General features: G+C 39.8%; 1 protein-coding gene and 1 long non-coding RNA gene across 4 annotated transcripts; one reads left to right on the top strand and one right to left on the bottom strand.

Annotated features, from left to right (window-relative positions):
• The first annotated feature begins 38,422 nt into the window (after positions 1–38,422).
• Positions 38,423–130,940, top strand: LIMA1 (LIM domain and actin binding 1). Of its 3 annotated transcripts, XM_044941733.1 has the most exons (12): positions 38,527–38,571; positions 53,941–54,029; positions 70,770–70,911; positions 83,686–83,731; positions 93,887–94,351; positions 108,469–108,553; positions 109,347–109,495; positions 112,581–112,688; positions 117,580–117,637; positions 119,188–119,300; positions 126,398–126,531; positions 128,598–130,940. In XM_044941733.1, exons 3-12 carry the CDS (start codon positions 70,793–70,795, stop codon positions 129,604–129,606), a joined length of 2,286 nt encoding a protein of 761 aa, XP_044797668.1. In that variant the 5' UTR covers positions 38,527–38,571; positions 53,941–54,029; positions 70,770–70,792; the 3' UTR covers positions 129,607–130,940. The 3 variants fall into 3 exon arrangements, with proteins under 3 accessions (XP_025139921.1, XP_044797666.1, XP_044797668.1); XM_025284136.2 differs by lacking the exon at positions 53,941–54,029 and having other exon boundaries at positions 38,423–38,571; positions 119,191–119,300; XM_044941731.1 differs by lacking the exon at positions 53,941–54,029 and having other exon boundaries at positions 38,423–38,571.
• On the bottom strand, positions 119,317–125,347 carry LOC123333300. Its single transcript, XR_006550595.1, has 2 exons — positions 125,210–125,347; positions 119,317–119,536 (listed from the first exon to the last, which is right to left on the bottom strand). It is a non-coding gene; the product is annotated as an uncharacterized LOC123333300 (long non-coding RNA).
• Positions 130,941–132,428: the final 1,488 nt, after the last annotated feature.

The raw sequence follows: 132,428 nt of genomic DNA, 5'->3' as shown, positions 1-132,428 counted from the left end.
AAACTGCAATCCTTCCATAGTCTCAGTTTCAAATAATTCATTCTCCAAATATCATCTCTTTCCAACTTGCTCCTTCTAGTACCCCAACTCCAACAATCCTTTTGAACTCCACAGGGTCCTTTCCTTTATTGATTTAAGTACCTGCTTACTGTCTCTCATCCCTTCATGTCCTCACTTCCTTTGTAACCCAGCTAGAATTCCACAGTTGATCATTATAACCAGTTTCTGACATACGCTCTAAGCTTGAAGTCACTTGTTTCTTTCTTGCTCTGAAATACTCCCTGGCTGATCACAGCTCAGCTTAAATTCAATTTTCTCTGTCTATCTCATAACTGCACTCTGGAAGCTGAATGTGGCTTCAGGAAAACATTCAAACTTGCTGACTGATCTTACTTCAAATAATCATTAACCTCAAGTGGCCCATAATACTGCCTGGCAAATATACTGTATTTCTCTAATCCATTACTCTCACTGTCCTGGAAAAAATTCTGTATTTTCTCCTGTCCCTTCAGATCTCTGAGGCCTTCTCTTCCATCTTCCTTCTTGGCTAGTCATGTAGCTCCCTACTGCACTGAGAAAATGGAAACAATCATGATTAACTCAGATTATTAGCCACCTGTATGTACTTGCTCGGAGAAGGCAATGGCAACCCACTCCAGTACTCTTGCCTGGAAAATCCCATGGATGGAGGAGCGTGGTAGGCTGCAGTCCATGGGGTCGCTAGGAGTCAGACACGACCGAGCGATTTCACTTTCACTTTTCACTTTCATGCACTGGAGAAGGAAATGGCAACCCACTCCAGTGTTCTTGCCTGAAGAATCCCAGGGAAGGGGAAGCCTGGTGGGCTGCCATCTACGGGGTCGCATAGAGTCGGACACAACTGAAGCGACTTAGCAGCAGCAGCAGCAGCAGCAGCTCCTGCATCTCCTGCCTTGGCAGGCAGATTCTCTACCACTGAGTCGCCTGGGAAGCCCCATTATTAGCCACCATGTCTCCCTAATTATCTAAGTTTGTACTTGTATAGTCTTCTTTCTCTCTTGTTATCTGTGGATGAACTTAACTGTATGCTGCCTATTTACTGCCAGCTTCTCTGCTTGCACACTAGACCTCTTCTATTCAAGGACATCAGTTCAATAATTCTCCCATTTCTCTCAGTACCACTAACTTTTTCCTCTCTAACATGATGTTAATTTTCTTAACATTTAACTTAAAAACAAACAACTCTCTTAGATCCACCTCCTCTGCCAATTATTGCTCCATTTCTCTCACCCTTTTCACAGAAAAATTCCTTTTAAAAACTGTGTAAACTCACTGTCTCAAATTTCTTTCCTCTCTTGAACCCACTCTAATCAGGTCTTTGCCCCAGTTCCATCTTCCAGCTTACTCCTAGCAAGGTCACCAACAACCTCCAGATTGTTAAGTTTAAAGGTCATTTTACTTGGCCTGTCAGCTACATTTGAAAGTGCCAATCACTCTTTTTCTTTGTAATTATCTTTTCCATGTGGCTCCAGGACATCATGCTCTCCTGGTTTACCTCCTATCTTTCTGGCTATTTCTACATCATTTTGCTGGTTCCTCTTCATCTCTCTGATGGCAAAACATTGGGATAGTTCAAAGGTTACTCTTTGGACCTTTTTTCCTGCATACACTTCCTTGATAGTTTCAGTCAGTCTTATGGCTTTAAATACCATGTATATGCTGATGACTCCAAACTTATATCTCAGCTTTTATTTTGCTTCTGAACTTTGCCCCTGCATTCTAGTCCTGTATATCCAACTATCAACTTGATATTTTCACGTGGTTGAGCTCCTGATAGTCTGCCTACTCCTTAGACTTCGTCCCTGATACTTTTCACCTTGAATTTGCACCTTGAATATATCTATTTTGTTTCTGCATTTATATGTTTGATGTTTCTGTTCATATTTGCCTGAATCATCTACTTATATCTCCACTTTCAATTTGTCCATATTTTTTAAAGTGTATTTTATAAATAATATATTGCTAGACCTTAATTTATGTTCAGTCTAAGCTCCAATCTGAGTTTTTGTCTTATTTAACTGGTTAACATTTATTGTAACTTCAGTTATATTAGAACTTATTTTTGCTGTTTTATTTACAAAAATGAGTAAGATGGACAACTCCCTAATGAGTTAATCAGCAAAAAAATATGTGAATATTCAAATCACATAATAAAATCAAGGGAACCAGCTACAAATACAGCAGAGATTGAAAAGAGTATTATGGTGAATTATAGACTAATACACTAAAAAACTTACCTGCAGTATATGATTTTGTAAAATTATAAAATGCCAAATTGGCAAAAGAAATTAAAATATAAACAAACCAAATACCATAAATAAATTGAAAAGTAAGACCTTACTTACATGTTTATAGAGTGCGTTTCCAAGAATTCAAGGAACCAGCAATTCTTTTGCAATTAAATTGCTCCAGAAAATAGGAATAGAGGGAAAAAATTTGTTCCAAAATCAGACAGACAGTACAAGAAAAGAGAATCATACTCTATGTCACTAATGAAAATAGATTTTAAAATATATATACAAATAAATATTATACAACTGAATTCAACAGTCAAGATGTTCTTCCAGGAAGGTAGCAGGTTAGTGGAACCAACTCATGTATATTAACCAGGGGAACAGGTACATAAAATAGGGTGGATGCAGATGAGAAGAAATGTATCAACAAAAGCAACAACCTAGTGTACATACAGTGCACAGATTTTAAACCATGAGAAGTGAAAAAAATGGAAGGATATTTGAAGCACAATATTATTTGTGCATATTATTAATAAAAACAAATACATATTCTGGCATTCTGTGACTCTTCCCATGTGCTGTGCTGTGCTTAGCAGCTCAGTCATGTCTGACCAACTCTTTTTGGACTGTAGCCCGCCAGTCTCCTCTGTCCACGGAGATTCTCCAGGCAAGAATACTGAGTGGGTTGCTATGCCCTCATCCAGGGGATCTTCCTAACCTAGGGATTGAACCCATGTCTCCCTCATTGCAGGTGGATTCTTTACCATCTGAGTGACCAGGGAAACCCAAAAATACTGGTGGGGAGGGGGTTAGCCTATCCCTTCTCCAGAGGGATCTTCCCAACCCAGGAATCAAACCATGGTCACTTGCATTGCAGGTGGGTTTTTTACCAGCTGAGCTACCAAGGAAACCCACAACTCCTCCCATCCCTCTTCCAAAAAACTGTAGGGAGCAAAAAGAAAAACAAATAAAAATTCCTACTACCGGGGCTTGCCTGGTGGCTCAGTGGTAAAGTATCCGCCTGCAGTGCAAGAGACATAGTTTCAACCCCGGATCTGGGAAGATCCCACATGCCTCAGAGCAACTAAGCCTGTGTGCCACAACTATTGAGTCTGGGAACTCTAGAGCCCAGGAACCTCAACTACGGAGCCCACGTGCTGCAACTACTGAAGCCCGTGTGCCCTGGAGTCCATGCTCCTCAATAAGAGAAACCACTGCAATCAGAAGCCCAAGCGCCACAACTAGAGATTATCCCTCACTCTCCACAACTGGAGAAAAGCCCACATAGAAATGAAGACCCAGCACAGCCAAAAATAAATAAAACTTCCTACAACTGATACTAAATACAGGAAAAAAAAATCCTACAATCTCCAATGTATATGCAGGTTGAGGAAAATACAGAAGAGACCATCTGGAACCCCTACAAGTTTATCTGTGGTCACAGAATCTGTTTGAAAGAGTAAGGGAATATGGAGGGTCTTGGTGATGGTATAACCCTGTAACATCAACAAGGATTCATGTCCAAGGAGGAAATAACCCAAACTTTATTGGGAACAGCTGAGATCTGGTCTGAAAAATGGCAGATCAGCACTAGCAAGAGAAGTCAAAACATAGGAATCAGTTCACATGCCACAACTAAATAAAGATCCTGCACTTCACAGCAAAGATCAAAGATCCCACATTTGGGCAACCCAGAGCAGTCAAATAAATAAAAATAAATGTGAAAATATATATGGCTCAGAAAATTCACAGGAACAAAGACGGTAGTCTTGAGAAGGGCCCTTGGAAGAGGCACTTTGGAAAGTGCCCTTTGGAAGAGAAGTACCTACCCTTTTTCCAAAGTGCCCTTTGGAAGAGAAGTACCTACCCTTTTTCCAAAGTGCCCTTTGGAAGAGAAGTGCCCTTTGGAGAAGGCACTTTGGAAAGTAGTCATTGTTCCTTGGAGACAGTAGCCAATAGTAACTGGAAGAAAGAAAAATGGTTACTGTAATAAGTAAAGCACTGAAAAAAAGAACAAGAGAATCAGAAGTCTGACTACAAAAAACAAACAAAAACAACACCACCACATACACATTACAATTAAGAAAACTGCTCTTCACTATAGCAACAGAAGAGGGAGTGGTTGAGCTGAAAAACCAGAAAAGGCCCACAAAAGCCTCTCCATTCTCTCCAAAAGTGAGAGCTGACCCAGAAAAATCCAACATATTTGAACATGAATGAAAATAACCAAAAAATCAGTATCTATACAAAATTACTATAAGGAAAAAAAAAAAAAAACAGAAACAAGAGTCACAAGTTTTGACAAATTAAAAGTATACCAGATACCAGAAAAAAATGCTGTCCCAAAGCAGAATTAAGACTAAACTACAAGATACTTAATTGTAGTGGATTCTGTGATATACTCCCCAGACACTCAATTTGAGACTGAAACCCTCATACCCCAAGTTGCTGGAATGTTGGAGGATGAGTCCTTCTCTGAATATTTCCTTTAGCCAAAGAAAACTCCTTCATCCAAGGTTTAACCCTCTCCCCAGGGTCTACCTGCATTCGGTGACAAGGCCCTTGCCTCAAGGAGGAGCAGTGCTGAAGGGCCATCCCAACTTCAGAACTCTTCATGGTATGAGCTGAAATCTTTGTTGTGACTGGTCATGGTCAGTAATGCACTGGAGCCAATTAACATTTTTAGGAATTTTGCAAGCAGGTTGTTAGCCATAACCCATTAATAAAATTTAAATTATATAAAAGTTAAAATTAAATTATATTCAAAACCAAGGTAATAAATATCCAATATTCATTACTTCCTAATCATTTTATTAACTTACTATTATCTATGCTCTTGAGGTTATATCTATTGCATCTGTATGGGTATTACTATGCAGATCTATGCTCAGTGACATCATGTTGGTAGCTTAGAATTTGCCAAGATGGAAGTATTTATATCCTGGAAAGGGCTTCCCCAGTGGCTCAGCAGTAGAGAATCGGCCTACAATGCAGGAGCTGCAGGAGACGTGAGTTTGATCCCTGGGTTGGGAAGATCCCCTGAAGGAAGGCATGGCAACCCACTCCAGTCTTTTTGCCTGGAAAATCCCATGGACAGAGGAGCCTGGTGCCCTACAGTCCATGAAGTCGCAGAGTTGGACACGACTGAAGTGACTTAGTACACACGCACACACATGCTGGAAAATGCAACAGATCAGGGCTCCCCCTGCTCCAGAGAACTGGTTCTTAAACATTCATCAGCATACCACTAATTACAGCTCAGCTCCTCCTTCTGTCCAATTCTCCTTCCTTAACATCAACACAAGTATTGATCCCAAAGGAACTCTCCAGTATACTTCATGCATTCAATCTCTGTCTCAGAGTCTATGTCCCAGGGAATGCAACCTAAAACAACAGAAAAGAGTAACTAGGACCAAATATAACATTTAGGACACAGGATGGAAATAAGAATGGTGAAGCAAAGAGATTAAAAGGATCAAAGAGAAACTGATATAGAAATCAGACGAACAATACCCAACACATATTTCTGAATGTCTTGATGAAGAAAATAAAAATAATGTAACAGAACTGTAATTCAATACACTTTTTTTGGTGGGGTAGAGTGTGTAGGGGAAGAAGATCCAAATCCACGCATTAAAAGGGCATACCATATACCAAGTTAAATAGACCCAAAATCAACTCTTAGATTTAGCATAGAAAATTATTACACTTTAATACAAAGGGAAGAAAAAAAAAACTTCCTGTGCTTCCTGGCAGGAAAACCAAGTCACTTTCTAAGGACAGAAAACCAGTTAGTCATCAGAGTTCTCAGCAACATTCAAAGCCAGAAAATAATAAAGCAACATCTACAATATAATCAAGGGGAAAAAATGTGTACCAAGGATTTTAAATGCAAACTGTCTATAAATAGCAAGGCTTTAGGGGAAAAAAAATTTCAGCATGCTAAACCTCGGGACTATTATACTTAGGAGTCCTTCCTGAGGACAAAGTGCTCCCAACTAAGAGAGGACTGAGAAAACTTCAGCAAAGAGATTGGTAGTGTTCAATGGATATATTTGGCTATATATCCAAGGCTAAAACAAAGGTGAGAATAAGAATAGTAAATAAACATTACATGCTCTGACAATATAGTCAGAACTAAAAAAAAATGAGAGATGGGGGAATGAGGAAAAAGTAGAATAACCTCACTGATTGTCTAAAAGGTTAAAAGTGGGAATTAAAGAATGTCATTTAGGGGCTTCCCTTGTGGCTCAGTGGTAAAGAATCTGCCTGCCAGTGCAGGAGACACAGGTTGGATCCCTGGTCCAAGAAGATCCCACATGCCTTGGAGCTACTAAGCTCATGTGCCACGACTATCGAGCCTATGCTCTAGAACCCGGGGGCTTCAACTACTGAAGCCTGTCCTCTGTAGCAAGAGAAGCCACTGCAATTAGAAGCTCATGCATCGCAACTAGGGAGTAGCCCGGCTCACTGCAACTAGAGAAAAGTGTGCAGCCAAAAATTAATAAATAAATAAAAATTCTTTTTTAAAAAAAGGAATGTCATTTAAGGCCAAAACTGAATCATATGAACCAAAACATATTTAGGAACACAAGAATAAACATTAAGAAAAATAACGCTAACAACTAAAATTGGATAGTGGAGGGCGCAGAGGAAAGAGAAGGTGCTTTCAAGTTCTTTCATTAGTGCCCCAAGCTGGAAACAAACAGGCAATGTATAAAGAAAAAAGTGCCAAGGTATAATACGAGTACTGGTATAAAGGGAATCGTTGGAACAAAAAATAAATATCAAGAGAAAAACAAAGAGCAAAGAAAATTGAACACAGTTTTTTGGAAGACCATGGACTTTTCGTATTTATAAAGATGACATAACTGAGATCAAACACAGCACTCGTGTGTGTGTGTGTGTGTGTGTGTGTGTGTGTAGGGTTAAAGCACTTAAAAGAAGAAAAAGATTTTCAGACTGACTCACAAAATAGAACCTAATTCTTGGCTCTGTGTAAGAGAGCCTAAAAGAATGAACAAAGAGGTACTGGGTAAATGCAAATTTTAAAATCAATGGTTATAATCATATCAGACAAGGTAATATTCAAGCAAAAAAAAAGAGCATTAAATAACACTTCATAGTGCTAAAAGCTATAATTCACTATGAAGATATAATAGTCATGAATATCTATGCAACAAATAATACAGCAACAATTTTTGTAAAGTAGCAACTACAGGAGAAGTTTGGAGAAATAGAAAAATGCTAACGATGCTATTACAGTAATGACTTTAATGAATATCTCTCAGTCCAAGATAGTCCAAAGAAATAATGACAAAATTAAGATTTTAGGAGAACTAAAAACAATGTTGGTTGGCTTATCTATAAGACATAAAAGGTTTATCAAAATTTTACTACAAAATATTACATGACGGTATGTCAGTGTAACAAATTACCTCCAAAATTTAGTGGCTTAAAACAACACACACATATTACCTCATAATTTCTGTGGGTCAGGAGTTCACTAGCATCTAGCTAGCTGGTCCTGGCTCAAGGTCTCTCAGGAGGTTGTGGTCAAGATGTTGCCTGAGGATCTGCTTTCAAATTAGCTCACTCACATGATTGTTGGCTGAAGTCATGTAGATCTCTCCATAGAGTCTCTTGAGTATCGTTATGACATGGTATATGGCTTCTCCCAGAACCAATGATTCAAGAGAGACAGAAAGGATGAAGCCACAAGGCCATTTTATGACCTAGTCTCAAAAATGCCACACTGTCATTTCTGCCACATTCTATTCATTAGAAGCAAGCCCCTCAGTACTATCCATGTTCAAAGGGAGGGGCCCTACCTTTTGAAGGAAGGAATATCAAAGAATTTGTGAATGTTTTAAAACTGCCGCAGACAGTGCACCAAAAGTAAAAATTTGGATTATCTACTAAAATAAAAAACTGTTCTTTGACCATATAGTCTGCTGTCAATGCCTAGATCACAGAAATGTCTTAAATCATGAAAGTGCTCTATACAAGAGCTTGTTAACTTTTGAGTTTTGCATCCACAGTAGTCATTCAATAGGAAAGAAAGAGATTAAAAGTTTATGGCAAGAAAAACACAGAAACTATGTTTGGCCATCATGACTCACTAATGGAAAGCTCCAACATTATCTGACTTGTTTGGAAGACAAAAGACCTTTTAAGGATAGTGCAATTTAAGATTTTGGACTTGGTCCTGCTTGAGTTTAAAGGGCTTTGCCTGGATGAAGAGCCTCAAGCAAAGGACAAAATGAGAGGATAAGTATAAAGTCTTTCTTGTAAGTAAGTGGTGATTATCTCCACCTAGAATAAAAGCTACTTATGAAGGACTATATCTTTTCTTCCTTTCTTTTCTATCTAGTTTATCTATTCAACAAATGAACAATTTAATAGAAATCAAGATAAGAAATATGGTCAGTCTTCAATTCAAGTATTAAGTTTTAATTATAAGAGTGCTGAAACTAAAGCACTGTCTTCCAGTTCTCTTAGGTAAATGAATTGGAGTTCATAGCTCTAATTCATCTTCTATTTGAAAACTCTGGTTTACCAAAGATCCTGGCATTGCCTAACACTTAAAATCAAGCAAGCAACCCTAAAACACAATTCTATACTTCTCTAATAAATCTAATAAAGAATCTGCATGCAATGTGGGAGACCAGAGTTTGATCCCTGGGTTGGGAAAATCCCCTGGAGAAGGTTATGGCTACCCACTCCAGTATTCTGGCCTGGAGAATTCCATGGACTGTAGAGTCCATGGGATCGCAAAGAGTTGGACACAACTGAGTGACTTTCACTTCACTAATAAAATCTAATGAAAAAAACATTTCCCAATGAAAGGAAGATCTGGGACTTCTTTTAGGGTAAAGATTCTGTAGATCACTATTTAGAACCAACTGCCAGAATTCAATTATCACAAACTTCCATCACTTCTAAATGATTGGAATAAATAGTTTGCTTTCTGGATGAGGTCAGTTTGCATAAGGCTATGGCCTGGATGACATTGCTGACCTTTTCTCACTCCTTGGGAAGGCATCATGACATATTTATTGCAACATGCTTTCAGTTCAGTTCAGTTGCACAGTCGTGTCTGACTCTTTGTGACCCCACAGACTGCAGCACACTAGGCTTCCTTGTCCCTCACAAACTCCTGGAGCTTGCTCAAACTCATGTCCATTGAGTGGGTGATGCCATGTAACCATTTCATCCTCTGTCATCCCCTTCTCCTCCCACCTTCAATCTTTCCCAGCATCAGGGTCTTTTGCAATGAATCAGTTCTTCGCATCAGGTGGCCAAAGTATTGGAGCTTCAGCTTCAGCTTCATCATCAGTCTTTCTATCAATGCAACATGCTTTAATCATACAATATTTGACACAATCTTCTTATCCAATGGACCTAGTTCTGGGCTGTTCCTTCAATGTTAGGATCTAAAAAATGTTAATAATGTTTCTGACCATTAGAATAACTGAAACTCTTAGTTCCTTTTATTCCACTTCTACCAGTTTATTTACAAAGGTAGAATATCTTAGGACTGATTTAAGACACATATGATACATGAGAACAACATGTCTGAGCTCTACTACACAGAAAGTATGATCTGAGGTAAGTCATCTAATCCTTCTTTGCTTCAGTTTTCAGTTTCTGAAGTGGCAATAGTAATATTCAATCTAAATCATCAAGTTACAAAAGCAATGAATGACTTAATTGGCTGAGTTAATTTTAACAAAATCTATAGCACTCAAATTGTGTTTTAGTGCAGAGATTGGCAACCTATAACATGTGAGCCAAATCTGACCCATGACCTATTTTGTATACTAAATAGTTTTTACATGTTTAAAGAATTTTAACAGCAAAAGAAGAAGAGGAAGGAGAAGTAGAAACAGCAGCAATGGATGCTGTGGTCCACAGAGTCTAACATATCTACTAACTGATCCTTTATAGAAATAGTTTGCTGACCCATGTGCTAGTGGATTTAGCTATCATGAAACCATTACTAGAAGTAAAAAAAAAAAAAAATTTTTTTTTGGCTGCCCTGCATGCAGCATGTAGGATATTAATTCCCCAACCAGGGATGGAATCTGTATCCCCTTCAGTGGAAGCATGGAGTCCTAACCACTGGACTTCTAGGGAATTCCCTAGAAACATTTTTTTTAATAAATAAAATAATAAAAATGTATATACTTCAAAGTCATATTATGGATAGGTAGGCAGGAAAGAAAAAGAATAAGGAAATTATATTTGAGATAATTTAATAAGTATTTGAATGCCTATACAACAATGTGCTAAGCCTTTGTGATGTAATAGTGGTCAGTTAGATAAACAACCCCTGCTTTCATGAACTGGAAGAAATCAGTAAGGGAACAAACAAGCATTTATCATACGATTTGATAGACGTGATAATAATAGGTAAACTTAGAGGTTAATACTGGAGATTTTAGAAAGGATGCTTAATCTAGTTTAGAATATCAGAGGAAGTTTACCAGAGAAATGACCCCTAGGATGGGACTGAATGAGGAAGAAGATTTAATCAAGTGAAACACGGGTAAGAAAAAGTATTCCAGTTCAAGAGCCTGTCATGAAAGATCCAGAGGCCAGACAGTATTGTACTTCAAGATCTAAAGTTGAAAAGAGCTGGAATCTACCCTGCAGGGAAGGAAGGAAGAGTGAGGGTAGTGAACTAAGAGATGAGGCCAGAGATGTAAGCATGCAGCAGGCCACAGTGAGGGTTTTAAATTTTATACTGAGGATAATGAGAAGCCATGAATGGATTTTAAGCTGGGGAGTAACAATAAAATTTCCATTTTAGAGCATATATTCTACTGGTATAGAGAATGGACTGGGGAGGACAAGATGAAAGATAAGACATAGTGAAACTGGCTGGTTCAGACAGTAAAGAATCTGCCTGCAATGCGGGAGACCTGGGTTCGATCCTTGGATTAGGAAGATACCCTGAAGGAGGGCATGGTAACCCACTCCAGTATTCTTGCCTGGAGAATCCCCATGGACAGAGGAGTCCATGGGGTTGCAAAGAGTTGGACACGACTGAGTGACTAACCACACACATACATGATCTAGAAGAAAGATAGAATGTACTGGTACCAGTTGGTACCAGGTGGAATGTACTGCCCCAGTTATTGAATTATTGTCGCTCAGCTCCAAATCCTCCTATTCTCTGCTTTGTAGAGATATTTATATTAGGGCTTTATGGAACCTGAAATTTATTTTGATGTGAAAAGGATACTATTTCCTATCTTTCCATATGAATAGCCAATTATCCCAACACTTTTTACTAACTACCTCATCAGCCAGTGACCTGAAATGTAATGTTTAATCATATATCAAATTAATCCTTTTAGGGAGGAATCTGTTATTAAGCCCTATATTCTATTTCATTGATATACCAATACTAGTACCAACAATACCATATTATATATTAATTATTATAACTTTTAGAATCAACTTGTCAAGTTTCTAGAAAAATACTGTTGGGGTTTTTATTAGACTGCATTGAATTTATAGGTACATTTGGAATAATTAGTATCTTTTTGACACTGAGTCCTCCTATATGTAAACATGGTATATTTTTCTATTCATTTATAGCTTCTTTAATGTTTTCAATAAATCTTAAAATTACTCCTTGTATCTACCACATATTTTGTTAGATTTATTCCTATCTCTTATTTCTTTTTCTTGACTTACTCCCCTGTCTAGGACTTTTATCTATAAAATACTGCTTCAGTTCAGTTCAGTTCAGTCACTCAGTCCTGTCCGACTCTTTGCAACCCCATGGACTGCAGCACACCAGGCCTCCCTGTCCATCACCAACTCCTGGAGTTTGCTCAAACTCATGTCCATCGAATCAGTGATACCATCCAACCATCTCATCCTCTGTCATCCCCTTCTCCTCCTGCCTTCAATCTTTCCCAGCATCAGGATTTTTTGCAATGAGTCAGTTCTTTGTATCTGGTGGCCGAAGTAGTGGAGCTTCAGCTTCAGTTCTTCCAATATTCATCCTGATTTCCTTTAGGACTGATTTCCTTTAGGATTGACTGGTTTGATCTCCTTGCTGTCCGAGGGACTCTCAAGAGTCTCTCCACCACCACAGTTCAAAAGTATCAATTCTGTTTAGAAGTGACAAAATAGTAGATATCCTTCCCTTGTTCCTGGTTTTAGAGAGAATTCTTACAATTTTTTAATGTTGAAAATGATTTTCACTTTACATTTTTTGTAGATTTAACAGATTAGGAAAGTTTTCTTTTTAGTTTGCTAAGAGCTTAAATTGAAGAAAGTAGGGAAAACCACTAGGCCATTAAGGTATGACCTAAATCAAATCCCTTATGATTTTACAGTGGAAGTACAAATAGATTCAAGGGATTAGATCTGATAGAGTGCCTAAAGAACTGTGGTTAAAGGTTCATAACACTGTACAGTAGGCGGTGATCAAAACCATACCCAAGAAAAAGAAATGCAAAAGGGCAAAATGGTTGTCTGAGGAGGCCTTACAAATAGCTGAGAAAAGAGAAGGTAAAGGCAAAGGAGAAAAGGAAAGATATACCCATCTGAATGCAGAGTTCCAAAGAATACCAAGGAGAGATAAGAAAGCTTTCCTCAGTGAACAATGCGAAGAAATAGAGGAAAACAATAGAACGGGAAAGACTAGAGATCTCTTCAAGAAAATTAGGGATGCCAAGGGAATATTTCATGCAAAAACGGGCACAATAAACAACAGAAACTGTATGGACGTAACAGAAGCAGAAGATATTAAGAATAGGTTGCAAGAATACACAAAAGAACTATACAAAATCGATCTTTATGACCCAGATAACCCTGATGGTGTGATCACTCACCTAGAGCCATACATCTTGGAGTGCAAAGTCAAGTGGGCCTTAGGAAGTGTCACGATGCACAAAGCTAGCAGAGGTGATGGAATTCCAGGTGAACTATTTCAAATCCTAAAAGATGATGCTGTGAAAGTGCTGCACTCAATATGTTACAGGAAAGGGGAGGCCCCCCTTCAGGGCCCCAAGAGCGGGCTCTTGTCTAACACTCGTAAATGAACTGTCCAAGGAGACACATGTGCTGACAAAGCAAGAGATTTTATTGAGAAAGAGCACCCGGGTGGAGAGCAGTAGGGTAAGGGAACCCAGAGGAACAGCTCTGCCACGTGGCTTGCAGTCTCGGGTTTTATGGTGATGGGATTAGTTTCCGGGTGGTCTCTGGCCAATCGTTCTAATTCAGAGTCTTTCCTGGTGGTGCACGCATCGCTCAGCCAAGATGGATGCTAGAGGGAGGGATTCTGGGAAGTGGATGGACACACGATGTCTCCTTTTGACCTTTCCCAAACTCTTCCGGTTGGTGGTGGCTTATTAGTTCTGTATTCCTTACCAGGATCTCCTGTCATAAAACAACTCATGCGAATGGTTACTAAAGGACCTGGCCAGGGTGGGTGGTTTCAGTCAGTGTGCTTCCCCTAACAAATATGCCAGCAAATCTGAAAAACTCAGCAGTGGCCACAGGACTGGAAAAGGTCAGTTTTCATTCCAATCCCAAAGAAAGGAAATGCCATAGAATGTTCAAACTACCACACAATTGCACTCATCTCACATGCTAGTAAAGTAATGCTCGAAATTCTCCAAGCCAGGCTTCAACAGTATGTGAACTGAGAACTCCCAGATGTTCAAACTGGATTTAGAAAAGGCAGAGGAACCAGAGATCAAATTGCCAACATCCACTGGATCATTGAAAAAGCCGGAGAGTTTCAGAAAAACATCTACTCCTACTTCATTGACTATGCTAAAGCCTTTGACTGTGTGGACCACAACAAACTGTGGAAAATTCTTAAAGAGATGAGAATACCAGACCACCTTACCTGCCTCCTGTGAAACCTGTATGCAGGTCAAGAAGCAACAGTTAGAACTGGACATGGAACAATTGACTGGTTCCAAATTGGGAAAGGAGTACATCAAGGCTGTATACTGTCATCTTGCTTATTTAACTTATATGCAGAGTACATTATATAAAATGTTAGGCTGGACGACTCACAAGCTGGAATCAAGATTGCCAAGAGAAATATCAATAACCTAGATATGCAGATGCCACCACATTTACAGAAAAAAGTGAAGAGGAACTAAAAAGCCTCTTGATGAAGGTGAAAGAGGAGAGTGAAAAAGCTGACTTAAACTCAACATTTAAATAACTAAGATCATGGCATCAGGTCCCATCACTTCATGACAAATAGATGGGGAAACAATGGAAACAGTGACAGACTTTATTTTCTTGGACTCCAAATTCTGCAGATGGTGACTGCAGCCATGAAATTAAAAGACTTGCTCCTTGGAAGAAAAGCTATGACAAACCTAGATGGCATATCAAAAAGCAGAGACATTACTTTGCTAACAAAGGTCTGTATAGTGTATGGTTTTTCCAGCAGTCATGTATGGATGGATACTGGAGTTGGACCATAAAGAAGGCTGAATGCCGAAGAACTGATGCTTTTGAACTGTGGTGTTGGAGAAGACTCTAGAGAGACTCCTTGGACTGCAAGGAGATCAAATCATTCAATCCTAAAGGAAATCAATCCTGAATATTCATTAGAAGGAATGACGGTGAAGTTGAAGCTTCAATACTTTGGTCACCTGATGCAAAGAGCCAATTCACTGCAAAAGACCCTGATGCTGGGAAAGATTGGAGGCAGGAGGAGAAGGGGAAGACAGAAGATGGGACGGTTTGATGGCATCACTGACTCAATGGATATGAGTTTGAGCAGGCTCCGGGAAATGGTGAAGGATAGGGAAGCCTGGTGTGCTGCAGTCCAGGGGGTCACAAAGAGTCTGAGCAACTGAACAACAACAGTAAAGAGCTTTTATCATGAATGGTACTGAATTCAAGTGCTTGTTCTTCCTCTTCCCAGATGACCACAGTTTTTCCTCCTCTGATCTGTTACTATGGTAATTTACAGTGACAGTGTGTTTTGTCTTGAGTGTTAAACCTCCTTGCATTCCTGGAATAAATCTAATTAGACCTATCATATTCCCTTTTCAATCCACTGCTAGGTTCAGTCTACTAATAATTTACTTAGAATTTTTATGAGGTTGGCCTTTTTCTTTTTCTCCCTGTCTTGTTGTAGTATCATGGCTATCATGGTCTTATGGAAAGAGCTTGAGAATATTTCTACTTTTTCTATTTTTTTGAAATATTTACAGAAGATGTAAATAATTTAGTCTTTGAAAATCTGGAAGAATACCTAAATAAAGCCATCTAGGTCAGAAGCTTTAACTATAGACTGAATTTCTTTGTTTGTGCTTTGAGTAGCATGAACCAGAATATCCATGTAGCAATGGCTTAAACATTAAGACTCTTACTTATTTCTTCTAACTAGAACTCTACAGAAAAGAGTGTTAATGGCAGTGTTTTTCTTACTATTAATGGTGCTACATCTGAGTGATACTGTAACAGAAAGTGAAAAAAAAGTTGGTATATATATATATATGTATATATCTGAGCAGGTTCAAATTCATGCATCAAAAAAAGGAGCAGATAAAAGAATGAGCTTGGACTTCCCTGGTGATCCAGTGGTTAAAAATCTGTCTGCCAAGGCAGGGAACATGGGTTTGATCTGTGGTCCAGGAAGATTCCACATGCCACAAGGAAACTAAGCCCATGTGCCACAACTACTGAAGGCCATGTGCTCTAGAACTGCGCGCCACAACAAGAGAAGCCACCTCAATGAGATGATCGTGCACTGCAACTAGAGAAAGCCTGCACATAGAAACAGACCCACACAGTCAAAATAAATACTTTAAAAATCTATAAAAAATAAGGAACTTTGGAAATCAATCAATGAAATATAACTTGATAGGTGTTATAGTCTAAGTTAAATATATGTATATATATGAATATATTTTATATACAGAATAAGAGAAGTCTGTGCATTTTCATGCTTGAGATAGACCCAACGTGTTATACAACAGAATTCTTGTACATGCCAGAAAAACAGAATTAAGGACTTTGAAATCTAATCTTAAATGCCTTCCTGATCACTTAAGTATGAGGTATAAATCTTGTACTATTTATATTCACAAGGTCTAATACAGTGTGTAAACAATATAGAAAGTCTAATCTTCATTTTGTTCTTCATTAGAATTGGAATAGTGATACAGACATCATAAAATTGGAGTAGTCAGTCAGTCAGTCAGTTCACTCAGTCATGTCCTACTCTTTGTGACCCCGTGAACCACAGCACGCCAGGCCTCCCTGTCCATCACCAACTCCTGGAGTCCACCCAAACCCATGTCCATTGAGTTGGTAATGCCATCCAACCATCTCATCCTCTGTTGTCCCCTTCTCCTCCTGCCCTCCATCTTTCCTAGCATCAGGGTCTTTTCCAATGAGTCAGCTCTTCACATCATTTGGCCAAAGTATTGGAGTTTCAGCTTTAGCATCAGTCCTTTCGATGAACACCCAGGACTGATCTCCTTTAGGATTGACTGGTTGGATCTCCTTGCAGTCCAAGGGACTCTCAAGAGTCTTCTCCAACACCACAGTTCAAAAGCATCAATTCTTCTGTACTCAGCTTTCTTTATAGTCCAACTCTCACATCCATACATGACCACTGGAAAAACCATACCCTTGACTAGATGAACCTTTGTTGGCAAAGTAATGTCTCTGCCTTTTAATATGCTTTCTAGGTTGGTCATAAATTTCCTTCCAAGGAGTGAGCATCTTTTAATTTCATGGCTTCAATCACCATCTGCAGTGATTTTGGAGCTCAGAAAAATTGTCAACCACTGTTTCCTCTGTTTCCCTATCTATTTGCCATGAAATGATGGGACCAGATGCCATGATCTTAGTTTTCTGAATGTTGAGCTTTAAGCCAACTTTTTCACTCTCCTCTTTCACTTTCAGCGGCTCTTTAGTTCTTCTTCAATTTCTGCCATAACGGTGGTGTCATATGCATATCTGAAGTTATGATATTTCTCCCGGCAGTCTTGATTCCAGCTTGTACTTCCTCCAGCCCAGTGTTTCTCATGATGTACTCTGCATATAAGTTAAATAAGTAGGGTGACAATATACAGCTTTGACGTACTCCATTCCCAATTTGGAACCAGTCTGTTGTTCCATGTCCAGTTCTAAAGGCTGCTTCCTGACCTGCATACAGATTTCTCAACAGGCAGGTCAGGTGGTCTGGTATTCCCATCTCTTTAAGAATTTTCCACAGTTTATTGTGATCCATACTGTCAAAGGCTTTGGCATAGTCAATAAAGCAGAAATACATGTTTTTCTGGAACTCCCTTGCTTTGAGAACCCCATGAACAGTATGAAAAGGCAAAAAGATAGGACACTGAAAGATGAGCTCCCCAGGTCGGTAGATGCCCAATATGCTACTGGAGATCAGTGGAGAAATAACTCCAGAAAGAATGAAGGGACGGAGCCAAAGCAAAAACAACACCCAGTTGTGGATGGGGCTGGTGACAGAAGCAAGGTCCGATGCTGTAAAGAGCAATATTGTATAGGAACCTGGAATGTTAGGTCCATGAATCAAGGCAACTTGGAAGTGGTCAAAGAGGAGATGGCAAGAGTGAACATCGGCATTCTAGGAATGGATTGGAATGGGTGAATTTAACTCAGATGCCCATTATATCTACTACTGTGGGCAGGAACCCCTTAGAAGAAATGAAGTAGCCATCATAGTCAACAAAAGAGTCTGAAATGCAGTACTTGGATGCAATCTCAAAAACGACAGAATGAACTCTGTTTCCAAGGCAAACCAGTCAATATCACGGTAATCCAAGACTATGCCCTGACCAGTAATTCTGAAGAAGCTGAAGTTGAACATTTCTACGAAGACCTACAAGACCTTCTAGAACTAACACCCAAAAAAGATGTCCTTTTCATTATAGAGGACGGGAATGCAAAAATAGGAAGTCAAGAAACACCTGGAGTAATGGGCAAATTTGGCTTTGGAGTACAGAATGAAGCAGGGCAAAGGCTAATATTGCTCTGCCAAGAGAACGCACTGGTCATAGCAAACACCCTCTTCCAACAACACAAGAGAAGACTCTACACATGGACATCACCAGATGGTCAACACCGAAATCAGATTGATTATATTCTTTGCAGCCAAAGATGGAGAAGCTCTATACAGAGTCAGCAAAAACAAGACCAGGGGCTGACTGTGGCTCAGATCATGAACTCCTTATTATCAAATTCAGACTGAAATTGAAGAAAGGAAAAAACCACTAGACCATTCAGTATGACCTAAATCAAATCCCTTATGACTATACAGTGGAAGTGAGAAATAGATTTAAGGGACTAGATCTGATAGACTGTGCCTGATGAACTATGGATGGAGGTTCATGACATTGTACAGGAGACAGGAATCAAGACCATCCTCAAGAAAAAGAAATGCAAAAAAGCAAAATGGCTATCTGAGGAGGCCTTATAAATAGCTGTGAGAAGAAGGGAAGCAAAAGGGAAAAAGAAAGATATACCCATTTGAATGCAGAGTTCCAAAGAATAGCAAGGAGAGATGAGAAAATCTTCCTCAGTGATCAGTGCAAAGAAATAGAGGAAAACAATAGAATGGGAAAGACTAGAGATCTCTTCAAGAATATTAGAGATACCAAGGGAACATTTTATGCAAAGATGGGCTCAATAAAGGACAGAAATGGTAGGGAACTGACAGAAGCAGAAGATATTAAGAAGAGGTGCAAGAATACACAGAAGAACTGTACAAAAAAAGATCTTCATGACCCAGATAATCACAATGATGTGATCACTCACCTAGAGCCAGACACCCTGGAATGTGAAGTCAAGTAGGCCTTGCTGCTGCTGCTGCTGCTGCTGCTGCTAAGTCGCTTCAGTCATGTCTGACTCTGTGTGACCCCATAGATGGCAGCCCAACAGGCTCCGCCGTCCCTGGGATTCTCCAGGCAAGAACACTGGAGTGGGTTGCCATTTCCTCCTCCAATGCATGAAAGTGAAGAGTGAAAGTGAAGTTGCTCAGTCGTGTCCGACTCTTCGCAACCCCATGGACTGCAGCCTACCAGGCTCCTGCATCCATGGGATTTTCCAGGCAAGAGTACTGGAGTGGGTTGCCATTGCCTTCTCTGAAGCATCAATACGAACAAAGCTAGTGGAGGTGATGGAATTTCAGTGGAGCTATTTCAAATCCTGAAAGATGATGCTGTGAAAGTGCTGCACTCAATATGCCAGCAAATTTGGAAAACTCAGCAGTGGCCACAGGACTGGAAAAGGTCAGTTTTCATTCCAATCCCAAAGAAAGGCAATGCCAAAGAATGCTCAAACTACTGCACAATTGCACTTATCTCACACGCTAGTAAAGTAATGCTTAAAATTCTCCAAGCCAGGCTTTAGCAATACATGAACCGTGAACTTCCAGATGTTCAAGCTGGTTTTAGAAAAGGCAGAGGAACCAGAGATCAAATTGCCAACATCCACTGGATCATCGAAAAAGCAAAATTGGAGTAGTGGTACAGACTAACAGTCAGTTAGTCTAATCAGACTAATTAACTGGGAGTGTTTTCAGTTTTGGCCTATGTTCTCAAAATAAAAATTGAGAATTTTTATGTAATATCCCCAATGTACATTAAGATATTTGCACTCATAAGGATGTGTTGTTTGCTAACAGCTGGGGCATTTTGAAAAGATTTTTCCTGCTTTAGCAATGAAATTAAAGTGAAAGGGCAGGCATGTGGGGAAGCAGGGAGGAAGAATAAGAAACAGCTTAAATTAGGTAATGCCACTGTCTCTTTCATAGGCTAAAGGTGGGAGGCAATGAAGAGAGCCAGAATCTGGTAATTTAAGGTGACAAACACTAATAATAAGTGTGTTTGAATTTAAAAGTTGAAGCAAGAGAGGACACAACTGAATTACACGAGGACAAAGAGGGATAGAAAAAGTCTAAAAGGTGCTCTCAGGTCAGCCTTCCACTACAGCTGGGCACTGTTCTCACAGAATTCCCTAGAGAGTCTTCTACCATCAAGTGACATTTGAGGTATTAAACATGTGAGATGGGATTGGACACCTTGAGCATATGATCCTTAAGGGGCTGACAGCACACACTTCCTGCTGAACTAGTTTCTTATCCTAGAGTCTGATCCCTAAGCTCATCTGTTCTCCTGTTCCCCAGTGTTTTTCAAACTTCTATCCATCTTTTACCTCCCCTCAAAATGAGGAAGAACCAACAAATTAGCTTCTGCTGTGAGGTATGTAATTGACTTCCAGAAAACTTCTCAGTCTAAATGTAGAAGGACTGAGAAAAAGGGGAAAGGGATATGATATTTACTGAATGTGGAGCATATACTAAGCAAAATACTAGGTCATTTAATTTCATCATCATGGCAACACTGTCAGCCAAGTATTATTATTGCCAAAGAAGAAGCTGAGACTTAAAGAAGTTAAGAAACATGAGCAAACCACTCCCTACCCCACACCATGTTAAGAAGTCAAAGAGATGAAATTCAAATGTATTCTGATTCCAAATCCTATGCTTATTTCACCAGAGCAAGGGTTCTCTCAAAGTCAATTGTTAATGTTTGGGCATTCTATTCCCTTTCGGTAACGCATCATCTCCCTGACTCTGGCACATTTCCACAACAGAGTGACTTTTTACTGAAACACTCTGCAAACTGGGAATCTGACAAAAATCCCAAAGGTTTATGAAGTTCAGTAACATTAGTGTAGATGTATTTTAAATCCTAAAAGAGTGCAAGTACACTAATCCTGCCAACAATAAGTTTTTAAAAAAGGAAAATAACTTCCTCCTTCATTTATTGAAATTGCTCGGAAGCAGAAGTCAGGAAATCCCCTTCCTTGATTTGTAGTATTTGACTGGACATGGAGCAACAGACTGGTTCCAAATCAGGAAAGGAGTACGTCAAGGCTGTATATTGTCACCCTGCTTATATGACTTATATACAGAGTACATCATGTGAAATGCTGGGTTGGATGAAGCACATGCTGGAATCAAGATTGCTGGGAGAAATATCAATATAACCTCAGATACAAAGATGACATCACTGTTTGGCAGAAAGAGAAGAACTAATGAGCTTCTTGAGGAAAGTTAAAGAGGAGAGTGAAAAAGTTGGCTTAAAACTCAACATTCAGAAAACTAAGATTGTGGCATCTGGTCCCATCACTTGATGGCAAATTGATGGGCAAACAATGGAAACAGTGACAGACTTTATTTTTATGGGCTCCAAAATCACTGCAGATGATGATTGCAGCCATGAAATTCAAAGACGCCTGCTTCTTGGAAGAAAAGCTATGACCAACCTAGACAGCATATTCAAAAGCAGAGACGTTACTTTGCCAACAAAGGTCCGTCTAGTCAAAGCTATGGTTTTTCCAGTAGTTATGTATGAATGTAAGAGTTGGATTATAAAGAAAGCTGAGTGTTGAAGAATTGATGCTTTTGAACTGTGATATTGGAGAAGACTCTTGAGAGTCCCTTGGACTGCAAGGAGATCCAACCAGTCAATCCTAAAGGAAATCAGTCCTGAATATTCATTGGAAGGACTGATGCTGAAGCTGAAACTCCAATACTTTGGCCACCTGATGATAAGAACTGACTCATTGAAAAAGACCCTGATGCTGGGAAAGACTGAAGGTGGAAGAAGGGGACGACAGAGGATAAGATGGGTGGATGGCATCACCGACACAACGGACATGAGTTTGAGTAGGCTCCGGGAGTTGGTGATGGACAGAGAAACCTGGCATGCTGCAGTCGCAAAGAGTCGGACACAACTGAGCGACTGAAGTGAACTGGACTGATGCTGCTGTTATTCCCAAAGAGCAGATTTATTCTGCTTTATTCTTTGAACTTTTCTATATTTTTTCATTTTTCCTTAATATAATATAGTTTTGGTTATTATAAAGATTTCCACATGACAAGAATTTATTTTACTCTCTATTTTTTATACTATGGGAGAAGTAAGCTCTAAGCAAACAAAAAAATGCCTAATTGCTTCTTTTACATAAAAATGTATATTCATTTATGGAAAAATATGTTAAGTATATATATACGTTTTTCACTTAGAGTACTAGGTGTCTGGGAAGAATGCAAATTTTTCACATGTATAGAATTCAACCCTGTCTCATAATATCCAAGAATAACTTCACAATGGTTTCCACCAGCAATTATTTTCATTACTAAAAGATTATCATAGGCATATAGTTAAATAGAATAGAATGTCCAAAAGTAGACCAACATAAATATATTCATTTAAATTTCAAAAAAAAGACCAGTGTAATTCAATGGGGGAAAGGATAACCTTTTCAACAAATGATGCTGGAATATCTAGATATCTACATGGAAAAACCTTTACCTTACTTCACACTGTATACCAAAAAATTAACCTGAAATGAATCATAAAACAATAGGTAAGAGATGAAACTATAAAAGTTCTAGAACTGCAAAACATAGACAAAAATCTTTGAAACCTTGGGTTAAACAAACATTTCTTAGACAGAATTCAAAAAACCGCAAAGCTGTAAAATAAAAAAATTGATAAACTGCACTTCATCAAAACTTAAAACTTCTGCTTTCTGTAATAAAGTCTGAAGCCGGGTAATGTGATACCTCTAGCTCTGTACTTATTTGTCAAGACTGTTTTGACTATTATGAGTCTTTTTTGCCTCCAAACAATCTCTTTAACAAGTGGTGCTGGGAAATCTGGTCAACCACTTGTAAAAGAATGAAACTAGACCACTTTCTAACACCATACACAAAAATAAACTCAAAATGGATTAAAGATCTCAATGTAAGACCAGAAACTATAAAACTCCTAGAGGAGAACATAGGCAAAACACTCTCTGACATACATCACAGCAGGATCCTCTATGACCCACCTCACAGAATATTGGAAATAAAAGCAAAAATAAACAAATGGGACCTAATTAAACTTAAAAGCTTCTGCACAACAAAGGAAACTATTAGCAAGGTGAAAAGACAGCCCTCAGAATGGGAGAAAATAATAGCAAATGAAAAAACTGACAAACAACTAATCTTGAGAATATACAAGCAACTCCTACACCTCAATTCCAGGAAAATAAATGACCCAATCAAAAATGGGCCAAAGAACTAAATAGACATTTCTCCAAAGAAGACATACAGATGGCTAACAAACACATGAAAAGATGCTCAACATCACTCATTATCAGAGAAATGCAAATCAAAACCACTATGAGGTACCATTTCACGCCAGTCAGAATGGCTGCAATCCAAAAATCTACAAGCAATAAATTCTGGAGAGGGTGTGGAGAAAAGGGAACCCTCTTACACTATTGGTGGGAATGCAAACTAGTACAGCCACTATGGAGAACAGTGTGGAGATTCATAAAAAACTGGAAACAGAACTGCCTTATGACCCAGCAATCCCACTGCTGGGCATACACACTGAGGAAACCAGAAGGGAAAGAGACACGTGTACCCCAATGTTCATCGCAGCACTGTTTATAATAGCCAGGACATGGAAGCAACCTAGATGTCCATCAGCAGATGAATGGATAAGAAAGCTGTGGTACATATACACAATGGAGTATTACTCAGCCATTAAAAAGAATACATTTGAATCAGTTCTAATGAAGTGGATGGAACTGGAGCCTATTATACAGAGTGAAGTAAGCCAGAAAGAAAAACACCAATACAGTATACTAACGCATATATATGGAATTTAGAAAGATGGTAACAATAACCCTGTATACAAGATAGCAAAAGAGACACTGATGTATAGAACAGTCTTTTGGACTCTGTGGGAGAGGGAGAGGGTGGGATGATTTGGGAGAATGGCATTGAAACATGTATAATATCATATATGAAACGAGTTGCCAGTCCAGGTTCAATGCACGATACTGGATGCTTGGGGCTGGTGCACTGGGACGACCCAGAGGGATGGTATGGGGAGGGAGGAGGAAGGAGGGTTCAGGATGGGGAATACATGTATACCTGCGGTGGATTCATTTCAATATTTGGCAAAACCAATACAATATTGTAAAAAAAAAAAAAAAAAAAAAGCTCAACATTCAGAAAACCAAGATCATGGCAACTGGTCCTATCACTTCATGGGAAATAGATGGGGAAACAGTGGAAACAGTGGCTAACTTTATTTTTCTGGGCTCCAAAATCACTACAGATGGTGATTGCAGCCATGAAATTAAAAGAGGCTTACTCCTTGGAAAAAAAGTTATGGCCAACCTAGACAGCATATTAAAAAGCAGAGACATTACTTTGCCAACAAAGGTCCGTCTAGTCAAAGCTATGGTTTTTCCAGTCGTCATGTATGGACGTGAGATCTGGACTATAAAGAAAGCTGAGTGCTGAAGAATTGATGCTTTTGAACTGTGGTGTTGGTGAAGACTCTTGAGAGTCCCTTGGACTGCAAGGAGATCCAACCAGTCAGTTCTAAAGGAAATCAGTCCTGAATATTCATTGGAAGGACTGATGCTGAAGCTGAAACTCCAATACTTTGGGCACCTGATGCGAAGAGATGACTCACTGGAAAAGACCCTCATTCTGGGAAAGATTGAAGGCAGGAGGAGAAGGGGACGACAGAGGATGAGATGGTTGGATGGCATCACCAATGCAACGGACATGAGTTTGGGTAGGCTCTGGGAGTTGGCGATGGACAGGGAAGCCTGGTGAGCTCCAGCTCATGGGGTCGCAAAGAGTCGGACACGACTGAGTGACTGAACTGAACAAAGTGTAGTTGGGCTATGCTTTCTTTAAAAATGGGGAAATTTTCAAGAGAGCTTAATCCTAGAGGATAGGAGGTAGTAGTCATTGATAAAACCAGAAAGATAAGCAGGGGCCAGTTTTTACCAGGTATTGAAAAACATATTAAGGAATTTGAAGTCTACTGTAGGAGAACTGGGGAGCCAATAAACGTTGTGCCTTAAAGCATGGATTATCTACATCAGAATCACTTAAAATCTTACTGAAAATGCCTACTCCTATATTCTGCTCCAAACCTATTGAATCAAAATCACTGGGGTAAAGTCCTCAAATCTATGTTCTTTTAAACAACGATGGCAAGTAATTTCTTACACATATTGAAGTTTGTACAGTATAGTGTTTAAGGCCAGGGAATGATATGATCAGGTGAATATCAGGAAAGATAACCGGTGCAACATGAAGAACAGTTTAGAAGGTGGCAAAACTGGAGGCTAGGAGACACACTAGGTGGCTGTTGGACTAGTCTAGGTAAGAGAAGTTGATGATCTTAACTAGGTTAGGGCTGGAGTTTGAGAAAAGATGAATTGGAGAATTTGTGAATGTCAAATTATTTGGAAGATGAATTGTCAAGGCTTGACGATTTGCTGGAGTATGGAGATAACCTGTGAAACTGGATGAATGTCGGTGCTATTTCCTGATTTAGAGAATCCAGGAAAACTAGCAAGTCCTGATGGTGATGGTGGAAGAGTAGAAAGCAAAAACCAAGTTCAACTGTGCACATGGAGACTTAAAAGGAGAGAGATCTAGTAGGCAGCTGGAAGATAGCTCCATAGTTGCTAAGGGAAATCTATTCATAAGATATAGCTATAGCAGAGGCAGATTTGCTGTGAAGCTGATGAAGTTAATCTTCAGGTCTCTTGCAAAGGCTCCTTTCATGGCTGAGACAAACCCTTAGAATTCTATATTTGAAGAGCTATATCAATTTTCTTAAATTGTGTGAACTTATTTTTCTTAATTTCTTAATTTTCCAACTATGTAAAAAGCCTCAGAAAACCTTGAATCTTATTTCTGAGCTATATAAGTAAAAAATCATCAGCATATAGATGGTAACAAAGATCCTGAAAAGGATGAGATTACCTTAGAAGAATATATAGAGTAAGACACCTCAGAGGTCTTAATATGTCACATGTTATTTTCCAGGAGTAAATATTATTTTAAATTAGATATAGAGAAAAATCAGGGAAAATTTTTAAATAAACAATGTAAAAAGTTTGTAGTCATATGATACACTATGATTTAATTGAAACTAAAAGCTTTGTATATTTATATTAAAATATTACTTAAATTTGCCTTATTGGGTAGGCCCATAAGGAATCATTCTGATAACCATATATGGAAAAAATTAAACTCTTGGAGTGTTTTTTTCTAACTTTTAAAAGAAGGATGAAAACTTAAGAAATATTGTGGTTCTTATCTAAATACTTTTAGAATCAGATAAGTATTTGCTAGTAATAGATAATATATATGTCATATATAATATATAGATAAGTGTATCATTTACTCTTTGCCTTAAAAAAATCTATTCTAGCTCAATCATTGGCCTTTTCTTCTTCATTCTTAAAAACTGTCTAGGAAAGGAAATCTTTAATAATGTTCCATAATCAGAAATCTCTTATGTCTAACCTAAATCTATGATTCTTATGAAGGAAGAGGACCATTTTTTAAAAATCAGCCTTATTGAGGTTATGTTTTACATACATTAAAATTCATCAGTTTTAAGTATACATTTCAATGTGGTTTTGACAAATGTGTACAGCAGGGTAACTATCATCACCATCCAGATATTTCTATTACCCTTTGTATTCAGTCTCCCCCACAGTCTCTTACCCCTGCCCCAGGCAACCACTGATCTGTTTTCTGTCTTTGCAATTTAAAAAAAAAATTTATTTATTTGGCTGTGCCAGGTCTTAGTTGGGGCACGCAGAATCTTCGTTGCAGCATGGGAACACTTAGTTGTGGTATGTGGCATCTAGTTCCCTGACCAGGAATTGAACTCAGTCCTCCTGCATTGGGAATGCAAAGTCTTAGCCACTGGACCACCAGGAAAATGCATGTCATTGCAATTTAACTTTACTAGAATTTTATGTTAAAGTTCATAGTCTTTTGTGTCTGTCTCTGGCTTCTTTCACTTAACATAATGCTTTTGATATTATCCATGTTCTCTCAGTAGTTCATTCCTTTTTAAAACTAAGTAGTATACTGCATTGTATGTATATATCACAATTTATTGATTCACTAGTTATTGGACATTTGTTATTTCTAGTTGGGGCCTATTATGAATAAAATTGCTATGAATGTTTACATATAAGTTAAATACCAGTCCATATTGACTTTGGTTTTTATTTCTCTAGGGTAAATACTTAGAAGTGGGATTGCTTAGGAGTGAGTTGCATTCTGCATTGGTCCTTCCAATGAATATGCAGGACTGATTTCTTTTAGGATTGACTGGTTGGATCTCCTTGCAGTCCAAGGGACTCTCAAGAGTCTTCTCCAACACCACAATTCAAAAGCCATCAATTCTTCAGCGCTCAGCTTTCTTTATAGTCCAACTCTCACATCCATACATGACCACTGGAAAAACCATACCCTTGACTAGACGAACCTTTGTTGGCAAAGTAATGTCTCTGCTTTTTAATATGCTTTCTAGGTTGGTCATAACTTTTCTTCCAAGGAGCAAGGGTCTTTAATTTCATGGCTACAGTCACCATCTGCAGTGATTTTGGATTTCCCAAGAAAATAAAGTCTCTCACTGTTTCCCCATCTATTTCCCATGAAGTGAGGGCCCAGATGCCATGATCTTAGTTTTCTGAATGTTGAGCTTTAAGGCAACTTTTTCACTCTCCTCTTTCACTTTCATCAGGAGGCTCTTTTGTTCTTCTTTACTTTCTGCCATAAGGGTGGTGTCACCTGCATATCTGAGGTTACTGATATTTCTCCTGGCAATCTTGGTTCCAGCTTGTGCTTCTTCCAGCCCAGCGTTTCTCATGATGTACTCTGCATAGAAGTTAAATAAGCAGGGTGACAATATACAGCCTTGAGGTACTCCTTTTCCTATTTGGAACCAGTCTGTTATTCCATGTCCAGTTCTAACTGTTGCTTCTTGACCTGCATACAGATTTCTCAGGAGGCAGGTAAGATGGTCTGGTATTCCCATCTCTTTAGGAATTTCCCACAGTTTGTGGTGATCCACACAAAGGCTTTGGCGTAGTCAATAAAGCAGAAGTAGATGTTTTTCTGAAACTCTTTTGGTTTTTTGATGATCCAGTGGATGTTGGCATTTTGATCTCTGGTTCCTCTGCCTTTTCTAAATCCAACTTGAACATCTGGAAGTTCATGGTTCTTGTACTGTTGAAGCCTGGCTTGGAGAATTGTGAGCATTACTTTACCAGCGTGTGAGATGAGTGCAATTGTGTGGTAGTTTGAGCATTCTTTGGCATTGCCTTTCTTTGGGACTGGAATGAAAACTGACCTTTTCCAGTCCTGTGGCCACTGCTGAGTTTTCCGAATTTGCTGGCATATTGAGTGCAGCACTTTCACAGCAGCATCTTTTAGGATTTGAAATAGGTGAACTGAAATTCCATCACCTCCACTAGCTTTGTTCATAGTAATGCTTCCTAAGGCCCACTTGACTTTGCATTCCAGAATATCTGGCTCTAGGTTGGTGATCACACCATCATGATTATCTGGGTCGTGAAGATCTTTTTTGTATAGTTCTTCTCCTGTCTATCTATCCTTTCAGTGAACCAACCAAACACATACCCCCCTGTCTTTCTTTATATGTATATATATTTATATTTACTTGGCTGTGCAAGGTTTTAGCTGCAGCATGCAGGATTTTTCATCTTTGTTGCAACATACAGGATCTTTAGTTGCAACATGCAAACTCCTAGCTGGGACATGTTGGACTCAGCTCTCTAATCAGGGATTGAACTTGGGCCCCCTGCACTGAACCACCAAGGAAGTCCCCCTCCAATCAATTTTCTTTTTAATATAATGTTGATAAATAGAATACATTTAATCCAGAGTATTTTTAAATGATTGACTTATTTTATTTCAGATACTGAATTGCAAGTGATGACAGTGCCAAATAATGACTTCAGGAAAATTTTCTAACAAATCTGCGACTACTCAAGATTTCCTTCCCACTATTGTACAAGCACCATTAGAATAAAATGCAATTAAGTTTGTTTTTGAATATTATCAAAGCCACAATCATCTAAAGTTATGATAATAATGTGTTAGAAATACACTCTGTTGTGGCTGACGTAAATTCTTTTAAAGCAACACATATCATTACCAGTACAGCAACTGATTCAGCTGTGCACTGGAGATAAATCACAAGGTGTTTTCTACAAAAGTGTAGATGTCTCATCAATTATAGCACTTATTTGGCATTCCCTTCTATAATATTTTTAAATATCTTCATATAATTTCTTTTGCAATATGGAATAAAGGATGGGCACAATGAAGGACAGAAATGGTAAAGACCTAATATAAACAGAAGAAATTAAGAAGAGGTGGAAAGAATACACAGAAGAACTATACAAAAACGGTCTTAATGATCTGGATAACCATGGTGGTGTGGTCACTCACCTAGAGCCAGACATCCTGGAGTGTGAAGTCAAGTGGGCCTTAGGAAGCTTTACTACGAACAAAGCTAATGGAAGCAAATTTGGAAAACTCAGCAGTGGCCACAGGGCTGGAAAAGGTCAGTTTTCATACCAATCCCAAAGAAGGCAATGCCAAAAAATGTTCAAATTACCCTACGATTTTCCTCATTTCACATACTAGTATTAGTTGTTTCATTGTGTCCAGCTCTTTGCAACCCCATGGACTATATATAGCCTGCCAGGCTCCTCTGTCCATGGGATTCTCCAGGCAAGAATACTGGCATTTCTTTCTCCAGGGTATCTTCCCAACCCAGGGATTGAACCCTGGTCTCGTGTACTGGAGGCATATTCTTTTTTTTTTTTTTTTTTTAATTTTATTTTATTTTTTAAACTTTACATAATTGTATTAGTTTTGCCAAATATCAAAATGAATCCGGCACAGGTATACATGTGTTCCCCATCCTGGAGGCATATTCTTTACCATCCGAGCCAAGTAAGGTTATGCTCAAAAACTTCCAGATGTTCAAGCTGGGTTTAGAAAAGGCAGAGGAATCAGAGATCAAATTGCCAACATTGGTTGGATTATAGAAAAAGCAAAGGAATTCCAGAAAAACATCTACTTTTGCTTCATTGATTATGCGAAAGCCTTTGACTGTGTGGACCACAACAAACTATGGAAAATTCTTAAGGAGATGGGAATACCAGGCTACCTTATCTGTCTCCCAAGAAATCTGAACACAAGTCAAGAAGCAACAGAACCCGATATCGAACAACTTATCAGTTCAAAATTGGGAAAGAGTACTACAACAAGGCTGTATATTGTCACCCTGCTTATTTAACTTATTTTGCATATAAGTTACATCATGGGAAATGCCGGGCTGGATGAATCACAAGCTGCAATCAAGATTGCCAGAAGAAATATCAACAACCTCCAATATGCAGATGTTATCACTCTAACGGCAGAAAGTGAAAAGGAACTAAAGAGCCTCTTGATGAAAGTGAAAGAGGAGAGTGAAAAAGCTAGTTTGAAACTCAACATTCAAAAAAATAAGATCATGGCATCTGGTCCCATCACTTCATGGTAAACAGACGGGCAAAAAAGTGGAAGGAGTGACAGACTTTATTTTCTTGGGCTCCAAAATCACTGAAGATGGTGACAGCAGCCACAAAATTAAAAGATGCTTGCTTCTTAGAAGGAAAGGTATGACAAACCTAGACACTATATTAAAGAGCAGAGACATCTCGTTGCTGACAAAGGTCTGTCTAGTCAAAGCTATGGTTCTTCTAGTAGTCATGTTCAGATGTGAGAGTTGGACCATAGGAAACGCTGAGCATGGAAGAATTGATGCTTTTGAACTGTGGTGTTGGGTAAGACTCTTGAATTTTCTCTGACTGCAAGGAGATCAAACCAGTCAATCCTAAAGGAACTTAACCCTGAATATTCATTGGAAGGACTGATGAAGCTGAAACTTCAGTACTCTGGCCATCTGATGTGAAGAGCCAACTCACTGGAAAAGACACTGATGCTGGGAAAGATTGAAGGCAAAAGGAGAAGAGGGTGGCAGAGGATGAGATGGTTAGATAGCATCACTGACTCGATGGACATGAATTTGAGCAAACTCCAGGAGATAGTGGAAGACAGAGGAGACTGGTGTGCTGTAATCCAGGGGGTTGCAAAGAGTCAGACAGGACTTAGTGACTGAGCAACAACTACTACTCTTGTGTTTTCATTTTCTTTAGATAAATACCCCAAAGTGGAATTGTTGTATCATAAAATAGGTCTATTTTTAACTTTTTGAGAAATCTCCATACTATTTTCCACAGTGGTTGCATCAACTTCAGTTCAGTTCAGTTGCTCAGTTGTGTCCAACTCTTTGTGACCCCATGGACTGCAGCACAAGGCTTCCCCATCCATCACCAACTCCCAGAGCTTGCTCAAACTCGTGTCCATTGAGTCAGTGATGCCATCCAACCATCTCATCCTCTGTCATCCCCTTCTCCTCCTGCCTTCAATCTTTCCCAGCATCAGGGTCTTTTCCAATGAGTCAGTTCTTCACATCAGGTAGCCAAAGAACTGGACGTTCAACTTCAGCATCAGTCCTTCCAATGAATATTCAGGACTGATCTCCTTTAGGACTGACTGGTTGGATGTCCTTGTAGTCCAAGTGACTCTCAACACTTCCACTAACAGTTCACAAGTGTTCCCTTTCTCCATATCTCACCAGCACTTATTTCTTGTCTTTTTGATATAGACATTCTACCACGTGTAAGGTGATATCTCATGTGGTTTCAGTTTGGACTTCCTGGAGATCGGTCCTGGGTGTTCTTTGGAAGGAATGATGCTAAAGCTGAAACTCCAGTACTTTGGCCACCTCATGCGAAGAGTTGACTCATTGGAAAAGACTCTGATGCTGGGAGGGATTGGGGGCAGGAGGAGAAGGGGACGACAGAGGATGAGATGGCTGGATGGCATCACCAACTCGATGGACATGAGTTTGAGTGAACTCCGGGAGTTGGTGATGGACAGGGAGTTCTGGCATGCTGCAGTTCATGGGGTTGCAAAGAGTCGGACACACCTGAGCGACTGAACTGAACTAAACTGAACTGAATGATTAATGCTGTGCATCTTTTTATGAACCTGTTTACCTTCTGTATGTCTTATATTGAAAAGTGTGTATTCAAAGCTTAAACCTATTTTTAACTGACCTTTATTTGCTATTGAGTTGTATGAGTTTTTTTTATACATTTCGGGTATTACTTCATTATTAGATATATATTATCTCCCATTCAGTAAGTTGCTGTTTCATTTTGTTGATGGTCTCCTTAGCTGTGTAGAAGCTTTTTAGTATGATGTAGTCCTATTTATTTTTGATTTTGTGGCTTTTGCTTTTGGTGTCAGATTAAAAAAATCATCAACAGACCTATGTCAAGGAGCTTACTGTCTTTGTTTTTTCTTCTGGGAGTTTTATGGCTTCAGGTTTTACATTCAAGTCTTTAATGTCTTTGAATTAATTTTTGTTTATGGTGTAAGACAGTTTCCTCAACACCATTTACTAAAGAGATAATCCTTTCCCCATTACGTATTACTGGTACCTTTGTCATAAGTTGAAAGTTGAAAGTTAAGTCGCTCAGTCGTGTCTAACTCTTTGCAACCCCGTGGACTGTAGCCCACCAGGCTCCTCCGTCTGTGGGATTCTCCAGGCAAGAATACTGGAGTGGGTTGCCATTTCCTTCTCCAGAGGATCTTCCTGACCCAGGGATCAAACCCAGGTCGCCCACATTAGAGGCAGACGCTTTAACCTCTGAACCACCAGGGAAGCCGTTGTCATAAGTTAATTGATCATATATGCATGGGTTTATTTCTGGGTTCTTTATTCTGTTCCATTGATCTACATGTCTATTTTTAGGCCAATGCCATATTGTTTTAATTATAAAAGATTTATAATATAAAGTCAGGGAGTGTGATGTCTTCAGCTTTGTTCTTGTTTCTCAAGATTACTTTGGCTATTCAGTTGTGGGTTTTTCTTTTGTTTGTTTGTTTTGGTTTTGGTGTGGTTCCATTCAAACTTAAGGAGTACTTCCATTCCTTTGAAAAATGTCATTGGGAATTTGACAAGGATAGCACTGAGTCTCTAGATTGCTTTGGATTGTATGGACATTTTAAGAATATTGATTTTTCCAATCCACGAGCCCAGAATATGTTTCCATTTATCTGTGTCTTCTTCCATTTCTTTCATTAATGTTTTATAGTTTTCAATATATAGGTTTTCCACCTCCTTGATTAAATTTATTCCTAAGTATTTTATTCTTTTTGATGCAGTTGTAAATGGGATTATTTTCATTTCTCTTTCTGATATTCCGTTGCCAGTATACAGAACTGCAATAGACTTTGTGTGTTGATTTTGTAGCCTGTAACTTTACTGAACATATTTATTAGTTCTAGTACTTTTTTAATGGAGTCTTTGGCATGAATTTTAAACTAAAATACTAACTGTGTCTATACCTGTACTTTCAGTGTGACTTGCTATTTCTTGACTATCTACTATCAGCTTTCATTCTTTTTCCAATAATATCTCACAATAATCAGACTATGAATAAATGCTTAATTATAATTCGATTCAGCAAACAAGATGCTCACGTCACTGCCAAAGAAGTGTAGTTCAGACATGGATGCTGACTGATATTTTTGGTTTCAGTTCAGTTCAGTCACTCAGTCGTGTCCGACTCTTTGCAACCCCATGGATTACAGCACGCCAGACCTCTCTGTCCATCATCAACTCCCAGCGTTTACTCAAACTCACGTCCACTGAATTGTTGATGCCATCCAACCACCTCATTCTCTGTCATCCCCTTCTCCTCCTGCCTTCAATCTTTCCCAGCATCAGGCTCTTTTCAAATGAGTCAGTTTTTCACATCAGGTGGCCAAAGTATTGGAGTTCCAGCTTCAACATCAGTCTTTCCAATGAATATTCAGGACTGATTTCCTTTAGGATTGACTAATTGGATCTCCTTGCTGTCCAAGGGACTCTCAAGAGTATTCTCCAACACCACAGCTCAAAAGCATCAATTCTTCAGTGCTTAACTTTCTTTAAAGTCCAACTCTCACATCCATACATGACTACTGGAAAAACCATAGCTTTGACTAGACGGACCTTTGTTAGCAAAGTAATGTCTCTGCTTTTTAACATGCTGTCTAGGCGTGCTGCGATTCATGGGGTCACAAAGAATCAGACACGACTGAGCAACTGAACTGAACTGAACTAGGTTGGTCATAACTTTTCTTCCAAGGAGCAAGCATCTTTTAATTTCATGGCTGCAGTCATCTTCTGCAGTGATTTTGGAACCCAAGAAAATAAAGTCTCTCACTGCTTCCCCATCTATTTGCCATGAAGTGATGGGACCAGATGCCATGATCTTAGTTTTCTGAATGTTGAGTTTTAAGCCAATTTTTTCACTCTCCTCTTTCATTTTCATCAAGAGGCTCTTTAGTACTTCTTCGCTTTCTGTCATAAGGGGGGTGTCTTCTGCATGTCTGAGGTTATTGATATTTCTCCTGGAAATCTTGATTTCAGCTTGTGCTTCCTCCAGCCCAGCATTTCTCATGATGTACTCTGCATAGAAGTTAAATAAGCAGGGTAACAATATACAGCCTTGACGTACTCCTTTCCCAATTTGGAACCAGTCTGCTGTTCCATGTCCAGTTCTAATTGTTGCTTCTTGACCTGCATACAGATTTCTCAGGAGGCAGATCAGGTGGTCTGGTATTCCCATCTTTTTAGGAATTTTCCACAGTTTGTTGTGATCCACACAGTCAAAGGCTTTGGCGTAGTCAATAAAGCAGAAGTAGATGTTTTCCTGGAACTCTCTTGCTTTTTTGATGATCCAGCGGATGTTGGCAATTTGATCTCTGGTTCCTCTGCCTTTTCTAAATCCAGCTTGAACATGTGGAAGTTCACAGTTCCTGTACTATTGAAACCTGGCTTGGAGAATTTTGAGCATCACTTTGCCAGGGTGTGAGATGAGTGCAATTGTGCGGTAGTTTGAGCATTCTTTGGCATTGCCTTTCTTCGGGATTGGAATGAAAACTGACCTTTTTTGTTTTACTCAGTAGTAAGACAAAAGAAAAACAGTTGGGAGCTTCATTCATATATCAATGACATGAGCAACTTCTTTATGGAACTGGATAATAACTTTTGAATACTGGAAAAATACTTAAAACTTTTTGTGCTACTCAAAATGTCAAGGCCACAGATTTGATACACTGTTAAGTATTAATATTTTCTCCATTAGCCTACTGCTTGTTTTGTAAATAAAGCACTATCAGAACATAATTATGCCCACTTTTAGTGTAAAAGTTGAGTAGTTGTGACAAAGTTGTGTACTGGAAGGCCTTAATATTTACTAATAAGCTGTTTACAGAAAAAATTGCCTACAGTTGGTCTAGAAAATGAATACAAGAAGAAACCAAGCCCTTGTTTGTAGTATTTGCCAATTTCCATGTGCAAATACTCCTATTGCAGCCAATTTCATGCTACAAATGTGACAAACACACAAACATGAATAGTTGGGAAGAAACACATACAATGTTATATATTTCCATCCTACAGATACAGTAGACAATGTTTAGAGTTATTAGTAAAGTGAATTAAAGAAAAGTGACATTTTCAGCATTTATTACCTCTTAACATACTTGTTAGTTTATATAATTTGACTTTTAATAGTGGTTATGCTTAACAACTGACTCATAAAAATCCCTCCAAATACAGAGATCAGGCTTAGGTGCTTGTCCATGGGATTATCCCAGAAAGAATACTGGAGTGGGTTGCCATTTCCTCCCCCAAGGGATCTAGCCTATCCAAGGATCAAATCCACATCTCCTGCAGCTCTTGCATTGGTGGATTCTTTTAACCACTGAGCCACGTGGAATCCCCAGTAATCAGTCTTGCAAACTGGTAAAAGCCAACTGTGGCATACAACTAGCTCTATTACCAAGAGGGTACTAAAAGGTGCAGGAGAACAAGTAGTTATTTGCCTAATTGGTAAGTGGCTGAGTCAAGACTGAAATCTAGGTCCAAAATTCTGACCTCAGTTAGTCTTCCTAATTTCTTTAGCAGAGAATAAGGGCCTTTATTGGCCTGTCCAAAAAAAAAAAAAAAAAAAAAAAAATGGAGACAGGGAATTTATTAAAGGAATGCCACACTTAATGGGATGCATTTTCTGAAGTACCATCCTATATATTTGCTAGGACTTTTAACAAAACTGGCAGGTAGCATGGGAATATGAGTCTTGAAGCTTGATATCTATCCAGTTAGTCTAGGCTGGGTATTTGAAAGAACAAAAGAAGTGACTGGTCTATAGAAATTGTCCTTAACTAGCTGCTTTGCATGCGTGGGGCTAAGTCGCTTCAGTCAGGTTGGACTCTTTAATACCTATGGACAGTAGCCCGGCCAGGCTCCTCGCCATGGGATTCTCCAGGCAAGTATACTGGAGTGGGTTGCCATTTCCTCTTCCAGGGGACCTTCCCAACTCAGGGATCGAACCGCTGTCTCTTAAATCCCCTGCATTGGCAGGCGGGTTCTTTACCACTAGTGCCACCTGGGAAGCCTCTTAACTGCTTTGCTGCTGCTGCTGCTAAGTCACTTCAGTCATGTCTGACTCTGTGAGACCCCACAGACGGCAGCCCACCAGGCTCCCCCGTCCCTGGGATTCTCCAGGCAAGAACAAAGGAGTGGGTTGCCATTTCCTTCTCCAATGCATGAAAATGAAAAGTGAAAGTGAAGTCTCTCAGTCGTGTCTGACTCTTCACGACCCCATGGACTGCAGCCTACCAGGCTCCTCCGTCCATGGGATTTCAGTTCAGTTCAGTTCAGCTGCTCAGTCATGTCCGACTCTTTGCGACCCCATGAATCGCAGCATGCCAGGCCTCCCTGTCCATCATCAACTCCCAGAGTTAACTCGAACTCACGTCCATCGAGTCGGTGATGCCATCCAGCCATCTCATCCTCTGTCGTCCCCTTCTCCTCCTGCCCCCAATCCCTCCCAACATCAGAGTCTCTTCCAATGAGTCAACTCTTCGCATGAGGTGGCCAAAGTACTGGAGTTTCAACTTTAGCATCATTCCTTCCAAAGAACGCCCAGGACTGATCTCCTTTAGAATGGACTGGTTGGATCTCCTTGCAGTCCAAGGGACTCTCAAGGGTCTTCTCCAACACCACAGTTCAAAAGCACCAATTCTTTGGCACTCAGCTTTCTTCCCAGTCCAACTCTCACATCCATACATGACCACTGGAAAAACCATAGCCTTGACTAGACAGACCTTTGTTGGCAAAGTAATGTCTCTGCTTTTCAATATGCTATCTAGGTTGGTCATAACTTGCCTTCCAAGGAGTAAGCATCTTTGAATTTCATGGCTGCAGTCACCATCTGCAGTGATTTTGGAGCCCAAAAAACTAAAGTCTGACACTGTTTCCACTGTTTCCCCATCTATTTGCCATTAGGAAGTGTAAATACAGGTGTTTACGACCACGAGCCACTTCTAGTACTTACCAAGCTACTTGAATTCCAAAAACTGCAGAAAACTTGTAGTTTGAACTTCACTACACCTGGGGTGCAAGAAAAGGAAAAGATATTCTGGAATGGCACTCATGCAGCCCACATGTACCTGGGGCAAAATCTGGGGCCAGGCAGGCTAAGCACTAGGCCTCCTAACAAACTCTTAACGTTTAGAGCAGAGCTCTAAATGAAGGAATGTTAACGGCTAGAGCTGCAGGAGAACTTGGGAGGCCTGCCTTTGTCCAACCCCTTCATTTACATGAAGAAACTGTGCTCTAGTCAGGTGAAACGATTTGGCGTTATGCGGTTGAGCCAGGATTAATTTATAGCTCTTTCCACTACACCCTAAGGCCTCCTTTAAAACACCCTCCCTGCACAGAACTTACCCCAAAAGCACCAAGAACCTGGTTGGTGACTGGCCTACACTTGAACCAGGACAAAACTTCTAGTCGCTATTGAGTCAATGTGGTAGCTGGGAGTCAAAGGGTTAAAGCCAAAGTACAGAAGCACTGAGCCCTAAGCCGTGCAGGTGCGTGCTCTCCTCAGAAAGCAGAGTTTAGAAGCAGTCCCACGAAAATGCAGCCCCGCCCTTCACGGCTCCTACGCCGCAAAGCGGAGCACGGAAAACAGCCTCAAGGAGCGAACACGCAACCAGCGGCGCGCACGCCCACCCCGTGGCCGCGCAGGAGGCGGGCCGACGTGCGCGCCTCCGCGGCTGTGGGCGGGGCCCGGGGCGGGGCTTTGAGCCGGACTGGGGCGGGGCCGCGGAGAGCTGTAGGTGTTGCAGCTAGGTCGAGACAGGTGCGCGAGGCAGAACGCCAGGGACCCGTGGCGGGGCTGATAGCAGCGCAGAAGAAAGACCGCTTTTAGCCAGGTAAGGGTCTTTCTCTCTCCACATCCTCCGCAGCCGGAGAGTCCACGGAGACCCCGGATTCCCTCCACACCCTTTTTCTCCCGCTACTGCTTCGGGTGAGGGGAATACAAGGAGCGTGAACCCCTCCCCCTCGAGAAAGGGAGTGGAGGAACTGCTGATCCTTTGCTCCTTCCTCACTTCTGGGTACTGTGCTGGCTGCTGCTGCTGCTGCTGCTAAGTCGCTTCAGTCGTGTCCGACTCTGTGTGACCCCATAGACTGCAGCCCACCAGGCTCCCCCGTCCCTGGGATTCTCCAGGCAAGAATGGGGTTGGGAGTAATTATGTAGAGCGGAGCCTTTGCTGACTGAGGGCGGGAACTGATCGGACCCCCTCCTCTTCCCTCAGGAACACTCCTATCTCACTATGTACGTGTGGTGGAGGAAAACGGCAGTTCAAAATTCAAAACAGTCTCCCAGAGAAATATTCTGATAATCTAACTGTTGTTTTTCATTCTTCATTTTCAGCCATTCTCTTCCTCTTCGATATTTCTCCCCTTCCATTCTGCCAGCTGAACCCTTTAAGATTCTTACACCTTTTTGAGATACGTTGATACTATAGCAGGCCTTACAGCTGGATATGTCACCCCAGAATCGCTATCGTGTACAAGTCGCTGGCACCTGTCAATACGTGGGTGTTAATATAAGGTAATTGTACACCCCGGGCTACACCTACTAAGCCTGAAGCTGTAGGCGCTAGGAGCTAACCATCTGGCACCCTTACTGGTGCTTACAATCCTGGTGAGAGATATTTGAGCTAATATTATCTTTCACTTAATTCCAGCTTTCAAAACTCTGCCTAATCCAGGTGGTTCTATTGACTTGACTTTTCAAGTTAGTCAAAGATACTTAGGGAGTTATTAGCCATTAAGACAGTGACCCTTTAAAGGAGAGAGGTCTTCTTTTGCATTGGATATTCTTTCGTTTGCTCTTGCTTTAGATGATTAAATGGAATACTTTTCATCTGCATAATTACTATTAACAAATGATAAGTATTTTAGAAGCCATGAAATAATGCTTTGTTCTGAGGTCTGATGTAGACACAAAAGAAGATGAGCCTCAACGAGCACTTCTTAAGTTCCTGTGGAGTTACAACCTGGATGAAGGATGATCATGTTCTAGGTCGACCTTCAAAAAAGGGAGTGTGTGTGTGTATTTGTTTTGCATTGATAGAACAACACGTAGCATGGTACTCAGTAATCACTTTAAGAACTTATTTTTTGGACAGAACATTTATTGAGTGCCGCTTGTATCGTCGATTCTGTTAATTCAAAGTTCTAAATGTTCCTATTCTAAAAGAATAAAATCAAATGGGTTAGACAGGTCAGTAGATACAACTTAGAGTATTAGTGAGATCAGTGCTATACTAGAGATCAACCCAGAGTGCTGCAGGAGCACAGAACATACAAATCCCTCCTCTACTTTTCCTTGAACACAAAACAGAATCAACAACAAGAAGCTCTGAGCAATACTGAGTGATTCTCTTCAGTCCATGTATTTGTGTCACTCATATTGTGTTCTGTCAACATTATAGCATTTTGATAATGGAATTATGACTTGTCATTAATTCTGTGCAGTTTGGTGAATAGCTGATGGGGCTATTTTCACCGTTCAGTATTGGGCCCGGAAGTGTTGTTATCTTGTAGTCCCTGAACTCTAGAGCAGCCTCTGGGAAGAGAACAGTGTATTAGCAACATTAGCAAAACAGTGTCATTTGTAAAAATTGGCCCATTGTGTAACTTTGTTTAACTTGGTACATTCAAATTTGTTCCAGATTCTGGTTAAAGGTGGGCCAAATTTTAATCTCGTAATTCTAAGGAAAGAAAGCTTCAGAAGTGAAAATAGTTCTGTTAACAGCACACCTTAATGACAGAGGATACTTTTTCTTGCTAAGGTACCCTCAAAATGTCTTTTTCTTTTTTTTTTTTTTTGGAGCAGGGGATGGGGTGGGGGAGGAAGAGGTCAGAAATGTTTGAAGATTCTTTGCAGAGTGTTAATGATCTGAAGTTTATGGTATTCTTGAGTATTCTTCATATACAGTAACTATATGAAGCATTTACTAACTGCCTGCTGTGTGCCAGTGTTCTAATATTTACAAGATGAACATGCCACAGCCTCTTCTATATGATTATGTTTTTCATTTTTAAAATAGAGATTTTGAGTTAATAATACAGGTGATGGTTGTTTCCTCTGACAATTTGAGCCATGGTACTTGATGAACTGGCTTTCCAGGTGGTGCAGTGATAGAGAATCCATCCGCCTGCCAATTCAGGAGACACAAGAGATGCAGGTTCGACCTCCAGGTCGGGAAGATCCCCTGAAGAGGAAGTGGCAACCCAGTCCAGTATTCTTACCTGGGAATCCCATGAACAGAGGAGACTGGTGGGCTACAGTCCATGGGGTTGCAAAAAGACTCCAATATGGCTGAGCACACATGCATGGTCTATTCACTGCATGTTTTTTGATAGGAAGTTTAGGTACTTTATTTTGGATTGTGTACAGTAATCTCCAGGTGATGTTAAGTTACTTAACACAGACTCTCAAGGTTCTTTAGTAACAAAATGAGTGGTTGTAAATTGAGTAGTTTCTGCTTGAGGGTTGTGGGATTGAGATTCTATGGTAAATGGTACTCCTGGTAGGCTCATTCTGGTGTGTTTATTCTGTGGCTGGATAGAGAGTCCTTGAGACTCAGTCAAGTTATTCTGCTAATGCAGACATCTTTTCATAAAAAAGATGAGGGTTTTTTTTTTGTTTGTTTTGTTTCTTAAGCCAACATTTATTTATTATCTCTCAGTTCTGTAGGTTGGAAGTCCATATCCATGACCACCCCCATTATCAACATCCCCTCTCCAGACTAGGACATTTGTTTATCATTGACAAATTGTATATTTAATTAATGGCCTATGAGAAGGTTAATTTCATCTGATTATTACGAAAAGACAAGGTTTGACTCAACAAACAATCCATTATTTAGCATGTCAAATGATTTGTTTATATTTGAAAATGTTTCTAGAAACATCACATGTCCAGTCTCAAGAAGTTAACATGATACTGTGATATTTTACATTATTTTTACTTTTAAATAATATTTTAATACTGCTCTGAAACTGAGAACCTGCATCTTTAGGGAAAAAAGGTAACAGTTTTTTTGTCCTTCTGATAACAAGCGTGGAGCTGTTTTTTCCCTTAATTATTCTATAACAGAGCTTACTATATGGAAACTTTACAATCCCTCAAACATGTTTTTTCTTGTACACCAAAGTATTGCCAATTTTTGTTTCATTACCAATAGATTAGTCATCCTAATATGCTTTTACTTGGTTTTAGAGTTCCACAATCTTTTTTCCCCCCATAAACTGAAGTTTAAGCAGATAATTTAGGCACAGGACTTCTTTTCTTCACAGTCAATTTTATTGAATAGGTACCATTTGCTCAGATTTGGCTTCCACCACCAGAATTAGAAGTTTCCCTGATGGCTCAGATGGTAAGAATCCGCCTATAATGCTGGAGACCCAGGTTCGATCCCTGGGTCAGGAGGATCCCCTGGAGAAGGGAATGGCAACCCACTCCAATATTCTTGCCTGGAGCATTCCATGGACAGAGGAGCCTGGTGGATGACAGTCTATGGGGTCATAAGGAGTTGGACACGACTGAGTGACTAACACTTTCACTTTCTTTCACCAGAACTAGAGGAAACCAGTCTGTTCATGTGTAGTACCCAGCGATTTCCCTCTAATGGCCCTGTCACTATCCTCCTCCTTACTGCTGGCAACATTTGACCATATGGACAACTTTTCTGGTTCTTCGTATTATGTGGCTTTCTTTTTTGTGGCCACACCATGTGGCATGCAGAATATTAGTTTCCCAACCAGAGATCAAATCTGCACCCCCTGCAGTGGAAATACAGATTTCTTAACCACTGGACCACCAGAGAAGTCCCTCATGTGGCTTTCTTGATGTGACAATGCCTGGTTCTCCATCTAGCTACTTCCTTCTATGCTCCTTCACTAATTCAGTCTTTTTGCCCCTTAAATGTGTGTGTTTGCTGTGACCCTCTCCAGCATCCTGTTCTCCTTATACTCTCTCCCTGAACAATCTGATCTATTTCCGTGACTTCAACCAACACCTCTATGTGAGTGCTTTACAAATTAATCATTTTTAAAATCTTTTTTCATGTTATATATAATTCTTGTTCTATATTCATATATACAAACATACATATTTTGAAAATAAGAATTATATAGCTAATTATAGAAAATCAGGGAAAAAATAAATTATGAAGAAGATAGACTAGCCCATTTGTTCTGGCGAGAAGTCCTATTTGCTTCCCTGATAGCTCAGTTGGTAAAGAATCTGCCCACAATGTGGGAGACCTGAGTTCGATCCCTGGATTGGAAAGATCCCCTGAAGAAGGGAAAGGCTACCCACTCCAGTATTCTGGCCTGGAGAATTCCATGGACTATACAGTCCGTGGTATTGCAGAGAGTCAGACATGCCTGAGCATCTTTCACTTCACTTCCTTTAAGTCTTTTTTTTGTCTTTGATACACACAGACACACTCACATAAACATACAGGTAGTTGGGTTCATTTTACTACAGTAGAATTTTGTATCTGCTTTTCCATTCTACATCATGTCATGGTTTTCCTCAACATCAAAATAATTTGAAAACAATTTAAATAGATGTTTAATACCCTATTCTATCTATGGTGCAAAATTTAACTGTGTGTTTGGATGTTTTGATTTTTTACACCATTATTAAAAAGTGAAAAAAATTGAGAACAAATTTATGCATAAATTTTTGTACAAATCACTCATTATTTTCTTAGGTTAGATTCTCAGAAGTCTAATTAGTGGGTCAAAGAGCATGAAAATTTAAAAAATACTGCTGTCAAATTGCGTTTTCAAAAAAAAAAAATTGCGTTTTCATAAAGACTAGATTAATATTCTCACTTGCAGTGATTGTGAGGGCCTATCTTTGTGTATCTTTGTAACTTTGAATCTTATTTTCTTAATCTTTACTAATTTGATAAGTAAAAGAGATTAAATATATATATTTATCTAATTACTAGTAAAAGTGAATATTTTTCATACCTTCATTTTCATTTCTGTGAATTGTCTTTTGGTTAATCTGTTCCCATTTTTAAATGTCTGAACATTTTAATTTTGTTTTTTGTTTGTTTTTTGGAGTTCTCTCATTTATTTGGGGCTTTGGGGGAGGGAGTACAGGTTTTTATTAGACCAAACTGAATGAGTAGAGTGATAAAGTAGAAAGCATATAGAAGTTGCAAGTGTGATGTTTTAAATATCATTTGTTTTGAGAATCCACAGCTCGTGATGGATGGAGCAGCACTACAAAATGGAAGGGATGCCATTTGAGAGTCAGGATTCCTGACTCCGGGTTGGGAATCAGCCACTTAGGTGATCTTGGCAAGTCTTTCATCCTCTCTGAGCCTCATCTGTAAGATGAGAGGGTTGAGCTATTGATTCTATGTGCTAAAAGGATGATTTATGAGCCACTGCTAACTTGACATTGTGAAATGATTTCCTGTCCTTCCTAACCCTGCACACAATTTAAATATATGGAGCCTCAGGAAAGACTGGATGTCGTAAAGGTAGTTTCCTTAGAGGTAGCAAGGCTTAGTGGAGCTTGGGGGCAATTTAATTTATTTGTGCCCTCAAGACAATGTAAGTTACAACAATTAGTATATTTAGGCACTCTCTTAGATTGACACTTGACAGTCTTGTAAAGTACATCAAAAGAGCCCTGCCAGTCTATGCCACAAAGCCCAATCATCTTTACTGCGTTTGAAAGCAAGTCTCTTTATGACAAGATGTTTAAGCTGCCAAGTTATCTAATAACTTCCACTATTCCATGCAGAAACTATTCTTAGTGGGGTTTTTTAGGAGGGGATAACTTTGCTGCTTCGGAGAAGGTGATGGCACCCCACTCCAGTACTCTTGCCTGGAGAATCCCATGGATGGAGGAGCCTGGTAGGCTGCAGTCCATGGGGTCGCGAAGAGTCAGACACGACTGAGCGACTTCACTATCACTTTTCACTTTCATGCATTGGAGAAGGAAATGGCAACCCACTCCAGTGTTCTTGCCTGGAGAATCCCAGGGACGGGTGAGCCTGGTGAGCTGACGTCAATGGGGTCACACAGAGTCAGACATGACTGAAGTGACTTAGCAGCAGCAGCAGCAACTTTGCTGCTTGCAGGATCGTCTTAGTTCCCACACCAAGGATCGAATCTGGACCCTAGCAGTGAAAGCTCCAAGTCCTAACCACTGGACTTTCAGGGATTCCAGTAAGCTCTTTAAGAATATTAATTTCTTGTTTGATGGTCAAATGTTAGTTATTTTAATTTTGTATGTGATATATTATTATTTATCTACAGATCTTTTTCTTTGGGATTTCTTTTGTTACTTTTATGTTTAAAAGTCTTTTTGCCACCCAGAGATGGGTTTAAGTACCCACTTCAATTCCCTTCTGAATTTTATGGTTTTACTTTTTATATTGTTTAATTTGTGTTGAATTTACTTTGGAGTACCTAAGCAGCATGTTTAGTGCCTCTGCATATCTCCTGAGGCCCCAGATCCACATTTCCAACACCTCATAGACCTTGCAGATGGTCTCTCTCCACCAGGCACCTGTGTCCACCTAATTTCCCTAAGGACAAGGTTTGAAGTTGTCTTGAACACTTCTGTTCTTCTCTCTGCCCACATCTAATCACCAACTTTGGTTGATTCTATCCCAACAGTGATAATGGCTCTTTTTTTTAAAAAAGAGTTTTTTAAAATTTTATTTTATTAACTGTACCTCACCATGTGGGATCCTAGTTCCCAGACTAGGGATTGAACTCACACCCCCTGTGGAGTCTTAACCACTGGACATCCAGGAAAGTCCCAATAAAGGCTCTGTTATCAGTCTTCTGAGTCAGGTTCCCCCTTTTTGTTAGAGTCCTTGAGCAATCCTTAGAGTTGGCTTCAGTTTTTTCCTTTCAGTCCAGACTTGTCATAAAAAAAAAAAAAATAGTACACCGATTTTCAAAGTATGGTTTCCTGATTACCTCTTTTAGAATCACCTGGGGTGTTCGTTTAAAAAGGAGATCCTTAGGTCCCACTTAGACTTATAAATCAATATATCTGGAGGGATGGGGCATGGAAATTAACAGTTTTAACAGTACCTGAAGAGATTCTTTTACATACTTAAGAGGAATCAAAGCCCAAGTAAATTAAGTCTAAATTTCTCAACATGCCATTCAGGACCCCAACTCCCACACCCTGACAGCCTATTTCTCCAGACTTATCTCTCACATCACTACCCACCCACCTGGCACTGTAGCCATGCAATTGTAGCCATGCAATGATTCATGGTTTCCTGGACCCACCCTGTCTTTTCCTGCCTCTGTGCCTTTGCTCATGCAGTTCCCACAGCCTCAGACTCCCCTCCTTCCCCGACTCCTGCTTAAATCCTTTTTTCTTTAAGAGCTCAAAAAAAAATTTTTTTTACTTTAAAAATATGAAGCCTTTTCTAAAGTCTTCTATTTGAATCAGTGACTCCCTCCCCAGTCTTCAGTTAGCACTTTATTTTTACTTCATTTTTCACCCTACTGCTGTCACTATTTATGAATTATTGCTTCCTTAAAACACTGTAAATCTAAGTGTGAGAACCTTGCCTTTCCTTTTCATTTTGTATGTAGCCATTATGCCTGTAATAAGCAATTTTATACTCATAGAATGTATCGAACATATCTTCGTCTTACAAACATAATTATATAACAGTGTTTGACTTCACATCACACTTAGAATGACATTAAAATCTTCTACCATCCCTGGTAAATCCTTATTTAAACTGGCTGCCACTCATCTCTGTCATCATTTCATACTTCTGACTCATTCCCTTGCCATCATTCCTGCCTCAGGGACTTTGCATTTGCTATTTTCTTTGGTAGGAAAACTCGCCCATCTTTTCTCTTCACCTGGCTGGCTGGCTGTCTCCTCCTCCTCATTCAGGTTTCAGCTCAAATGTCATTCACTCAAAGAGGGCTTCCCTGACCACTATCTGAAGTATCTGCCCCCTTTCCTACCACCACTCCAATTACTCTCTTTGTATTTCCTTCACAGCACTGATCACAGTGTTTAATTGTCACAGTGTTTCATTTAATCACAGTGTTTAATTGTCCAGCTTCCCCAGTGGAATGGAAGCTTCATGAGAGCAGAGAGCTTGTCTGTCACTTTTTATCTTATATACTTAGCAAATAGAACTCTGCTTGACACATGGTAAGTGCTCAAATATTTGTTGAATGAATGAATGAGCCTTGAAGATAGACTTCTTGATTTTAAAAGTTTTGGTTTGGTTTGCAGTCCAAAAGTTTTGTTGTGTATGTTACACACACAATTAACTGTGTGTATTTTTTTAATGGACAACAGCTGAAGTAGTTCCATCAGGGTTCAAATCAGGTAGCAGTCTCTGAGGATTTCTGAAGGTAGCTGGACAAAGGTTTGGGTACTGTGATAGGCAGGATTCATTTCCATCTGAGTGCAGGTTTTCCAAGGTGTTCCCAGGATCTAGGCCACTATTTTACTACCACTCTCAGCATGTACTTTCAGGGTGATTACTGCTGGCCAATACTAATCTGTTAGCTCTCATGACATTTTTAAAAGCTAGTATAGCAAAACTAGAACTAACACACTAGAATCTTCAAGGACCCAGAAACTTCTTCTGCTTTCTTCTCGAGGAGGATAAGAAGAAAGCTACCTAGGGTTCCAAGGAAAGATGAAATTATTTTCCTTTTACTTACTACATGTCCTGAAATAGGACAGTGTTTTGATTAGAAAGGTTTTTAGCAACAGTGTTAAACAAGGGGTTTCTTGTTAACATCTAGTGAAACCAGACAATGGAACTAATCAGTTCTACTTTTTTTTTCCCGATTTCTCTTCATTGGGTAGAATAATTTTTAATTCCATTATTTTTTTCCTTGAAACCGGCTTGAAATTTTATTAAGAATTATAATAGTTTTTATAGCAATTTATATTTTTATTTTCTCATTTCATCCTCAAAAACCATCCCTTGTGAATTATTAGCTGTTTTTGAGATGAAGAAACTGAGACCTACCTAAAGAGTTGATTGACTTTCCTGTGGTAACTAAAAGACCTCTCATTACTCAATGAATGCCTCTCAATGACTTTTTAAAAACAGTGGTAAGAATCTGCCTGCCAGTGCAGAAGACAGTCCTTAAGAAATAAGATGCACAGGACTGGTTCACACAAGTAACAAAATTTTATCACTTCTGTGCCTGTGTGATTTGGTAATTGTTTATGTGACCAGCTTCAGCTATGTTTGTGCTTGATTAAAGCATTGTTCTGGGTTAGCTTCTAAGATTTTTACAGAAAGGAAGGATTATAGAACTTGCCTAGGGAAGAATCACTTTTCAGTAAAACTGTTTTAATTCTCTTGCTTGAAGGGATTGGTTAAATTGATCTGCGCTAGCTTTTCAGATTGAACAAGCCCTGAAAAAAATACATCATCTAAAATTTCAGATAAGAATGAAAGCCAGGCCCTTCCTGGAAATGGCTAGGAGTGAAACTTAGAAGCCCTGTATTTGGAGAAAACTTGATTAATTATTAAGGACAAAGAACTGGTATAAGGAAGTTATATCTTTAACAGAAGCAGCCTTCTTAAATAAGTGTATATATTTCTTTTGCTTTGACATTGCAAAGAAAACTAATTAGCCACTTTGTTTTAATTAGCATGTAACTGGCAAGACCTGAGAGTCTGTAGTTTATGACAGATACTCAATTATGTAGGTGGGCATTCCTTTGTCACGATACCTGGTCACTGAGAGCTAGCATGATTTGTTTTTCATTTGTTTAACAGATATTTAGTGAGCCCCTACCCTGTACCAGGTACTGATATTTGATGCAACTGATGTTAAAGTATGAAATGATATAAAGGTTAAAGGAAAAACAAGCATTGAGAGTTAAATTTATGTTTTGTATAATGGCCTCAGTCAACTCTATATTTCTACATTGTTTTTACAATTAACTGTACTTTTCTCTACTTTTCACTTTAAATGTGAAGTTATTGCCAACATTATCTGTAGAGTTTTTGGTTTGGTTTTTTCACTTATTGAAAGAGATTTTCATTGCTATGTGTGAAAAAATACTGGAAGAAAAACCTCACTGCCTTGGTCTATGATTGTCCTAACAATGAGTTAATTATCAACTTGGGGGGAAGAACTTAGTGAATAAATAACAAATTAGATCTGGGGGAAGAGGGAGAATTAAACTTGGATTAGATCTGTTAAGTCCTTAATTTAAAGAAAAAAAAAAGATTAGAAAGTTTCCTGGTTCACTCTTCACGACCTAAAAACTTTAAACTCACACGTTCGTTTGTAAAAGCTATGATTAGAGGTTACTCTTTTATCTGTCTAAATAAGCTTTGTGAGATTACCGCAATTATGTAAAAAGCAAATGTGGGTTTCAAAAGTACAAGAAAATATTTAAATGGATGAATAAAGTAATAGAAGCATGTAGGAAAATGATAATTTTATTATCTTCAACTTAGAGTTTTTATGGAGGTGTTGAGAACACCTAAAATTTGGCCCTTTTGACAGATTTAGAGTTTCTGGTGCAGAGAAATAGTGTCAGTGTTTTGAGCAGCCATAGTTTTTCTGGAAGTCCCCTTGTGGCTCAGTGATTAAGAATCTGCCTGCCAATCAGAAGACATGAGTTCAATCCCTCGGTCGGGAAGATACCCTGGAGAAGGAAATGGCAGCTCACTCTGGTATTCTTGCCTGGAGAATCCCATGGACAGAGGAGCCTGACAGGCTACAGTTCATGGGGTTGCAAGAGAGTCGGACATGACTTACCAACTAACTAAACATCAAGTTTTCCTGGTCATCACTATTAGTTTCAAAGAGACAACATCAAAGATTCTCCTTTTAAAAAATTGCTGATTTGGCAAAAATAAGTTACAGTGAAGAACAGTGTGGGTTGGAACTGCATGTCTGATTTATCTTTTGTGCTTGAGATTATTATTTTGTTTCCATCCCAGCTTCCTAAAAAATATGAGCTAAGACTTATTTAACCCCTCTGGGCCTCAATTTCTTCATCTGTAAAGTGGGACAATACTATTCTGAGTATGTTATTATGAGGATTAATAAGTTTATATTTGCAAAACAATTAAAACAGCATTTAGCACATGGCAAATGTTTGACTAATTTTAGCTATTTTTATTACCACTACCACTGTCCTTATTTATTAAGCACTTATTTTAGCACTAGGCTAAAAGAACATCTTTGAGATGATAAGACTAAGGCTTAGAGTGATTTTCCTAATGTTACTTAATAGATACTGCTGCTGCTACTGCTAAGTCGCTTCAGTCATGTCTGACTCTGCCCATAGACGGCAGCCCATCAGGCTCTCCCGTCCCTGGGATTCTCCAGGCAAGAACACTGGAGTGGGTTGCCATTTCCGTCTCCGATGCATGAAAGTGAAAAGTGAAAGTGAAGTCTCTCAGTCGTGTCCAACTCCTAGCAACCCCATGGACTGCAGGCTACCAGGCTCCTCCATCCATGGGATTTTCCAGGCAAGAGTACTGGAGTGGGGTGCCATTGCCTTCTCCGACTTAATAGATAAGTCGTTGGGAATTCCCTGGTGGTCCAGTGGTTAGGACTCAGTACTTTCATTGCCAGTGGACCCAGGTTCAGTCCCTGGGTTGGGAAACTATTGCATGTGTGCTCAGTCACTTCAGTCGTGGCTGACTGTTTACAACCATCAGTTCAGTTCAGTTCAGTTCAGTCACTCAGTCGTGTCCGACTCTTTGCGACCCCGTGAATTGCAGCATGCCAGGCCTCCCTGTCCATCACCAACTCCCGGAGTTAACTCAAACTCACGTCCATCGAGTTGGTGATGCCATCCAGCCATCTCATCCTCTGTCGTCCCCTTCTCCTCCTGCCCCTAATCCCTCCCAGCATCAGAGTCTTTTCCAATGAGTCAATTCTTCGCATGAGGTGGCCAAAGTACTGGAGTTTCAGCTTTAGCATCATTTCTTCCAAAGATATGAACATTTAATTATAAAAGCTATATATATACATATAGTTATACATATCTATATATATGCTGTGCTGTGCTTAGTTGCTCAGTTGTGTCCGACTCTTTGTCATGCTATGGACTGTAGCCCATGAGGATTCTCCAGGCAAGAATACTGGAATGGGTTGCTATGCCTTCCTCAACCTGTACAAAGGTAATTGTGGTTTCAGACTGTTAATTTTAAATCATTATAACTAGGCTCGAACACATCTTCATTAATCAAACTAGGAACCATTACAATCAACACATTTTTACCAACAAAGAATAAGTTTGTTTATTCCTGTAACATAAAAACCCATGCTTCACTATTTGACAAACTCTTGGGAAGCATTTTCTGCTTCCTTCTGGTTGTGGAAGCATTTTCCATGCAAAAAGTTGTTGAGATGCTTGAGGAAGTGGTAGTTGGTTTGGTGAGAGGTCCGGTGAATATGGCCAATGAGGCAAAACTTTGTAGCATGATTTGTTCAACTTCTGAAGGGTTGGTTGTGTGATGTGCGGTTGGATGTTGTCATGGAGAATTGGGCCCTTCCTGTTGATTGGTGCTGGCTGCAGGCATTGCAGTTTTCAGTGCATCTCATCAATTTGCTGAGCATACTCTCAGATGTAATGGTTTCTCTGGAATTCAGGAAGCTGTCAAGGATCAGACGGGCAGCAGACCACCAAACAGTGACCATAACCTTTTTTGATGCAAGTTTAGCTTTAGGAATGGCTTTGGAACTTTTTATTGTCCCAGTCACTGAGCTGGTTGTCACCAGTTGTCATATAAAAGCCACTTTTTGTCATACATCACAATCTTGATCGGGAAATAGTTTATTATTGCATACAGTAAGAGAAGATGACACTTCAGAACAAGGACTATTTTGATTTTTGGTCAGTTCAAGGCATTCACTTATCGAGCTTTTTCATCTTTCTAATTTACTTCAAATGCTGATTGACCATAGAATGGTTGATGTTGAGTTCTTCAGCAGCTTCTCACATAGTTGTAAGAGGATCAGCTTCAATGATTGCTCTCAATTGGTCATTGTCAGCTTCCAATAGCTGGCCACTCTGCTCCTCGTCTTCAAGTCTCTTGTCTCCTTTGCAAAACTTCTTAAACCATCACTGTACTGTACGTTCATTAGTAGTTCCTGAGCCAATGTGTTGATGATGTTGTGAGTTGTCTCGGTTGCTCTGCAACCCATTTTGAACTTGGAAAAAAATAATTGCTCGAATTTGCTTTTTGTCTAACATGATTTCTATAGTCTAAAATAAATATGAAATAAACAGCAAGTAATGTTATTAACAAAAAAACACAAAGCAAGAAATGTGCATTAAAGTGATGTATAGCATAACCACATTTATTTAAGAATGTATTACAGTATCAAATGGCAAAGTTCAATGATGAAAAGCCGCAGTTACTTTTGCACCAACCTATAAGATCCCACAAGCTGCATGGCATGCCCCCCACCCCGACCCCACCTAAATAAAGAAATAGATAAGTGGTAGAATCAAGATGTGGACTTGAGCTGAGAGGAAGTGGGGCAGAGTGGACTTAGAAATGGAAGCTGGGTATGTGGCCCAGCCCTTTCCGTTTCTAATTTTGAGACACTTTGAGACTAACTCAGAACACCCCCAGATACACGGAGGATGTGGTGTGCAGTAAAACATTAGAGCATGGACACTATGGTCTTTCAGACTATTTCCAATCCTGGGTATGCCACTCACTAGGTATGTTATCTTGAGCGAGTTATTTAACCTTTCTGAGCCTCTTTTTCCCTCTGAAAGACAAGAATAGTATTTACTTCATGGTGTCATAAGGATTAATGGAATAAAATCAAATGAGTGAATCACTTTGCACGTAACTGATCCCTAGGCTTATGCTAAGGTGGCTCAGTCTTTTACCTGATTCTGACACAGTCTGTCTAGATGGTAGGTGATTAGGGTCTATGTCTGCTTTTCTGCTCTGGCCTAATGACCCTGGGATCAAGCCAAAACTATATTTCCAAAGCTGTTTTTACATTGAGTATATAGAGGACTTTCTCAGAAAGATTAGATGTGTTTGGACTCCACATGAGAGATTCACATTCCAAAGATGATGATCCAGAGCACTCCCTTTCCCCACACAACTAAGATACATTAGACAGGCTGGTTGGGGGTCACAGCTGAAGCCCAACCACAGAGAATGATCTTAATGCCTAGATTGTCACATAGTGTTAGTCAGGCTTCTCACAGGGTTGTGCTCTGGTGGGAATATTGATGAGCAGTCAAGGGGTGGGTGCCCTACAGAAGAGAACTCTACAGAAACTCTTCATCTGTACATTGAAGCAACATTTCTGTTTGCAAAGAATATTAATGAGATCTGAATAGGAATCAGACACCAGGAAAGACAGCTGCTCTGAGAGGCAATTTGAATTGTACAAAGAGTTACACATGATATTCAGAAGGTCCTTGTGCAAATTTAGAAGTAATTAAGTTGTGGAGATAAACAATTTATAAATGACCTTTGAAAAATAACTGTAGTTTCAAAAAGTAAGTGTATTAAGTGGCCAATATACATTTAATAACATACTCAACCTTCCAGTGATTAAAAGAATAAAAACTAAAGCAATAATATACCATTTTCCACATATCTAGCAGGTTAGAAAAATAAAAAGTGATTAATAATCTTCAACATTGATAAGAATGTAGAGAATAGGCTTATTCTCATATAGCTAATGGCTCAAATATAAATTGATGCAATATTTTTGAGGAACATTTAGAAATATCTATGAAAAATTTTAATACATAGGTTATTTGAACTAGAAATGCTGCCTTTAGGAATATACACCATGGATGCACACTGCCAAGTAGGCAATAGTAGAAGCATGTTCATTCCAGTCCTGTTCTTAATAATGAGAATGGTGTAAATGTTCATTGACCGAGGCCTCTTTAAACAAGTCATAAACTACTGCAGAGTGAAATAGTATGTGGTACTCAAAAGGTTGAGGTAGATCTGTATGTCCTAATGTGGAAAGACATCCAAGAGGAAATAATTACTAAGAAGCATATTAACATAAGACCGGTTTAATTTTTAAAAATATGCATTCATGTGTGATACGTGTTAACTTTGTGCCTCAGTTTTCTCATTTGTCAAACAGGCATCATGATAATAGCTTCCTCATGAGCTGTTGTGAATATAAAATGAGATAATGTATATTGAATGCTTAGAACAGTGACTAACACATAGTATTTATGTGCTTGCTGTTATTCTCCTATATAGGCAATATCAGAAAGTCTTTACTCCAAACTGTGACGGAGGTTGCCTTTGGGAGTTTGAGTTGGCTTGGAAGAAGGGGTGGACGAGAGCAGGTAGAGACATCTGTTTTGTATATTGTGTTCATGTGTGCTCGGTCACTCAGTCCTGTCTGACTCATTGCAGCCCCGTGAACTGTAGCCTGCCAGGCTCCTCTGTCCGTGGAATTTTCCAGGCAAGTATACTGGAGCGAGTTGCCATTTCCTATTCGAGGGGATCTTCCTGACTCAGGAATAAAAGCCATGTCTCTTGTGTCTCCTGCATTGGCAGCCAGGTTCTTTACCACTAGTGCCACCTGGGAAGCCCCTGTATGTTGTATTTTTGTTGTTCAGTCGCTCAGTCTTGTCTGACTCTTTGTGACCCTATGGACTGCAGCATGCCAGGCTTCCCTGTCCTTCACCTTGAAGCTTGCTCAAACTCATGTCCATCAAGTTGGTGATGGCATCCAACCATCTCATCCTCTGTCGTCCCCTTCTCCTCCTGCCTTCAGTCTTTCCCAGCATCAGGGTCTTCTCCAATGAGCTGGCTCTTCACGTCTGCCTAATTGTTTATGGACATGAGTTTGAGTAAATTCAGGGAGTTGGCGATGGACAGGGATGCCTGGCATGCTGCAGTCCATGGGGTCGCAAAGAGTCGGACACGACTGAGCAACTGAACTGAACTGAATTATTTGTGATGAACAGCCTCATCCCTTGACCAGTCACTCTAACCAAGGAATCTAGACAGGGCAGAAAATAGCAGGTTGAGTGTTCATTGAGGCCAGTGGAGGAGAGGTTCCCCAGATGGAAGGAGGGTGAAAGAGGGTGGCAGAGTGGGAAACTGGGAAGGGTGCTGGTTGATCACACCTTGGCTGCTGGAGCTATTTTGAAAACTGCTGACCTAATTAAAGGAAAAATTTCAATTGGACATTCCAGCATTTATATGTGGACTTACCCTTTTTGGACTTTAGTTACCTTTATATTAAAAAGTGAATAATGTTTAATTTGGCTTTTTAAAAACTTTTTATTTTATTTGGAGTATAGTTGATTAACCATGTTGTATTTCAGGTGTACAGCAATCTGAGTCAGTTACACATGTACATGTGTCCTTTTTCAAATTCTTTTCCTGTTTAGCTTGTTAAATAAAATTGGGTGTGTATTTTACACTTATGGAACATCTCTATACAAACTAGCCACATTTCAAGTACTCAATAGACTTTCTTTTTGGCCACCCTGCAGCTTGTAGGAACTCAATTCCCTTACCAGATATCAAACTTATACCCCCTGCAGTGGAAGTGTGAAATCCTAAATACTGGACCACAGAGAATTTCCCTAGTTTGACTTCCGAATAGACACTACACAATGTAATTGCTCAAGGTATCCAAAACAGACATTTAAGAAGAGATGGATAGTTTTTCTAATACTTTGAAATTAAAATTTCAATATTTTAAAGAGACCACTAATTTCCTTTCGACTAGTGTTCCTACCTCCATTATACAGTATTATAAAGAGAGTAATTTTTGCACTAAAAGAAGTCAAAGGGCTGAAGGAAAAATTACATTTGTGAATTTTTTTTGAGTCTAATGACATAGGCCTTGTTAAGACAATATGACATGTAAACTAAGCTAAACCCAAATATGTATCCTGTTAACAAAGTCATTGGAATAATGTTTATTGAATTTGTCTTAAATACAGAGGCTTACAAAGACTGACAAGATCTGGCTGTGACCCCAAGCAATGTGCCAGATATAGTATGCATTTATTATTTCCTTTTATGTGTAGAACAACCCTGGAGGGTAAGTTGTCATCCTCGTCTTACAGAGAAGGAAAGGGTAGTACAGAGGTCACCATGCATCTGGTTAGCACTAGAATCAGAATTGGAGTCAGCTGGTGTTTCATGATACTTACTGCCCTGCCTCCCAATAACCACTGTGTGCGTATAGGTAAAGTGAACCCTACATGAGGGGTACACTGAGCATTCTTAGGGACCCCAGTGATCATCTATCATCTAGCTAGTGACTTTCAAACTGTGTTTTTTAAAAATAGCAGTTTTATTGAAACGTAATTCTTATACCATACCAACTTACCTGTTTTTAAAGTGGGTAATTCACTGGTTTGTGGTATATTAACAGATTTGTACAGCCATCACCACAATCATTTTACAACATTTTCACCACTTCCTGGAAAAAAACCCATGCCTATTAGCAATCAGTCCCTTCTCCCTTACCCCCAGGTGCTAGGTCACCACTAATTTACTTTCTGTTTCTATAGATTTGCCATCTCATATAAATGGAATCATACAACATGTAGTCTATTGTGACTGGTTCCTTGCACTTGGTATAATTTTTTCAAGGTTCCTCTATATTGTAGCATGTATCAGTACTTCCTTTTCATAGTTGAATAAAACACCTTTTTGTGGATAAACCACATTTTGTTTATCCGTTCATCAGTTGATGAACATTTGGAATGTTCCCATGTTGGGGCTGTTGTGAATAATGCTATTGGGAACATTTGTGAACAGATTTTTGTGTGGACATGTGTTTTCATTTCTCTTGGAGACACACACACACACAAACACACCTACATACCTAGGAGTGGAACTGTGGAATTGCTAAGTCATATAATAATTATGTATTTAACCTTTTGAGGAACTGCCAACTCTTCAAAGCAGCTGCACCATTTTACATTCCCATCAGCAATGTATGAGTTTCAGTTTCTCTACATCCACACCAACACTTGTCAAACTATCATTTTTTTAACCACATGCCTCAGTAAGAACTATTTTACATTCTTACCCAGTTTATACACACACAAACTGAAACAAAAGCAAGCTTTATAAAAGAATATTTACCTCTAATGTGTATGATGCACTCTGTTTTATGTTTCGTTCCATTTTTAATTAACATAAACATGCTGACCCACTAAACCTGATTTCACAACTTATTAATTGTGACCTACAGTTAGAAAACCACTAGGCTATTTTAACCCTTTGTTTTACACAAGAGGAAGTTGAGGTCCTGAGGAGATGACTTGTTAAGCAGATGATAGTGCTAATTAGTGGCAAATTAAATAAAGATTAGAGCCCAAGCCTGTTGGCTTCCTGCTTTAACATCTTAATAAGTTTTAGTTACCATCATATTCAGAATATAAAAATAAATTGGAATTTCTATTCAGATACCATTTTTTTAACCATATATATTTTTCTCAAGTAACATTTTAAATTCAGCAGCAAACCAATCTAAAGAAAAAAAAAAGAGTATGAAGAACTCAGTTTTATTATCATGAGTCATTGGTCTGCTCAATAATTTTGTGCCATCTGGACAGGGAAGTTTTACATGAACCTACATAATGGCCAAAAAATTGATCATTTCAGTGGCTCAGGTTCATTTTTGTTCAAACCTCAGTCTATCTTTGAAGGGCAGCCATTTTTCTTACACTGCCAAATTTGAATGACCATGTAAAATTTGAAATGGACAATATAAAAACATTTATGCTGCTGTTTTTCCATTTTTCTTGGAATACATACAGGTCTTAGACTGTTTTATTTCAGTGTTTTCCAACATATGATGGGGAGAGACATCCAACACTAGAATCACTTCAAAGTTCATGTTAAAATGGGATCATCTTCCTGGCCCCTACTCCAAACCTAATGAGTCAGAACTATGGCATGGGACCTGGAAATGTGTATTTTAAACATGCTTCCTGGGTGTGTCTTAAGAACACACAAGTGTGTGACCTACTGAATTGAATCTTCCCCTCCTTTTTATTTCTTATCTTAGCTCTCTTTTGGTTTCTAAAATCTGGTGTGTATTTTAAACTTAGGGAACATCAAAGTACCCCAAACAAACATTTAAGAAGAAATTTGAGCACTTCAATATCATGTATAGGCAATATCAGAAAGCCTATTGTTCCAAACTGTGAAAAAGATTGCCTTTGGGGATTAGAATTGGCATGGGAGAAGGGATGGATAATAGCAGGTAGAGACTTTTTTACCTGAAGAGCCAAATAGTTATTTGTTAGAAAATACCTGACTTATGCCAAAAGAGCAAGTTAACTAAAACAATCTATATTACTGAGGTTCAGTTTTAGTCTTCCTGAGTTTCGGGCTAGAGACCTTTTTTTTTTTTTTGGTGGCTATGTCCACTGGTTTCCCGTAATTTGGGGTGACTTATCTCAGAATAAACATAACCCACTGTTTTGTTTCATTTTCGTTTCCCCTAAAGTACTAGTTTATAAAAATAGGTGAATCCAGCAAATGATTTTGGATACCTGGTAAACCTCCCTTCATTTAACAAATACTTGCGTACCTCCCATGTGCCAGGCACGGTCCTGAGAGTTAAAAAACAATATAATAAAACAATGCAACGTGATTAGTGTTGGGATATGTCTAGTCATCTGGAAGTTTGAGAGCAGCCTCTTAGTGCAGGCTTAGGGGTTAGGGAAAGCATTTGGAGGAAAGTGTCATCTACGCTGGGACCTATAGCATAAGGCCAGGGAGGGTTCAAAGGGAGGTCCTTTTAGACAGAGGGATGTACATGTACAGAAGGATGTAGCATGTACAGAGAAAGGCCCAGAATCAAGAAAGAGAAGCTGGACCAGCCTAAATGTGTGAGAAAAAGTTTGTACAAAGTCCACATGTAAAAGAAGATAAAGGGAGTGTGTGAAATAATACTTATTGATTAATAATAATAATAAACATTTATTGAGCATTTAGGAGGTGTTAGATAGTTTGTACATACTTAATGTTTAGGAATTTGTTTCCATTCTCAAAACAATGCTATGAGGTAGTTCTTTCTGCTCAATTTACATATGTGAAAACTGAGATAGAGTAAAATAACTTGCCTGAGATCACACAGCTCATGAACATTGTGAGACTTGAACAGCTATATTCAAACTCTGTGCTCTTAGCCTCTATACCATTCTCTCTCCATATGTGTCACATTTACATAGAATTTTTGATGAGCTAAGGTAAGTGATGTAGACTTGATGGCCTGCAGTCAACATAATTAGAAAGAGGCAAAGTGAGTTCTTGAAAGTCCTCTTTTTGACTTCAGACCTTATACATGTTTTGTTACCATCATGCCATCTTTTATGCTATGTCATTTTATTTTATAGAAGCAAAATTTCATATTCCAGCTCATCTTTGGAGAAAATTGTCTATGGTTAAGCCAACTTAATTTGAAGTATAAAGGTAAAAGATGATACATATGTTTGGGCTGAATTGTGTTGTGTACTTATGTGACACATGAAGCTATCCATCATGCAAATGGAAATTCTAGGACCATAAGTCAGGAAGGTTAGGGCTTATGATACAGCTTTGGGAATCATTTGGTGTAAGTGACCTTTGATGACCTGAGCATAAGTGAGCTTACTCAGAGGGAAGAGAGATACTGACCATCAAGTAATGCCTAGGAGCAAGAATAAGTGGAGAGAGAGAGATGATTCTATAAGAAAATTGTGATGGTTAAAAAGATAGGAAAGGAAGCAGAAGAGTTCCATTTAAGAGAAAACAGGGGAAATACAATTTCAAAAATGAGGGACTAATCACCAACTCAAATGACAATAGAGAATGATGAAAACTGAGACATGGTCCTTGGATCTGATAGTAAAAGATCTTCAGGAGAATAATTTCAGCAGGATGTTTGGAGTGGAAGCCACACCCAAGCAGTCAGAGGGATAAATGGAAGATGAAGAAGCAGAGACTAAGGTTTGGCTTTTAAGGTGGGAGCAAGGTGAGGTGGTCATTTGAGGAGGAATAGGGCTTAAGAGAAAAAAGGATTATTTTTTTAATCCGTGTGTGTGTGTGTGTGTGTGTGTGTACGTGCTCTGTCATGTCTGACTCTTTGTGACCCCATGGACTGTAGCCCATCAGGTTCTTCTGTCCATGGAGTTTTCCGGGCAAGAATACTGGAGTAGGATTGCCATTTCCTTCTCCAGGGGATCTTCCTAACCCAGGGATTGAACTCACATCTCCTGCATTGGCAGGCAAATTCTTTACCACTAGCCCCACCTGGGAAGCCCTATCCATATACGCAGGTTTCAGACATGTCCACATAATCATGCAGGCACACATGTGAGCGCACAAACACATGCACACCCCAAAAATATGAGCATGTTTTTAGGGCAAAGTCAGAGGTGGAAGTAAAGTTAGACTCTAGGGAAGATAGAAGAGTCACTGTTGTGACACTTGTTTTTCTCCTAAGGAAACCCAGGTCAGAGAAGAGATTATATCTGAGGGTGCTTTCTTCTTCTTTTATCTCTGGAATGGTAACATGTGAATTGCTTAGGGTGAATATCTGTAAGTGCCTAGTGAAGGTTGCTCTGATTCTTTGGTGAGCAGTTTCTAGCAGTAAAGTTGCTTCTCAGTTATGTTTTTTCATTACTCTTCCCCTGGATCTTAGTGTTTTTAAGAACAAAATATTCTTATAAAGGATATAAAAGAGTCAAATGTTACTGAAGTGACTCTGTCCTGTTGTAAATATCTACATTCTTGCTGATCTCTGGGAGTTTGATCATTCTTACAATTTCCCTATTGTCTAGGACACATGTTTCTACAGAGACCTGGCTGAAGCTCTTTCAGGAACAATAACAATGATTATTCTAATGTGCTACAGACTTGTCAGTCACCATGTTGCTGAATAATAGAGTAGTGAAACTTTTATGTGTAGTATTTGAAGTTATGCCTGGAAAATCCCATGGAAGGAGGAACCTGGTGGGCTACAGTCCATGGGGTCGCTAAGAGTCAGACAGGACTGAGTGACTTCACTTTCACTTTTCACTTTCATGCATTGGAGAAGGAAATGGCAACCCACTCCAGTGTTCTTGCCTGGAGAATCCCAGGGACAGAGGAACCTGTTGGGCTGCCATCTATGGGGTCGCACAGAGTCGGACCCGACTGAACCGACTTAGCAGCAGCAGTAGTTCTATTTTTTCCTATCATTTGAGTTTTTATCAGAGTTTGAATAAGCTAAAATTACTGAAAAATAGTATTTACCTTCTCAACAACTAGCCTTAGGGTTATATAATGTTGTTTAATCACTAAGTCATGCCCAACTCTGTGACCCTATGGACTATAGCCCACCAGGCTCCTCTGGCCATGGGATTTTCCAGGCAAGAATACTGGAGTGGGTTGCCATTTCCTTCTCCAGGGGATCTTCCCGACCCAGGGATCAAACCTGCATCTCCTGCTTGGCGGGTAGATTCTTTAACACTGAGCCATCTGGGAAGCCTGGGCTATATAATAGATGATTTTTTTTTTTGTACAGATAGTGTTTGGGTAAAATTTAAGCCTTCATGCAATTCAAGATATATTTATAGAGTTCCTTCTATTTAAAAAGCAATACTAGATACTAGGAGGACAAGAGGCAAAGTAAAATCTGTCCTCTCACCTCAACAATCAATCTTTCTACCAAGTATGATTTATAAAATTATTAAAAGGCAGAGGAAGTATCCTATAGTGATTAGGAATAAGGCTAGGGCAGTTCAGGAAAGGCTTCTCTGAGGAGGCAGACTATTCACTTGAGTCTTGAAAGATGAACAGATTGAGGGAGGAAGGAAGGGATAACATGCCAAGTGGATAGAAAAAAAATATATGGTTTATCAGGGAGTAGAAACTGGCAATGGCATAATTTTGAAGATTCTATATCTTTTTCCAAATTCTATGAAATTAGGCTTCTCACCATCAGAGAAAGAAGGCACAAGTAATAAAAGGAAATACTAGAATAAATTTTGTGATGCTAGATTGGATTCAGAAGTACCACTATGAATTTGTAGTTTAAATATATGTGTATATATTTATAAATATATAAAGTATATATGCTAAGGAATGTTTGGACTACCACACAATTGCACTCATCTCACACACTACCAAAGTGATGCTCAAAATTCTCCAAGCTAGGCTTCAACAGTATATGAACCGAGAACTTCCAGATGTTCAAGGTGGATTTAGAAAAGGCAGAAGAACCAGAGATCAAATTGCCAACATCTGTTGGATCATAGAAAAAGCAAGAGAATTCCAGAAAACCATCTACTTCTGCTTTATTGACTATGCCAAAGCTTTTGGCTGTGTGGATCACACCAAACTGTGGAAAATCCTTAAAGAGATGAGAATACCAGATCACCTTACCTGCCTCCTGAGAAATCAAGGTCAAGAAGCAGGTGAAGGTATGCAAGTATGCAGGTCAAGAAGCAAGAGTTAGGACCGGACATGGAACAACAGACTGGTTCCAAATTAGGAAAGGAATATGTCAAGGCTGTATATTGTCACCCTGCTTATTTAACTTCTATGCAGAGTATATCACGCTAAATGATGAATGAAGGCTTCATCAAAGGCTGGATGAAGCACAAGCTGGAATCAAGACTGCCGGGAGAAATATCAATAATCTTAGATATGCAGATGACACCACCTTTATGGCAGAAAGCGAAGAGGAACTAAAGAACCTCTTGATGAAAGTGAAAGAGGAGAGTGAAAAAGCTACTTTAAAACTCAATATTCAGAAAACTAAGATCATGGCATCTGGTCCCATCACTTCATGGCAAGTAGGTGGGAAAACAATGGAAATAGTGAGAGACTTTATTCTTTTGGGCTCCAAAATCATTGCAGATGGTGACAGCAGCTGTGAAATTAAAAGATGCTTGCTCCTTGGAAGGAAAGCTATGACAAACCTAGGCAGTGTATTAAAAAGCAGAGACATTACTCTGCCAACAAAGGTCTGTCTAGTCAAAGCCCTGGTTTTTCTAGTAGTCATGTATGGATGTAAGAGTTGGACCATAAAGAAAGCTGAGTGCTAAAGAAATGATGCTTTTGAACTGTTGTGTTGGAAAAGACTCTTGAGAGTCCTTTGGACTTCAAGGAGATCAAACCAGTCAATCCTGAAGGAAATCAATCCTCAATATTCATTGGAAGGACTGATGCTGAAACTCTAATACTTTGGCCACCTGATGTGAAGAACTGACTCATTGGAAAAGACCCTAATGCTGGGAAAGATTGAAGGCAGGAGGAGAAGGGGAAGACAGAGGATGAGATGGTTGGATGACATCACCAACTTAAAGAACATGAGTTTGAGCAAGCTCTGGGAGTTGGTGATAGACAGGGAAGCCTGATGTGCTGCAGTCCATGGGGGTCACAAAGAGTTGGACACGACTGTGCGACTTAACTGACTAATATATATATACACACATATACATAGGTATATAGAGAAATAAATATAGAAATATAGATGTGTATGTATATACATGAGTTAATATTCACACATGGATTTCCTGGTTCTGTCCCCTGAGATCCCAGAAGCAGTGACGTCTGAGTAGCACTGAGTACACCTACTGCCCAGATTTTGGTTTCTCCAATAACAGGAACCAGGGTTCCTTGGAGAAGTGGCTGATTCCAGAGCTGGGGCAGGGCAAACACTTGATGAACCTGGAACATCTTATAGAGCTTAAAAGTGCTTAAAAAAAATTGGTGGCATCTTGAAAGGACACCAGAACCAAGCTGAAAGAGTTCCAAATGGCTAAAGTAGAACAATCTATGCAACAAAATAAAATAATCCAGGAATATCATAACCCAGAGAATAAAATAAATATCCATAAGTCTAATACTAGTATAAATAAATGATTGACTAAATAAATGAGGGAGATAGGACAATTCTTCCTTATAGAAGAATTCCTCCAATTAATAAATATAGAAGGAATGAGGGTAACAAAAAATCACCATTAGAACACCACCATAATGATTCCTGGAGCCAAGATCCCCTGTAAATGCTAAAATTAGTGAGTAAAAGTTTAAGGAAAAATAGGATTAAGGTATGTCTCCCCAAATATTTATGAATTATAAACAGAAGAATATAGCCACTTTACATTGGAGAAACATAGCAGATACCACCTTAACTAAGTGATCAAGGTAAACATCATCAGTAATAAGAGACATCAACATAGTGTACCCTCTAATACCATGCACTGAGGAGGCTTATCAGCTTTGTAGTATTCTTCCCCAGATTCTATAACCTCAATCTAATCTGAGAAAACATTTTTTTTTAAAGCAAACTTTTTTTGAACATTGAGAGATGTTCCAGGCTTATCTTGTTTTGTTTTTATCTCTTTCTCTGTCTCTGTCTCTCTCTCTCTCTTTAAATAGAAGTATAGTTGCTTTACAGTGTTATGTTTCAGGTGTACAGCAAAGTGATTCGGTTAGATTCTTTTTCAGATTCTTTTCCCTTAGAGATTATTATTAGATATGGAGTATAGTTCCCTGTCTAGGTTTATCTTGGATTTGTCCTGCTGCAGTTCTGGAATCAACCACTTCTCCAGAGAACCCTGGTTCTTCTTATTGGAGAAACCAGGAAACTCAAATTAGGGACAGTCTACATAATATCTGCCAGTATTCTTCAAAGTGTTAAGGCCATGAAAGGCAAGGAAAAACAGAGGAACTATCAGAGATTTAGGGCGACTTAAAGAGGCATGGCAACTAAGTGCAGTGTAGGGTCCTAGAATAGAAAAAATACATTAATGAAAAACTGGTAAAATTTGAATAAAGTTTATAGTTAATTTGGTGGTATTCTACCAATGTTAATTTCTTAATTTTGATAATTGTACTGTTGTAATGTAAGATAAACCTAGGTGAAAAGTGTACGGAAACTTTTCTTTGCAACTCTGTAAATCTAAAATTATTTCGAAATAAAAGGTTAAAATAGCTATTAACTTCCAAATTTTTTTTTCAGGGGTGTGAATTTAGTCATTATTTTTTGTATAAAAATACACCCTTAGAGACAAATGCAGTTTATATTATAAAGAAATGTGGTGTGGAAACACATTTCATGTTGCTTTTGTTTAAAATTTCCCTTTGCACCTTGAAATTTTTAAAATTTTTCACTCTTTTTTTATTGGAGTATAATTGCTTTCCAAAGTTGTATTCATTTCTGCTATACATAGAAGTAAATCAGCTATACGTGCACGTTGAAGTTTTTTAGATTTTATTTTCTTTAAGTCTATAATCTATTTCTAAAGAACATTTTTCTTAAAACAATTGAGTTTGTACTTTGTTCTCTATTTTCTATTCAACCAACTACGCCCCTTGCACAAACAGCCATCTCAGGAGCAAGAAAAAATAGCAAGAAATGGATTTTTTTTTTTTTTGAGCTGTCCTGCTTTTTTTGTTGTTGTTTTATGAAGTGATTTTATTTATTTACTTTTTTTTGGCTGCGCTGTGTAACATGCGGGATCTTAGTTTCCCAACCTGGATGGAACCCTCACCCACTTCAGTGGAAGGTGGCATCTTAACCACTGGACCACCAGGGAAGTCCCAAGATTGGATTTTTAAGAACAGGATTTTATTAGGGGCAACTCTTTTGCTTTTGTCAGTTTTGTTTCTGGGAGACAATTCGCTTGGTTAGGGAAAGTGAATTTATTAGAGTTGGTTTCCCAAGCGGCTGTAGACCTCACCCTAAGCAATCTCTTGAGGAAGCAGATACCTGGGGCCAAATTTCCCTGTGAGTCGTTACCCAACCCTTGATTTTCAAGGACCTTTGTTAGAGATCTTTATATCCAGGCTACAGCTCACCTATAGGGGTTTAGCTGTTCCACTTCAAGTTACGAGGTGTGATAAAAGAACTTTGAACTGAGAATAGCTCTGGCTCTCATATTGACTAGATGGTGAGTTTGGGAAAGTTATTGGGTGTTTATTTGGCTTAATTACCTTACTGTAAAAAGGGGGATTTGATTACTTGATTTCTGAGCTTCTCTGTTAATATAAAAATCTGCCATGTGTATCTAAAACTGTAGGCATCTTCCTTTTAGCAAATAGTTCCCCTTTCTATGTACCCCATTATTTTTCGCTGTGCCACTGCCCCAGTCTCAGGCTAGAAATCTTAAGAGTTATTTTTGTTATATCTGTTTCCTTTAATTCCTGCCCAAATTTCCACCAGTCCAGCAGTTTTTCCTTCACAGGTGAAACTTGGGTTTTGGAGTCTGAATGCTGAATTCTGCCTCCGCCCTGTGTTAAATGTCTGACCTTAGGCAATTTCGCCAACCTTAATAAAACACAGTTGGGTTTTGTTTTGTTTTGTGTGTTTAGTGGATATAGTCTGTCTCTAAAGTTGTAATAATTAGAGTTAGTAAGTGCTGGATAAGTATAGCTGCTGTTATTATTTGTATATGACAATGCAATGGATTGGATTTTAAAGTCCACTGGGCCACTGGAAAAAATATTCAACAATACTGTAGCCCCAGATGAATGCCCTGTCCGTTTGGAAAAGGGTTTTTGTTTTGTTTGGGCTTCCCTTGTGGCTCAGCTGGTAAAGAATCCACCTGCAATGTGGGAGACCTGGGTTCAATCCCTGGGCTGGGAAGATCTCCTGGAGAAGGGAAAGGCTACCCACTCCAGTATTCTGGCCTGGAGAATTCAGTGGGTCTGTGGGGTTGTTTTGTTTTTGTTTTAGGTGTTGTTCATGCTCTTTTCACCCTTAACAGAATTTCTAGGATTAAGGACATTGTCCTAAAGTTCAAGAATGGGACTCTCATCTGAGACAGAGTGAGTTGGGGGAGGTATCACAGATTTAATGCAAGTCCAGAAAGCCGAGATATTCACAATGGGAGAGTATTTCAGGCAGGCCCAAGGTAACTTTAAGTTTCTCTGGAAGAATGATTCTCATGTCTGATGCTGACTATTTTGGGAAGATACTTGCTACCACACTCTTACTGAAAGATAATTTGTGTGGGTTTTCAGCTAGGTGGGTTCTGAGATTTTGTTGCCCATTTTCGACTTAGGCTAAAAGTGATGGTCTTAATCATTACTAGTACATGTGGTAGAAAGAAAATTAACTTTGGAGTCAAATAGAATATGAATTTGAATCCCAGCTCTGCTACTTTATAGCTAAGTGATCATTGTAAAGTTATTTAATACCTCTGAACTTCAGTTTCTTCATCATAAATGTAAGATAATAAAACCAATCTTTTAAATTGGTTGTGATGGTTGAGATGTGTGCTGTGCATAAATAGATGTTTTAAAATGCTTATTTTGGGACTTCCTTGGTGGTCCAGTGTTTAAGACTCCCTGCTTCCACTTTAGGAGCCAGGGTTCAGCCCCCAGTCAGGAAACGAAGATCCTGCATGCTGCCTGGTGTGGCCAAAGAAAAAAGAAAAGAAAAAAATTAAAATGTTCATTTCCTTTCTAAGAGACTGATTTTTAACCTTTTAGCTTCCTCTTGTGTATCACTAGGATTTTTCTGCTGACGTGTAGATCTCAACATGTGTAAAGCGAAACTCCTTATTCCCCCTCTTCTTCCTCTATTTACTCTATCTTAATGGCATCAGCAACCTTCTAATTGTTCAACTTTGATGATGCCACATTTGATTCCTTCTCACCCTAAGCCCATTTTATTCTAAGAACTCTCAATTCTTTCTTCCCATTTTTCCGTTCCCATCTATGCTAATTTAAACCTTGATTACCTTTCACTTCTACAATTTTAGGATTTTCTTGACCAGTAATTAAGATTCCGTTACTTGCTTTTTCGGAAACTCCTATTATCCAGCCATTGAGACTGGGTAATCCACTTATAGAACTCTTTTTTTTTTTTTTTTACATGTGTGGATATTGAAGCTCAGGGAAATTATTTTTTCCATTTGCCATAAATGTCACTCATGTGCTAGGGAGTGACACATTACAACTAGACCTCACCTCTGCTCACCCACACGCTAGTTCTTTCCACTAGGATTATGGCCCAAATTCCTTAGCATGGTTTTCTTTTTTACCATCTGAGCCACCAGGGAAGCCCTATGGTTTTCTTTTTTGTTCTTGTTATTGTTTTGACCTCGCCCCTTGGCTGCGGGATCTTAGTTCCTCAACCAGGGATTGAACCCAGGCCCACAGCAGTGAAAGCATCAAGTCCTAACCACTGGAACATCAGGAAATTCTCGTTAGCATGGTTTTCAAGGCTCTTCCCAGTCCGTCCTCATTCTGTCTTTCCCTACTTTATCTTCAACTTCTTTTGCAACTAGAGTCTAACTCCATTAAAGTATCTTTTGCTGTTTCACTTCCCTAGTGGTGTAACAGTATCCCTCCTATCTGAAAGGCACTGTCCTCCTTCTGCCCTCACTTGATAAAATTCTGCCAGTTCTGTAACTATCAAGTCTTCCCTTCTTTCCCACCATGCCAGAAAATCAAGTCCTGTACTCCTAGACCATGCATTGCCTCTAACCATGTTCTGTCTTGTGCTACAATTATTTGTGTGCATTAGCAAGCTTGGTAGATTGCATACATTAATTGGGCAGGACCTTGTAGGAAGTAGTTACTCAGCAACCTGGCATCAGAGGGCTTTCCCAGGTGGCACTAGTGATAAAGAACCCGCCTGCCAATGCAGGAGACATAAGAGACTCGGGTTTGATCCCTGGGTCAGGAAGATCCCCTGGAGAAGGGCATGGCAACCCACTCCAGTATCCCTCCTGGAGGTCCCATGGATAGAAGAGCCCAGTGGGCAACAGTCCATGGGATTGCAGAGAGTCAAACACGACTGAAGCGACTTAGCATGCACACAACCTGGTACCAGAGTTTATCAAAAATTATGTACTGATTATCACCTTTATATGTTCACAGGGTGCTAATCACATTGCTAGGAAGTAATAGCATGTTTCTATGAAGATGCGGTCAGGGTGTGAGCCGCCTCATTCCTTGAGTGTGAAGTGTGCTTATCCTAGCATTATACCAAGGTAGTTGTTCTGACTTGGCTTTCTGGCTGAGACCAATCAAAACCACAGAATTAGACTTGGGAATTCAAATCCTTTTACTTTTTCGCACTAAGTCCCTCAAATAATTAATGCTTTTCCTTTTATCATGAACAAATATGAGAACATAATCTTTTGTATTTTTTTAATTCAGAATTGATCCCTTTAGAATTGATATCATTTATATGTGTAGTTACACTGGGGAAGCATAATTATACCAAATAATGTCTTAAAGTGTTGGCCAGTGTTTCCTGGATGTGTTTTAAAGGGTCATTATTGTGGTTTTACATAATTATGTTTAGCTGAATACACAGCTGTGTCTTTTTCTTGTTAGAGAAAGGACTGACAATGTCTGGTAGGTCTGTCAGTTACAGACTGGAAAGCAGTTAAGTGAATATCATATATCAAGATTATTTGATACATGTAGGATTATTTCAGAGAACATGTATAGAATTAAGATTATTTTATCCAGGGAGAAGAGGTAATACAAAAAAAACTAAATTTATTGCTTACTTATTCTATGTCAGGGTCTTTTTTTCTTTATCTTATTTATTTCTCTTGAAGATACTATGGGGAAAAAAAAAAAAAGATACTATGAAGTGAGACTTCTCTGGTGGTCCATTGGCTGAGACTCTATGCTCGCAAGGCCGGGATCCCAGATTCAATCCCTGGTCAGGGAACTAGACCCACGTGCCACAGCTAAGAGTTTGCATGCCACAGCTAAAAGATCCTGTGTGCCACTGCTAAGACCTGGTGCAGCCAACTGAATAGATAAAGATAAATACTTTTCTAAAAAGTACTATGGAGTAAACACTATTGTTATGGATAAGAAATCTAACTTTTAGGGAAGGACACACAGCTTTAAGTGATGGGGCCAACACTCCCATTTAAATGCTTGTGTCTCTGATACCAGAGCTCCTTACCATAGGAGGGTCCTGTGTTGCCCTCCAGCATGGGAATTGAAACAAACAAATAAACAAAAACAACAAAACTAGCATTGTTTTCAGACAAGGCTTTAGTGGGGAGAACAGGGACTACCTGTGGAAAAGTAGTGTGGTCTTTTGGGGCTGCTTATCACTTACTTTGCATCACAGAACTTTTAGTGTGAAATGGAGGCCCACGTTGCTTGGTTATGCACACTGTGCTCTGCGGTTGTCAAGGCTGTTGGAAGCAGTACCCGATGAACCATGCATTCTACCAGATCAGTTACGTTCCGTGGTTGTCAAAAGAGCTGCCAGGAGTACTTTCATCTATATTGTTCACTCTTCAAATAAGGAAACTATTGACTCATTTCTAATCTCATCTCTTTTGGACAAAGGTTGGGACTCCTTTGATAATTACTAGCGCAAAACCAAATAATCCAGTCTAGGTGATGTCAAGAGTATGACTTTATGGTATTTTTTCACTTGAGGCCAATACTAATATACTTAAATGTTCTTGATACTATAATATGCCTAGTATTTAAAATATATTCACATCAAAAACCCTACAAAGGGGTTAAGTATTCTCATTTTTCAATGAGGTAACTAAAACTGAAAATATATAATTTGTTTAAGGTTACAGAATTATTATTTCATTTGAAGTCTATCTTGCCTTTAAGCCTGCGCTCTTTATATTATTCAGTGCTGTATCTGTAGCTTTTTCCCTAGTACCAAGTGGTCAGTGCTGCAGAGCTTGGGGAAAGAAGGCAGCCGAAAGAAACTTGGATGTAGGTAGAACCTAATTTGGACCTGACTCTGCAGAGATGCCAGTTGTACTTCTCCTGGGGTGTAACTCAGAAGAGTGGAACATTTCACTCCAAATGTGACTTTGGAACAGACTTAAGTTCAGGGAAAAGCCAATCGATGTTTGCACAGTGGGGTCAATCATAAAATGATGCAAACTGAAAGGGACCTTAGAGATCACCTGATCTAACCTTCTCATTTTACAGGAAACTACAACCCCAATTCAATCATCTGATCTAGGTTACAGTTTTTGAGAGAACCGGTAGAGGAATACAGTCTGCTGCTCCAGGGCTCTCTGCTCTCACTTACACCACACTGTTGCCAGTCATTGGGTGCTGGAGAACTCTCTTCTGTGTCTAATATTCTGACTTTCTTTATCACATAGGTACTTCATTATCTGTAGACAAGATGGAACCAACTCCATTTAACAGACGGCAATGGGCTTCTCTATCGTTGAGGGTTACAGCCAAAGAACTTTCCCTTGTCAACAAGAACAACTCATCGGCCATTGTAGAAATATTCTCCAAGTAAGTGCTGATCCTGGCCCAAAAGGACCATCTGTCTTGAGCAAACATCACCACCTGTTAGGGAGATCACTAAAGGAAGGACATGGTGTCTAATGACTTTCTGGAGCACCTTCTGGATTTTGAGTACCACACAAGACTCTGTGACAAAGGAAGATGATAATAATCAGGAGATACGTTCTCTGTACTCAAATTTTTGTTCAGTTTGGGAAAGAAAGAGATTTAAACACAGGAGAGAATTATGAAACACATAGTTATTAATCACAATGTTAGCAAGTCCAAAATGAATGGGAGTAAGGACTAGATATAGGATAAGAGACAGTATATGACCACCATGGATAGAAGCTGTCAGGAAGGCTTTCTGGTTGAGGTGAGGGTTTTTTTTTTTTTGGTTTGGGGGTTTTCATGAGATAAGTTTTGAGGCAGGTTTTTAGTTGAAGGGAGTGTTAGGTGCACTCTATGCCTACGTTGTCTAATAAGGTAGCCACTACATATAAGGCTATTTAAATTTAAATTAATTAAAATAAATTTAATTAAATTATATTCATTTAAATTAATTTAAATTAAATTATAGTTAAAATTCAGTTCATCAGCTGCACTAGCCACATTTCAATTGTCCAGTGGCTATGTGTAGCTGGTGGCTACCACACTGGATATTGCAGAAACATTTCACCATTGCATAAGGTTCTGTTGACCAGTGTAAACTCTGTAGGCAGACCGCAGTCTATTTTAGTAAATAAAGGTTTACTATTTATAGGCTGCCTATTTTAGTAAATAAAGGTTTATTGTAATACAGCCATGTCTTTTTGTGTATTGTCTGTGGCAGCTTTTGTGCCACAACAGCAGAGTTAAAGCAGAGACCGTATGGCCCTCAAAGTCTAAAATATTTACTATCTGGCACTTTAAGGAAAAGTTTCTTGACCCCTGCTCTGGACTATGGGTTTTTTTGATATGAGGGCCCCTTTCCTGTGTAGTTTATATTCCTAGTGTGTAGCATGACAATTAGAACATACTAAGCACTCAGCAAATGTTGAGGGAATGGTATAAGTTAGTGAGATGGTAAGCACGTTAACTTCACTCTAGAGATGCCATAGAGCTTACAGAAGATGGTATGTTTACCTCACTAAGTAGAATTTATTACTTAATAGGAGATACATTTAAAAGAAGGAAGATGGGAAAGATTTAAAGAAAGTGATTGTGGGAGCTATATCTGCTGCTGCTGCTGCTAAGTCGCTTCAGTCGTGTCCGACTCTGCGACCCCATGGACTGCAGCCTACCAGGCTTCTCCGTCCATGGGATTCTCCAGGCAAAAGTACTGGAGTGGGTTGCCATTTCCTTCTCCAGGGAGCTATATCTAGAGTACAGCTAAATACCAGTAGGAAGTTTCTGTAATCTGCCACTGTCACCTTTTCTTCAATGACAAATCCATCAACCACCTGCTCTGTGGAAAACACTGCCCTTCTGACCTGTTCACCGTGGGTATCGTTTAAGGTGGGGCAGAGACTGGGGGAGAGTGCACAGCCCTTTCCCCTTCTAAGTTATGCATTTTATATTGCTGTAAATTTATGTCAAACTTATATTCTTATCAAAAAGAAAAGAAAACCAATAAAGATATTGCAGAAAAAGGATCCAGATCTGAAAAACTATTAAGACTTAACTCCTGGCCTCAAGGAATGTAACAGTATAGTTTAGTATAATTTATATTAGTAGAAGTCCTTAGGAGAAGGCAATGGCACCCCACTCCAGTACTCTTGCCTGGAAAATCCCATGGACAGAGGAGCCTAGTAGGTGGCAGTCCATGAGGTTGCTGAGAGTCAGACACGACTGAGCGACTTGACTTTCACTTTTCACTTTCATGCATTGGAGAAGGAAATGGCAACCCACTCCAGTGTTCTTGCCTGGACAATCCCAGGGACGGGGGAGCCTGGTGGGCTGACGTCTATGGGGTCGCACAGAGTCGGACACGACTGAAGCGACTTAGCAGCAGCAACAGCAGAAGTCCTCAAACTTCCTTCATTTTAAGACTCATGTGAGGGAGGAGGGAGGAGGGTTCAGGATGGGGAACACATGTATACCTGTGGCAGATTCATTTTGATATTTGGCAAAACTAATACAGTTATGTAAAGTTTAAAAATAAAATAAAATTAAAAAAAAAAAAAAAAAAAAAGACTCATGTGAGATACTTGTTAATAATATGGTGTTCTGATTATCCATTGCTGCATAGAAAAAAAGTCTCCAAAATTTAGTGTCTTAAAATAATAATAGCATTTATTTTGCTGTGAGTCTCCAATTAGGGCAGTGCTTGCCTTTGTTGCCCTCCCCATCCTCGGTGTCTCAGAACTAGGGCCATAGTCATCTAAAGGCTTACTCGTAAGTCAGGTGGTGGATGCTGGCAGTCATCTGGGCTCTCAGCTGGGGCCATGATCAGAATAGCCGCACGTGGCTTTTCCATGTGGCTGCTTGGCTTGCTTGTCTGGGTTTCAAGGGCAAGCATCCAGAGAGGGAAGGAAGGAGGGAACAAAGAAGGAAGGGAGTCAGGGTAACGGTTATGTGGTCTTTTATGACCCACCCTCAGAATTTATACAGTATCACTCTTACCACATTCTCTTCATTAGGACTGAGTCATTAAGGCTGGCTCATATTTAGAGGGAGGGGAATTTGACTGTACCTTTTGGTGGGAGAAATGTCAGAGATTTGGGGGGACATATTTTAAGCCATCCAATATGGCTTCTCAACTCCTCCCTTAAAAATTCGGATTCGATGTATCTGTGATGGGCCCCAAGAATTTGTGTTAACAACAAGTGTAGTCTAGTGATTTTTAACTTCAGGGAAGTTTAAGAAGCACTGGTCATGGAAGAGATGGACTTGTGAACTTGAACATAAAGCAGAACAAATAAGGGTTATTTGTTCAAGTAAAGATTCAAGTAAAGGATCATGGACGCTGAACGTGAATAAAGGAAATAGGAAAGCAAGCAGTAGAGCATGAAGAAATACAGAAGGGAGAAGGGATTGGCACAGTTCAGTTAGGGCCAGATGATCGAAGGCCTTGAGTACCATGCTGAGTTTGGGATTTAGTTAGATAAGCAGCAGAAACAATGATTAGGCTTGTATTTAGAAAGATGCTCTGGCAACAATGTAAAAGGTATATTGGAAAGGTGACAGATTGATAGCATGGAGACAAGTTCTGAGACTCGTGAGAACCCACGTGAAAGTTATTGAGGGTGGGGGGGCAGGAGGAGTGGAAAGGAAGGGGAGGTTTTGAGACAGTGTTGGGATATGATTAATGGGACTTGGAAACTCTCTGCTCTGCAGAGAAACTTCTCCACATTCTTGCCCTTTTCACCCTCCCCAGCCCCACCTCTCTTTCACTGAACTTGGTTTTCCCTTGACATGCATTCTATCTGAGTCATGCCTGGTTTTTTTTGTGCATGCTACACTGAAATTTTCTGGGACCAGGAGTCAGGGGTGCTATTTCTCAGCTACTGTTTCCAATCCATTGTTTTTTTTTTTGTTTTTTTTGTTTGTTTGTTTGTTTGTTTCCTGCCTTGTTCTGAAGTTCGAAACCTGTGCTTTGAGCTTACATTTAACTATAGTATTCTTATCCTCCCCATCATGGCAGTGGTGTGCCAAGCTCCTTGCCTTCATGGGGGACCCTAGCTTCCCACTTCATTTTCTCTTCAGTATTTCTCAACATTTTGGATGAGGCAGATGTTCCTTGTACAGGATGCTCATCATCTTGCCTTCCTCCAAATACTAGTAGTTCCCCATGATATGGTGACAGCCAAAAAAAGTGGGGAGGGGAAAACCCCAATAAGATTCCCACGCATTTCCAAATGTCCACTGGGGCCGTTAATGCCCCCAGTGTAGAATCACCGACCCACATAAATGACCTGTCTGATAGTATGGGCTCATCATTTCTTCATTTCTTATTTATTTACTTATTTATTAATAATACACCATGTGGCTTACGGGATCTTAGTTCCCTGACCAGGGATTGAACCCATGCCATAGCAGTGAACGCACTGAGTCCTAACCACTGGACCACCAGGAAATTCCTGTGGACTCATCATTTCTTACTCTTCCATATGTCTTCAATCTGCTCATTGTCTCCCATGCCCCCGTAGCTAGTCCCAACCTTCTCATCACCTAGAATCTGTCTCTGAAATATGTGTTTGGAAAACCTACTTTCTAATTAGAGCCTCCTGTCCTACCTATTCTACTTTCTTATTCCCACTGACCTGGCTCTTTGGCCAAACTGGAATACCCAGGCCATGATTGTTGGTCCCTTTCCCGGCTTCACTTCCTTCCCTGCCTAACTCAGTCAGTCACTTTAGTTAAACTTTCACCCTTCCTCAGTTCCCATCCCAGGGTTTTATTCTGTTGTCATCATCCATTTCAGACAATTCCCAAGATAGAGGATTTGGGTCCTGTAGTAGCACTGATGAGAGGAAGTTGAAAAAAAGTTGCTCATTTTAGGGGCTTCTTAATCTTACAGAGAGAAAATGCAAAGGAACTTTAGAGGCCACCTTCTCACAGCATAGTAGGGTGACTGTCTTTTCACTACAAACGTTATAAGGGCAAATGGCAGTTATGCAAAATTGTAAATCCTGAACCCATTAATCAGAATCAGTGTGCCAGGTCTATGGTAGATTTTTGATGGAAATTGATATTATTTCTAATCCTAATAAAAACTATATGAGGAAGGACCTGATCCCTGTTTTATGGTTGAGAACACTGAGGTGTAGAGAGTTAACCTGCCCCCAAGTTAATATTTTGTGTCTGTCTAGTACTTTTATTCTGATGCATAGATCCTGCTATTGAGCTGGTTTTGAAGGATGGATAGAATTTTATTTGGTAGGCTGGGAGGATGGTGGTGACATGGCAGAGGAAGAACAGTCATAGGAAGAAAGGCACAGAAATGGGAAAGAGCATGGGGCGTGATGTGCGTTTAAGACAGTGAAAACCAGAGAATCAGCCTGGATTTCTTCTCCAGGTTTCATACTTGATAGAGCCATATTGCTGATACTGCTTAAGGCTTTGAGGATTCACTCATAGTAGGTTCCCAAAGCAGATTGCAGGACTGTTTTCCACAAAGCGTACATTAACTTCTACTTCAAACACTACTGACCTCATTTTCTCTTATTTTGAAACAGTCTCTCTTAGAGAATTCTAGTTCTTTAATTAGAATTAGTAAATGGAGTTTAGAATTAGTAAATCCTATACAAGCCATTGGAGAAGGAAATGGCAACCCACTCCAGTGTTCTTGCCTGGAGAATCCCAGGGATGGGGGAGCCTGGTGGGCTTCTGTCTGTGGGGTCGCACAGAGTCAGACACGACTGAAGCGACTTAGCAGCAGTAGCAGCAGCATACAAGTCTAGTTAAGAGACCCTAGGAAACCTTGGGAGGTTTGTGATCAGAGGCTAATATAAAAATGTTATTTGGAGAAAGCTTCATCTGGCTGCTCTTTTAGCTGGGCTTTACTTTCTAAGTGTTAATAACGTTTCACATGAATATGTACGTAAGAGTCATTTTTGTAGCATCATAGCGTATGTCTCATGAGTGCTTTATAACTCCAGATTGATTTCTTTTATTAAGCCTCTGTACTATCTAAAGCATTAAATCTGAACAAGGAGGATGCTCTTGATGAGTCAGTTTGAACAGCCAGCTTTGGTTTCACTCACCAATGACTTCAGCATGGAAGAATCCTTTGCTTGATTAAAAGTTGACTCTTTTAGTAGAATTTGGTTTCTTGATTCTCTTTAATGTATTTTTTAATTAATTTATTTATTTTCCTTTTTTTTGGCTATGCTGGGTCTTGGTTGCTGCATGGGCTTTTTCTCTAGTTGCAATGAGCGAGGGCTTTTTCTCCAGCTGCTGTGCACGGGCTTCTCTTGTTGCAGAGCACAGGCTCTAGGTGCTTGGGCTTCGGTGGTTGTGGCTCGCAGGCTCTAGAGAACAGGCTCAATCGTTGTAGCACACCAACTTAGTCTTTCTGAGGCTTATGAGATCATCTTGGACCAGGGATTGAACCCATGTCTCCTGTGTTGGAGACACCCCTAGGGATCAGGGGAGCCCATGACTCATATGAAGGGAATCTAGCTCAGTGGTTTTCAAACCAGCCTAATTGAATTCTTTAGAGGAACTTCAGAGGTCAGTTCTGGGAAGACAGGAAGATCTAAAGGGCCACGCATGTGACCTTTCACCCCAGAGGTCCCGCTTTGATCCCTTTAATATGTGAGGTTCTAAAGGAAAGTTATGACCAACCTAGATAGCATATTGAAAAGCAGAGACATTACTTTGCCAACAAAGGTCCATCTAGTTAAGGCTATAGTTTTTCCAGTGGTCATGTATGGATGTGAGAGTTGGGCTGTGAAGAAAGCTGAGCGCCGAAGAATTGCTGCTTTTGAACTGTGGTGTTGGAGAAGACTCTTGAAAGTCCCTTGGACTGCAAGGAGATCCAACCAGTCCATTCTAAAGGAGATCAGTCCTGGGTGTTCTTTGGAAGGAATGATGCTAAAGCTGAAATTCCAGTACTTTGCTCACCTCATGCGAAGAGTTGACTCATTGGAAAAGACTCTGATGCTGGGAGGGATTGGGGGCAGGAGGAGAAGGGGACAACAGAGGATGAGATGGCTGGATGGCATCACCGACTCGATGGACGTGAGTTTGAGTGAACTCTGGGAGTTGGTGATGGACAGGGAGGCCTGGCATGCTGCAATTAATGGGGTCGCAAAGAATCGGACAGGACTGAGCAACTGAACTGAACTGAACTGAACTGAAGTTATCATTTGAAAAGAGGATTCTCCAGCAAAAAGAACTACTGATCTAGCTAACCTTTGTCCCATTCCTCTGACAAATAAGAAACTTGAAGTACAGCATTTGTGATGAAAGATCACACCCCAAGATAGTGGCAGAGATTAAGCCAGGACACTTAATCCCCCCACCACCATGCCTCCCCTCCTGTCCCTGCTCCTCCCACTCTTGTTATAACTTTACCCATTCCATAGACCCAAGAAAGAGCAGGTTTATATTTAGTTTTCTGTGACTGTCCTTCCATCATTAAGAAAAACTTTGACCCTCAGATCTCTACTTCATTGCTTCTCTGTACTATTTTAGTGGTGAAATTGTTCCAGAAGAAAATGCATTGCCTAAAACTTGGGAATTTCCATTTTCCTTTTTTTTGTTTTTTTGGCTCAGTGAGACCTTCCCTCTATTTGAGGGCATACAAGCAAAAGAGTCATGGCTCAGGAACTCCATTCTCTGGCCTTAGAAAAGTTTGAGACAGTTATTACTCCCCAGATAATTTTAGCATCCTCCATCAGCTGCCTGCCTCACAGCTGAGCATTAATAAGCAGTTGCAAGATTAAATTCTGTATGTGAAGAGGAGACTGGAGGACAAGAAAATCTAGGAAGGGAAGAGGGATAAGCTTTTAATTATAGAAATCTCATGACAAATATTTTTTCCCTCAGATTTGAATCTTTTAAAATGCCTTTTCCCTCCCCATCAGAGACCTTCACATTTTGTGTCAGAATAATGCTAGTTACTCTGAGCATATTTGAAGAAAATCTGAAGCCTGAATCCTAATCTAACATTGAATTCAGAAGTATTGTACCTCAATATCTCTTAGTATTCAAAGTGTCAAAATGTTAAAGTACCAAGGACCTTACTTGGAAGAAAGCAGTGGTGTGGAACCTTTCTCCCTGAGTATCCACTGTTTAGCAAGTACTTCATTACAAATAAAGGGTGGTGATATTTGAGTGGGAGTTTCAAAACACAATTCAAGACTGCTATTGGCGTGTACACCTGTATCTTACAGATGCCTCAGTGCTAAAAGAATAGGACTAAAGATGAAGACTATTTTGATCTTTCTTAAAATCTGTGTTTCTATTAAGACAGTAAAAGGAAGGGAACTCCTGAGCTTATTTACCCAACTAACCACGGTGTAAATTGTTCTCCTTGCCTTGGAGAACAATTGACCAAGAATCAACCTGTCTGCTGATTGGGCTGTCTTTCATATATTGTATTATATTGCTGTAATATACTGTAGATCATTACCCAAGGAGTGTGGAAACACAAGTTCAAGGCCAACTTTTAGTTCCTTTCTAGCTCTAATCTGCTGTGTATCTGCATTTCTATTTTTAGGGACTCTCAGATACATTTCACTTTTCACTTTCAGATATATTAGTACAAGTAGGGAAAAAAAATACACAGGGCCATTCACCAAAGCACTATTTGTAATGATAGATAACTGTAAACAATCCAAATGTCCATTAAAAGGACTATGGGTTAAAAAATTATAATGGAAGAGGAATGCCAGGGTTACCAAAGACTTCTGTGTTGCTTAGAAAAGTTATCTAAAACATATTGAGGAGATGTTTGTTAGCCTTCATCTTAGATGACCTTTTGCCACTTTTTTCCACATTTTTTCTTCCCTTAGTTTCTCCGGAAGTGTCTTGTTTTTTCTCCTACCTCTGTTCCTTCTCTGTTCCCTAACAGAGAATGAGAACCTCTTCTTCATGTTCTGACTGCTAATTGTTAACGTCTCCAGGACTGAATTCTGAGCCTTTTCTTACATTGCACATTCTTCATAGATGATATCATACAGTTACACAGCTTTCATACCATCTGTGGACAGACAAGTCCTAAATTTATGTTGTTCATTCAAATCTCTCTTTCCAGCTCTAGAACATGTATCTAATCACTGTTACCACCAAGGGGATGTTTTGGTTAGCATGGCTAACATGGAACTCTTCATCCTCCCTGTCCCCAACTTTGCTCCTCCATCCATTGACTCAGCTGTTGAAAACCTGGGAATCATTCTTGACTTGTTCCTCATTACCAATCCTGTTGATTTGACTTCTGAAATATACCTCAAGTCTATTCACTTTATCTCCAGAGCTACCTCCCTGGACCTTCCAGCATCGTCTGTCACCATTGCCACCTCTATCCTTCAGCCCGACTCCGGTCCATTCTCCACACAGCATCCAGTGCTCTTTTAAAAACATAGCTTGGGGACTTTCTCAGTTGTTCAGAGATTGTTAAGACTCTTGCACTCTCCAGCAGGGGGCATGGATTCAATCCGTAGTTGAAGAATTAAGATCCCATGTGCTACTTGGCATAGCCAAAAAATAAAATAAAAACATAGCTTGGATTAATGACCAGTCATTGTACCATTGACCATTCATTCATTGTACCTAAGATTACATTCAAAATTCTTAGACTAGCCTGCAAAGCCTTTGACGCCTGGCATCATCTCCTGACCTCTGCCTTTCTCAATGTGCTTCAGTAACATTGGAGTTCTTTGTGTATCTTACACATGGGAGACACTGTCTTGCCTTGGGGACTTTGTGTGTGCTCTTTTTCTATGCCTGGAATGCTTTTCTTGCTTTGTTTTGCCTGGCTGACTCCTGATCAAACTGCAGATTTCAGCCTAAAGGTCATTTCCTCAGCAAGGCTTTTCTTCACACACACACACACACACACACACTGCCCCACCCTACCCCACACCCGCCTTCTCAATTCAGTTCCTTACACACACACACACACACACACACCGCCCCACCCTACCCCACACCCACCTTCTCAATTCAGTTCCTTTGTTAGGTTGTTTAATAATACTCTGTCCTTCTTTGAAAGATTTATCCCTATAGTATGTGTTTAATATTTAAACTATAAGCTGTCTGAGAGCAGGAACTATGCCTTTTTTGGTTATTTCTTTCACTACTTTTTCTCTAGTGCTTAGAACATACTTTTTTTTTTTTTTTTTAATTTTTTTGCCAGTGCCACTTGGCTTGCGGAGGCTTGTGGAATCGTAGTTTCCCAGTCAGGGATTGAACCAAGGCCATGGCAGTGAAAGCACCAAGTCCTAACCACTGGGCTCCCTGTGGAGCTGGTGTTAGGGTCCCTGGTGGCTCAGATGGTAAAGAATCTGCCTGCAATGCGGGAGATCTAGGTTCAATCCCTGGGTCAGGAAAATCCCCTGGAGAAAGGAATGGCAACCCACTCCAGTATTCTTGCCTGGGGAAAGCCCATGGACAGAGGACCCTGGTGGACTACAGTCCATGGGGTCAAAAAGACTGAATGGCTAACACTTTCACTGTTTCTTGAATGAAAACTCAAGCTGTTCTAAAATGGAGAAAAGTAGATGCAGTATAGTATGTACAATATTATTTGTTAAATATGTTGCAAATGCAGTATTTTAAATTTTTATATATTTTAGATGTTAATCTCTTATCAGATACATGATTTTCAAATATTTTCTGGCATTTCATGGTTTACCTTATTGAAAAAACTGTCTTTTCCCTGTTAGATGGTCTTGGCACCCTTGTCAAAACCCTTTGACCATATATGTGAGGTTTCATTTCTGGGCTCTCTATTCCATTCCATTGATTTTATATCACTGTCTTTATGCTGTTACCAGACTCGATTTTTAAAAAATTTTTGGTAATATATACATAAAGTATAATTTACCATTTTAACCATTTTAAGTATACATTTCAGTGGCATTAAGTCCATTCACGCTGTGCAGCCATGCTTTTGTTCTTTATATAACTGTGTAGTATTCCATTGCATGAATACATTATAATTTATTTACCAGTCCGCTGCTAATGGACATTCAGGTTGTTTTCAGTCATTTGCTATTACATTTAGTGCAGTGACAAATAATCTAATGTAAAAGTTATTTTTGCTTATGTGAGTGTGCCTATAAGATAAATTCTGGAAACAGAATTGGCAAATTGTAACATTTATGCTCTTGTAATTTTTGTAAAATTGACAAAATGCTTTCCCTAGAGGTTTTATTTATTTACCCTCTGTATATTGGTTTTTTTTTTTCCTTAAAAAAATGTTTTTTCCTACTTAGATAAGAAATGTTCTTAGTGTTGTTTGAATTTTTATTTTGAGGCTAAACATTCTTATTTTTTGTTTGAGTCACTTGATATTTTCTGTGAACTCTGTGTTTATGTTTATGCCCATTTTTCTATTAAGTTGCTTTCGTTGGTTTCTTACTGATTTGTAAGAGTTCTTTGTATTTTAGGGAAATTAGCCTTTTGTCTGTAATATGTTTCAAATATCTCTCTAGCTTGTAATTTGACTTACAGCAGTTCTAATCCCATTTTTTCCCATAAGCTGTGGTCAGTGAAATCCCAATTGTTTTTGGAAGTTCTTTCACCCTACCCTTTAAGAAAACTCTGCTCAGTTTCAGAGTATTACTCAGTCCAGTGAATGAGACACTGCTACCTGATTGTTAAACTTTAAGCGGTAGTAAGAACTGGAGGAGACCTTAGAAATCCTCTCACAATCACTTAATTTTGTGGATGAGGCCCAAACAGGTCATATAACCCAGGTTACATAGTAGGAAAGCAGTGATGTTAAATCTAGAAGTTTCCTCTGGCTTCCATTTTGGATGAGGTTGTTCTATTTAACACACACACTGAGGAAGTTCTGCATTTGTAACGGTATTTATGAGCTGAAAGTTAGTATTGGTTAGGGAATGGGCCCTTTCCCATATTGTTCTTTATCTTCTTGTCTCATCTCCTTTTCCCAGCCCAAATGCCTTGTAAATTCTGAAAGTCTGCCTTAAGGCAGGAACAAGTGACCCATTGACCAAGCCCTTTTCTAGGGTTGGGGTTAGGTTGGTGAGTTCAAGGCCTGCAGGCCCAAGGAATCAAATCAGTAAGTTCTAGGCATGCAGGCCTCACCTGGTGGGATTCTTCTAGTGATAGTGCTGCCTTCAGTGTTTGACTCAGAGGCTCTGAGGAAGCCCCATTAAGACAGTTCTGAGTGGTCTGGAGATTTGTTGTGGCCTGGACGTCCCAAACCTTTTTTGCTTTCAAATGGAGGAAACCGGATCACCTCTGAAAAGCCCTGGGACTTCAGTTGTTCCTCAGGAATCTCCTGAGCAAATAGTAAAAATGATAAAATGACTGAAAGTAAAAATTAAAGGAATAAAATTATAGAAGCCTGTTTATCAACTCTAAGATGCCATCGACTATAGGCTGGGCCATTATTTTATGCATCGCTAAAGAAAAAATACTGTTAATTAAAAGACCTAATGCTTGCTTAGCATAGAAACTTTTCTCACAAATCACTCTTACACATATATTTAAAAAAAGGAAAACAATTTTTATTTCAATGGCAAATCGAAGTGTATTCTCATTAAAGACATTTCAGTGGCATTTAAAGGATGTATAATACCTTCAAATATATTTAACTGAGCAAAAGCGACAGGACCAATAGCTTAGGCTAAATTTACACATGTACAGGCTGTATGACTATTTCTTGATCATTTGGCCAACAAGAATCTTAAGATTTTAGAGGCGTTAATGAGTGGGGAAAGCGCAACCTAGGGTTAATGTAATACTGTATCCTTGACTAATTCCAAAGCATTTATATATATGGCTTTTTATACATTTTTATACATCATTTATTCTTCCCAGCATTATAGTAGATCGTTTTCTAGGTAAGGAAACTGAGGCTTAGAGAGGTTGACTTGCCCCAGATTACAGTAAATAATGAAACTGAGACTTAAAAACCCAGGCTTTCTGCTGTCTCCATTTTCCCAGCGTTTGACCTCATTGTCTTGGCTCTTTGTCTTAGAGCAGTTGACTGCAACAGTGCAGGAAGTGAGGGCTGCCCCGATTCTCTGCTTTTGATAGAGGTGACTGATGATAATCCTTGGAGGAGATAGGTGTGCAGAAGTGGTTTTCTTGAAGTTTGAAAGTGTAAAAATTTAAGTTTAATTTGAGGATATTCTCTTTTCCCCCCTCTTCTCTAAGGTACCAGAAAGCAGCAGAAGAGGCAAACATGGAGAAGAAAAGAAGTGTAAGTATTTGGAAGCCCTGGGACATGTGGAACTTCGTGGTCACAGCTCATGTGGCCCAGCCACCTGTGGCCTCTGCAGGACCGTGGGCTCCACATCAGCTGAGCCGGGCCTTTGTACCAGGTGGTCTCATTGGTGAACCATTTGCTCAGGAGAACTTGGCTCAGGTGCAGAGGATCTTATTTTTTTCCCTGAGGTTCTCCTTTGAGCCACTTTTTCTTTCCTGAGTTGAGTGAAAGACAGAAGGCCAAGTACTTTGCTTGTGGTTATAAAATGGCTTACTGCTTCTGCTCAAATCAGGAGACAGGGCTTCCTAGGCTGTTTCTTTTTTTCCAAATCAAACAACCAGAAAGTCTCTCTGCATTTAAATGGTAGCAGCTGTGCAGCTGTTGTCATTCCCCTGGGTTCTTTGTTTAAAGCAAACTTCTTGACCAAATCTAGTTAGCAAATTTCTTAGCAGCAGGATCCACCAAAGGCGAAAACCTCAGAACCAGCTCTCGGCTCTACCCATTTTGTACTTTCCTGCTGGCTAACTTCCAGTTTGGCTGGGTAGTGTATTTCTTTTGAAATCTTACTTGATTTCTTCATATGAGGGGAAAAGCCTCACATATTTGGGCAAGAATTCTTCATTTGTCTGGCATTACAAAAATATCCTCCTGGCAGTTTTCAGCACCTAACATATTTAAGTGAGTGCAAAGCATGCCTCTGTCACTTTGTCTTCTCTAAGGGGGCAGTGCTGACTGGGTCTTTGACAATTTTCCTGTAATTCGAGAATGGAGCCCTTCTGTAAGAAAACTTACCATCACTTCACTCAACTGCTGGTTTTCTTTTCTTTCCTACTCTCTCTCTCTCGCTTGTTATTTTTCCCCTTTCTCTTTTCTTCATTCCTTTTTTCCTTTCACTCATTCATTTTAGCAAGTATTCAGAGTGCCCACTATATGCCAAGCACTGCTTTAGGCACTAATACAGACTACATCTCTGCCCCCATGGAGTTTATATTCTGGTGGGAGAGACAGACCATAAAGATGTAGCAGGTATAAAACAAAATGAAGCAGGTAAGAGGGATGAGTATAATGGTCAAGGAGGCATTTGAGCAGAGGTCTGAGGACAGGAGCTTGGGAGAAAAATAATTCAGGCAGAAGATAAGAGTACATGAACATGCCTCGAGGCAAGAACATCCTAAATGTATTTGAGAAACAGGAAGAGAAATGTCATGTCCAGTTGTTGTGAGGACATGGACCTTAATTCTGATTAAATGGGGGCCTTTGAAGGGTTTGTGCAAAGGAGTAATGTGATCTGACTGAAATTTTAAAAAGAGGAGGAAGAGACTAGAGGAACAGTAGCAAAAGCGTGAAGACCAATTACAAGACAATTGCAGTGATTTAGGCAAAAGATGATAATGGATTGATTGGACTGGAGTCGTAGCTGTATGGGCTTCCCACATGGCTCAATGGGTAAAGAATCCACCTGCAATGCAGGAGACATAAGAGATGTGGATTCAGTCCCTGAGTCAGGAAGATCCCCTGGAGGAGGGCATGGCAACTCACTGCAGTATTTTTGCCTGGAGAATCCCAAGGACAGAAGAGCCTGGCAGACCACAGTTCATGGATTGCAGAGTCAGACACAACTGAAGTGACGAAGCATAGCACAGCACACAATAGCTCTACAGGCGATGAGAAGTGGTCAGGATTTATACTGAAGGTTGAAAGGAAGAATTGCAACAATGCATCTGGCCCAAACACCAGGAAAAATGCCATTGAGATCAGGAAGGTGGCAGTAAAAACAAGTTTAGAGAAGGGAAAATATTTGTTAGAAACTTAGCTTTGGACATGTTAAATGTAATTCTTTATTAAGACTTCCAAGTAGAGATGTCAAATAGGAGCTTGGTTGTACAAATCTGGAATTGGAAGAGATCCAGTCTGGAGATGAGATCTGTGTGTATCAAAGTAGCAGTGGTTTGTAAAGATAAGAAATGGATGAGATCACCTGGGGATTGAGTGTAGCTAGAAAAGAGGTCTGAGTACTGAGCTCAGGGGCACCTTGCCATTTAAAGGTTGGAGCGAGAAGGAAGAACCAGCAAAGGAGACTTAGAAGGAGCAGCTGGTGAGATGCAGTGAAAAAAAGAGAATGGAGTACCAGATGTCCAGTGAAGAAAGTGTTTTCTTTCTTTCTTTTTTTTTTTAAGAAAGTGTTTTCAAAAGGCAAATTATTGAGTCAAAAACACAGATAGGCTAAGAATTGACAATCAGATTTGGCAACATGAAGATCATTGGTCACTTTGTGCTCTTTGGTATTGATGGGCTAAAGGCCTGATTGAACTAGGTTGTCCAATCAAGACAGTTGGATAACAAAAGTTGATACCACAAGTGGAGATAAACATTTATGGAGCATCTTTTATGTGTCAGGTCCTGAAAGCACTAAGAGGAATAGGATGTGGTCCCCGCCTTCAAGGAACTGCTTAGAGTTTAGGAAGTAGGATTTATTTTATTTATTTTTAAAATCAGATAGCATTCTCTTTTTAAAAATCTTTATTTATTTTATTTTTGGCTGCGCTGGGTCTTTATTGCAGCATGCAGGCTTTTCTCTAATTGCAGCAAGTGGGGGCTACTCTCTAGTTGCAGTACTTAGGCTTCTCATTGTAGCGCCTTCTCTTGTTGCAAGGCACAGGCTCTAGGCATATGGACTTGAGTAATTGTGGCTCTCAGGCTTAGTTGCTCCACAGCATGTGGAATCTTCCTGGACCAGGGATTGAACCTGTGTCCCCTGCATTGGCAGTTGGACTTCCAACCACTGGACTACCAGGGAGTCCCAGAAAGTAGAATTTAGAATCTCAGTGTGGTAAGTACCATATTAAAGAAATATGCAAGGTGCTGGGGGAGAATTTAGGAAGGACTCATAACCTGGACTATGTCATGTCCAGGGAGACGTCCCAAAAGAAGTGGTGTCTGACTGAGCCTAAAGGATGACTAGGAATTAGCTAAACAAAGGGGGCAAAGGAGTGGTAGAGGAAGCAGCAGGTGCCCAGTGTGGAGGCATACGAGAACAGGCGCATCTGACAGTAGAAAAGATAGCTGTCCCATTCACCGAGATGGAAAATTCAGGAAAAGAGTGAGGAGTAAAGGAAGGAACGGGGAGACTTCAGCTTTAGACAAGGATGAGTTTAAGATATCTGTAGGATTTCCAGGTAGAACTGATAGGTAAGGAGAGCTATCTGGCTCGAATTATAGGGTGTGGATCATCCATCTAGGTGGGTGAAAGACATCATCTATAGAAAAATATGTAAAGCGACTAAAGAGGATGACCTAAAAAGGCAGAATCTTGAGAGACCCCACCATATAAGGGAAAAACTAAGGAAGAGAAACCTGTTTAAAAAGAAAAACCTGAAGAATGTCTAGAAAAAAATGGAAAGAAATCTAGGAAAAAGGGATGTCACAGAAACTATATAATGAAGGAAATTTTTAAAAGGGGGGAGCGGTCAATGACATCAGATGCTATAGAGAGATCAAGTAAAACAAAGGAGAAGTGTCTATTGCAATGGGCAGTTGAGGTAGACGGGTGTGAGCAGGTGATTAAAGAAGAAACAATAAACTGAAAAAAAAATGCTTTTACCTCACTAATAATCAATGAGATATAAATTTAAATAACTGTGAGATATAAATTGTAACCTAAACAGTAGACAGATTTTTTAATTGATAAAGTCTACTAGGCAATGCCTATTAAAATTTTGGATATGTTTAACACCCATTGATCCTGCAATTGTGCTTGTAGGAATGATCATTGAGAAACACAAGTGAAATAAAATAAATGTAAAATGATGTTTATTGCAGGATTCTTTGTAATACTGAAATGTTTAAAATCAGATATTCATCAGTGGGGAAATAGTAAATCATGGTATCTACATCCATTATAATAATATAGCATATGTTATGTATGATATCATATGGTTAAGATTTTATGTAACATGGAAAGGTATCCAAAGCACATTAAATGATTAAAGGACTTATGTGCAGAATAGTAAGTATAGTATGATTTTGTAGGAAAAAAAGATACTGTATAAAAATAAGGGAAAAGTTGAGCACATGCGCAGCAAACTGTTGACAATGGATATCTTGGTTAGGAGGAGCAGAGGAGTCAAATAGAGAAACTTGAAGCATATATTCAAGGTGTATATATTCCTATACTGACTCTGACTCCCCCCCACAATTAGTTTTTAAAAATACTTTTGTAATTGAGAAAAGTAATAAATTAAAAATAAGATAATGAAATGAAAATTGTAAAGAAGTAATTGGTGATCCTGATTTGTGCTAATTCAGAAGTGTTTTGGTAGTAGAATTAGAGGGAATGGAAAGTAGCCAGGTAGGAATAGCAACTACACAAGACTGCTTTCAAGACCCTTAACTGTGAAATGTGGGAGACAGCACTAGCTGGAAGAAAACAACATTGAAGATTGGTTGCTTTTTTTTAACAAAAATGTTTTATTTTGAAATAATTTTGGATTTATAGTTAGCATTATTAACTTAGTATAGAGAGCTCCCATAAAGCTCAGCCTACCTTTCCCTAATGCTAGCATGTTCTATAACTATGGTACAGTTATGAAAACTAAGAAATGAACTTCAGTGTAACCCTATAAGTTAAACTAGACTTTATTCAGATCTTACCAGTTTTTCCATAAATGACAGATGGTTGCTTTTAAGATCTACCAGACTTGTAAGTGGTCTAATTTGTCTCCTGAAGAACAGGGTGGAATGTATGTATAAATTTATAGCGACGGGTGTCCCGGTGAAAGAATACTTATATTCTTGGAAAGCAAGATAGAGACACATTCAGGAGCAAGTGGGTAAATCTGTTTCTGTAGCAAATGCTGGGATCAGGTTACATGATAGCTTGGATCTCCAGAAATTGAGCCCTTCTTTTCTCTTCCCCTTCCATTTGTATTTAGGACACAGAAACACAGATGATCAATACCACCATTGATTATATTTTCAGTTTCCTTTCAAGCCTGGGATATGCCACATCTTGAAATCTGTGCTGTTTGGACAGTCATCTCCATAATGACTGGCTGCCACTTTTTTGAGTAGCTCTTAGCCTAGAAATGTCTCCCCCTCCTTGGAAGCTGTGCATCCAAGTGGTCTGTACTTCCAGCCTACCGCTGTATCCTACCAGACATCATCCTGCTTTTAAGATGAAGATTCCCCTGCCAAGATTTCAAACACTAAAGCTCATTTGACCCCACCTCTTCATTTTGCAGGTGGAGTAACAGACCCAAAGAGAGGAAGGGATTTATCCAAGGCCCCTTCCAAGTCAAATGTTCCTGCAGAAAGGACACTGTTGCATGTTCTGAGTGTGCCTGATCCTGTTTTAGGCACCCGGTGATGATCCAGAGGCAGCATCCACAGAGATTCGCAGCCTTGCTGGGTAGGATGCTGGATGTCACTTGGAGAAAGAAGGCTGGGGTTTTCTTGCAACCAGTGGGGCCCTTGAATACTTGTACCCTCCCTGACTTCCCACTGCCTTATTCTAGGAGAATACTTGGTAAAATATTAAAACCTCGATGCAAATGACATTGACTAAAATTTCACCTTATTACCCCTCCTCCACCACCTGACTCTGAAACAACAGAGACTGTAGAGACAGTAGAAAGAACAATAAGAGACTGTAACTCCAGTTCAGGATTTAAGAGATGACTGGATACTGTTTGTTGATCATGATTGTGAGGTGTGGCTGGAGGAGTGAGGAGGGCCACCCATTTAATAATAGTCACCACTATTGGTCAATTACAACATACGTGCTTTTGTATAGTTGCATTTATTCTCCACAATAGCCCTGTATGGTAGTTTCCAGAAATTAGGAAACTTGCCCAGGGTCGTTTGGCTGGATGAAGCTGGATTATATAAGCATTATATGCTCATTATAGGAAATACAGATACGATACATAAAAGAGGTAAGTGATGGGGATTTGCTGTATAGCATAGGGAATTATGGGGCTTCCCAGGTGGCGCTAGTGGTAAAGAACCCACCTGCCAATGCAGGAGACATAAGAGACATGGGTTTGATCCCCTGGTTGGGAAGATCCCCTGGAGGAGGGCATAGCAACCCACTCCAGTTTTCTTGCCTGGAGTATCCCATGGACAGAGGAGCCTGGTGGCTACAGTCCATGGGGTCACAGAGTCAGACACGACTGAAGCAACTTAGCACAGCACGGCACATGGGAAATTATATTCAATATCTTGCAATAACCTATAATGGAATATAATCTAAGAAAAAAAAAAATCCCTGAATCACTTTGCTATATACCTGAACCTAACAACATTGTAAATCAACTATACTTGAATTGAAAAAGAAAATAAAGAAAAGAAAATATATTCTCGTGCTCATGCTCAGCCGTGTCCAACTCTTTGCAACGCTATGGACTGTAGTGCGCCAGCCTCCTCTGTCCATTGGATTTCCCAGACAAGAATACTGGAGTGGGTTGCCTGGCCTGTAGCCCACTGTCCAATGATAACCCAGGCTGCTTCCGTCCTGTACTCTTTTCACTGTGCTGCCCCGTCTGCTTTCAAGTCTTGCTTTTGCCCTGTGCCTTTTTGCTTCTCTTTCTTTCCCAGAAAGCCTACAGCCACTGCTTCTGCCCCATCTTTTCTTGCCCAAGCTCTAAAGCCCTGGACAACTAACATGACCTGGTGGTGCTGCCAGGAGTGAAGACAGAGTCTGGGGCCTTCAGTGCTATCAGACCTCACAGCCCTGCCCTTCCCCGACTTGTTCCCACCCCAGCACTTTTGAACTTGTATCCTTAAGAACTCTTTTTATAAAAGAGCACATTTACTCCTCTGTTAAAATGCCCCCCTAAAGGATGTCTTCTACCCAGGTCTTTGTTTGGGACGTTGCTGATACTCCATCACACAAATGCCTTTCTTTCAGGTCATCACTAGTCAAGTGGAAATGACAACTTTCAAACCATTTACAAGTCACATCAAAATTATTTGATATTCCATTGAAGCTTTTTTTGTGTGACATTGTATTTATTTTTATTATACAATGAAAGCACATTTATTATAAAAAAAGAAGAAAATATCCAAATGCCCATAAATCCATGATCCCCAGAGGCAACCTGTTAACATCGTGATGTGTTTTCTTCCAGACTACTATTCTGTGTTTATATTTATAAACATATATGTGTATTATAGGCCTTCCCCAGTAGCTTAGCAGTAAAGATTCCACCTGCGATACAGGAAAGGCAGGAGACATGGGTTTGATACCTGGGTTGGGAAGATCCCCTGGAGGAGAAAATGGCAACCCACTCCAGTATTCTTTGCTGGAAAATTCCACAGACAGAGGAGCCTGCTGGGCTACTGTCCATGGGGTTGCAAAGAGTCTGTCAGACACAGCTGAGTGACTGAGTACAGCACATGTGTATTATAACATGAAATCATGCTGTCATTTTTTTTCCCTTCATTTTTTTGGCCTTGCCACATGGCTTGTAGGATCTTAGTTCCTCTGTGCTTAGTTGCTCAGTTGTGTCTGATTCTTTGTGACCCCGTGGACTGTAGCCCACCAGGCTCCTCTGTCCTTGGGGATTCTCCAGGCAAGAATACTGGAGTGGGTTGCCATGCCCTCCTCCAAGGGATCTTCCCAACCAGGGATCAAACCCAGGTCTTCCATATTGCAGGCAGATTCTTTACCATCTGAGCCACCAGGGAAGCCCCAAAGTGAAAGTCTCTCTGTTGTGTCCAACTCTTTGCGACCCAGGCCAGAATTCTCCAGGCCAGAATACTGGAGTGGGTAGCTGTTCCCCTCTCCATGGGATCTTCCCAACCCAGGGATTGAGCCCAAGTCTTCTGCATTGCAGGGGGATTCTTTACCAGCTGAGCCACCAGGGAAGCCCAAGAATACTGGAGTGGGTAGCCTATCCCTTCTCCAGTGGATATTCCTGACCCAGGAATCAAACTGGGGTCTTATGCATTGCAGGAAGATTTTTTACCAGCTGATCTGCCAGGGAAGTTCCCCTACCAGGGATTGAACCCAGGCCCACTGCAGTGAAAGCGCCTAACCACTGTATAGTCAGGGAATTCCCCATGTTGTCTTATAAATAGCTATTTCCACTCAAAAGTGTCTTATGAGTATCTTTTCATGTCAATAAATATACTTTAATCACATGTCTCTGAGAAAAGTAGTGTCCAGTTACCAAGGCAAAATGCCATTTTGATTCTCAGGGCTTCTGTTTGAGCAGGGCAGGGCAGGGCAGGTGAAGTTGGAGACCCAGGTGACTCATCCATTGTGTCTCAGGAGGGAGCCCAGAGCCGAGAGAGTTGCTGGCAGTTAAGGTAGCACCAGCTTCCAGACCTGTTTTTATTTTTTAAGATTTATTTGTTTATTTTATTTTTTGGTTTTTGTGGTGGGCCTGTGTTGCTGCACATGGGCTTTCTCTATTTGCAGCAAGAGGGAGCAACTCTCTAGTGGTGCACACAGTTCTCATTGTGGCAGCTTGTCTTGTGGAGCACAGGTTCTAGGCACTCGGTCTTTAGTAGCTGTGGTGCACGGACTTAGTTGCTTTGAGGCATGTGCGATCCTCCAGGACCAGGGATTGAACCCGTGTCCCTTGCATTGCAAGGCAGATTCCTAACCACTGGACCACCAGGGAAGCCCCTGGACCTGTTTTTGTTTTGTTTTGTTTAACTTTTTATTTTGTAGTGGGGTGTAGCTGATTAGCAGGGTTGTGATGATCTCAGGTGAACAGCAAAGGGACTCAGCCATGCACATGCATGGAGAAGAATGGCAAAAAGAATAGAACCCAACCTGTTTTTTAATTCTCTCTTTTCCAACAAGCAAACTTTTCATGCTGCTTCTATTTCTGACCCATACACGCTTCCCCCAGTGAAGCATATTGCCAGCTGAGATTTAAACGCAAAAATTAAGCAAAGTTGTTCTTCTCTAAGTTTCTTTTTTCAAGTCTTGGTGTTACTTGAAGTGGCTCTCATAGTGTATTCAGAAGAGTAATAAGGTGAGAGACTTAATTCCCAATATAGCTGCTAATCCTGTTTAATTCCCTAGAGTCTTTCAGTCCTAGGTGGTTTGTCCTTTCTTAGTTGAAAGACTGGTGAGTCACAGACTGCAGGAATGGAGGGCAAGAAGGTATTGGAGTTTGTGCTTTGCTGGAAAGGTGCTGCTGCTTACTTTATTTAGGAGTGCTTTCAAAGTTTGGGACGTTGAATTTTACTTCACCAAGCATGTCTCCTCTAATTATTACAGAGCAACATGGACAATTTCCAGATTGTTTTCAACGTCTTATATGTATCAATTAATTGCAGTTTGACCCAGACGAAAGAGAATTAATTGTCTTAGATGTGTGTCCTTCCATCAAGAGAGGGAGTAGTAGTGGTGTTTCATATGAAGCCTGGCTATTTTGCAACCAAAAGGTCTGGAAAATAGTGAATTTTCTAACAGAATTTATACATGACCAACATGTAGAGAAGAACAGTGGGGGGGGGGGATGGGGGGAGAACAGTCGGGGGGGGGATGGGGGGGAGGATTCAGTTATTATGTAAAAATAAAATTTTTTCATGTAAATTATGTTACATATGATGATATGTCACTTATGCAAATACATGTAAAAGTCTGGTGGCTGCTTTAAATTTCCACAAATAGTTTCAATTCTTGATGCTACTATCCACAATTATTGGTATTGTGTAGTGTAAGCTATACCGCATCTTTGTCTCATTTAGAAGAAAAAACCCAGCAGGATTCACCACGTAATTTTGTGGCATGTAATAATGAAATTTTATTAGTACATATTTACAGGATTTAAAGTAACTGTTAATTTGCTTTTTCTTTCTGTTTTCCCCATTAATCTCTGGGTGAAAAAATCCCTTGTCTCCAATGTAACTATCATTAGATCTGGGCTCTCCTTTCTTCTCATTTTGTCCTTATAAGGCTATCCTGTTTTATCACTTCCTGCTTTAGCTCCTGACTTTTTCTCTCTTCCCCTCTCCCTCTCCTGGGGTGGATGCTTTCTCCATGTGGCAGGGCTGTAACTGTTCACAGCTGTCGGAGACGCCAGTGGAGCAGGAGCAGCTTGGAGTTTTAACTTTCATTTTACAAAGAACAACATGTTCGAAGGTTTCAGCAGGCAAGTTATAACTGGCATTCACTTTTTGTTCTTCTAGAACACTGAAAATCTCCCCCAGCACTTTAGAAGGGGGAACCTGACTGCGTTAAGGAAGAAGTGGGAGAACCCGGTGCTGGGAGCCGACTCTCTCCCAGACTCAGTGCGAAACAGCAGCGCAGAGGTCAGGCACAGAGGCGACCCTCGTCCCGCTGAAGTGGTGGGCAGCTCTGCCTCCGGGGTCCAGGCTGACCAAGAGGAGCTAGTCCAACCCAGACCTAAGATCAGATCGCCTCCTGAAGCTCCTACTAAGTACCCGCACCCCCGCATCAAGGACAGCGAGCATCTTAAAGACCACTCAAAAGAAAATAAAAAGATGGAAAACTGTCTGGGAGAATCCAGACATGAAGTAGCAAAACCCGAAATGAGTGAAAACGCAGAAACTGCAAACAAAATAGAGAAATACAATGTTCCGCTGAACAGGCTGAAGATGATGTTTGAGAAAGGTGAACCAACTCAAACCAAGGTAAGGATCGGGTGGGTTTAAAACTTGAAAAAAGGCCAATTCAAGTAACTAAACAAAGCTTTTTTTCTAGTCTAGATTGTTTAGTGTGGCGAGTACGTGGTCAGTATGTCTTTTGATTCAAGTTAGATGAGTAGTTAATAAAACATCTCAGATGAATTATTTACAGAAATGCTAAGATTTTTGGGTCTGTCACCCAGTTTCACATGAAAGTAAGTGCACACTGGGATTCAGGTCGATACCTAGAAAGGAAGAGAGTTTGATGCCGTCTGGGTTATGTGTTTTCCTACGCTTGGCCTTTTAATTTGTCTTCCTGTGCCTTTTGTCATTAGTAGCTTTGGGGGGTGGAATTACTGCTGAATCTCTCTGTGCGTGGACACAGCTGCAGTCTGCATGTTAAGGCCAGAGTTTAACATTAAGACTGAGGCTTAGTTGTCTTCTTGCTAGCTGAATCCTTTCTCTTCTTAACTTCCTCATCTGTGCCTTCCAACAAATGTTTTCTATCAGCTAAAATCCTATCCCTGGAAAAATCAATGAAAATAGCCAGACTAGCTGTAGCCTTCAGGAGTTTTGACTTGCAAATGCACAGAGTTGCATTTTCCTACAACTGCTAATGAAATTTGATCCTTAGTGTGGAGAGCAGACCAGGTCCCCAGAGGGAATTACTTAACTAGAAAATGAGTTACATATGCTGGTGACTTATAACACAATCCAGGGGCCGCAGAGCTGGTCAGTTTTTCCAGTTTTCTCATACTTTCCTGCATATCTGGCTTTGTGCATGGAGTTCGTTTGTTACAACAGTCATTCTAATGAAATAAACAGATCTGATGGGGAGCAAAGCCATCATTTACTCTAGATCACATCTAGATGGGAACGTGGACTTTTTTTTTTTTCCAGCTAAATATTTGGTCCAAATGTCTACATTTGTGAAGTAATGGTAGGAAGTGTTTCTTCTGAGGCAAAAATTAGATAACTCATCCTAGAATTCTTCAGTTACGTTGATGCGATTTAGCCATCCCTTCTCATACCTTGCAGTGCCTGTCGCTTTTCTCCTTAGGAGAGTTCTTTAGTGTTCGGCGATCATCAGTTGAGGATGTAGAAAGAATTTTTAAAGGTTTGCAAAACTAGAACCCTTTTCTCTGCATGAGTTCTAACTCTATTTTAACATAAACCAGTTGGTAAGAGATGTAACCACAAAGCAGTTTTATGACTTTTCTTAAACTCTCTTCCCTCTCAATTTTGAGTCCTCTAGGCCTGACAACTCCCCTTTTCACCTTTTATGGTCTTAACTAAAAAAAAAAAAAAATTTTTTTTTTTTTTTTAAATTTAAATGGGAAGAAGAATTTTAAATGGAAGGAAAAAATGTCAGAAATCCTAAATAGAGAGGAAGGGGCTTTGTTGTGTGTCAAAGAGCCATTGTAAGTCCTCTCCTCTCAGACCCTGTTAGGGGCAGAACGGCTGATGTCATGGCAGCATGCACAATGTAGATTCAGTGCAGGAGTCTAGTACATGTCAAAACTGGCCTAAGGTTGGAAATGACTGGGACTGCAGCAAACAAAATGCTGATTATGTGTAAAGATCTGGTAAGAGACTTTTATCTCATAAATATCTGGTGAAGATGAGTTAGAACAAGCCTATCTTTTTGTGGCTGGTGAGAGTGGAGAAAAAAAATTCTCATATAAAGGAAGATCCTACTAGATCAAGCTGGCATTTAGCCTGATTGCTATTGGGTCTAGGAAGATGGAGGGGTTCTAAGACTGACCAGGCCTTTTGAGGGGGAGCTTTTTAAACTTCCTGCTTAAATAGTCATTTGTCCTTGAATGGACTGCTTAGAGAGTATAAAACACAACTGCCATTGTTTTTGTTTTCTATTTTTTGGCCACACTCGAGTGGGTTATGGGATCTTAGTTCTATGACTGGGATCGAACCTGTGCCCCCTGCAGTGGACGTGCAATGTCCTAACCACTGGACCACCAGGGACATCCCTGCCCTTGGTATTATAGCTGCTTCTAAATAAGCATCATTACCCATGTTAGCAACAGCCTAGATTACTTTAAAAATATTTGTCTAATATTTCAATAAAACTGGTAAAAAAAAGTTTTGTCTACTTTAGATTATGGAATGATTAATCAGTTTGAAACTAGGTTATGGTTATTGCTAACATAACTTCAGCTTTAGTATGGATAAGGCTTTAATCAGGAAGTCACATAATTGGATCTTTGGAAGAAAGCTCTGAGAAATATGGTAGAGACACTAAGCAATCTTTTCAGGAGCGAGAATGAGGAAGTAAGAATGATTACCTCAGAGCTAAAAAATTAGTACTTCTCTGAGACAAGTGAATATATTAGGTACAAATCATGTGAATCTTTGTCTCCATAATTTAGAGAACTGGACTGAATCTCAGCTAACTAGTTGAGCAGGGTCAGAGAGCACATAGATAATGGAAATACATGATCCAAATCTCTTTATCGCCTAAATCTTTTTTATCAGTTATTTACAAGAGGCCAAGTTAATTGCCTGAGTTCCACATTTCTTAGTCTCTCTCGCTCCCTTTTATCTGAGATGGTTCTTGTCCACTTTTCTGCCTGATCTCTCCTCTGCAGTCCTTTTTTATTTCTCTGTCCCTTGTGTAGTCTTCTCTCTTTCCAGGACTCCAAAAGATGTATTCCAAAGGTAGATTCTCATCTTGAATTCTTAACCCAAGCTTTAGCTCCAATTTTGTGGTTGCCTGCCAGATTGCACACCTCTTTGTGAATAAAACTAAAGCAGTCAATTTCAAGAAAACTAAAAAAGAATCCATTATCTTTCCAACCAAAACCTGCTGTAACCCCTGTTGTCCTTTCTTAGTGTATTACCATTCACCACATTTCCTGTTCTATAAAGTTTGGGATCAGTTCTTTTTGCCTGCCTCTTCTCAGTCAGTCACTTACTAAGCCATCTAAATAAGTCTACACATCTCTCAATATGGGCCATTCTCTCCAAGAGGTCCCACATCTAGTTCTGTGCTGCAAAGTCACTTCAGTCGTGTTTGACTCTGTGCGACCCCATATACGGCAGCCCACCAGGCTCCCCCGTCCCTGGGATTCTCCAGGCAAGAGCACTGGAGTGGGTTGCCATTTCCTTCTCCAATGCATGAAAGTGAAAAGTGAAAGTGAAGTTGCTCATTCGTGTCCGACTCTTAGCGACCCCATGGACTGCAGCCTACCAGGCTCCTCCATCCATGGGATTTTCCAGGCAAGAGTACTGGAGTAGGGTGCCATTGCCTTCTCCGGTGTAGCCTTATTATATCTTGCCTTGTGGTATTGCTGCAACCTTGCCTATTGGCCTCTCCTTTTTTTCTTTCCTTTCATCCTCCACACTGTTGCTATTTATTTTTCTAAGCATAGTTGTAAATCATGCTATTCCCTTGATCAGAAACTTTTGATGTCTCAAAATAAATCCATATTTAATATTTGGGTCTTCCACAGTCTGATCTAAACCCACCTTTCCAATCTCCTAGCTAAGCTCACGGAGAAGGCAATGGCACCCCACTCCAGTACTCTTGCCTGGCAAATCCCATGGATGGAGGAGCCTGGTAGGCTGCAGTCCATGGGGTTGCTAGGAGTCGGACACGACTGAAGCGACTTCACTTTTCACTTTCATGCATTGGAGAAGGAAGTGGCAACCCACTCCAGTGTTCTTGCCTGGAGAATCCCAGGGACGAGGGAGCCTGGTGGGCTGCCGTCTATGGGGTCTCACAGAGTCGGACACGACTGAAGCTACTTAGCAGCAGCAGCTAAGCTCAGATGGTAAAGAACTTGCCTACAATGCAGGAGACCCAGGTTCAATCCCTGGATCAGGAAGGTCTGCTGGAGAAGGGAATGCCAATCCACTTCAGTATGCTTGCCTGGAGAATTCCATGGACAGAGGAGCCTGGCAGGCATAGTCCATGGGGTGGTAAAGAGTCAGGCACGACTAAGCAACTAACACACACACATACAGCTAATCTAATACTCAAACCCTGGATTACTCCTCATTTTAAACTAGTCATGTCTTTCCCCTAACTTCTACCTTTTGAAATCTTACTCATCAAGGTCTATTAATACTATGAGAACTTACCTCAGTTTTTTACCATATGAAATTACCTTCACCCTCCTGACCATCCTGTAGAATTTCTTACTTCTCTTTGGCCACTTTTATCATGCTTCTTTAATAGTCTGTGTGAATTTGTATACTTCCCAGTCTATATAATTCTTTCAAAGTAATGTTTCCTTTATCTCCCAGTGGTCAACCCAATGCTTGACTCTTAGTGTTTATTTAATAAAAAGGAGAAAAGAAGCTTAGATCTCAACTTCTAAATAATGACAACTGATCACTTTTCCTCTACTTTTAGTGAATAGATAGGTTATTTAAGTCAGGTGGTTTAGTTGAACATGATAGTTCTAATTCCTACTGCAAATGAGCAGTGGATGGATTAGTGTAACCTATCAGTATGAGGAAAGAGAAGCCCTCCCTAGTGGCATACACTAAGTGTGGCTTCACATCCCTAACTGGATGTGTATGTTGATCTGGGTTTTAGGTAGCCTTTTATGAAAAAGCTGATCAAGCAGCTATTCAGTCATCATCATGTTGACATTTGAATTCATAATCTTCAAAGGTCATGATGCAGTTATTCCAATGACCAAACAATGTAAGGAGCATGTGACAGGCTCCTTAAGTCTCACTTATTTCTATTTGGTTCCTAACTTATTTGTTTCACACAAATCCTTGGATAGGAGAATAAAGACCAAATAATTGGAAGGTATATTTCTACCTTCATAACCTAATTAAAATCCTATCTTTTGCTTGGGTCAAGATTAAACCAATTAGTTGTGATGCAAGAAAATAAAGCTTGAATATGGACATCTCTTGATTCTTCTACACAAGTTCTGACTACTGCTTCTTCCTTGCAGTGTTTCCCTCTTCTAGGAGAGGAGTTAGGTAAAAACAAGAAGAGAAAAAAAGAGAATGCCTCCTCCCCCAAAATCTCTATTTTCTAGAACACATAAACACACTCACGCATTCACTCTTTGGGGGCTAACCAAGGATAGGAGGTAGTAATGAGAAAATGGTGGGGAAATCCCTGGTGGTCCAGTGGTTAAGATTCCATGCTTCCACTGCAGGGGGCCAGGGTTCGATCCCCGGTTGGAGAGCCCGCATGCTGCACAGTGCCCCCCCCCACCAAAAAAAAGAGAGAAAGTGATGATAAGTAAAATTAAAATCATTAGGGCAAAAATTGTCCTCTTTATCCTTTTTTCCCTGTTATTCATGGTATACTTTAATGCTTTCAGTTAATTGTATTGTTTTATACTACAAAGACAAAACAGCTACAATAGAAATATCTCAAAACAGAAGTTTCCCATGTCCCATCAACCTTGTCACTTCTCTGCTGTTTCTCTCCTTAGACTCCTAAGCTCTTCAACTTCCCTTATAATTTCTGCCCTTCTAATCACCAGGATTATCCTGTGTATGGCTGGCATCAAAATGCCAAAAAAAGTTGCACTTGTTAATGTAAGAGTAAAACCATCTTTCTTCAAACAGTCCAACATTTTTGTGGTTTCTCTTCTTCTAAGTTCCTGGAAGTGACACTTGTGTTTTGTTTTACGTAACACTAGTACATAGCAGTGTTTATGTGTTGATGTAGTGGAGTGAACCCTTTAGAAAAGAAGACGTCCAAACTCAAGTGTGATCTGTTCATCAGCTATTTATCCAGAGCCAACTGATCTGTAAACTACATCAGAGAAACAATTTATGTTTGCTTTCTCAAAGAATGGGTAGTTGTCCATAGGGAATCCCTGCATTGTTGTAAAAAGTATCCATAATGTTTTATTTTCTCCTCTCTGGGCTAATAATTACATGTGTTCTCTTAGCTACTTAATGTTATCTTAATAAAGTTTTTCTTCTGCTTGGTTTAGTGGCTTAAGTAAATTATTTGGAATTATATTCCCAGAGGAATACAATTCTGAGGATGTTCATAATTGGTATTAATTGAGTATCGGTAAGTCATAATTTTAAGATGGGTTCAGGGAGGAAAGGGATTTGAATAGCTAACTCAATATCACTGTGGGGTCTAATCACCCTAGAGTAGGGGAATTTCTTTTGCTTATCAGCAATACATTGCTAGTGTTTTGAATGTAGATAACTACATTTTTGTTAAATAAATACAAGAATTATCTTTGTTTTTCTATAATACTGTCTTTTTCATATATCCTATTAAAAGTGATTTATTTTTTGCTGATTTGTTGTGTTCACCTACAGTTTATAGCTGTGTAGTTTTGAGATGTGATTTTGCTCTGTGTTATTTTTCTCCCCTCTATATTGTTTCTTTAATATAACATTTTTTTTTAATTGAAAGAATACAACATAAGCTACAGGTGTACAGTATAGTGATTCACAAGTTTTAAAAGTTATACTCCATTTATGCATGCTAAGTTGCTTCAGTCATGTCTGACTCTTTGCGACCCAATGGACTATAGCCCGCCAGGCTCCTCTGTCCATGGGATTCTCCAGGCAAGAATACTGGAGTGGGTTGCCATGCCCTTCTCCATCTTCCCAACCCAGGGATCAAACCTGTGTCTCTTACATCTCCTACCCTGGCAAGTGGGTTCTTTACTACTACCACCACCTGGGAAGCCAATACTCTATTTTTAGTTATTATAAAATATTGGCTATATTCCCTGTGTGGTAATATATCCTTGTATATTATTTTATATCTAATAGTTTGTGCCTTTTACTCCCCTAGCCCTATATTACTCCTTCCCCCTTTCCTCTCCTCACTAGTAACTACTAGTTTGCTCTCTATATCTGTGTCTGCTTCTTTTTTTTGTTATATTCATTAGTTTGTTGTATTTTTTAGACTCTACATATAAGTAACCTCATGCAATATTTATCTTTCTCCATCCCATGTATTTCACTTAGCATAATACCCTTCAAGTCCATCCATGTTTCTGCAAATGGCAAAATTTTGTTCTTTTTGTGGCTGAGCAGTATTCCATTGTGTATATATACCATATCTTTTTTATCCCTTCATCCATTCAATTTAAGTTCTTAGTGTTATTTTGATTGACCTCTCTCTCAGGCTTTCCCAAGTAGCACTAATGGTAAAGAACCAGCCTGCCATTTCAGGAGATGTAAGAGATGCAGGTTTGATCACTGGGTCTGGAAGATCTTTGGAGGTGGGTCTGCCAACCCACTTCAGTATCCTTGCCTGGAGAATACCAGAGACAGAGGAACCTGGCAGGCTACAGTCCATAGGGTTGATCAGAGTCGGACAGGACTGAAGCAGCTTAGCATGCATAGCAGTGTATTTCTTTCTTTCTTTTTTTTAGAAGTATATTTCTTGTAAAGACCCCCTACTAAGCACAGATTAAATTTTATTTATCCTTAATTAGTACCTCTGAATAAATCTTTGGTCTTTTGTGGTAAGATAGTAACAGATTCAGGTGTAGAGATGCCAGTCAGGGAATCCTGATCTGTTTGTTATCCTAAGTGGCTGTCCTTGATGTGTTAGAGACCAATCATCTCTTTTCTGCTTACTTTCATGCCAGTTAACTACTTACTGGTTTCTATTCAGTTCCATTAAAATAAAACTTGTTGAAAAGTAGTATCAGAGGACTGGAACATTTCCTAAGCAATATTGGCTACATTAGAGTTTGGAGGGGCCAGAAAGGCACCATTTGCCCCCCAAAATCACCTTTTCTTTATACTATTGGACTCACTTTTGGATAAAGCAACACAGGTGTGTATCCAGATGAATTTATTAATCATTTCCTCTAGCCTTCTAATTCATTGATGAGTTATAATGAGTAAGAAATCCCTATCAAGATCGTTGACATAAATCCTAGAACTATTGATATAAGTGATTGTAAAAGGTTATTTAATTCAGCTCATTGTTCTCAGGCAGTTAGGGTATTAAAATCCCTGTTTTACAGATGGAAATAGCTTACATAAGAGAAATTAACGGATTTTTTTTTAATGACCTAGTATCATGTAGCTACTTAACGTCAGAACAAGAACTGAAATGGTGTAGTACCACCACTTCTGCCATAAACACTGTCGTCATGGATGTTATAGTAGCTATTTATTGGATAAAAACATCTGGCCTTACATATTTTTGAAATCCAAGGAAACCAGGAAAAAATTAAAACATATTAACAACTGTCTTTTCAAAGACTTCAACTCATATCTGTCTTCTTTTTACATTAAAAAAAATTATTTATGTATTTATTCTTCTTGACTGCCCTGGGTCTCCTTTGCTGCGCGGGGACTTTGTCTAGTTGCGGTGAGCAGGGTCTACTCTTTGTGCTGTGCGGGCTTCTCATTGCAGTGGCTCCTCTTGTTGCAGAGCATGGCTCTAGGCACACCAGCTCAGTAGTTGTGGCACATGGGCTTTCTTGCTCCACTGCATGTGGAATCTTCATGGACCAGGAATGGAACCTGTGTCCCCTGCATTGACAGGTGAATTCTTAACCACTGGACCACCGGGGAAGTCCCTCTTTTTACATTTTATAGTCTTTTTACTCAATAAAAGACATCAGGGCAATGAAGAGAAGTACATTGGAATGTAAGAGATCTGTACTAAAACTCTTGACTTAGAAGGCTGTGGGTTTGGTAGGTGTGTTTTTCTTATATAAATTAGTCATATGAGCAATCATACACAGGGTAAACCAGAAAAAGTAAAATATCTTGGAAAAAAGAGTAACATTTACCAACTGTGCACACAGTTGTGCACAGTGAAATCTTTATCATTGCATAACTAGATTTTACATAGTTTTATGTACCGTGTGCTCTGTTTTGTGTTCTTTATCTTTGGTTTGGTCTTTTTTATATACACCTTCCTTTGTACCTTCCTAGTTCATGTAGTTATCCTTTCACAGCAATAGGTTATTTAATTATACATTTTAATCATTCCCCAGTAATTAGATTCTTTTCCAGCCTAATTAAAAAGCTCTAAACATCTTGGCAGAAACATTTTATTTTTAGTTGGTAGGGGAGCCATATTATTGAATGGTGTTACCATGGTCAAAAGACATAATTCATTGAACATTCTTCTTGCATATTTTTAGCTTATTATCAAAGATTATATTATTTAACAGTGCTAACACTTTCATGCATTGGAGAAGGAAATGGCAACCCACTCCAGTGTTCTTGCCTGGAGAATCCCAGGGACGGGGGAGCCTGGTAGGCTGCCGTCCATGGGGTCACACAGAGTCGGCCACGACTGAAGTGACTTAGCAGCAACACAATCTAAGGACATATTCAATTCCTCACCAGTTCCTCATCAGCATTTGGTTTTATCATTCTTATCTATTTATGTTAATTTAATAAATATGAAGTATTATCTCTCCTTCCTTTCCTTTTTTTAATTATAAGAGAAATGCATAATTTTTGTAGAACACTTAGAAATACAAAATATGGGAGTTCCCTGGTGGTCTAGGGGTTAGCATTTGAGGCTTTCACTGCCATGGCCCACGTTCACTCTAGTTGGAAACTAGAACCCACAAGCTACATGGCATGGCCGAAAAAAAAAACTCTCTCTCTCTCTCTATATATATATATCTCTCTCTATATATATAGATATATATATCTCTCTATATATAGATATATATATCTCTCTATATATAGATGTATATATCTCTCTATATATAGATATATATATCTCTCTATATATAGATATATATATATCTCTCTATATATATATAGAGAGAGAGAGAGGAGGGGGAGAGAAATCCCTCTGGAGACAAGTGCTCCTTCTATGTGTAGCTTTTACTTAAATGAGCTATTTTTTTTTTTTCTACTAGAGCTCTTGAAGAAGGAAATGTTTATCTCTCAGTATTTTGAGAAATTAAGTCCATTTTATCTACACCCTATAATCTCCATGCATAGTTCCCATTTTTCCCTAAAAGGCGTCCATCTTCCACCGTTGACTTTGGAAGGATGAAAGAGTCTGAAGGAAGGTCAGAGTTGAAAGGTTGAAGGAAGTAGCTCTCAATAAAGTGTTGAGAATCAACTTTTAAAGAGAATTTTTCCTGAAAATAAGGGTACCCAGGACAGGAAATCCTGCATTTTATTTGACATCTGGGTCCTAACTTTATTTCTAAAGAAAACTCCAGAGAAAACAAATTCTACAGACTGCTGGCTAAAAGCCCCAGACTCTTATTTTCTTATTGGTAAATGTGGATGCATTTGGTTTATAGATTCAAAGAAAATATTTAAGGGGTGGTCACACTAACGAGAGTTACTGCAGTCACCTGACAGAAAGGAGGACTTGTAGGGTGGGGTGAGGCCAAGACTGAGGAAATGCCAGAAAGTCTTAAAGCGCCTTACCTTTTCTCTCTTCTCTTAACCGAGTATGACAATTAAGGCTCCCTCAGGCATGTGAATAAAAGAGAGTGAAATGTGATAAAAATGTGTTATAGAAGAGTATTTCACTATCAGAGTTCCTGTGTGTGTGTGTGTGTGTGTGTGTGTGTATTCCTTTACTTTCCTTGAGAAATATTGGAGGAAACTCCTCCTTCTTCCTGAACCTCAGATGACCACTTGTAAAATGAAGATCATAAATTAATAGTAAATGCATTTGAGATCTTGGGGTTTGGGTTTTTATTTTCAGGTGTAGTTGATTTGCAATATTGTGTTCATTTCAGATATAGAGATCTTGTCATTCTTTGAGTGGTTTGGAGGTGAAAGATATTGAAAGAAATGCTTAGTGCATCACCTAGGAGCTCATTAAAAGCCATCTCATGGACTTCCCTGGTGGTCCAGGGGTTAAGATTCCATGCTTCCAATGCAAGGGGTGCAGGTTTGATCCATGATCAGAGAACTAAGATCCCACATGCTGCATGGCCAAAAAATTTTGTTTTAAATTTTTAAAAAGCCATCTTATCTCCAAGTTGTATTCCTCCTCAGAACCGATGTCAGTATAACTTTGATTTCCAGAGACGTTTTTCTATTTTTCTCTAATAGCAAATGACTTTGCATATTCACTTTTTTAGTAGTTGAAAGAAAATAATTCAGAGTACTGATATCCTCATGAGGATGAACCATCCTCACTCACTTTTGAGAGTGAGGGGGGAGAAAGGCTCTTACTTTATTTAACCCAAAGATTTAAATTAAAAGGTAGCAAAAGATGGGAGATTTTATGCATCTAAAACCAAAGAACCTAGCCCAGCATGTATGCTGGTTCTAAATGGTCTTGCTGTCAATAACACTAGTGTCAGAACTTCCCACATGGCTACAAGCACAGACAGAAGACTGAACTCCTAGCAGGCTGCAACGTGTAACACATACTCTTGGAATTAGGCTTGAACTTTACCTTTGACAGAAAGTAAATATTTGAAATATCGCTCCAGTGTTAAGAGTGCAAAACCTGTTCCTTTTTTTTTTTTAAGTATATTTCCAAGCTCTCTCCCTATTTGAGCCCTGAAAATTTTAGTTTTTATAATGATCATCTTACAGTGCAGCAGCATTTGGAATAAATCTTTGGAATTTCCTTTACTCTAACTCTCTGCAAATGAAAAATGTTTTAAAAACAAAAAGATGTGGATGAAGAGTATTCTGCCAAACTTATCTTTTCTCTTTGGCTGATGACCTTCCTTTCCAAATGGTGGGCTGCTCCCAGAACAAGAATGTTTGCATCATAGGAGTCATGTGGACGTGACTGATGGTGCCGCTGACCTGAGTATGATGTGGCAAGGTTAGAGTTGCTATTGCTTTTTTTAAAAAAATAGATTCAACAAATAATGTACATGGCAAAGCTGACTTGGAGATGAAGTACATTAAATGTATATTAAATTTGCAAGAAACAATATTCTTTTTCTAAAATAATGAATTAATTTTATTTTTGGCTGCACTGGGTCTTCATTGCTGCCCATGGCTTTCTTTAGTTCCAGCAAGTGGGGGCTACCCTTCCTTGCCATGTGCTGGCTTCTCCTGTTGCAGAGCACAGGTTCTATGCGTGTGAGCTCAGTCGTTGTGGTTCGCAAGGCTTAGTTGTTTCATGGCATGTGGGATCTTCCCAGACCAGGAATTGAACCCATGTCCCCTGCATTGGTAGGCAGATTCGAACCACTGGACCACTATGGAAGTCCCAAGAAGAGATAGTCTTATTGGTAGGACATAAGTAAACCAAATCCTTGGCTCTGATTTCTGACATGGCATATTTCCTATCTCCAAGGGGGAGCTGCGACTGCTGCTAAGTCGCTTCAGTCGTGTCTGACTCTGTGCGACCCCATAGACAGCAGCCCACCAGGCTCCCCCATCCCTGGGATTCTCCAGGCAGGAACACTGGAGTGGGTTGCCATTTCCTTCTCCAATGCATGAAAGTGAAAAGTGAAAGTGAAGTCACTCAGTCGTGCCAGACTCTTAGCGACCCCATGGACTGCAGCCTACCAGGCTCCTCCGTCAATGGGATTTTCCAGGCAAGAGTACTGGAGTGGGGTGCCATCACCTTCTCCACCAAGGGGGAGCAGGGGGACTTAAAAAAGGGATAGTTCACTGTCTTAAACTTTATTGTTGTTTGATTAGTCCACTGAACTTAAAGGTTTAATCATTATTTACTAATGTTGAATTCAGAAGGCTGCTAAATGTTTTACTCTTGTCTCCTGTCATATTGGATTTCAGATATCTTTCCTACATCAAGTTATCTGGAAATAAATTGAGATTTCAGTGATAGGAATCTGCTTGAAGGCTCTCATTGCAAGTTGAATAAACATAACATACTGTCTGTGTATTATGTCTAGGAACATCCTTTGACATTCAGGCTTTCTCTAGAGTTACTTTTCCAGCCTTAAAAGTATAATTTGGAATTTTCTTTATAGACCTACCCTAAGTATGAGAGATATAAATGTAGTAATTTATGGGATTCATAGGAATACTTTATTTTTAAAAAGATCTGTACCTTTCACTTTTCTGTTTAAAAAATAAAAGCTTGTCTGTGCCCTCAATAAGCTTGCAGTCCAAAATAGGAATGTGCAACAATTTGATAAGCATTGTGATGGGAACCACGTCCTTGGGAACAGAGGAAGGGCTACTTAGATTTATGGAGGAGAGGTATCAGATCAGAGGGAATTTGCTCAGCTCAGGGGGGCACCAAACTCTGGGCTATGGACCTATCAGATCAGTGGCAACAGTACATTAGAAATAAAGTACACAATAAATGTAATGCACTTGAATCATCCTGAAACCATCTCCCCCAACCCCTGGTCCATGGAAAAATTGTCTTCCATGAAATCAGTCTCTGGTGCCAAAAATGTTGGGGACCACTAGCTTAGCTTACACCGAGTCTTGAAGGAACAGGCATTGCTGGACAATGGAAGGATAAGCATAATCCAGGTGGAGGGAACTCATTTACAATATCAGGGACCTCCCAGCAATTTGCTTTTCCTGAAGAGTAAAGGATGAGGAAGAGAATACCCAGGGGGTAAGAAGGGACCAGATTTGGAACTGATCTTCTCTGACATACTAAGCACTTCAGATTTAATTCACAGAGTGATTAGGAATCCTTAAAGAATTTTGAATAAGAGAATAACATAGATTTATGTTTGGGGATAATTATTTTGTTTTACTTGGGATAATGGCAGCATCATAGATACTTCATTGGAAGACAGAGGAACCAGTTAGAAAGGTCACGCAGTAGTCCAGGAAAAAGATGATGAAGACATGAACCAGTCAGCAAGAACAGGGATAAACTGGGATGGAGAAAGCCAACCACAGATACTGCCATCAGGACTTGACAGTTTGGAGAGACATGTCATTTTCATCTGAAACATGAGTATTACATTCCAATGACTGTTAAATTCCGAGGCTTTCTGGTTAAGGTGGTTAGGCAGAAATCTTTTGCAGAATGCATTACCTATATAGAGTTACTTATTTTCCCCTGGGCACCTGTGAGTATGTAGTGCTTGATATTTATAACACTAAAAACACATTCTGTGGTATATAAAAACTAATATAAAATCCAATCTCTTCTGTATTTTACTTCTAAAGGAGATTTGCAGGCCTCCGTTTTGAGCATTGCATCAAGAGTTCCCATCCTCAAAAAAAAAAAAAAAAAAAATTCCCCTCCTTGCTGCAAAACTTATTGCTGGTTTTTGTTTTTCAAACAGATTCCTCGGGGCCAAAGCCGAAGTGCAGGTGGAAGGAAGATGTCTGAAAATAGCTATTCTCTGGATGACTTGGAAATAGGCCCAGGTAAGCAGAGAGTTCCACGTGTGGAAAGTTTTCTAGGAAGTACTCATTAGTAGCAATACCCTTTGACCTCAAAGCTGATGCTTTTAAAGGAAGAGCGGTACAAATTAAAGGGAAGGCTATTATATACAAGTCATTCCCAAATCTGATTGCTCTCTCCAAATAGCTTCTCTGTGTTTTTAATTCATCTTTGTCAGTGGTAACCTGTGTTAACCAGAGGGTCATTTTGCAGGATTGTAAGGGAAGCACCATTACCAACAGTTTTGGCTCCATGGTTGTCTAGGACCTGAGGGCTTCCATGGATGGACATTGTCCCCTGTCAAGATTGCTGATTATCCTATATTGCTGATACTAACATAACACCTTGAGAGAGGAATTATTATGTTTTGAAGGGGGCATATACAGGCACTTCACAAAAGAAAAAATAAAATCAATTAATATAGGAAAACCATCAGCCTCCTAGGAATCAAAGAAATACAAATTAAAATGGCATTGTGATCTAATTTTTTCACATGTTAAATAAATCCAAAATTTAAAAATATGTAACGCTCAATAATGGTAAGCAGTGTCCTCTTAATGTTGGCAAAGTGAGTGAGTGTTGCCTTGTAAATAACAGTTATAATCCTGATTTCCTTCTTTGTATTCTTTTTTCTTTCTTTATTTTTTTATCTTCTTTTTTTTTTATTTTATTTTTAAACAGAGTAGGTTGATTCTACAATAGCCTAAAATTTAGAATCTTGAAACCATTCAAATCGCATTTATCTTCTAATAAAGCATATTGTTTGCATGCTTGCAGGTCAGCTGTCATCTTCAGCACTCAACTCGGAGAAAAGAGAGAGTAGGCGAAATCTAGAATTTCCACGCCTGTCAGAAACCTCCATAAAGGATCGAATGGCCAAGTACCAGGCAGCTGTGTCCAAGCAAAGCAGTTCTGCGAGCTATACAGTATGTGTTCGGCATCATTCATTCATTCACTCATCTAGCAAATGGTCACTGACCATGGGAACTAGAAATGTCTCCCACACCCTGACCTGTGAGCCCTGGCTCCTTCCTGGGATCCAGCCATTCTCTCTTCACATAAATCCTACCCTAGCTTCATTTGTGGAGAAGGCAATGGCAACCCATTCCAGTACTCTTGCCTGGAGAACCCCATGGACTGAGGAGCCTGGTAGGCTATAGTCTATGGGGTCGCGAAGAGTTGGACACGACTGAGCGACTTCACTTTCACTTTTCACTTTCAAGCATTGGAGAAGGAAATGGCAACCCACTCCAGTACTCTTCCCTGGAGAATCCCAGGGACTGCGGAGCCTGTTGGGCTGCCGTCTATGGGGTCGCACAGAGTCGGACACAACTGAAGCGACTTAGCAGCAGCGGCAGCAGCAGCAGCTTCATTTCTAATCCTTACCATGTTCTAATTCTGACTTTGTTTTCCTAGGCCTTATCCCCACCCACCTTTTCTTTGGTGATGTTACCATCAGTAATACCATTGAGAATTTTCCTGTCTCTTCTTAATCTTGTTGTTAAAGAAGTAGTGTTTGGGGGAATTCCCTAGCAGTTCAGTGGTTAAACTCAGTGCTTTCACTGCCAAGGACCCAGGTTCAATCTCTGGTCCGGGAACTAAGATTCCACAAGCTGCATAGTGGCCAAAAAAAAAAAAAAAAGTAGTATTTTATTAGTTTGAATATAAACACTTATTTTTGTCTTTGAGAGGAGAAAGGGAGAACACTGGAGAGAAATATTGAATATATTCAACATTAATGTGGGATGGGACATTTTTCTGCAATTTTTATTCATATATAATTCACCTGACATAAAAATCACCATTTTAAAATATGCAATTCAGTGACTTTTAATATATTCCCAAGATTGTGCAATCATCACCACTGTCTAACTCTAAAACTGCTCCATCACCACCAAAAGAAACCCATCCCTGTTCAGTGACTCCCAATTCTACACTTTCCTTATCCCCTAGCAACCCCTAATCCACTGTCTGTTTTTATGGATTTTCTGGGTCTGGACCTTTCACGTAAATGAAATCATACAACATATGATCCACTTAATATTTAATTCCTAGGATGTAATACTTTTCTAAAGAAATAGAATAGTGGATAAGAAAAAAAGGGAGAAGTGATAGGAGGGTGAGGTACTCTGTAAGCACAAAAACGTGGTGTTCTAATACAACAGAGGATCATTCCATGTTACGCTTTCCTAGGTTTAACTGGCAGGAGGACACAACAGAACCGCTTATGTGAAGTTACCTTTTAAATGCCATTTATTCATAAGTACACATGCATATATACACATGTACACATACATTTGTATCTTTCAAACATCTGTTCCTTCTAAGATTTCAAATGACAAATTATTAATCTCTTGATTATTATTTTCTAATAAAATTGGAAGAATAGTATTAGCTTTTATTTGTTCCCAAGCAGACTGAACCAGTGTCTGTTAGAAATCACAGTGTGTATTCTCGGAACTGACCCTTCTTTCCCCCACAGGATGAAGTATATGCCTTTTCCAATAGTATTTATTGGTAGACCAAGTCTCTGGGCAGTGAATAATCTCATTTTGATTTTTAACTACAGTTTTAAGAAGAGATAATATGTGTAAATAAGTAGTGAAGTAGACCATCACAGGCTTGTTATTCATTGGGAGTGTGAAAAAATAAGCAAATGTAGACTTCTCTTAAAAGGCAGGTCAGGGAATACAGCAAACATGATCTGTGGAGCTTAATTCCATCTTGCAGGATTTTGCTGCTTCTCAGTGACCTCCTGCTATAAACATTCCGACCAGGTGACTCTCTAAGTGGAAAAACCTGTTTGGTAACTGTTTTTTCAACTCCTAATGAGAGTTTCTACATTGCGGTTCTTCTGCTCTGTAAATTTTAAGAGTTGAAAAGCCTTAAGGAATTCTTGTAAAAAGCACATTCTATCTCATCCCAAAAGAATTTCTTAGGCTGCTACAGGGAGGAGCATGGTTGTAGCAAGGCACACACTCTTGATGCTGGGGGGCTGGGCTTTGAGGCGAGATCAGGAATAAGTTTCTGGTTGTTGTACGGTTGGTTCTGCAGTGTTAGCTGCCAGAGCTGTGGGCCTTAATCTGGAATTCACACCTGAGACAGTCAGTCCCACTGACACTCCATTCATTGGCCTTGTGGCCATAAATGGATTGTTTTCGCCCTATACCTGAAGAATCACAAAGAACAAGAAAGGTATTAGATTACTAGTAGACTAAAGGTAGGAAATGTCCATTTTCATCTACCTCTGTATTGATTTTGGATCTAGTAATAAAGTTGATTTTAATATTTTGCCCCAAGTGTTCTTTGCAAGGAAAACAAATATGATTTTGCTCACTCCTTCTGACTCACGTCTGCTTTTTTATATTGAAGCTCTATTATGAGAACTAGAATAAGGTATGTCTTTAGTATACTGTATGAATTTTATGCAAAAAAAACCCCCACCAAAATATGTTTTTGAAAGTCTCACAACAAAAGGCTATTTTACGGTATCATTAAGTATAATTTCAATTCTTATATATATGCATCATCCCTGTCTTTCTTTCCAGGCCGGGCATTTATATATATGGTCAGTATCTTTTCTTAATTATTGGCACTTGGCACCTCCTTTCCCCTGCTCCAGAATGGTCTTTTCTGATAAAACTCACCAGCTTTGCATTCCCACAAGCTGTGCTGCTAGAAGAGTGAATCACGAGAACATTGTATGCTGGGCAGCAGGGTGGGAGGGGGAGGGTTGGTGTGCGTGTCTGTGTTGATGTGTCTGTGTTCTAATGAGCATCAAGTTTTGGACTAGTTGTATAAGTATTTAACTCTGAGGTGTGTGTGTCCACAAAGCTGCTTTTGTCATTTCACAAGTCAATGGGTGTTGCTTCTGAGAGTTAGGGGGTTGATTTGACTTGAAGCCTTGGAAAAGAATTTCTTTTTTAGCATTCCAAGTTTATTTAATAGATGGCTATGAAGACAATTGTGAGACTTTTTAAAAAAAATTCACAGACTATTTTTATTTTGTAGAATGAGTTGAGAGCCAGTGGTGGTGAAATCAAAACTCATAAATTGGAACAAAAGGAGAATGTGCCCCCAGGTCCTGAGGTCTGCATCTCCTATCCAGATGGAGAAAAGGTGGGTTGAAAAGCCTGATGTCCATTTGCCAGGGAAGCATGTGTTCTAAATTAGTTGCTTAAAATTAGAAACAACTCTAGGCTGTAGAGTGTCTGGGAATTTGCTAACAGCTGCCAGGACAGATTGTCTTTTTTGCAGGTCACATAATTTTGGTTGGAGAACTGTGCAACTTATAGCTGACCAAATAATGAACCTTCATTGGAAAATTCTTTCGCTCAGCAAATGCTTAAGTGACTTTTTTAAAAACCTGTTTTGAATAGAGATATCATCTTCAAAGTTATTTGTATATTATTAATTTAACACATTTTATGTAAGAAAATGTCATTCTTTCACTTCAGAGTATTTTGCAAGCTAGGCACTACGCTAAGCACAGGCAATGCTGAACTTAACTTGTTGTTCTTCAGTCACTAAGTCGTGTCTGAGGAGAAGGCGATGGCACCCCACTCCAGTACTCTTGCCTGGAAAATCCCATGGACAGAGGAGCCTGGTAGGCTGCAGTCCGTGGCGTCGCTAAGATTCGGATACGACTGAGCGTCTTCACTTTCACTTTTCACTTTCATGCATTGGAGAAGGAAATGGCAACCCACTCTGGTGTTCTTGCCTGGAGAATCCCAGGGATGGGGGAGCCTCGTGGGCTGCCGTCTGTGGGGTCGCACAGAGTCGGACACGATTGAAGCGACTTAGCAGCAGCAGCAGCAAGTCGTGTCTGACTCTTTGTGACCCCATGAACTGTAGCATGCCAGTCTTCCCTGCCTTCACCATCTCCTGGAGTTTGCTCAAACTCATGTCCATTGAGTCGGTGATACCATCCAACCATCTCATCCTCTGTCACCCCCTTCTCCTCTTGCCCTCAGTCTTTCCCAGCATCAGGGTCTTTTCCAATGAGTCAGTTCTTCACATCAGGTGACCAAAGTATTGGAGCTTCAGCTTCAGCATCAGTCCTTCCAATGAATATTCAGGATTGATTTCCTTTAGGACTGAACTGGTTTGATCTCCTTGCAGTCCAAGGGACTCTCAAGAGTCTTCTCTAGCACCACAGTTCAAAAGCATCAATTCTTCGGCACTCAGCCTTCTTTATGGTCCAACTCTCACATCCATACATGACGACTGGAAGAACTATAGCTTTGGCTATATGGACCTTTGTCACCAAAGTGATGTCTGCTTTTTAATACGCTGTCTAGGTTTGTCATAGCTTTTCTTCCAAGGAGCAAGCATCTTTTAATTTCATGGTTGCAGTCACTGTCCACATTGATTTTGGAGCCCAAGAAAATGAAATCTGACACTGTTTCCACTATTTCCCCATCTGTTTGCCATGAAGTGATAGGACTGGATACCATGATCTTTATTTTTTGAATGTTGAGTTTTAAGCCAGCTTTTTCACTCTCCTCTTTCACCTTCATCAAGAGGCTCTTTAGTTCCTCTTCACTTTCTGCCATTAAAGTTGTTAGAGCTCAACAACTAAATGTGAACAAATCATTCCATGTGATCTTTACCTGCAAGGAAGCTAACAGAGTAGGAGGGAGATGTGTAACAAGTTGGCGATCATAAAACAGCAAAACAAGTGTTATGAAAAGGCTATGTGTGGCCATGGAATCTTGGACTAAGGACACTTACCCTGACTTTGTCAAGAAGGTGATATCTTTGCTAGATCTTGAAGGATGTGTGGAAATAGGCCAAGTGAATAAGGGGAAAGTTGACTATAAAAAACAAGTGTATTCCAGGCAGACACAACACAGGTTTGGAAACCAGAGAACCCAACCAAAAGTATAAAAAGTACATATAGGCAATGGCGAGAGACAGATGAAGGGACAGGGTCAGGACTGGTCTTGAAAAACCCTTAAAAGTATGGGTGTAGTCCTGCAGCAGAGGAAAGCCATGGGAAGATTTTAAGCAAATCAGGTTTTATGCATTTATTGTTAGATGCATGGCTTAGCTGGAGTAAGCAACAAGATAGATGTCAGGTGAATTTATCATTTCCTCTGACAATCCATTACCTAGTGTCTTTGGTCTTTCATTCAATATGATGATCAAGTGTTAAGTTAGATGAGGAAAAAGAGCTTTCAAATCTATTACATTGATTAATAGGCATATAATCATTGTTTCTGTTACACATTTTGACACCCTTGAGGCCATTCTACAAAAGGTGAAGAGATGATTAAAATGGGTTAAGGGCAATAGTTCTCAAACTTATTTGACTATAAGTCTTTAAAATAGATGTATTGACAGCATTGGATAGAGGAGCCTGGCTGGCTGTAATCCATGGGGCCACAAAGAGTCAGACATGACTGAGCAACTAACACACACACATTGACAGCATACCAACAGGAACTCATGAGATATACTACATACTTGGACCAAAGTAAGCATACAGAAAAATGGTCTCAGATTAATGGCCACAAAATTTGACTTAAAGAATTGTTCAGTCACCAAGTCATATCCGACTGCAACCCCGTGGACTGCTACACACCAGGCTTCCCTGTCACCGTCTCCCAGAACTTGCCCAAGTTCATGTCCATTACCTTGGTGATGCCATCCAGCCATCTCATCCTCTGTTACCCTCTTCTGCTATGCCTTCGATCTTTCCCAGCATCAGGGTCTTTTCCAATGAGTCGGCTCTTCGCATCAGGTGGCCAAAGTATTGGAACTTCAACTTCAGCATCAGTTCTTCCAATGAGTATTCAGGGTTGATTTCCTTAAAGATTGACTGGTTTGATCTCCTTGCTGTCCAAGGGACTCTCAAGAGTCTTCTCCAGCACCACAGTTCAAAAGCATCAGTTCTTTGGCACTCTGCCTTCTTTATGGACTCAAAGAATAGAACAGGAAAAAATTTAGGAGTTTTTATTTTATAAAATTGAATCACTTTATTTTATAAAACCATATCTCAAATATATTTTGAAATAATCAGACAAGATACTTTTTGTAATCATAAAATAATCAAATTACAAAACGTCCTTACAACAGTGGGCTGAGGCACTATTTCCATGTCTCATGTAATGTTTCTAGTGAGTTCTCGCATCAGTTTGCCTGGTTTTCCCATTTTTTAAGTGTGAGATTATGTCTTACAAAAAGTTTTCTTATATACTCTAAAAAAAGACATTTAAGAAATGAAATCCTGCATTGAAATCCTCCCATCTGTTCTTGGAGCATAACTTGAAAAATAATCATCTGGATAATCGTACTTGAGTTGTCCCTATTTCTAATTTCATGTTTCTTTCTTAATTGTCTTGTTGATTTGCAACTGGAACTCTGAGCTGAACTGGAGGATCAGAACATTTTAATTACAGTCTAAAAGGGCATCAGTGCAACTGAATCACAAGTTGGGGAGTAGCTGGGGAATAGAAGAAATAAAGATAGTACATAGCCTTCAAGCATATACTGTAGGTTCATGAACCCTTGGATGCCTTAAAATTTGTAAAATTTTTCAGAGCCTCAGCTATCCTTTTGGCTGGCTGCCTAGCTTTTGTTAACCAACACCTAAGAGCTATTTGAACTTTGGTTTGTTACAAAAGGACATTAATGCCAGGGTGAAGTTGCCTGAAATAGAGAATTTTGTCAAGGTATTGGTCTTCCCTTTCTCCTTTTGTGAATGAATTTCTACTTTTCTTTAATGAAATGTTTGAGCAAAACCTCACATGCTGTCTCCTGGCTGTTCCTGTAGTGAAGTCATCTAGTTGGGTATGTGCAGTGATGTCATGATTGTCATTAAGCTTACCCTGCAGCTTCAAGGTGTCCAAATTGGAGGTGAGAAAAGGACATCTTGGGATGGACGCCCCTACTAATTAAGCAAGAATTGAAGAGCTTTTTGTGGCCATGCACTACTTTCAGAAAATTTATTTCATATCATTAAATGAAATAACACATTTAAAGTAGTCATTCCAATACCTGGAACACAGTAAACATTTCATCAGTGTTATTATACTGGTTTGTTTTATACCATGTCAGAGCTCCTGTAATGAAAAGAGAATAAAAGGGAAAAAACTGACCATGCTGAAATTCACATGCAGTCAGCTAACAACTTAATCTCCATTGTAAATTTATTCAGTACAGTAGACATCCTGATATAAACACTCAGCATCACCCATAAAATCCCTGGCATCAGAATGAAAGAATATTCCATGAAGAGTGCATGTTGGATCATTTGATGACCCTTCGTGATTTTGAACGTGGAGGAAGATATACTGAAGGACTAGGGGACAGGAGAAGGGAGGAGTGAGCTGGTAGAAAGCTCTTTTATTTAAATTTGATGGCTAATGGGAAAAGTGATCACCTACAGCTAAGATCTGCCATCTTGTTAAACACTACCGTCTTAAGACTGGAATTAAACAAGGGAAACTAACCTTGAAGATAATACCAAAGGGTTGTTATAGATCAATTTGTTTTATAGCTATCAGAAGGTCGTCTGTACTAGCAAGCTTTTTTCAGCAGAATGTTTGGTTGGGAAATAAGGAGTTAGGAAAATGAAAGAATAATAGTTCCTGTATGTAAAGACTTTATCTTGCCTTGGAGTGAGTTACTGTTATAGGAGTTGTGGTTTTTGGTGAGGAGCTTTGCCCTCCCTGATAGAAGGTTTTGTTTCGCACCCCACTTTCCCTCTTTTTTTTGACAGTAGAAAGATATATTTAGAAGTTCTTTTATAAAGGAAGATAATGCACACTTTTGGCAGTTGCTTGCAGTCTGTTATTCACGTAACTCTGTAATTGAGAGGCATGTTAATATCCTCATAAAAGACATTTTGCTGCCTCTTGTTTAAATGCTCAGCTGTTCTGGGGCACGTTATTTCCCCCCAGGCAGCTGGTGACTGACTGGAGTCAGCAGGTTTTTATGGCATTAACAGCAGTTTGCTCTTTTATTTTTAATGTGATTCTTAATCCCCCCGCCTTTTTTTTTGTAGGTTTCTGCATCTGAGAATAGCCTGGCAGCCCATTCCACCCTTGCTGAAGATGATTCCCGTAAGTGTTCGTTCTTAGGTCTGGAGGGTGAGGGTCTTGTTCTCTTGCCCCTGTTTGGTTGTGGGGCGGGGGGTGGCGGGGGGTGGGGTGGGGGTGGCGGCTTGTCCCCAGTTCTGTCAGCTCTGAGAATATGTAACATATTAAATCCAGTAATGCAGCTGATTAGATCTTTCACTTGGTTTTAAGGACTGGTGACTGGGTACCTTTCACACATCCCATGGCAAAGAGACATGTTAAATTCAATGAAATATGATTAACTTGAGGCAAACTGAATATTTTTTATGCTTCTCTCACTGAACTTACCCTGTCTTTTGTACCAAACCTTTTCAGGGTTAATGCTGTAAAAACTATAATTTTGAAGTTTCATTTTAATAGAAGTTTGGCCAAAAAGGACTTTATTCATTTACAGGGGATAAGAATTGGTATTTGAGTAACCTTTTAAAAATACCCTTTTCTTATTATATCTATATAAATATGTACTATAATCCGCCCTCTGGCTAAATCTTTCCTGTTGGTGCTGAATTTGATCACCTTTTCATCCTACTTTGGAATCATTTTGAGCCTCTTTTCCCAGACATAAATCTTTGTTTTTTAATTTACTGTGTCCACTTTTGATTCTGATGTTCAGTGTATTAGCTTTTTAATATATATAGATTTCTAGCTTTTCCTCAGGTTAATAACTCACTAAACATTGAAAACTCAGTGAAAAGCAGAAGTATTTGCTAAACAGATCTCTAGTAAACCCTGCTTTAAAATTTCAGAAAAACTCTTGCTGCTTGAATCCAAGAACATTCCATTTGCAATCATTTTGCTTGGACTAGAAATTTTTCTGAGTTTTGACTAGGTTTGCAAAACTTTTTTTTGAAAAGTAAGCCTTAATCTTTCAATACTTTGTTGACATAACTCTAGATTTTAGGGAATTCTTTTATGGTTCCTTAGTAACTGCGTGAATGACTTCTCTGTGCCTCTTCTGAGTTTTCCACACAATGAATATACTGGCAGGAAATTAACTTATGTAAGTGACACGTCAATGACTATGAAAAAAATTTTATGGAGCGTTTTCCCATAATCTTCATCCATGGATGTTTGCTGTAGGACTGACCAAGAAGATGGTATCAAATTATATACACACATATACATGAGCATGTGTTTTGAAATTTCTGCCCACATATTCCCCCATTTTACCAAATTCAGTTGGAACACCCCAGAAGGAGTTATTGGGAGGCTAACTGCCAAAAAGCCATCAAAGCCTACAAGCAGCCTTTAAAAATGACAAATGCTACAGGGCAGAAGTTTCCTTCTGTAGGGTGGTTTGGGTTCAGCTGCGTGTGGCAAAGGATGAGAAACCCTCTGCATTGACACCCCAATTTATGAGAGAATCTAACAGCATAGCTTTTAGTATTAGAATATTCTTCAATGGAAAAGCAGTGTTTTTCCTGATGTTGAAAGGACCTGTCGATAGTGGAGGTGCCTAAACTTGGCTTTGGGGAAGAACCTTTTCTGATACTTCTCTTGAGATACCATAAAATGTCTTCCTTCTGTAACTCAAGCAGGTAACTCCCAGGTCAAGAGTGAGGTCCAGCAGCCTGTGCATCCCAAGCCACTAAGTCCAGATGCCAGAGCCTCCAGCCTTTCTGAAAGTTCTCCTCCCAAAGCAGTGAAGGTATGATGGTGATTTCTCTTGGAGCCTGTAGACACTGGTTTACTAGTAAAGCTCATTGCACCTTTTATCATTGTGTTCGTTATAACCTGTTTTGGCTTTCTTGGGGACAAAAATGCCAAATAAAAGCACACTTGAACCAGTCACTTTTCTTGAAAATCTTGCCACGTTTTCTTAGGCATTTGAGCCAGGCATGATGAGGCTCATTAATATTTCTCTGTCTGGAATCTGGAAAGCTCCTGAAAGAAAACCCAAAGTGAAAGAAAATAACCTGATTTATTTTCTTGTTCAGTCCAAATTCTTAAATCTATGAATGAGTAAAAACCTATAAAATGAGCAATACAAAAAATCTGTTAAATTAAAATCAGCCCATTGGACGGGAACGTACAATGTTAGCTTAAAGATAGTGGCTCCCTGGTCTGAAGAACTTAACCATAACATGATTGGTAGTCAGTGCATTTAAAGAAAGAATGTGTACATTTCAGCAGGGTTTGGCCAGTCCATTTGCTCTACAAATGGGCATTCAAGTAACATTTACACTTGGCTATAATACTAGATATTAAGGAATATGTAAAATGTTTGTACCCTAGGAAAATTTTACTAGGCTACTCAATGTATGGTCTCCTTTTATTCACTAATTTTTAAAAGCAGTCTTTTCCCTTTCTATGAACGAGTAAATATTCCCATAAAAATAAACAAAGGTAAAAAAATATATATCCAGCCTCTCTTTTAGGCTGTTCACCTGACTTGTTTTAATTGAACGCTTTGCTAATGCCATGCTGATTTACCCACTTGCATTAATAACCAAACATACCTACACTTCTTTAGCGTCTTCCTCCTGTGGTGGTCTCTTAAGTAGGCAAGGTTTGTTTCAAAGGCTTTAACATTTGAGAAAAACTCAGTGGGTAGAATTAGTTTCAAGGTGATTTGTACTGCCTCAACTTCATGCATGCATCTGCCATGTTTCTGTCTCTCAACTGTGGGCATGATTGGTCTCTTGATGAAAGTTCTAGTGCACAGAAAGGATGAAGAGAGGAAGACAGAGGTGTGGGTTTGAAACAAAGGGAGGTAAGGAGAATCCAGGATTTCAAGGTTAGATTGAAAAAGAGGGAGGGGCAGGGGTGGGGGAAGACGGTAAACATAAGATTTTAAAGGAAGCAGAGACGTGAGGAGAGTAAGATTTATTGAAAGGAACAAGAAATGAAGAAAGTAACAAGAGAAAGCAAGTGAACTAGGAAGAAAGAACTGAGCTGCATGACGGGATCTGTGTGTCCTTAGTGTGACCCTATCTTCTGGCCTTGAAGCTCTGCTCATGCTGCCATCAGCACTTTTCTTTTTTCCAGTATCTGGAGTCCAACAAAGTAGCAAATGCCACAGGGTTAATTTCCTCTCCAGCAGCAATCCTGCCCAGATGTGAGTCCTTGGGTTGTGGTTCTGGACCAAGAACAGCAAAGCTGACTTGGCCATGGATTCCGTGTGCCTGAGGGACTAGGGGGATTCTGTAGCTGATCTAAGAACTAAAATCTGTTCTCAAGTGTGTCTGAATTCTCAGTCCAGTCTTGCTTCCCTCCCTCAGCTACAAGACCAGACCTCCTGGTCCTGCGTTGGACCTTTGAGACCCCTCCTTATTCATACTCCAGGATTTGATTTGATGAGTCATGTGCAAAGAGATGCACCTCACTAAGGTCTTCCTGGCACACCAGAGAGAGGAGATGGAGATAAAGCTCCCTCTGTACCACGCCTGCCTCTTTGGCTCTGGGCACTCAGCACTAGAATAAGTTTGTGCCAGACATAACTCCAGGTTTTGACTGGAGTACACTGGCCTGACTGCCTGTGTTTGCTTAAATGGTTATGGTGTACACAGAGCTCGGGGTTGTACCCAATCACATCTCCACTTTTATTTAAGGACTACTTTTTTTCTCTTCCTCAGAGTTTCCCTTTACATTCTGCAGGCAAGTATGTAGATACTTTAGCGTTTCCAGGAAAACCTGCTGACATAACTGGTCTCGTGGCTGTAGACCATGCAAGAGAGAAGTTTTTTCTCCACTGGGAAATTACATACAGCTAAGAATAAATGTGTTCACTCAGAATAGATTTTGGGTCCCCCACATCCTGGAAAACATGCTGCCTTGTAGTGCCTGTTATTGAAAATAGGACATCTAAGGCAAAGACTCAATCCATTTCAAATTTTAGCTTAATAAGGTAAAATAAAAAAACAAACAAACAAAAAAACACAGATGATATTAGTCTTTTAAAGTAAGGATTTTGTCTATTTTTGAACACTGGCCAGACAGTTCAGTTGATGAGACTTGGCAGTAAAGAAGTTTAAATAGTAGGTTCCCTTCTCAAAATAGGTGTTCTGGGTCTAGAGCTCAGTAGACCCTGTGAGAAGGATCAGACCTTTCAACTCAAGAGACCCAGAGGCCTCTTAAGCTTTATGTTCTCCTACTGAAAAGTTATTCCCTAAATGTTCCTGGAGGGAGGATAAGGAAGGAGATGTGACTGGCCCTAGGAACGTCTACTGGTCTGGGATAGCCCCGCCCCAGGACCCGAGGCTTGTCCTGCTGTTGGATGTGGAAAGAAAGCACAGCAGCCTGAATGAGAGGCTGTACCCTTTGTACCTTTCCCTTCCTTCATGGAGGTTTTATGCTGTTTTGCAAATCTATCAGAATTATGCTAGCAGGGCATCTAGATTCTTTTCTGACTACCTACATCGTTACTGCTTTCTCAGAGCACTAATGTTTCCTCTACATGTAGAGTAACCTATGTAAGGTGTATCTCCAAAATGTTTTCACAAAGAATTTCATAGAGAATGAGCAGAAGGGTTAAAGCCAGAGCCAGCCCAGACATTTACTGTATGGTGGGGGTTTCAGTTTAATTACTCAGGTATTTTACACAAATTGGAAGGAGGAAACAAAAGGCTTTTTATAGTGTTCTATCTGAGGCATGGAGGACTGACATTAGTACAGAATTTTCTTCTGATTTCACTATGTCTAAAGGCTAGTTAGCTTTACCACGTATGGCCAGCTGCTGCCCACACACAGACATATACCTAAACTGGGGCCTTCATTGAACTAAAAAATATATGTAAGACAAGAGAGCAAAAGAATGTAGATTAAGTCATAAAAATTTATTGGAAAAAATGCTTTAAGTAGATGCTGATCAACAGAAGGCCTGTAACATCCCTCAGATGGGAAAGACCTGACAGTGTTTAGGGACGTCAATTATTTATATATTACCTCATTCACTCCTGACTATCCCTGAGATATTATCTACATATTTTAATTTGAAACAAAGTGAAGACTTGTTCATTCAAAATGCTGTGGTGAAATCATTTTCAATTGGGTTAGCATCTGCTCTCTTCCCCAAAGGATTTCCTTTAGTTATGGAAATTTATTCCAGGACAATTTAGAAAATACTCTCTCGATTTGTTAGTCAAGAATTCTGAGTTTTAATTTTAATTCTGTTATTATTGACTGTGCAAGCTTTGATAAGGCACCTGATATTGTGGTGCTTTAGTGTGAAAAATGGTGAGGGAGGGAAGATGACAAAGCATCTTATGAACTGCAAAAAATATAAAGATTAAAAAATGTCTAACATTCTATTACTGGCAATGTTTCAAATGTGGCTGTGCCAAGTTCGAGCATGCCATGAAGGCATGGGCAGGATGTATGCCAGGCCTACCATAATGGTAGAGATTTTTGGGCACTGACTATGCTTCCTGTTGTCTGAATAGACACGGGGGCAATTACAGAAAAGTGGCTGAGAGCCCAGGACAGAGGAAATAAAGGGAAGGCACAGCCGCAGCCACTCTTACTTGGCATATTGCCATGTTGGGCTCCTCTTGTCTTTATAATACTTTAGGGGCTCTTGGGCAGCTGCCGCATAAACCTTAAATAATATTGAAAAGGGTGTATGTGAAAAAGGGATAAGAATAATGGGAATCTGGTAGGTCTGGCTAGTTAGAAGCTTGTGGTTAGTCAGATGTTTGAGCTAGCGATTTATTGATTTGATGTTAAGGAGAGGAATGCCTTTTCACTTGTGAGTGAAGGCTCTAATCAAGAGAGAGCAAATGTGGGTCAGATGTGGGAGGTAGGAAGACAGTGAAGAATTGTTCATGAGACACTCCTCGTGTGGGTAAAGGCTCGGAAAACTCTCTCTCCTGAGCTGGTACTCTGATCTAACCTCAGGTGGATATGAGTGAGCTGATATTACCACGATTAGCAGCATTACTTGGTAAAGAAAGAAAACGTGGTCTTCTTCTTGGATCTGAGTCTGTATCTGAGCTTCAGTTCAGCTGCAGTAAAAAGCACTCCAGGGCACACCGAATGCTTTGTATTCACTGAAGGTTCCTGTTTGTCTCTTCCAGCTTCTGCTTCCTGCTCCTGGTACCTAATTTCTGCTCCTGCCTTCCACTTTCCTCCTAATGTGAGCTCAACTTACAGCTTTCTATTCTGGGCTGCACCCTTCTACTGTATGTTTTTCCATGTGTGTGTGTAAAACAGACGTGTGCTCTGTAGGCATCCAATCCCCTTTAGCAGAATAATACCCATTTCCTCCTCTGCCATGGGAAAGTTCTGTGTCCTGCTCTGCCTTTACCAACCAGAATGAACACGTATTCTCCTAAGTGTTAAAAATACAGCATTCATCCTAGAGCTGAAAAAGATTTTCACTGATAAGTAAATACATTGGGCCTATTACTTTTACATTGTCTGAATTGTGATTTGTACAGGCTTTAATTGTATTATTATACCCAAATTTTATTCTGTCTTTTAATATTTCCTGCTTGCTAGGCAAGGACCTAGTCCTTTTAGAGAAACCTAATTAAATTATGCAAGGACATCTCCACTTAGGTCCTATCTAGTTAGAATTGTCGATATAAGAAAAAACAATTTGGGAATTTCCTAGCAGTCCAGTGGTTAGGATGCTGAGTTCTCTCTGCCGAAGGCCTGCATTCAATCCCTGTCTGGGAACCAAAATCCCACAAACCATGCGGCACAGCCAAAACAAAAGGAAAGAAAGAAAGAAAAACCAGTTCTACATCAAGATCCTACCATATAGCACTGGGAACTATGCTCAATATCCTGTAGTAAACCATAATGGAAAAAATATGAAAAGAATATACATATATAACTGAATCACTAAGCTGTATACCAGAAACTAACACAGCATTGTAAATCAACTACAATAAAATTAAAAAAAAAAGAAGGAAACATTTCTGAACTCCAAATAATGCCCTAATATCTGCCAACAGCATTCAATACAGTAACATTTGATCATATTTAAATTCCCCAGTTATGCTTGGTAAACCGAGTTGTAGCTGTGGTCTTTAAGTTTTTCTTTTTGACTCGAACCCTAGGAATGGAGAGCCTGCTGTTAACACTCAGCACACCCCCCCTCATTTTTAAATCCTTTGGTGCTATTTGGGAGTTTACCACCAATTTTATTAAACTCCCTTTTATGGATCTTAACCTTTACTCCTCTGCCCATTTTCTGCTCTCATTTCCTGTCGAAATCTGCTTGGCAACCATTCCTATTTTTGCTTTACCTCTTTGTGAATCATGTGGCAAGTAAGCCAGCAGTCTGAATTTTTTTATGGGTCTATTTTCAGACTTTTTAAATTAAAATTCTATCTTACCCTTAAGCTGTTTTATTTTAGGCTTACCTTAACCAGTCAGGCCTTGAGCTTTGGGACTAAGTTGTATTATTTGCCACCATCCTGGTCCTGGTGGCAAAGGGGCCACCAACCTGCCTGAGAGAGCTTCCAGACCACCTTAACCAAACTGCTCCTACCTTTACTATTAACAGTTGAGGTGTTTCTACTGGGACAAGTCAAGGATCACAGACAGCTAGAGACTTCTTACCCCCAGCCCTAGTGGCCATGTAACTACTTCTTATCGTGTAAGACTTACAGTTTTGGAGCTCTGGCGTTCATCAGCGCTAGAATACACTACGCAGTTTGTGTGTGTTCCGTCTCTCACTAGGGTCCGACTCTGCGACCGCATGGACTGTAGCCCACTAGGCTCCTCTGTCCATGGGATTTCCCAGGCAAGAATTCTATAGTGGGTTGCCACTTCCTTCTCCAGGGGATCTTCCCAACCCAGGGATCGAGCCCGCATCTCCTGCGTTGGCAAGTGGATTCTTTCCTACTGAGCCACCTGGGAAGCCCTTATGTAGTTTAGGATTAAGTTTACCAGCAGCAGCTGTGCTCACCCTGCCCATATTCCACACTACAAACAAACAGTTCATGAATTCCCTATTATGACTCCTCCCACCCTGCCCCAGAACATTAGTTTTATTCTCCTTTTGGTTTTTTAAAAAGATTATGGAACCTATAGTTTTATTGGGCTGTGCTTTTTTCTGTTGTTCTAATAAAATAGTTTGTGTCTCTTTTAAAATGTTCCATTTTATGTGTCCATTTTGCTTTATTTAAAAATATGTCTAGTGGATCGAGTAAGTCAAGATTATAAGCAGAAGGGACTGATAGTTGCTTTATCCAAGTATCTTTTCCAAATATATACAAAAAAGAAATGTCTATATGTATATAACTGAGTTTGCTATATGGCAGAGATTGGCACAACATTGTAAATAAAGTACACTTTTTTTAAGTAAATAAATTTTTAAAAACCAGTGCCTTTTCCTACTTCCCAAAGCCAAATGCTCTTTCTCTCCTTGAAAGTTACCCCCTTCAGAAACTGTTCTTTAACAAGTCTGTCCTGCTTCTATTTAGCACTTAAACAATTGTCTTTCTTCTGTGTGTGATGACATTTTCTCCTAATTTCCTGTCTGCAGAATCATCTTGTGTGTACTCGTGTGTGTGTGGTGGTTGGTCTAAGCCTTGCTCTGCAATCCGGCCCTAGATCCACTCATCCTCAGTGGCTGCTGCACTTAGAGCAGCCAGTCTGGATAAGGAATTCAGGAGAGCCTAAGGCTTTAAAGAGTCAACTGATAGAACTATAGCAGGCTTAGTGTTCCTCTGAGAATTGACAGACCAGGTGAGGGAGCCCACAGATAATAAAGTAAATCCCAGGGCCCACCTCAGCAGAGTACTAACTTCTCGCTGCCTTAGCTAGCTGAAGTTGTCCTTTACCTTTTCCTAGAAGTTTCAGGCACCTGCAAGAGAGACCTGCGTGGAATGTCAGAAAACAGTCTACTCGATGGAGCGTCTCTTGGCCAACCAGCAGGTGTTTCACATCAGCTGCTTCCGTTGTTCCTATTGCAACAGCAAGCTTAGGTAAGCCAGACCAAACTAGCCATCTCTGGAGGTGTGGTTGGACCTCCAGAGGGAGTCTTTGGTTTTTAGAACACTTGGAGTACTAAAATCTGTGGTGCTAATAGTATCTGCCGTTATAGAAGGGCTCAGAGAGCTGTCATAGTAGCTGTTCAGGTGATAATCGCTGATCTCAAGACTGCTGCTGCTGCTAAGTCACTTCAGTCATGTCCGACTCTGTGCGACGCCATAGACGGCAGCCCACCAGGCTCCCCCGTCCCTGGGATTCTCCAGGCAAGAACACTGGAGTGGGGTGCCATTGCCTACTCCAAAAGACAGACTACAGACTGGTAAATTTGGAAGATGAACATTTTAGGATTTCAGCTTCTCACCTACTTAGTACAGTTGAGAACCATGTATGTTTTGGCATGTGTTTAGAGATGTTTTTGAGGGACATATCCCAGAAAATTGACTCTGTTCTAGAGATTTACAATCATTGCTTTTTCTTTAACAAAGTTGGGAGGGTGATTAAAAAAAAATTGTGTGTGCTGTTGAGGATCTTTGAAGAAAGTGAAAAGTACCATTTAATTACAAGCATTTTATTATAGTAAATGATAATGGTGTTTAGAACTTCTTGGTACCTTGACATTAATTTACACGTTAGGACTAAAGCTTTAATCATGCAGGTTGCTGGTGACCTAATTTAGCAGAATGTTTTCCCTTGGTATCAAGAATCATACAGTTAAGAAATCTCAAGAGGATACTTGTTGAAGCCCTTCGGGTTATCCCAAGTACTGTATAAATGGCAAAAACAGCAAAAATAGTAGATCCTGAAGAACCCATATTTTTCTGTATATTGCTTCGTTTTCTGAGAAAATAATGATGTATCATTTCTTCTTAGTAACTCAAAGTATGGATATAAATGTGGCAAATTGTGGAAATATTCCATATGACCTCATTTTATTCATATTGGAGGAGGAAGTAACCAGGATGTCATTTCTTCTAGCCTTCCTTCCAGAGCAGGCATCCCTTCCACCATCCTGCTGAAAGATGTCCTGGCACCTGTGTGGCACTTCTGGGTGGGTTAATACCCCACTTCAGCTAGTTCTGGTGTTAGTGCTAGCTCGACAACTTTCCCTTCTGTTGAGCCAAAATGTGCGTCTGTAACTTCCACTGAGTGGTTCTTTTTCCACCCACTGTATTTTTTTCTCCAGAGCACATTCTTCTAAATTTTTGAATTTTTATGTTTCTCCTGTGGAAATGCTGTTGTTTTTCTACCCCTCCTATAAAATGTGTTACCCTTTGAGAGACACCAGATGTCCTAAAGGCCTGTCCAGCACTGACATTAGGGTAGACCAACTTCTGGCTGTTGCTTGCAGTTCTCCTGTTAACCGTAGCTTTCTTTTATTCAGTCACTGGCATCTAATGAGTGCCAGCCATTGGCAGAGCATTATACCCATTCCTGCTTTTAAATTCTAACACAAATGGGAAGCTAGGAGGAAAATGATTCAACTTTTTACAAAGGAATATCATTAAAAATAGTTACATGTTATAAATACTTAGGAAATAGGAGAATGATCAGAGTTAGGTGGAATTACCTAGGGAAGACTTCTTGGAAGTAATTTTTTTAACAGTTTTGACAGAGGGGAGTGAAATCACTTGAAAATGGGAGCATGCACCAAGTGGAAGAATGTCTTTTGAAGTTTCAGGCCTAGAAATGAGCATTTTTTAATAAGGATAATACAAACCAACATGTTTAAAAGGGGATGGAGCATCCTCGGTGACTGATGATGTGCTTTTTTAAAAAATTTATTTATTTGGCTGCACTGGGCCTTAGTTGCAGTGCATGAGGTCTTTAGTTGGGCATGTGAGATTTTGTTCCCTAACCAGGGATCGAACCTGAGCCCCCTGCCTTGGAGGGCAGAGTCTTAGCCATGGGACCACCAGGGAAGTCCCTGAAGTGCTTTTAAAGGTATTTTTCTCACTTTGCATCTTCTGGAAATACTGGAGTTGCCAGGTTTCAGGCTACTGGTATAAATAAGAGTATACAAATTTGTTAACTTTATGCTCTTTTTTTTTTTAAACAACAGTCTAGGAACATATGCCTCTTTACATGGGAGAATCTATTGCAAGCCTCACTTCAATCAACTCTTTAAATCTAAAGGTAACTATGATGAAGGCTTTGGACACAGACCACACAAGGATCTGTGGGCAAGCAAAAATGAAAACGAAGAGACATTGGAGAGACCAGTCCAGCTTCCAAGTGCAGTGGAGACCCTTCAGAGCCCAGGGGTAGAAAATGCCCCCATTGAGAAAGTGGGTGTGCTAACTGCGAGTATGGAAGCCAAGGCCTCCTGCCCGCTGGAGAAGGAAGACAAGCCAGCTGAAACCAAGAAGCTGAGGATCGCCTGGCCACCCCCCACTGAGCTTGGCAGTTCAGGAAGTGCCTTGGAAGAAGGGATCAAAGTATTGAAGCCTAAGTGGCCTCCTGAGGATGATATTAGCAAGCCTGAAGCTCCTGAGGATGTAGACCTGGATCTGAAGAAGCTAAGACGATCTTCTTCTCTGAAGGAGAGAAGCCGCCCGTTCACCGTAGCAGCTTCATTTCGAACCTCTTCGGTCAAGAGCCCAAAAGCTTTGTCCCCACCTATCAGGAAGGGCTGGAGCATGTCAGAGCAAAGCGAGGAGTATGGAGGAGGTGTAGCAGCAGAAAGGAAACACATGGAAAATGCCAACGCCTCTGAGAAGAATGAGAGTGTGGGGAAAACAACCTGGCCCAACAAGGGATCTAAAGGAGGGGAGGCTGGGCGGAGAAGCAAGGAAAGTCCTAGTTTTGGAATGGGAAGTGAAAATCTTATAGAGAATGGTGCAAACTTAGATGAAAGTGATAAAAACCTTCTCAAAAAGCAGTCTCCACTAGAACCCAAGGCAAAAACCTGGTCTAGCTATACAGACAACCCCTCTGCTAAAGAATTCACTACTCAAAATCAGAAATCCCAGGATGTGGGATTCTGGGAGGAAGAGGTAGTCGAAGAGCTGTCTGTAGAAGAACAGATAAAGAGAAATCGGTACTATGATGAGGATGAAGATGAAGAATAACAAATTGCAATGATGTTGGGCCTTACATTTATGTGGCAGTGAGCCACTGCGCTTATCAAAGTGATACACATAAACAGCTGTCTTAGCATGAACTGAAACTTATGTGGAAGTAACTTTGGAAGAGAGTTCCTGCTTCAAAAAAAAAAAACAAAAAACCCATACTGCAGCTTAAGTGAACCAATTCTAAACACTAGAGATAACATCACTTAAATCCTCTATTTTAGCAATGATGATATACACAACTGCTTTAAGGTCTTTTGGGGGTGGGAGTGTGTATGGCGGAGTGGGGGGTGGGGGGATATTCCAACTGATAAGGTCCGGATTTCACTGTATTCCCGAAATACAGTATGAAAATGGAGATGATTAGTAGTGCGCTGTTCCACTAAAACTTCAATTATGGAATGAGCAGAAGGGATTTAGGGGCCTAAACGTTCTAACTGAATGCACTTTAGTATAAAGGGCACAGTTTGCATATTTTTCCATGAATACCAATTTATTGTTTAGTATTCCTCTGCTAAGAGATTAAATATTTAGTCTTTTTTTTTTTAATTAGGTTAATTTTCTTACACTGATGTATATGGGGGATTTATCACTTACTCTGATATATATGGGGGTTTATTGCATCCTGCTTTCTAGACCACATCCTGAACTAGAGTGTTGAGATATAGCACAACCATCTTTTCAGAGTACCTTTTGAGCACCCTTGGTGCTTGGAGGAATTCACTGTGTCCCAAATAAGCTATGATATTTGCCAATGAGTATGACCACGCCCCAACTGATTGCTTTCTTCTCTGGTGGTCTCTGTGCTTCTCATAATTTACTGAAAGCTGCAATATTTTTATAAGATCTTTTATATTTGCCATGTTGCATATTAGAGCAAAGTGTTGAGTTTAAAGGAGGAATAACAGAAAAAAGAAAAGATGCCTTAAACCACTTGAGCTCAGACCCCCCAACCCCTGTAATTCTACTTCTGATATCCCCTTTCTGGGACACTAGTTTTTTAATACTTATAAGTTCTGAAATGTATAGATTTTTATGGCAGACAGTATTCCTAGGGTGCAATTAAACCAATTATAGGCCTTTTTTGAGAGATGATTTTCTAGTATAAAGGTTTTGGAACAATATAAACTTGAGTACTTTTTTTGTACTAAATTGATATTCCAAATTGTATTTTGAGGGGAGAGAGGTGTTTTAAGCTATAGGCTTTACTTTATACTGCATTTTTCGAGATTTAGCTCTGATATTTTTTAGAGATGTAAAAATATTCTGCTTTCTTACAGTCTTGCTTACTCTGAAACATTTTTATTCAATAAAGCTTTTAACTGACATTTGAACTTTCAGTGTTCCTTTTCCATTATTATTTTACATTGTTACTGTCTCTCAGGACCTACTTTTGCCTTAGCAGTTTGGGTAGAAAAGGTGATGGGTTTCAAGAGAAGTACTATGTATACCTCTCACCACTAGGTGGTGGTGTTGAGCTGGTCTTAGGCTTTCATTCTCCTAGAAGACAAATTTTTCTTCAAAATGGAAAGCAGTTTGGCAACAAAATTATTGTGTGCATTCAAAACGAGACGCTTGTTTTACCAATTCAAGATGCAGTGATGGCTTTCATTAATTAGTTAATTATTGTTCAGTTGCTAAGTAATGTCCAACTTCCAACCTCATGGATTGTAGCAGGCCAGGCTCCTCTGTCCTCCAGTATTTCCCAGACTTTGCTCAAATTCTTGTCTACTGAGTCAGTGATGTTATCTAACCATCTTATCCTTTGCCATCCCCTTCTCCTGTCCTCAATCTTTCCCAGAATCAGGGTCTTTTCCAATGTTTCAGCTCTTTGTATCAGGTGGCCAAAGTATTACAGCTTTAGCATCAGTCTTTCCAATGAATATTTAGTTGAGTTCCTTTAGGATCGACTGGTTTGATCTCCTTCCAGTCTCAAGGGTCTTCTCCAGCACCACAATTCGAAAGCATCAATTCTTCAGTGCTCAGCCTTCTTTAATGGTTCAACTCTCACATCTGTACATAATTACTGGAAAAACCATAACTTTAACTATATGGACCTTTGTCGGCAAAATGGTATCTCTGCTGTTTAATACACTGTCTAGGTTTGTCATAGCTTTCCTTCCAAAGAGCAGTTGTCTTTTAATTTCATGGCTGCGGTCACCATCCACAGTGATTTTGGAGCCCAAGGAAAGAAAATCTGTCACTGCTTCCACTTTTTCCCTTTCTGCTGCTAAGTCACTTCAGTCGTGTCCGACTCTGTGTGACCCCATCGACGGCAGCCCACCAGGCTCCCCCGTCCCTGGGATTCTCCAGGCAAGAACACTGGAGTGGGTTGCCATTTCCTTCTCCAATGCATGAAAAGTGAAAGTGAAGTCGCTCAGTCGTGTCCAACTCTTAGCGACCCCACGGACTGCAGCCTACCAGGCTCCTCCATCCATGGGATTTTCCATGGGACCGGATGCCATGATCTTAGCTTTTTGAATGTTAGGTTTCAAGCCAGGTTTTTCACTCTCCTCTTTCACCCTCATCAAGAAGCTCTTTAGTTCCTCTTCACTTTCTGCTATTAGAGTCATATTATATGCGTATTTGAGGTTGTTGCCATTTCCCCTGGCAAATTTGATTCCACCTTGTGATTCATCCAACCCAACATTTCTCATGATGTACTCTGCATTTAAGTTAAATAAGCAGGCTGACAATATCCATCCCTGTCATACTCCTTTCCCAATTTTGAACCAATTGTTCCACATCCATTTCTAACTGTTGCCTCTTGACCTGCATACAGGTTTCTCAGGAGGCAGTTAAGGTGGTCTGGTATTCCCATC

Source organism: Bubalus bubalis, chromosome 4, assembly GCF_019923935.1.
Source record: "Bubalus bubalis isolate 160015118507 breed Murrah chromosome 4, NDDB_SH_1, whole genome shotgun sequence".
Classification (NCBI taxonomy): Eukaryota; Metazoa; Chordata; class Mammalia; order Artiodactyla; family Bovidae; genus Bubalus; species Bubalus bubalis.
The sequence above is the reverse complement of the archived record's forward strand: the minus strand, read 5'-3'. Positions and strand labels throughout refer to the sequence as shown.

Coding starts and splice junctions, on each gene's coding strand:
- LIMA1 (XM_044941731.1), top strand. CDS start 70,793: ATGGAACCAACTCCATTTAACAGACGGCAATGGGCTTCTCTATCGTTG. Junction 70,912..83,685: donor ATTGTAGAAATATTCTCCAA/GTAAGTGCTGAT, acceptor CTCTTCTCTAAG/GTACCAGAAAGCAGCAGAAG. Junction 119,301..126,397: donor CTCCTCCCAAAGCAGTGAAG/GTATGATGGTGA, acceptor ACCTTTTCCTAG/AAGTTTCAGGCACCTGCAAG.